We start from the raw sequence: 144,179 nt of genomic DNA on the forward strand, positions 1-144,179 counted from the left end.
CCTGGCTAACACTGTTTGACCTGTCTTGGAGATCCCCAGAGACTCTGCCCCATCCAATTTACAAACCTACTCAAACTGCTTTTCCATATGAATAATCTTGGCTCCTGCTTCTAAACTTCCTAAATCCCCTAAAACAGGCAACAACTGGCCTCAGTGAGCCCCAGGCCAGGAACTAGCTGCCTAGATTCACAGTCTGGCTTCCCCCAGAAATCTCCAAGGCTAGCACAAGTATCAGCCATCTCAGATTGCTGCATAACTCAGGCAGGATACCCCTGGTCAAAACACAGGTGGGGGCTGACCTTGGCCTGACCCACCTGGGAAATCCCAGGGACCAGTACATTCAGTGGATAGCTGCAGATCACATTGGAGCACCTCCACTCTGCTCCTGCGCAGCTGATCCTCCATGGAGGCTGGAGGTTGGTGGTAAGTGGTCACAGCCAATCCTTGCAGCTGACTGGCCTGGGTAAATCCCTCCCATTGATCTGCCAACAGCAACCAAGGCTCAATTACAAGAGGAGTCTGTACTCACCCTACACTAAGGGTGCACCTTGAATACTCAGGTTGTGCGATAGGGTATACTGTGCCACTGGACCCTACAGGACACCTACTACATTAGGCCGCACTACTGAGACCTACCTAATACATAGAAACAAACACAGGGAGGTGGCAAAAATGAGGAGACAAAGAAACGTGGCCCAAATGAAAGAACAGATCAAAACTCCAGAAAAAGAGCTAAATGAAATGGGGATAAGCAATCTATCAAGATGCAGAGTTCAAAATACTGTTTACAGGGATGCTGAAGGAACTCAGTGGGGACCTTAAAAGCATAGAAAAGATCCAGTCAGAAGCAAAGGATACGCTAATTGAAATAAAGAACAATCTACAGGGAAACAATAGTAGAGTGGGTGAAGCTGAGAATCAAATCAATGATTTGGAACATAAGGAAGCAAAAAACAACTAATCAGAACAACAAGAAGAAAAGAGGATCCAAAGAATTGGGGATAGTGTAAGCCGCCTGTGGGACAACTTTAAGCAATCCAACATTTGCTTCATTGGGGTTTCAGAAGAAGAAGAGAAAAAGCAAGAAATTGGAAATCTATCTGAAAGAATAATGAAAGAAAACTTCCCTGATTTGGTGAAGGAAATAGACATGCAAATCCAGGAAGCACAGAGAGTCCCACACAAGACAGATGCAAAGAGGCCCACCCCAAGACACATCATAATTTAATGCCAAAGATTAAAGATAAAGAGATGGGTGTGGGAAAATGGGTGAGAGGTGAAGGGCTTAAGAAGTGTAAACAGGTAGTTACAGAATAACCATGGGGATGTAGAGTACAGTGTAGGAAAGGGAGTAGCCAATGAACTTACATGCATGACCCATGGACACGAACAAGGGTGGGGGGATTGCCTGAGGGAGTAAGGGGTGCTGAGTAGAGGGAGGTAGAGGAGGAAAATCAGGCCAACTGTAATAGCATAATCAATAAAATATAATTTTAAAAAAGTGTTCTCAGAATCTAAACATAAGTACTCTATCTTGCTGTATTTTTATAGGTATATGGTACACTAGTGCCGTGGGATAAAGCTGTGAATACTCCAAGGTCTTGAAATTTTTTAATTTATTATATTAAGGAATATAGTTCTTGCCATTTCAAAAGAACCAAATGATTGAACATCATTGGTAGATCTGAATTGAGAATAGGTGATTTATTGAAGTGACATTCTCAATTTGTACATTTTGTGAGACAAAAATAATTGGAAAATATCCCCCACCTTAATCCAATGAAACTCTAATGGGATATAAAATAAATGTTTTTGTTTACAAAAACTAGGCTATGCTCTTATTTATTTATTTTTTATCATTTTTAAAATTGCTGCAGAGAGTTGAATTGCATGAGAAATTCCTTTAAAAGTCTAGAGATATGTTCACTTCAAGCAGTTGCCCCTCTCTTTAAAAACAATTTTCATCCATTGTCAAGTAGCTGTTGTGCAAAATCAGCTTTTTCTCTGGCGGTTGACTGGACCCTCAGGTCCTATCAGGGACACTTCTTGAGTAGGTGCACTGTGATATTCTTCACTGCGATCATGGTCTCCGTACAGGTGGGTTTGATGAGTGCCTCTGGGAGTAAAAATCCAAAATGCCCAGTGTCACGTAGTTCAAAAGCAAACGTGTAGGGTATTCCATTTTTGTAGGCCCAATCCATTGAGCTACCAGAACTCACATCTAGAAGTTTAAAAGGAAAAAAAAATCAGCTTCACTAAAGAGTTTGTATAATTTTCATACATGTATGTATTACTAAGTTACACTAAATTCTTTCAAAACACATCATTTCAACAAGAATGATTTAACAGTAGTTTGTTGGCATCGAGCTCATAGACCTTATGAGTCAGTCATATTCACCGTCCTCTGTGAGGACCTAGTCTAAGTGTTGATGCTTTTGCAGTGCAGTGGCCTCAGATTTCTCAGCCTCAGCTCCTACAATATTTTTTCCCCCTGCACTTTATTCATGCATCACCAAAACCATGCCGTGGGCTTTTCTTCCTCCTATCACTCAGTTCTTCACTTCCAAGGTCTATAATATTGGAATTCTGTTCCCCTAAACCCTCCTCATTTCTTGCACTTCCCTTATTTTTTTTTAATTCCTAATGAACTTGTCTTTTTGCCTTTGCTTAAGTTTGTAGTTCACAGACTCTTCCCAGCCTTATAATTTCATTTTATTCTCTATCTGGCCCTGGTCAATGACTTCACTAAATTTCTCACCAGATCCCCTAATGAGACTCATCTACTCCTTTCTCTGCCTTGATTTTGCTAATTCTCAATCTCTGGCCTAATTTCTCTGCTTTCACCCCTTGTGAAGTAGCTGGAAAAAGTCTTTGCTATAAATTCACACCAATCACTGAAGCCTTTCTCTGTTCCCAAAGCTGCTCTAGGCTCCTTTGTCTAGTCCTCTACTTATGGAACTTTTCTCATTCTCTTCTAGTTCTGCCCCTCACTTTCTCACTGTACCCATACTCCAAAAGTGCAATTAGCTCATCACCTCCTCTGCTGACATCACAGCCCTCTGACTTTTCCCCTGTAGCTCAGAGGAAGAAACGTTGCTCATCTTTTACACATGCCATCTTTGGGTACCATGTATTAATGTCTTCTCTGCTGGGGGGCGGGTCCCTTCTCCAGGCCTTTGTTTCATTAATTAACCACCCTTTCCCATCTTGCAGCTGCATTGCCCAAAATGTTCAAGCGCCATTTTTTCATAGCACTTCCGTTTTATCATCCCTCTATATGCCGTTCTCTTGTTCTCTTTCCTGTTGCTTTAAAACTAAAAGAGAATTGATATATATAGTTCCTTCTACATCCTCAGTCACTTTCAATCTGGTTCTTGCCTCTACCTGTCTATGTTCTTGAAGGTCATCAGTGACAGCAGGCCTATTCTCTCCCTCCTTCTCCCCCAGATCCAATTTGCAACATCTCAATAGCATTTAACCTAGTTGACAGTCCTTTCTGACAGCTCTTTCCCTCTGGCTCCGGTGACCTCACATGCTCCAGCTTTTCAGCAGAGTTGGAATTGCAGGCAATAGAGGCGGACTGTGGGTCGGCTGTATCTGATCCCACCACCTGTGGCTGCTCTGTGCCTCGCTCGGTTGACCTTTTTGAAAGGGGAATGATGATATTTACTGCCCAGGGTTGTTGTAAAAATTAAGTAGTGTGCTTAGCCTATATTAGCTGATATAATTTTGTATCTTTATACCCCTAATGTAGTTTTTAGCCTAACATGCTCTTAATAATTTTTGAATAAATGATTACATGTTGTATAGAAGAACTTTTTGCATACTTTTCTCCTGAGACAGGATTTATAAGATGTAGCCTGACATATAGTTTTATTTTAAAATTTTCAGAGCATGTTCACCTACTTGAATAATACCACTTTTTATGCTGTTTTTGCCAGGACAAGTTAGAGATAGAATTATTATGTGAAGATGACCGTTAGATCGCTCTGCTGTTTCTCAGGCTCCCTTTGCTTCCATTAATGACAGAAGGGAGGTTGTGGCTTCATTGTCCCTCTGGGTTAGAGTCCACCGGCACTACAAATAGTAGCCACAGGAGCCAGAGTCAGAGACAATATGTGCCAACAGTTACCTCGAGGTTATGTGACAACCTAATTTCTGTGGTAACTCGTTCTTTGCGGTAAATATCAGACTATGACTGTGCCTTGATATCAAGAGGCAAAGGTGAAGTGTAAGATTTTTTTGAATTAATGCCTTAGATTATTAATATGATGGGTATTCATTGGTAATGTGATTTTTCCCATTACTTAAATTTAAATTAAAAAAAGATTGTATTTATTTACTTTTAGACAGAGGGGAAGGGAGGGAGAATGAGAGGGAGAGAAACATCAATGTGTGGTTGCCTCTTGAGTGCCCCCTACTGGGGACCTGGCCCGAAAACCCAGGCATGTGCCCTGACTGGGAATTTAACCAGGGACCCTTTGGTTCCCAGGCCAGCATTCAATGCCCTGAACCACACCAGCCAGAGCAAAATTTTTTAAATTTTTCAACTACAGTTGATATTCAATAATATATTAGTTTCAGGTTTACAGCATAGTGGTTAGACATTTATATGCCTTATGAACAGATCCCCTCTGATAAGTCTAGTACCCACCTGGAACAATGACAACATTGTTACAATATTATTGATTACATTGTTTATGCTGTACTTAACATCCTTGTAATTATTTTGTAACTGACAATTTGTACTTCTTAAACCCTTCCTGTTTTATACCCAGCCCCCAAACTCTCTCCCATCGACAACCATCTGTTTGTTCTCTGTATCTATAAGTTTGTTTCTATTTTGTTTGTTTATTTTGTCTTTTAGATTTTACATATAAGTGAAATTATACATATTTGTCTTTCTCTGTCCAACTTATTTCACTTAGCATAATATCCTCTAAGTCCATTCATGTTGTTGCAAATGGCAAGATTGCATTCCTTTTTATGGCTGAGTAGTATTCCATTATACATGTATGTGTGGTGTGTGTGACCTCCTCTTTATCTGACCACCTACTCATGGACACTTAGGTTGCTTCCATATCGTTGCTAAATGCTGCTGCAATGAACATTGAAATGTGTATATCTTTTCAAATTAGTGTTTTAAGTTTCTTTGGATAACACGCTAAAGTGGAATAGCTGGGTCAAATGGTAGTTACAATTTACAATTTTCGCAGAATCTCCATACTGTTTTCCATAGTGGGTGCACCAATTTACAATCCCATCAACAGTGCAGGAGGGTCTCCTTTTCTGCACGTCCTTGTCAACACTCGTTGTTTCTTTATTTATTGAGGACAGCCTTTCTGACAGGTGTGAGGTGATATTTCATTTTGGTTTTAAGTTGAATTTCTCTGATGATTAGTGATGTTGAGAATTTTTTCATATATCTATGTATGTCTTCTTTGGTTCAATGTCTGTTCAGGTGATCTGCAACTGCCAGCTGCCGGTGCTGGGCTTGGAGGGGCCTGGGAGACATTATGCTGTGAATTGAGGCTGGATGCTGCTAGTGGTGGGCTTGGGGACACTTAACAACATATCCAGAGCATGGGGAGGCCAGCCACTGCTCGTTTGGGGTTCGTAGACCTTTGAGAGATTTTAGTAACATCTGCAGCTTGGGCCAAGTCTGGCTGCTTATCTGGAACAGCCACTTGAAGTGGTTTGGGCTGGTGTGTGAGTTGGGTGGGCAGGGTCTCAGGGAATTACCAGGGTGGGGCAAGTGGTACTAGCCAGGTTGGTAGAGGCTCAGATTTGTAGCCTGTGTGTACATGCAGGCTAAGCTAGGGTAGGGTTCAACAAAGGAACCATGGTAGCTGCCAGCACTTCTGTCCTTGTAGAGAGATGCCCTTCCAACCCTTGCCTAGAAGCCAGTCAATTCATTTTCTCTCTATTAAGTCCCTGGTGCTTTTTCAGCTGCTGTTCCTTCCCCGTGTGTGACTGTTTGTGAGTGAGTCTGTGTTTGGGCTCTTTTAAGAGGATGTCTGGGCCTGCGACAATTCTCTGTATCACCTGGACAGGTAGGTCCCTGCTGATTTTCACAGACATATGTTGTGGGCACTCCTCTTTTTGGCACAGCTGCTCTGGGCTGTGGAGTTCAATGTGGGCCTGGAACTCTCGCCTCCAGGGGTGGCCTCTGCAGCCAAGATATCCTTCCTGATCTGTAACCTCCATACCTGGGTGTGAGACTAGCCCATCTCGTATCTCTATTCCTCCTACCAGTCTCCAAGTAGCTTCTTCTTTATATCCTTAGTTATTGGACTTCTCTTCAGCTAATCTTCAGTTTTCTCTCAAGAGTGGTTGTTCTGTAATTTAGTTGTAATTTGATGTGGTCATGAGAGGAGGTGAACATATAGTTAACCTACTCTACCATCTTGACTAGAAGTCTGTAATATGATTTTTTAAATACTATATTCCCCCTTTCATGGTGGCTTTATTGAAAAGTAGTTCTAAAAAGATCAGCCAGAGACCATAGATTGTGGAGTTCGAAAAAAGTTCTGATACTTAAGACATTGTCATTACTAGGATACACTATCTGATAAGTAGTCTTAATGGACGAACCAAGCTCTTCTTCTGAAGGCTGAAGAAAGTAGACAGTTATGAATATAATGGTAGGTACATTAAAGACATCAGGAGGAATTTGCTACTTTAATATAAAGCATAATTGGGTATCACTATCTGTACAGCCTCCATGACCTGGGTGTGTGCGTAACTTAACATGCACACATAAACATTCATAATCTTCATAAATAGTTAGGATTTCTCACTAGAGTTTGAAGGGCTGTGGGACATGATCTAGTCTGATTTCTCACTTAACAGTTGTGGACACCACAGCCCAAGACTGACGTCTTGGCCAGGACTGCATCCTGACTAGTGGCAGGATTAGGACGAGAACCCAGGTCTCCCAATTCATCGTCCAAGTTCTTTCCTTACACCCAATGTTCTTAATTAAAATATTTACTTTACGTAAGAAATACTTCAATCACCATCTAAGGGGAAATTCAGCTGAAGATGTTATGTAAGAGATAGAATTTCATAACAAGAATGGTGGGAGGTAAGAATGAAAGGGAAGCTCTTTTCAGGCTGAAACATTACTTTGTGATTTCCTCAAGGCCTATTTCCAGCCTCATAGTAGTTAGCATTGCTTAAGGAGCCAATTTTGGTATTTTCTACTGACATAAGGTCTTGATTCAACTTTACAGTCATTACTATATGACTAGAATATTCTCTGCTTCAAATTTATCTAAATTGGTACAGTGATTTCTGTCAAGCAGTATAAAAAATCAGATATAAACTCCTTTCATCTTCCTTGGCTAATTTGGTAGTCAAAAAATTCACGTTAGTGGGGACACACATTCTCTCTCTCTTTCTTTTAAGGGAAGTCATTATACAGGATATTGGTTGAAGAAATGACTCTAACATAACATACACAGGAAACTTACACAATGTGCTGGAGGCGGGTCCATATCTGTACCGTACCCCATATACCGATCGCAGTGCATTCACGGCTTTATAAGCTGCAGATTCCTGGGAGGGGAAAATGGAGAAATCATACCACTTACACCATTGTATTGAAACCTTGGGAAACACTGGCCTGTTGTTTGATCCTTATCACTCGTTAATTTGAAGAATGAGAATGGACACATTAGTTACTAGCTCTATCTAATAAAGTTAGGTTACTCTTTGTCACATGCTGCATTTTGCAATATGTTTTAGAACACATTTCCTTCGATTGATCCTCACAACAAGCCAGTGATTAGTAATATTTCCATTTTACAGAGGAGAAAAGTCTCAGAGAAGTTAAATGGGCAGTCTGGGGTTACCTAGCAAGGGGGGTTGAGTAGGAATGAGGGGGTAAGTATTCATATCTTCTGGTGCTGATGTAGCATTCTGTCTTCTTCGCATTAGTTCAGGGACACCTATGTGTATAAATTACAAAGTGCTGGATAGGGCAGGGCCCATCTCAGTATTTAGCCATGTGCCTGTACATAATAGATGCTTAATCAATATGTTTTGCATCAATGTTGAATGAGCATAGGTCAGCAAGAGTATCAACATAACTTTATTGATCCCTAAGTACATACTTCAGTGGTGATGTGCAAGGTATTTAAAAGACATGTGGATCAATTAAGAAGCTCTTTCATTCAGTAAGAATGACTTGTCTTATGGTACGTGTTTGTCCCTACTGAGAATGGGAACAATTTCAGAATGCTCCACGACTTCTAAAGTTACATATGCTTCTGACAGACCTAGCTAGTAGTTCCAAGATATAGAAATTTTGGAACCAGAAAAAATACTCAACACAGTCAAAATACTAAAAAGTGAGTATTCTAACATGAACTGGAATGATACCGACTACTTCCGAAGACATTTCAAATGGTAGAAAAGTACCCATTTCAGTAAGGAGCTAGAGAAGGATTGTATGACCAGTGGGAAGTAGAGAAGTGTGTTGAAACCAGTATACAATGCTCCCATTTCAATTTGCCCATGAATAATTCAGTGTGTCGGCTGAAGCACTCTGGGCAACGGGGGCTGTGTGTTAGACCAGCTTCATCTTACTGTCCTCACTCACCTCAGGGAGGCCTCAAGCAGTGCCTGTAGCAAATGCCGCCCTTTGTGGATATTTAGGGACCAGGCTCCAGAACCTGGCAGACAATTTATTATCGATCTCAATGATGATGACATTTTCCTCTTGGGAGCCAACAGAAAAGGAATGTGAACACCACAATGAGGTATCTTTATGGAGAATTTTCTAATATTTCAACATCATCTCCAATGGTCACAGAAATATTCCGTGGTGAGGGCAGATATTTCTACCTTTAGGAGATTACCGCATTCTGCTGGCACAGAGATGTTTGTTCCTCATTATTTCAGGTGACTGAACCCAAGGGGAAATATTTATTAAGAAAATAAAAATATACCCACTCTGTTTATTTACGTAAAACATGTGCATGGTTTTAGGCTTTTCGACTCACCGCACTCCTGCCACTTGGTGCAGGTGCACATTGTAGATAAGAGGTTCAGATATAGCCTTCCACAAAAAACTGAAACTTCAGCAGATGCTTTTAAAGAATTATTTTTCCCTTTGGCACAGCTAGACACCTACTTGAGAGAGTTTAAGTGCTTCCTCTTTTCTCCATTTCTTTCTCTTTCCAATAAATGGAGGCCCAGGCCTCCCTTATCAGACCTCAGCCAAGAAAGGAATATATATATATATTTTATTTAAATATTTAAATATTTAAAGCAACCCAATGAGTGACTTGAACATGTGAGTGGAAACTTAGACTCCTACATGCTGGTGGAATGTTTTTGAACAATTTTAATAAAATTTAATGGTTTCCAGTTGACATTCAGAGACTACCTAGCTTCTGAGAATTGTAATCCTGGTTTCAGTGATTTTGCTGATACATAACCCACTATCAGGATTTCTCAACAATGGCATGACTGACAGTTTGGACTGAATAATTCTTTGCTGTGGGAGGCTGTCCTGTGTATTGCAGGATGGTGAGAAGAATCCTTGACTTCTATTCACTAGATGTCAATAGCATCCCCTAGCCCTGTTATGCCAATCAAAAATGTCTCCAACATTGTTCAGTGTCCCTTGAGAGCAAAATTCATCTTTGGCTGAAAAACTAACCTACTCTTTATACCACATCCTCAAACCCAAGGCAAAGAGAAAATAGGCTTCATTCCTAGTGGGAAGATGAATTAAACTATGGAGAACATTCTCATGTAATAGTTTTTTAAAAATATATTTTATTGATTATACCATTACAGTTGTTCTATTCCCCCCCTTCATTCCCCTCCACCCGCACACTCCCTCCCCCACCATTCTCCCCCCTTAGTTTATAACCACGTGTCTCAAGTTCTTTAGATTCTATTCATGTAATAGTTTTAATATAGTGCATACTCCATATAATGTTTTGTGAGCATATAAACAGGCACTGCCCAGTTTAAAAAAGACTGGATGTTTGCCTACAGAAACATTGTAAAACAAGGTGGTTAGGATGCCAGACCAATACCAATGATAACAAAATTACTGTCTGACCCTCAGAGTAGTAAAGAAGAGCACTGTCTAATCAACAGTCACATTCATGATATTTCTTTTCCAAATTTTAATTTTTTTTTATTTTAGAGAGAGAGAGGAAGGGAGAAAGAGAAATGCCCACTTGTTGTTCTACTTACTTATGCATTCATTGGTTGATTCTTATACATGCCCTGACTAAAAATTGAACCTGCAACATTGGGACAATGCTCTAACCAACTGAGCTACCTGGCCAGAGCTTCATTCACAATATTTCTCAAGAGAGAGAATTTTCTCAGAATTCTTGCTAGGAATGCCAAGAATAAAGTTCTTCTTTCAGATGAAAACCTTCCCCCCAGCCCTCTCCTAACTTCTTCACGTTCCTGGTTCCTTCCAGTCCTGGGCATCTAGATGAGGAATTCCTGCAATCCCACACGACTGATACAGAACTTAGAGTTTAAGGTATAGGGACAAAGGAGATCCTTCTCTTTCATAAAACCTTTTAAATTTAAGTATAACATGCATACAGAAGACTATACAAATTTTAAATGTATAGCTCAGCGAATAATCAAAATGGCACACACTTGTGTAATCCCATCCAGGTCAAGGAACAGAAGGACATCAACAGCAACCCAAGAGCCCTCCCGAGCCTCTTCTCAACCACTGCTCCCTTCCTCTTCCTCCCCTCTAACACTATATATTTGTTTGTTCTGGTGTTGAACTTAATAAGCCTTTAGATACTATAGGCTCTGAACCAGGCCCCCTTTAGAAAGACTTATGCCCATAATGGATAACTTGGAGGGCTATTGAGATGAAGAGAGAAAGGAACACTACTTTTTCACTTTTTAGTACTCTTATGCCAGAAAGGCTGTTGAGTCTCAGCCCTAACTTGTCAGATACATGCCCAGAGACTTAGTAGCATTAAGCAAATAGCACTTATAAACTTAAACTTGCTTTTAATTAATGAGAGTCAGACCATAATTTATGAGCAATTATTTATTCAATAAAGTTAATCATAGCTCTGCACATGTGACTGAAGCTGTAATACCAAATCCATCCTGACATTTTCTGTGTAACCTCTGGTAAGAATGTAACTAGGTTTGAAATGATTGCATCGGAGAAGCAACGGGGCACAGTGGTTAAAAGCAACAGCACTGAAGCTGGATTTGGGGCTGCATCTTGGTTGCGACACTTAGCAGTTGTGTGTTCTTTGTCTAATTAGTATTTCATTTGTCTAGGTTTCAGTTTCCACCTTGGTAAAATGGGGATAGGAATAGTTTTTCACCTTATATAATTATGAGAGTAAATGAGCTACTAAACATGAAATGCTGATTAGAATAAACATAATGTATGTTTGCTAGTATCACAACTACTTAGCATCATCTTAGCATTAGAAAAGCATGAAGCCTAGCACACAGGTACAGAGGTCAAACACTTACCACACAGCTAAAATTGGGGATTGTTGCATATTTGTAAGAATAGGGATACAGCAACATCTGAGCATATGCATGAAAGGAGAGGTAAGCTCTAATGTGCTTCTTGTGTTTTCGAAGGAAGTTAGCTACAGCTTTCACTTCTGGCTCAGATTCTGGGAAAGGTCCACAGTACGTATCATCGCATGGGTGCATAGAAGCTCCTTCAGCTGCAAGTTAGAAAAGAAAATGGGGTGGCAAGAAGCAAGAAACACAAATCTGCATTATTAAACTGTGATTTTTCTTTTATTCCTATAAGCATAGGGTATTACTAAGCAATTCATCTAATTACTCATTTACAGAAACCGATTATTGAAAAATCCAAGGTGGTTCAAGCCTCATACAAAGTAGGGGCTTGGCCTGAGTAGGAAATAGGTGCTGATTGTCTAGGTGAGCCTGCAAAAGCCACTAGTTCTCAGTTGGAGAACTAGTTCTATGTGATCCCCTGCAGAGGGTAAGGCCTCTCACTGATACACTTCACAACACCTGTACTTTCTCTCCATAATGCTTAACAAGCTTGTAATTAATGTCAATATTTACTTATTTATCATTCAACCGATATTTACAGTGTTCTAGGTACCTGGGATACACTGGAAAACAACACAGAAGCACTCGCTCTACAGAATCTGCATTCAATCTGGAGTCTGTTAGACTGTAATGCTCTGTGAAGGCAGGGACTGTGCCCTTCTTGCGGGGCACCTGGTGATTAGAACTATAGTATGGCAAGTGTTCAGTGAATATTTGTTGAATAAATGAATGTCAAATCAAAAGAAAAGGCTAGACATCTATACAGGTGTCTGGTGAGATACAAATACTGAAGTAGCGAGAACATGGAAACAAGGCAAACACCTCTGCAGAGCATACCAAACCAACTTCTATTACATTATTAGATCAGCACTATCCAAACAGGTTTGTAAAACCCACCTTGGGGGTGTAATAGGGTTTACTTAAGAAATCCTCAAAACTGAATTTTGATAATTTTGAAATACAAAGTTATGCTATATATGTCTATGAAGAGGAAAGAAAAATAAAATTCACTGCAACGATCAGAAACTATTATGGTTCTGGAAAATTTTGGAAAGAATTATATTTTTCATAGTTATTTGCCATTCTGAGCCATCATTGTACCTAGAAATGGGAAATTCCTATTTCCCATGGAAAAGGGGGTATGGGAAATGTCCCATACCCCTAGAAAACTATAACTCTGTCTGTAAACAAAGGGAAAATGCTTGGTGATCCTGTGACGTAGTCTAATTCTACTTAACATGAAGAGGCAACCATGTCAAATCAGACTAAATCTTGAGGGCAATAAAACTAGTTTATGCTACAGGAGAGTTGAGCTGGGGAACTTAAAGAAACTGTGGCTTTCCTTTGTTGAGTCTAATTCTGGAGAATCCTCTGAAGCGAAATGGGATATGGATGGAACTGAGAGCTTAATGTAAAACCTGTAGCCAATACTCCAAAAGGAATAGGAAAAATAGAGAGACATCTGATGAACACTGATGTAAAACACTGGAAAGCAGAGATCACAAACCAAACAACTAATTCCAGAGAGAGCAGAACTGATGAGCTAGAGCAAGAAGAATTTATAATAATCTGAAGAAATATTCTCAAGAGCACACAGGAAGGCATTAGAAACATTAAACAGGGATAACAAGTTATAAAAAAGAACTGATCAGACATAATAGAAATAAAAAGTATTACTGGGTTGAATAAATGCTGTTGATGAGTGAATTAATGAGATGGAGTGGGGTTTGAAACATTCCCAGAGGCATTATAAAGAAACAAACAACTAGGAAAATTAGAGAAAAATTAAAGGGTAAAAAAATAGAATACCTGTCAACACCTGATTAATAGGGGCCCGAAAAGAGAAAAAATAAATGGAAGCTAAATACTTGAAGTACTACTAATTAAAATTTTCCCACAATTAGAAAAAGATTGAATGAACTTATTGTGTATCAAACAAGGGAAATTAAAGGGAAAACACCAACTCATTGACACCCAAAGTGAAATTTAAAAAAAGGAAACAATTCTTGAGAGACAGAAATAGGTCATCTATGAAGGAATAAGAATTAAATTCACATTTACCGTTTTAATAGCAGCACTAGAGTAATGTTTCCAAAGTATTTTTTAAAAGAAATTTGAGTTCCATCCATGCTGTTGCAAAGGATAGGAGCTCCTTCTTTCTTTTAAAAGAAATTTGAATCTAGACTTTTATATCTAACTAAACTCTCCTTGAAATGTGAGAGCAAAACAAAGATTTTCTTTGGCATGAAATTTCTCAGAAGGTATACTATACCCAGACATAACTTGTAAACACCTTGAAAGAAAATGTTCCAACAAAATGATGAACAACTCCAGAGAAGATACTTGATATGAGAATTGCTGGAAAGTAAGCCATTTAGTAACCTCTATTGTCTAAATAAGCAAGGGGGAAAAAGTATAATGATCTAGTATCAAATTCAAGAATATAAAAAACTGATGGAATGATGGAGGGTGAGGGACCAGAAGAAGTAAAAGCATGCTAAGTGATTAGTGTCTTTCACAAAGGAGACATAGCTATTGATTAAATTTAGAAATTGATGGAGAAAAACAAAGCTAAGCACAGATTTTAGTAAGTTGGGAATAACTACAAGAAGAAGAAAAATAGAGCACAAACTTCACAGCTTGCAGAAGTAACGTTGACCCATTCAACAGAAAATAGTAGAGAAAAAAAGAAGAGATATTTGAAAATAGAGACCAGGAATTAAGGTGGCAGGAATATGTAAGTGTTAATGATGAATTAACACATAATAAATGATTATGAAAAGTACTAACAGATGAAACTTACTGATACAATAACTGATACTTTCACATAGAAAAATAAAGAAGATCCACCAATATCATGTCTACAGAAAAAAGTGGTACATATGGATATACCAGATGTCCACTTTTATTTTTTAATTATAATTAATATATTATATTAGTTTCAGGTGTACAACATAGTGGTTGAACTTTTATATAAATTATAAACTGAACACTAAGATAAGTCTAATAGCCATCTCTCACTGTACAAAGTTTTTAATAATGTTGTTGACTGTATACCCTATGCTGTGCATTACATTCCCATAATTTATTTATTTTGTAACTGGAGGTTTGTACCTCTCAGTCCCCTTCCCCTGTTTTGCCCACTCCCCGTCTCTGGCAACCATCGGCTTTTTCTCTTCTCTGTGTCTGTGAGTGAGTCTGTTTCTGTTTTTTTCTTTATTCATTTGTTTTGTTTCTTTAGATTCTACATAAAAATGTAATTATACAGTATTTGTTCATAATACATTGTAGAAGTATCTATCTATGTTACTATAAATGGTGAGATTTCATTTTTTATGGCTGAGTAATATTCTACTATATATATGTGTGTACCACATCTTCTTTATCCAGCATCTAGCAGTGGACACCTAGGTTTCTTCCATATGTTGGCTCTTGCATGTAAGTAATGTTCTAAAGAACACTGGGATACATATATCTTTTTAAATTAGCATCTCCATTTTCTTTGGAGAGATACCCATCAGTGGTATTGTTGGGTCGAATGGCAGCTCTGTTTTAGACTTTTTGAAGAATTTCCATACTATTTTTCAAAATGGCTGCACCCATTTACAATCCTACTAATGGTGCACAAGTGTTCCCTTTTATCCACATCCTTGCCAGCACTTGTTGTTTGTTAATTTATTGGTAGCCCTTCTGAAAGCTATGAAGCAATACCTCACTGTGGTTTTAATTTGCAGTTCCTTGATCATTTTTATTTTGTAATTTTTAAACATTTTTATTTTTTACTTTTTATTATTGTTTAATTACAGTTGTCCCAAATTCTCTCCTGCTTTGCCCATGCCCCCACTCCCTCAGTCAGCCCCCACCCTGTTGTCCATTACTCTGGGTCCTTTATGCATGTTCCTGGACTAGACCCTTCCCCTTCTTTCCCTGTTATCTCTCTCTCTCCACCCCTCTGGTCACTGTCACTTTGTTCCTTATTTCCATGTCTCTGGTTATATTTTGTTTGTTTGTTTGTTTTGTTCATTAGGTTCCACACATAGGTGAAATCATATGGTATTTATCTTTTGCCACCTGGCTTATTTCACTTAGCATAGTATTCTCCAGTTCCACCATGCTGTCGAAAAGTGTAGGAGTTCCTTCTTCCTTTCTGCTGTGTAGTATTCTGTTGTGTAAATGTACCACAGTTTTTTGATCCACTCATTTACTGATGGGCTCTTACACTGTTTCCAGAACTTGACTATTGTAAATAATGCCACTATGAACATTGGTGTGTATTGAGGTTCTTTTGAATTGGTGATTCAGGATTCTTAGGGCAGTGAGATTACTGGAGTGAAAGGTAGTTCTGGATCAAAAGTTCCATCTTCAGTTTTTTGAGGAAATTTCCTACTATTTTCCACAGTGGCTGCACCAGTCTGTATTCAATACTGCAATAATACTGCAATACTGCAATAATAGGGTTCCCTTTTCCCCACATCCTTGTCAGCACTGTTGTTTGTTGATTTGGTTATGATGGCTATTCTTACTGGTATGAAGTGGTATCTCGTTGTGGTTTTAATTTGCATCTCTCTGGTGGCTAGTGATATTGAGCATTCTTTCACATGTCTATGTGCCCTCTGTATGTCCTCCTTGGAGAAGTGTCTGTTCCAGTCCTTTGTCTACATGGTAGGACACAAAACAAGCCTTAACAAATACAAGAAAATTGGAATCATATCAAGCATTTTCTCAAACACAATGGCTTGAAACTAGAAACTAACTTCAAGGAAAACACTTAAAAACATTCAAATTCATAGAGACTAAATAGCATGCTATTAAACAATGAATGGGTTAATAATGAGATCAAGGAAGAAATAAAAAAGTTTCTGGAAACAAATGAAAATGAACACACAACAGCCCCAAACCTATGGGACACAGCAAAGGCAGCCCCGAGAGGGAAGTTCATAGCAATACAGGCCTACCTAAAAAAGATAGAAAAAATTCAAATAAGCAACCTAAGCTTTCATCTACAAAAACTAGAGGAACAACATTGAACAAAACCCAGAGTGAGTAGAAAGAAGGAAGTAATCCAGATTAGAATAGAATTAAATGACACAGAGACTAAAAGAACGGTATCCATACTTCAAAGTATCCATAAATCCAGGAGCTGATTCTTTGAAAAGATAAACAAAATCCCTGGTTATTTTTAAAAGGGAAGATTTTAAAAAGTTTTTAAAGGGATTGAGGATATGTTTAAATACATGTTATTTTAAGTAGGTGTTAAATTTACACAATTCAAAATTTTAAAGTCTTAAAATGATTGTATTATTGATATGCAGTTAAATGCTCTACCCTTGAACTATACCCCCTACCTTTAGAATTATATTTTTAATTTTCATGGATTTTTGCCAGATTGCTTACTAAGATTTTTACTATTTACGTGTCAACAAGCAGTGTATAAACTACCACCTCTCCTTACAAACAATTATTATAAACTATCACTTATTCCTATGAACAATACCCTTCATGTTTATCACCTTTAAAAATATTTTCAATTACAGGTGACAGATGATGTCATATTAGTTTCAGTTGTACAACAGTAATTAGACATTTATATACCTTACAAGATGATCACCCTGATAAGTCTAGTTCCCACATGACGCCATTTACACCATTGTAACGTTGTTACAATGTTATTGACTATAGTCCCATCAATTTTTATCATCTTGATCTTTGCCAATTTGATGGCAAGCTAATTTTTTTGAACATAAACTTCTATGTTTGTTTTGATTGGCCTCTTCTCTGAATTGCTCATTCATATCCTTAGCTCACATTATTCTCTTGGGCTGTTTATCTTTTCCTTACCCATCTATAAAAGAACTTTGTATAGATATTTGTCATCTGCATTATATTTTATCCTCAAATTTATAATTTTTATTCAATTGTTTATGGTAACTTTAATTATTTTAGATCTAAAATGTTATATAATCACTGTTTTTCTTTTTAGATAATGTTTGGGTTTCTTGTGTTGGTTAAGAAATCTTTCCCTATTTTTAGAGATTATACATAATGCATAGATTTTCTTTTAAGAACTTTATCCTTTAATTTTTTTCACCCAAGTTTTAATTTTTTTGGACTTCTTTTCATAGATATGTAATATATGGTTATACCTTCAATTTATCTATATGAATAGCCAGTTTTGTCAGCATCATATATTAAATATTTTATCATTTTTCACTGAATTTAAATACTACTCATATATTAAAGTCTATTGCATGGGTGGGTCTATTCCTAGATTCTCTGTTCTATTCTCCCGATCTATTTGTCTCTTTCCATATTGTTACCCTATCAATCTATAGTAGCATTTCAGAATGCCTGATATCAGGCAAGACAAGTTCCCCTTACTGTAGTTTAATTTTGCAATTGTATTGCCTTTTTAGGATCTATTTTCCATATAAACTTTATGACAATTTTATCAATTCTCAAGAGCCGAAAACATAATGGAAAACCCCATTGAGATTCTAATTAGGATTGCACTCAATTTCTACTGATTTGGGGAGGATGTTACTATGTAGAGCCATGCAATCAAAGGACTCGTTACGCCATTCCATGTGCTCAGATTGTGATTTATGTTCACTCATATTTGAACATTTTTAGTACATTTTCTTTATTGTTGTTACTGTGACTGTGACTGTGAATTGAGAACTGCTTTTCAAACGGCCACGTCAGAGTGCTGTAGAAGCCACTTCATGGAGCCTTGTGTTCTTCCTATCCTTCCCCTTCTTCCCGCCACTTCCAACTCCATCTAGTACAACTAGAACTAGTTCCTCAAACCTTCCCTTTAAAGACTTGTGTGCTACCACAATAACACGACCCACTGAGCAAATTTTATAGCCAGCCTTACATACTATATCAACATATTGTTCTGAAAACTTTCCTTACAAATTATGCCTGCAACATATTTAGGATAACGAGTAATGGCACTATTGACGTTTCCTCAGAAAATCAAATACTCTTCTAAATAACCAAACAGTGTAAGTTGCTAAAGATAAACTATTTGCTTTGTTCAAAGTGTCAAAGAAGACATTTAATTCTTCAGTATTTTCATTTTTCATTCTCTGCGTGGATTGTGACTATTTCTAAGCTACTCCTGAATTTTATGGAGGCTAGATATTTACTTTTTCTCAAGTTAAAAAGGGTAGAATTGCTGTCTTTTAGAGTTTATAAGGGAAGAATTACTGAACTGAATGCATTTCTCCAACAAGATTGAATTGCAAGAGGGATAATTATTTGGAAAATGAGACTACTGCTATATTTCCCTTTTGGAGTAGGGAGCAGTTAGGTCTGAAGGTGGAGATGTGGGTGGTAGATATATCACCCTGACAGTGTAGCCCCAGTGAGACCCTCCTGTGGACCCAAAACTACCAGCCTCATTCTCAGCATCCTCTATAGACCCAGCCAACACCAATCTTTGCTGGGCAGGTTTGAGTTTTTTTAATAACATTCCATTCCATACTAGCACAGGTAGTACAGCTCCAACATAGGGTGGGATAAGCAGTGGAGTATAGAATATAGAATCATTCTAGAGATGATTGTAAATCTGCCTGTAAATCTGGTAGCACTTCTGTGATGCCATAGATATTTATTTGTATGGACTCTTCTCTTCTTTAGAGGGTGAGCTCATTTGTTTTGAAGATCATGACCTATTATTTCCAAGTACTTAGTAGAATGGATACCTTTGCATTTCTTTAAATGTTGCTGAATGGATAAGTGACGCTTACCAGGCTCAGAGAAGGTGCTTGCACCTTGGCCTGTGTCATTGGACTGCTTCTTTGATTGAACAGCCAAACCCCAGCTCATCTCTATGGAAGCCTGAGGACACACTAGGGCAATAAAACCAATAAAGTAGCCTGCAAGTCCATGAGAACATTCTATTCCCTAAATATTTCTTGAATAATTTCAAATCTGAAACTCTGAGTTTACCCTAAGTTATAACAGGTATTTTAACAAATGTAAACAGTTTCAGAAAGGAAATGAGGTCCTTAAAATTTTTATATACGGGCGATGAGCCCCAAATTCTTCATGCACAGGGGTGCAAGTCCCCTTTGGCCCTCAACAAGATACAGAGTGATGGCTTCACGAGCAGCTTTAACTAGGTCACAGCAGAAACAGGGCCATTACATTTCCTCTTAAACAACACAAAACTGTATTTGTGTGCTGGTAAGCTTTCTTCCAAAGAATGAATGGAGACACATTTGCAACTGGAGAGACCTGTTTACAGGACGGAGGCTTTGAGGAAGAGGCAGAGAGCAGAGGTGTGTGGAAGATGGACACCGGCCATAAAGGGTATAGGATGGCCAGCAAAGCGGGGCAAGGGACAGAGGCTTCTAGGGGGCCAGGGGGTGACCTTACATGACCTTTCACAGAGCCCGACCTCCTGCTTAAAAGTATTCTCCTTTGGTTTTCGACACACATATATGTTTTCCAACCACTCTGTTCTTGCTTTCTCAGTCCCCTTTGCGAGTTTCTCTTCCTCTATCAGTCATTTAAAAGGAGGAATATCAATTGTTTTGACTTTAGCCCATTTTCCCCAATTATTTCTTTCTTCAGTGAACATGGCTTCTTCAACAACTACTCACATGTTGATACTTTCATTTATTCAATGAGTTTTTTAATTTAATTCTTATTCAAGTACAGTTTTCTGTTTTAGTTTTTACTATGCACGTACCACACGCCACACACAGGGATACACCGACGAACAAACCAATGGGTCCTGCTGTGTGGAGCTCACATTTTAGTGGTGGTGCTAGGGGTGGGGGTGGGGGGAAATAAACAATAAACACAGGAAATAAGTGAATTACACTACGTGGTAGAAAAGTGCTATGAAGAAGAAGAAAAAAGTAGAGGAGTGTAAAAGATCAGGAATTCTGGGGAGGTGGGTTGTAGTTATAAATCGGTGGTGACAGTTCTTTTCAGACACTGACTTCTGAGCAGACTTGAAGGTCCCAGGGGTCATCCAGAGCATCTGGGGAAGCGTGTCCTGTGCGAAAATTGTCTGCATACCCAACTCCATACTCACTGGGCCTACCACAGTGTTAACTCAATGTGGGGCATATAATAACGCAGCATTTTATTTCCTAATTATGCACAAGCTAAACTGTATAATATTAGGAAGGGCCATGCCTCGATTTAATGCTATTTGCCTAAGAAGCACATTAGATTCTGGAATATGCTATAGCATTTTATGGTTTATTTTACAGCTTGGCATTCTGCCAATGTTATTTACCACAGATTAAGTATTGATTCAGCAGAATGGGATAGCACATTCAAAATTCTCTCTGCCTGTGTTTTTCTCTGGGTTTTTGCCTTACTCATCTCTTATACCAGCCCTGTCTTTAAAAAATAGAAGCAGAAAATGTAAGTGGGGCCTCTAAAAAGGAAACAAATTAATTCAGGTGGAAAGAAAGCCACTAAAATGATCTAATTTTATTTATAGCCTTTGGGGGCACTATTCCAGCTTTGCGAAAACAGAGGGATAGCTCACAAGAATTATCGAACAGCGTGTCCCTTTGTGGTTTTAAGCAGCTGTGTTGGATACACAATTTGAAGAGTCCTGTACAGACCTGGCCTCAATTACACAGATTCCGATCAGAAATATCTGCTGTGCTCTAGAAGATGAAGATAGGAGAAAGGAAAAGCACTGGACAGCATCTCAAGAAAACAAGTCAAAAACACCCAGAAAATACCCTGGAAACTATGATAAAACAGGCTTTCCAGGGAGAGGGACAAGAAGCATAAAACCTGAAACCTGAGGTTTTAGGAGCTTGAGAATCTAAAGCTGACTTACTTCCCCTTAGTTCTGGGGAGCCAATACCTTGTTTCTGGAGCTGAGACAAAATTCTCTTCACCATCTTCACACACAGAACAAGAGCAGAATATATGACAGATCTCTGCAGTGCAGAGGGAGAGATTCTAGTCTTGTCAAATAAAACAGCATAATCTCTGTCCTGAACATTTCAGCAATTTAACTTCCATGCCACATACGTCACCTCTTTAGCTGTTGAGTACCAAGATGTGAAACTATGCAGGGACCCCATAAATCTAGAAAGGAGACAAGATGCACATCTGGGAGCAAATTTGAGGACAAGGCAATGTAGGTGGAATAGAGTCGTAAAGGGCGCAGTGCAGACTGAGTCCATGGAGCACAGAGGTAGGAGAGCAGGGGTTAGGAGCCCTGGGGAGACTGCAATGGCAGAGACTTGGTGGGACTCAGGATGGATGGGACCCCCCAAAATAGGATCTTAACAATAAAGGACAAAACAATCAAGCTTTTACTGCTTCTATGAACCTTTGTCCTTCCTTCTCTCTCTAGAATCTGGATTGATTGTGAAATGAAGAAGAATTGTAAAATCAGGAAGGACTGTAAAATGAGGAGGAAGAGGTCTTTCGAAGACAAACGGAGAGGAAAGGGGTGCTAGAAGCAGCAACGGACTGAAAATTATCACAAGACTGGGCTCCAATAAGAACTTGCACTGCTAAAGAGTTCAGTGGTGGGCATGTCACAGCTCTGGCTGCATTCGTCCTGGGCAGACCAGAGACCTGAGTCCGTGGTTTTCCAGTGGTGCTGTGTTGCTATCAGTTGTGTTTTCGAGCAGGGGGTGTCATACAGCAGCTAGTTATATGTTCTAAAATAATTTTACTTAAATAATTGATTTAGTTGTCCTGATAAATAACTCTTAATTTATTCCAATATGCTCTTATAATGGGGGAGAGAAACGGGCGATTACAGTGGGTGTGCTCGGAGGTGCCCGCAGGAGTGTGCTCTCCTCAACAGTTGGGTGTGGGGTCGTGGGGGAAAGAAGCTGAGAACCGTTGGCTAGAAAAGGACGGCTAGGACTCTTTCCAGCATTGATGGGTTGTGGTTCCAGTCAGGATGAAAAAAAATTCCAGTGTAATTACATACTCACTTTTCCTTAACATCCTGAGATTCTGTTCTACAGATGTGAGGGTAAAGTTCAGTGATAAGTGTTGTGTGACTTGATTGATGTTTTTGTTCTTAGAGGCCGTCTTGGAGGACGGATTGCAATCTAAAACTTAGCTGGCAAGTTGTTTAATTTTCGAAATGTATTGCCCTTAGATACAAATTTCCCTTTACTGCCTAAAGTCCTCCAACCCCTTCCCAAATCAGTTTCTGCTGTTGTATTACAAATCTTGGTGCAGGGCTCCTGATTGCCCAAACAGAAATCGTTTACTGCATCCAACGATCCTCAAAGAGCTGTGGAAGCCATGGTTTAAATTTCTTTCCAATACAGACCACTCATCTGCTATTGTCTTAGTCAAAATTTCCTGGGTTATAGAAGGGGGTTCTCTGACTCCAGGCTCTTCTTCAGTCTCAGAAGTCCTGAATTAATTTTACTGCAAACATTAATATGCAATTTCTTTGCCTAAAACTTTCCAATGGCCAACAACTGCCTTCAAGATAAAGGGACCAGATTAGGGGCCTTTTCTCTACAGCCCTTGTGGCTGGCCGAATAATGGCCCCCAAAGACTGTGAGGTACTAATCTGCGGAATCTGTGAATGTTACTTTATCTGGGAAAGGGCCTTTGCAGATGTGATAAATGAAGGTTCTTGAATTGGGGCAATCCTCCTGGGTTATCTGGGTAGGCCCTAAATGTAACCACAAGTGTTCTATAGGAGGGACATTTCATTACACAGAGAAGAGAAGGCTTGTGACAGGAGCAGAGGGAAGCTGAGAGCAGACGCTCTGTCACTGGCTTGAAGGTGGAGGAAGAGGTCACAAAATAAGGGAGCCAGGTGTGGCCTGTAGAAGCTGGAAAAGAGCAGGAAAAGATTCTCCTCTAGAACTACCCCCGCCCCCCACCAAGGAGTGTGGTTTGCCTGACCTTCAGCCTGCTGAAATCCATTTTGGACTTCTGACCTCTAGAATCTTAAGAAAATGAGTGTATTGTTTTAAGCCACCACATTTGTGGTGATTTTTTAGAGCAGTGAAAGGGCACTAATATACTCTTATAAGCACCTTTTATCTCTACACAGCATTTATCACGGTTTAATGTAATTGCATTTTTACTAAACTATCAATCTTGAAGGCAGGAATTATGTCTTTTACTTGTTTATATTTCTTATACCTAGCATACCGCCCTTGAAATATTTATTAAATAAGCTAGTAAATTTACCAGACTAGAGGATGCCTCCAGATTCTTCTTTTTTCTCTTTTCTCTCTATTAACATTCTTTGGTTTGGGGGTCAAAGCTCTCTACCTGGATATGTGGGGGATTTGTTTTTTTTTTTGGCTGAAGATCTTAGAGTCCTCTTTAACTCCCATAGTGTCCCCATCCCTCCCTGCCCCCCTCCAGTCACCGTGTTCCAATGCTCTGCCTTCCAGAATCTTCTCCTACCTCTCCTCTCTGTCTGTATCTAATTTTGGCATGCCTAATCTCTCACCTGGACAACACCACAGCCTTTCCATTGGTCTCCCTGCTACCACATGCTTTTATCCACCCTTCATACTGCTATCAGGGTACTTTTCTAAACCACAGATGGATCATGTGAGATCATGTTATCTCCTCCAAACCACTCCCAACCCTCATTGGCTTCTCAGGGGTAACAACATCAGGCGAAACCCTCAGCATAGTGTCCAGCCCCAACCAATGGACTGTTTTTAGGCTCATGTTCTTTTCTGTATAACCCTCTCAGCAGCCACAACCCCACCCCTCCCAGAGCCACTCCATCAATTCCACCCACACCTCTTTGCCTTTGTTTCTGTTCTTCCTTCAGCCTAGACTGGCCAGTTCCTCTTGAAGCCTATCAAAATCCTCTCATGCCTGGGAGGTTCAGCTCAAAAGCCGCCGGTCCGCAGCTTGCCCACTCTCACCCCAGTAGAATTCCTCCTTCCTAGTTCCTACCCTTTGCAACATCATGGATGGAACTGGAAAGCATTATGCTGAGCGAAATAAGCCAGGCGGTGAAAGACAAATACCATATGATATCACCTTTAACAGGAATCTAAACAACAAAACAAACAAGCAAGCAAAATGTAACCAAAGACACTGAAATACAGAAGGTGCTGACAGGGTCCAGAGGGGAGAGGGGAGAGAATCATAGGGGAAAAGGGGAAGGACTCACATGAACAAGTATAAAGGACACATGGACAATAACTAAGGTGGGGGGCGGAGATGGGAGGGAGGTGGGGAGCACTGGGGGGGCAGGGCTGGGAATACAAGACAGAAAACTGTACTTGAACAAGAATTAAATAAGAATTAAAAAAAAAAAGAATTCCTCCTTCCTCTCTCTGTGAGTGTGACACTGTCTCATGCCTCTAGTTGTCAGCTCTCCTCAGCTCACAGCTGCTTGTTTACATGCCAGGCTCCCTCACTGGGCTGTGAGTTCCCAAGAACAAGGACTGAATAGTGTTTCTATTTGCCTGGCATTGTGCTTTGCTCCTAGCAGGGGCTCGATAAATGTTTACTGAGTGAATCACTCTGTCCTGCAGCAAGGTCCCTTGTTGTCTGTCACATCAAAATTGCATTGGCGTTTTGGAGCTGAAGGTCAGTTTTATTACAATTTAAGGTTATAATAAAAGGTAAGAGCTTGCACAAGAGCCTGATCCACAATGTTTTTTCTAGGTTTCTGGCATACACTCAAACTATATGCAAATAAAATTATACCTGAGAATAAGAATATACCTGCGAATGATAATGTACAAAAAGAAAAGGGAATCAATTAATTTTGAATTATATTATGACTTTGTCTTTGTTGCCAGTGCACCTTCCCAATCTAAGGGGGATGAGTGAGATAAATTAGTGCTATGTTTTGTCATGGAACTTGCTGGAAAGCCATTCTAGAATCTCTCGAAATTGCAGACTAGAATGGCATGCCAGAACCTCATTTTAAATAGATGCCAGTTGTGAGAAAACAGTTATTGTATGCTGGTGAAATATATCACACAAATTAAACATTTTTTTGCCGATATATATACTTTCTATTTTTCTACAAAATAAAACAATAAATTTTAATAAAATGTTTTGAGTCAGTGTAAAATTTTACTTTTTCTCTGCATTTCATATTCAGCCCTTCTAGGGGAATATCAAGAGAAATGATGAAGGAGGACAGCGCATTTGGTGTTTTTCAGGGTGGATACCATATAATTGAGTGGGAACTGTAACTTTGCCTTTCTCACCCCCGCTCCTTTTGGTGAGGGTGGCAAGTGGAGTCAGTGAGGCATGATGCCGGGAGGAAGGAGTGCAATGAGACTTCTTCCCAGACCCGTGATCTGTCTCTTTTAGGCCCCACTCCCCCATGTTTCACTAATAATTAGGCTAAACAACAAAAACTAACATGAAAGGAGAAGTGCTTCAAATGGTAACAGTACATTCTGAACCTTGACTTGAGCTAAAATTGCATTTCTGTTTTTTTTAAAGACAAGAATAATAACTTCTTTTTACTGTTTTTAATTTGTTTGAGTGGCCAATACATGTACATGGTTATACATGTAAATTGCTCCCCCTTTACCTGTGTAGCCACCAATGTCTTTTCCCCAGAAGCAGTCAGTTTTACTCCTTTCTTGTTTTACGCCAGGTTTAGTCTACGCATTTATAGCTAAAAAGCCAGTTTTACTATGTGCATCTTTGAAAAAAAAAAACCTTTTCCACAAAGAGCAATACTCTTTATATTTTTAAATCTTAAACCTTGCATTGTTGAGCTCTATGTGTATAATCCTGGGCATTTTTTCATACAAGTACATAAAACAGCTGTGTAATTCTGGCTATTTATATTTTACTGTAGAACTGTAGAGTCATTTTCCTCACTAGTCCTCTGTTGATGGACACTTGGGATACCTCTAACCTTTTGTTCTAAAGAGTGCTGCAGTGAGTATCCTTGTATGAGTTATTTTCTACACAGGTAACTACAGCAATAGGATAAACTCCTAAAAGTAGAATTATTGAATTAGCCAAAAGGATGTGTATTTTTTTGTTTGGTTGACATTGCCAAATACCCTTCCACGGAAGTTGTACCTGTTCCCACTCTCAGAAGAAAGTATGGCATTGTCCGTTTTCTCATGCGTCTCTCCCCAGCGGTCACTCCAGCTGGATGAGGAGCCAACTAGGTCCTCCCGTTTCCCTCCGGACTTCATCATCTACTTCTCCCTGGGGCCTAAGCGAATGCTGCTGTTTCTGAACTCTCCATTCTTGCCACACCCTCCTGGATTCTGGTCCTGCTGTGTTTACTGACCTGTCCTCTCACTGACACTCCTGCTCCAGTGACACTCCGATCAGTCATTTTCTTCCTAGCTTTAAGAGCTCCTAGTTACCCCTCCCTTGAAAGGCTTCTAATTACCCAGTGTTTGTCAAACTCTTCCATCAAAACACCCCTAACAGGCAAAGTCAACATAGACTGTAAGTCCATAACCTCTTTGAAATCTTTGTTTTACCTTAAAAATCACGTGGATTGTCCACTCCACTCAATTATGTATTTGCTTGTTTCAACATCAAATAGTTCTCCTTCTGAAATCTTCAAGTGAAACTGACATGGCTTGAAGGTTTGCTATGACTCTTTGTCACATAACTCCATATACGTGCAGTCCCAGTTCAGTTGGACAGGCATGGCCCTCTTGACACTGAATCCTTTGCTCTGTTTACCTTCTGACCCACAGTTCAGCCTACTTAAATCTGCAATCATCTCTTCTATGAAGGTTTTTCTGACTTTATCAAGTAGATAAATAATTCCTTCTTTCTTTATATTTCCACTGTATCACATGCATACTTATATATATCTACATAGATACAGCATGTATATTTCTACATAGTATCTACAACATTTTATTTCATTTATTTTCTTTCCCTTTTTTTTCTCTTCACTCCTTTCTCCTTTCTCTTTCTTCTCTTCACTTACTCTAGTCTCAGTGGTTTAAATCCTGATGAGGAAAGGGAGTGTGCTGGATTTGCCTCTGCTTCCCAAGTGCCTAGCACAGTGTGGCAAACAGAATGTATGCAGCTTTTTTTTTTTTTTTGCATGAACGGAAGAATGAATGGTATTTCTGATGTGTCTGGTCAAATTGCTTTCTGATGCCTCCAAAGATACATGTTCTCCCAGTTTTACCATGGCTTCCAGCTTAGGTTATCACATTTGTTAGGTTATCACATTTGGTTAAACATTTTGAGGAATAATTTAATAGATGAAATGTTACCTTGTTTTATTTTAATATCATTTCTCATTAGAGGAGTTTGCCCACGTTATCATGTTGGTTTATTTTCATGAATTGTAATTTTAAAAAAATTTAACCTCTAGAGTCTAGGAGTTTTTTTCATATTTCATGTGGGCTCAATTATTTTATTATGTAATGTTTGATTCTGAAGTGTTTATTTACTGCAAATATTTTTTCTTGTATAGTTGCTTATCTTAATTTTGGTTCCTTAAAAAAATTCTTAGCTCTTTACTTAATAAAAATATATCCACATTTGGAATTTATTATGATATGAGGGGGAACCCCCAGAAAACTGGAATTTATTTATAAAAGATTGTGTATTTATTCTTATATGTTTAAACATCAGTCACCTTCAAAGCACTCTCCATTTGATGCAATACACCTATCTGAGACATTTTTCCACTGCTCTAAATAGTTTTTGAACTTACAGATTTTGATGCCTTTTAGGGATTCTGCCATTTTTTTTCACTTCTTCCACATTGGCAAAATGTTCCCCTTTGAGGCCTTTTTTCATCCAGAGAAACAAAAACAAGTCACTCAGGGTGAGATCTGGTGAAAAGGAAGGGTCAGGTATGGGGGTCCTGCTGTTCTGGGTCTAAAACTGCTGACACTCAGTGTGGTGTGGGCACGTACACTCTCATACGTCACCCATCATGAAACGGGCAAGTGTGTTGAAAGAGTCTTCAAAAAGAATTCACCGAAGCCAAACACAGCCTCTCACAACAGTGCCAGCTGGTACACTGATACAGATGGGTTCCTGTAACATTCACCTAGTGGGGGAAGCCTGTACTACAGGGGGTCCGCCCTCCAGAAGATAATTCCAGGTTTTTTTGGATTCCCCCTCATATATGTTATGGTTGTCTAAAGATGTGGTTAATTTATATTTTGAAAATAATTCTTTCGAGTGGGAAGGTGACAGAACTCTGACCCACAGTGTCCGTGGCATTATGGATGAGATACGAGACAAATTTACATGGATTACCGAGTGGAGGAAAAGGGATGGTGCAGCTTCTCTCTCAAGGGGAGAATAAGCCTCTGAGTGCCTCGACCACTCTCTCAAGAGGAGAGTGCCCTGACCCTTGCCTTGACAGGCTTTTATTGGGTTCAATTTGCCCAGGAATGCAGGGTGTATACATAAAGCTCAACAATCATTGTCAGGCAGAAATGCTTAAACAATAGATAATATTCAAATAACTCTGAGCACTTATTCTGAGTCAGAGTCAGATAGTTAAAGGGCCATAAAACTTTGAGGAACAAATTTGCTTCCTGCTTGGACTCTTATCATTTAAATTGAGGGTATTAGCAAAGTAGGTTTCATAGAGTTTTATGCATTCTTTCTTAGGTCTGATGCCCTAGGGAACCCGTCCTTTCCAGCACAGGGCAGCACCTACTACCAGCATTGTTTCAGGCTTAAGTCATTGTTTCAGGCTTAAGTCAGGCAAGGAAAGTAAGGCAGCCAAGAGATTAGGAGACTTCTTGTAGACAGAATGAGGACTCAGGCTATGTCAAAACAGAGGGGCGAGGGTCCATCACCCCTTTTTTCTGTAGCCCCTTGTCCTTCCCTGGGGCCCCCAGTGATTTTACCTGTCTTAGATCATCCCTCCCTTGAGGAATCTTACCTGTCATCGGCTAACCGGTCAAGCACTGGGGGCCAGGCAGGGTGAAGTAAAAGGAGCAGAGGAGGTGCCCCTGCCAGGGAGATAAGCTTAGCTCTTTAGTGGCTTATGGTCCCAAGGTCCCTCACTCAGCCTTAGCCATGGGGCGGGGGTGGGGGGGTGGTTACAGCTCCTGAAACCAGGCAGGGCAGTTCCCAACAGGAAAGTGTCATTTTTAAAAAGATTTTGAATAGACATTTGTATTATTTTGAAGGTGTCTCTCTCATTTAAATTAAAAATGTTTCAATTACAGTTGAAATACAATATTATATTAGTTTTAGGTGTACAACATAGTGATCAGACATTTAGATAACTCACAAAGTAATCACACCAATAAGTTATATGTAGTTATTACAATATTATTGACAATATAAGTATGATTTGAATCTAAATATCTGCACTCAACAATCCATTTGGTAGAGTAGCCAGAATGATTATCTTAAAAAGTTAGTTCGATGATATCACCTTTCAGTTCACAACTCCCCAGTGGTTTCCCATCCCATTCTGAGAAGAATCCAAAGTCCTTCCTGTGATGCTGGACACACATCGTCTTGCATCTGGCTCTGCTCTGACTTCACTTCCCACCCCGCCCCACCCGCTCAGTTGCAGTTACGCAGCCCTCTTGTTCTTCCTTGAAGACATCAGAGATGCTCCCAACCCGGAGCCTGGACATGGCTGTTCCTTCTGCCTGCTCTGTCTCCAGACTTCTTTCCCTCTCTCACTTATCAGAGTTGTCTTCCCTACACACGTACAACAGCTGGCTCTCCCCACCCCTGGTGTGCTCCGTTATTCTCCTGGCATTATATTTTTTCTTCACAACCTGACTTTGTTTTGTTTATTGCTTTTTCCCAATAACCAGCTCAGTAACTAGTAGCTGAATAAATGAGTGAATAAATTCAGGCATACATCTGATAACCTCAGATGACCAGCATACACAATGTGTTTGGTATTTTTTCTTATGATGCAAAAGGACTTATTTTCTTACAACTTAAAAATACTACCATTATAATGTCATTTATGACTAGAGTTTGAACACTTGTCCCCCCTGAATTCATGTGTTGGAATTCTAATGCCCAACGTGAAGGTATTAGTAAGTTGGACCTGTGACAGTGGTTAGGTCATAGGTGGAGCCCTTATCAATGTGACTAATAACCCCACAAAAGAGATTCCAGAGGGCTCCCTAGCACTTTCTACCATGGGAGACCACAGTGAGGACCTGTTATCTATGATATGAGAGGCCCTTACTAAACACTGAATTGGCTGGCTGGTTCCACAATCCTGAACTTCCCAGCATGCAGAACTGTGAAAAGTAAATATTTGCTTTTTAATAAGCCACCCAGTCTCTGGTATTTTTTTATAGCAGCCTGAAATGACAGAGACAGTCACTTTGGGGGCACCAAATAACTTTTCCTAGACGGCTAGGTTCTGCAGACCACTAGGGTTTTGTGAGTTTTGGGAAGCACTGCTTTAGAAGACAGTATTATTCAGCATAGGAGAGCATTTCAGATAATTATAAAAAGCAGGGGATACAAAGAATATCATGGTTTTCCTATTTCTGTATGTAAGAATAGCATGCAAAAGACATTGTTTTAATAATAGAAAGATACTTAAAAACAAGTGTGGATTAAAAATAAGCATAGAGATTAAAAGGGAATTGGGAATCCGAACACAAGGAAAATCGTTAACATTAGTGACCCAGAAGGAACATAAAGCTGCAATGCTTATGAGATGTTAAAAACAGTCACAGGAACCAAACATTCAAAGGAGTTAGATATGCATGAAATTTATGAAAATAAAAAAATAACACGACCTGTCAAATGCAAACGATACAGCTGGAGGAAAACTATCAGGGAGATGAAGTTTGTGTTTGGTAAACTCAGAAATGCAATAATGCTGAAAAGCAACGAGCACAGTGAAAAAAGAAGTAATAGATGAAAGGTTTAAGAACCTTCCTTGTATGCTCGCAGCAAGACCGGAGGCCTTCTCTAGATTGAGCAGCCTGGGAATGTCACCTGCTGGAACAATACAATTACAGGGCTTCAGAATCACTTACAATTATGGGACCAAATGAAATATCAGTAGCCCAATGTTCAAGGAGCTGAAGGAGTGATTCTGTAACCTCTATTATGCAACACTTAAAAAATATTTTTAAATGCTACTGACTTCAGTGACTTACAAAAATGAGCTATTTGTAAAAGGTTTTAAAACTCTGTACCATCATTCCTAAAAACTTTAACAAAGATATTTGTTTGTAATGTTGGAATAGATGTTATAATTAAACTAAGATATTATCTCTCACATGACAATTGTTACATACTTATCCACAGAAGGATCAGAGAAATAAAACAATATATCATTTTGTGTACATACACACAATCAGTATCAAACATAATTTAATCTATGGTTATAAAACGCTGATTTTTATAGCAGCACAATTTACAATATCCAAGGGCTAGAAGCAACCAAAGTGCCCGCTAGTAAATGTCTGGATAAAAAAAACTATGGTACACTTATACAATGGAATACCATGCAGCAGAAAGAAAGAAGGAACTCCTACCCTTCACAACAGCATGGATGGAACTGGGGAACCACTATGCTAAATGAAATGAGCCAGGTGGTAAAAGAGAAATACCATATGATCTCACCAATAAGTGGAACCTAATCAACAAAAACAAATGAGCAAGCAAAATATAACCATTGAAATAAAGAACAAACTGACAGTAACCAGAGGGATGAGGGAAGAGAGATAATGAGGGATAATAAGGGAAGGGCCATCAAGGAATATGTATAAAGGACACATGGACAAAGCCAAATAGGGTAGGTTTGAGGGTGGGATGGGTGGGGCTGCAGGGCGTGGTGGGGTGAAAATGGAGACAGCTGTACTTGAACATCCATTTGGGTATGTCTTGCAAAAGAAACACGAAACATAAAACAGAGATGAAGTTTTTCATACAACCAGTATCTGGATTAACAAAATGTGTTTCTATAGCAAGAGAAGAAAATGAAAGTTTTTTAAAAATTTTCTTTAGCTTTAGAAACAGAAGGATTTTCACTTCAGTCTTAAAACCTTCTATCCTAGAAAGAACAGAATTTGCAAAGACATGTTGAAAGTTGATAAATTAGAGGAGCACTATGAAGAATCAACAATATATTCTTTGGCTGAGTAATGCTATGAAGGTAGAGGTAATAGCTACTATTTCTAATTGGTACATGATTTTAAAAGGTGAAAATAGTATGCATGATAATTGAATATGAAAAGGTGGGAGAGGTAGTAACAATAATGAAAACAAAGAAAAAAAAGAAACATTGAACAGAATGTCAGAAAGAGCTTATGAAAGCATAAACTTCTTGGCCAAGGTAATAGATGTGCACTGGGAAATGGAATGCTTCTGAGAGGCTCTGCATTGGCTGGGGCTTCACGGAAGGGCACAGAATCCCCAGTGGCTAGTTTAAGCACAGAGGATTATTTTTTAAAGGCATTAGGGTCTTTCAGAGGAATCAGGTAAGAAACTTCAGTTTGAGCCTTCGAGAGGCAATGTGCAGGTTTCCAGGAGGGGCTTTGCTACGATGAGGAAGTAGGGGATACAGAGAAAAGTGGGGATGAGGAGGCTGCCCCAGGGAAACCACACCCCCACCGTGGTGCTGGGCAGCAGGGACAGTAGAAGCCATTAGAAAATGACCTCCATCTTCCTTCCCTATTGAAAGTCTCACACGGAGGGCAGCTAAATGGTAGAACACACCCAGATGCCTTCTAAGGGGTTCTAGGAAGTACAGTCTTCATCTTTTCTGGCCTCTGCAGTGTAGGAAGTCACACTAGAAAGAGGTGGGAATGGATGGAGACTGCAACCAGGACGTGCACTACAGACTTCATTACAAGAGACACTTAAAGAGAAAACACCCAAACCAATGAGAAAACCAGAAAAACCAGTACGAACCAGTTCTTCCTAAGTTTCAACATCCATTGTCAGCTTTTCCCAAATGTCACCAGGGCTCTATATTATACAGGATTTAAAATACAACATTTGGAACCAGAGTAAGAAATACCTTAAAGATGCATATTTTTATTTGGAAACCTATAATTTGAAACTGATAGTATTTCTCTGGTGCTACTTGTGGGAGGCAGCGAATAAGAAAAAGGTGCCTGGACCCTGGCTGGTGTAGCTCAGTGGATTGAGTGCGGGCCTGCGAACCACACGATCACGGTTCGATTCCCAGTCAGGGCACATGCCTGGGTTGCAGGCCAGTTCCCAGCAGGGAACACATGAAAAGCAACCATACATTGATGTTTCTCTCTCTCTCTCCTTCCCTTCCCCTCTAAGATAGATAAATAAAATCAAAAAAAAAAAAAGAAAAAAAAAGAAAAAGGTGCCTGGCATTGGGAGATTCTATATAATCAGGTACAAGTGGGATTGTTTCAGGCAATTATGGGGATGATAGATGTCTTAAAACCATCACCAAGAAGTCAGGCCAACACTAATTCTCATTGTGTTCATGTCTAAATTGATAGCTGGGTTTTCAGGCAGTGTGGCAGCATTGTGGCAGATATGGTGATAAAGCTCCTGCCAGAAACACCTCTAAGTGTTTGATAAATCAATGTAAATACACAGCAGAGTTCTCAAATGTTCCTGGAGGAACAGAGAGAGCTGTTCCTTCAGGGAGAGAGAGAGCTGGAATGAGAACAGCTGAAGCAAAGGCTGCAACCATTCTCAGGCTTGTTTCAATGGCTGAATGTGGTGGCAGCAGGCTTGGACCAGGATTTGGATTCTCAATATGCAGGACAGGGAACAAGACCCAAGCATACAGCTGGGGCCCTGAAAGAGCAACACTTTCAACTGAAGTGTGTACTACAAAGCAGTCTGTCTCGGTGGGAAGATACCAACCTCTGACTAGGAGAAAAGAAGTCTCCCCAGAGAACTGGCAATCATACACCTGACATCACATGCAGATTCGTGCTACCAGCTTCGTAATGAGGTGTCCCAAGATCATAAACAGCAACTGAGGAATCTTCCTCTCCTTTCTTCTTACCATGTATTTCCCATCTCTCTCTCTCATCCGTGTTTCATCATTTTGGTTAAACGGGCCCCGTCTTATTATTATTTTGATATCAACTATTCCTTTGTAGACACATGTTGTTCACCTCTGACCAAGTAGAGTGACTGATCGTGGTAAGTTGGTGCCTAAGGGTCACACTAATGACTAGAAACAGAGGCACTGGAAACAGACTTGGCTTCTCATACTGGCTCAATTTTTGTGTAATTTGAAGCATGTTTCCTAATTTCTATAATACTAGTTTCTTCCTTGTTTAGATAGGGATAATACTAGCATCCACCAATGGGCAATTCATCTTGAGCACTTAACACATGCTAAGCACATGGTGAACCTGTTTTTTAAAAAGATTTTATTTATTTATTTTTAGGGAGAGGGGGAGGGAGGGAGAAAGAGAGGGAGAGAAACATCAAGGTGTGGTTGTCTCTCGTGCACCCCCTACCTGGGACCTGGCCTGCAACCCAGGCATGTGCCTTCATCAGGAATTGAACTGGCGACCTTTTTGTTGTGGGCTGGCATACAATCCACGGAGCCACACCAACCAGGCCCCCATGGTGAATCTTTAATAAATGCTAGCCGTGTATCAACACCACCAGTGAGCNATTCTATATGATCAGGTACAAGTGGGATTGTTTCAGGCAATTATGAGGATGATAGATGTCTTAAAACCACCACCAAGAAGTCAGGCCAACACTAAGGAACAGAGAGAGCTGTTCCTTCAGGGAGAGAGAGAGCTGGAATGAGAACAGCTGAAGCAAAGGCTGCAACCATTCTCAGGCTTGTTTCAATGGCTGAATGCGGTGGCAGCAGGCTTGGACCAGGATTTGGATTCTCAATATGCAGGACAGGGAACAAGACCCGAGCATACAGCTGGGGCCCTGAAAGAGCAACACTTTCAACTGAAGTGTGTGCTACAAAGCAGTCTGTCTCGGTGGGAAGATACCAGCCTCTGGCTAGGAAAAAAGAAGTCTCCCCAGAGAACTGGCAATCATACACCTGACATCACATGCAGATTCATGCTACCAGCTTCGTAATGAAGTGTCCCAAGATCATAAATAGCAACTGAGGAGTCTTCCTCTCCTTTCTTCTTACCATGTATTTCCTATCTCTCTCTCATCTGTGTTTCATCATTTTGGTTAAACGGGCCCCGTCTTATTATTATTTTGATATCAACTATTCCTTTGTAGACACATGTCGTTCAGCTCTGACCAAGTAGAGTGACTGATCGTGGTAAGTTGGTGCCTAAGGGTCACACTAATGACTAGAAACAGAGGCACTGGAAACAGACTTGGCTTCTCATACTGGCTCAATTTTTGTGTAATTTGAAGCATGTTTCCTAATTTCTATACTAGTTTCTTCCTTGTTTAGATAGGGATAATACTAGCATCGACCAATGGGAAATTCATCTTGAGAACTTAACACATGCTAAGCACATGGTGAACCTGTTTTTTAAAAAGATTTTATTTATTTATTTTTAGGGAGAGGGGAAGGGAGAGAGAAAGAGAAGGAGAGAAACATCAAGGTGTGGTTGTCTCTCGTGCACCCCCTACCTGGGACCTGGCCTGCAACCCAGGCATGTGCCTTCATCAGGAATTGAACTGGCGACGTTTTTGTTGTGGGCTGGCATACAATCCAGGGAACCACACCAACCAGGCCCACATGGTGAATCTTTAATAAATGCTAGCCGTGTATCAACACCACCAGTGAGCAAACCCTGTACGATCTAAATTTCTAAATCTTTAGGATTCTATGCCCTTTACTCTTTGTTAAGTGAGCATAATAGTTTAACTCACTGATTCTTTTATTTTAAAATTTCCCTATCTACTTCTGCAGGAGATTTTAGGTGATTAATTATCTTTTTACATGGAATTTGTTATGAAGCAAATAGGACAAGCCAACAGATTTTTTCCCTTTATATTCCTGTAGAATCCCAAATAATTCCTTGGGCATCAGATAAGGACTCATTAAATCTTCCAGAGCTTTCTGGTACAACTTACAGCACCATGCATTCCAGAAGGTGCTTATACATTCATTTTGATTTAAAATTGAATGAATATATAATGTGTTAGAATCACCCTTAACAGAAGTGGCAGGGATTTGAGGGGTCAAGTTCAACCTTCTGGCTGATATCTTATTCCATCTATATGTCATTCTCAGACCCAAGTTATCCAGCTCCTGTCTGTAAATTTCAATGATACAAATTCATTGTCTTGTAAGGCAGTGCATTCCTGTTGTGAGTTCTATGCCTCTCAAAATTTGATGAGGGTGAGTTCTTTCCCTGAGCTCACCTGGAGGCCAGTCTCAGCACTTTCTCACATCCTCAAATAGCAGGTACAATTACACAAACCATAGTCAGTGAAGCAGATTGTACTGAATATTATCAATGGTGGTGGTTATGCAGTACTGATGAGGATTTAATTAACAATTTGATCAAAATCCTCATTAGACATCTTTGAGTTTCAAAGTTCCTTTCTAGATATTTTAGCAATGTTACCTCTCTTTTTTTACCCTCTCTTTTTGCCCCAAACTTAGTCTCTGAAACGCCTATATTTTTATTGCAATTCAGCTCAGGTTCTCAGCTAGAATAACTCTCCCTAAACCAAAGGCCTTCAGTGGGAAGAACTCATCCGCTTAGAAAGATGGCAGCAACCATCTATTCTCTCACAGGCACTGGCTGAATACAACTGGTATGGAGTAATGTCCCTCGTCATCTCAGGTGATCTATCAAAATATTTGTCCAACTAAACAGATCCCCCCTCTTTTTGAAAAAGTAAGAGGGTTTGGGCAGGAGAAGGGCATGTGTGGAGAGGGACATAGTAACTGGGCTGTAAAAAAGTACAATTTCCCCCATATTACACCTAATTTATAATATTAGGTGACTGAGTGTTCTAAAAAAGTAGTTACATTTCATTAGGTGCCTAACTAGCTCCTAAATGGCAATTAAAAATTTTTAGAACAGCTTTATGGAGTTATAATTCACATACCATAAAATTCACTTTTTTGAAGCATACAATTCAATGCATTTTAGTATATTCTCAATCATCACCACTATTCAATTCCAAAACATAGGGGCTGGTGAATGTAGGTTTACAGTTGAGAGTACATGAAGTGCAGGTTATTCTTGTGCTATTATCTATTAATTTTATCTATTAATTAGTGTATTATGCATTATTATTAACTTACTTTTTTCCACTCCTGTGTTTCTATTTTCTCCAAAAGAAACGCTTTACCCATTGGCAGTCACTCCCATTGTCCTCTCTTCCCAGCCCTTGGTAACCGCTAACCTACTCTCTCTCTCTTTATGGACTTACCTATTTTGGACATTTCATATAAGTGGAATTATATAATATTTGTTACTTTGTGACTAGCTCATTTCACTTAGCATAATGTTTTCAGATTTTTCCATGTAACAGTACTTATTTTTTATGGCCAAATCATATTCCGCTGTATGGATACACCATATTTGGTGTATCTACTCATTAGCTGATAGACATTTGCATTGTTTCCACCATTTGGCTGGTATGAATAATGTTGCTATAAACATTCATATGCAAGTCAATGTATGACAAATGTGTTTATTTCTCTTGGTTATATACCTAGAAGTGAAATTGCTAGGCCTTATGGTAATCTGGTGTTTAATTTTCTAAGGAACTATTAAACAGTTTTTTTAAAATTTATTTTTCTTTAATTGATATTTTAGAGGTAGGGGAGGGAGAAAGAGAGGGAGAGAAACATCATTGTGAGACAGAAACAATGGTGGCTTCTTGCAGACACCCCTACTGGGGACCGAAGCCACAACCCAGGCATGTACCCTGACTAGGAATTGAACCCATTGGTTTGCAGGAGAATGTTTAACCAAATTGAGCTACACTGGTCAGGGCTATTAAACAGATTTCCCAAGTAAGTGGCTGCATTATTTTACATTCCCACCAATAACTGGGAGTGTTCTAGTTTTTCCATACTCTCACCAACACTTGTAATTGTCTTTCTTATTTATTATAGCCATCTTAGTAACTGTGAAGTGGTACCTTGATGTGCATTTCCCCAATGGCTAATGATACCAAGCATCTTTTTATGCTTATTACTGTCTGTACATCTTTTTTGGACAAGTGTTTGTTCAAATAATTTGTGCATTTAAAATTGGGTCATATGTCTTTTTATTGTTGAGTTGTAAGAGTTCTTTTAATATTTTGAATACAACTCCTTTATCAGATATACAATTTTCAAGCATGTTCTTTAATTCTGTAGGTTGTTGCAATAGTAATTTATGTTTAGGCAACACTTGATTCACAAAGGGACTAAAGCTTATGTATGGATATCATCCAAATCTTTTGCTTCTCTTCTGGATTTATTCCAATTTGGAGAAAAGCATGCCCTGGCTGATGTAGCTCAGTAGACTGAGCGTGGGTCTGTGAACCAAAGTGTTACCAGTTCAATTCCCAGTCAGGGCACATGCCTAGGTTGTGGGCCAGGTCCCCAGTATGGGGTGTGGGATAGGCAACCACACATTGATGTTTCTCTCCCTCTCTTTCTTGTTCCCTTTCCCTATCTGTAAAAATAGATAAAATTTTTCAAAAAAAAAAAAAAAGAGAAAAGCAGTGTCCACAGCATTCTTTAAAAGGAGTGCAGGGAAAAATGGGAAGAATACCTACTGTCCCTAATAGAGAGTATGTGCTCAGTTAACTTTTCAAAATGAATGTGTACAATTGATATATTTGTTCCTGGTTCCCACCACTATTCTGACTTGAGTCTCTCTGAGGGACTTTCAGAGCCATGATATCCATTTCATGGCCTGAAGGCCTCCAGGGGGACCTATGAAGTATTGGGAAGATGTACTTGTTTCCATGTGTATGCCGTAAGCTCTCTACTCTACACTAAGTGCACTAATGGGTCAGAGATTTCATGGTATAAAGCAGTTTTGCGTTGTACACTTTAAGTTTGAGATTCACTGACTTAAGAGAAAGAAGCAGTTGTTTTCAATGGGCCTGGGCATTTCCATATCATTTATACTATGGGTGCTTATTTGGAGGTTCATTTTGGGATTTCACTTATTTTATTGCCCTTGACCTAAGACTGGTTCCCTCAGTGGAGTTCACTGTCCCCTTGACCAAACCAGTAGCTGTGAGGAGACGGGTCTGATGCTGTGAGGGAGGAAGGCCGCATCTGCCTGCCTGCCAAATCAGTTGAATCTACTCGGGAGATGTTTGGAAGGAGAGATGATCCCAGACAGGCAGTCTGCATTTCCACATGACTTACAACAGTCTATCAAGGTCATTTTCAACTGACATATATTATAGTCCCTTGTCAACATCTTGAGTGTTGACTTACAGAAAGAATCAGAATGATTCAAAAATGGGAAGAATCAAAGGAATTCTAGTTGGGACAGCAGTTGAAAGAAATCAAAGAAGGCATATGTATGAAGGAAACAAGCTGGGTAAGGGAAGAAGAACCCAGGGTAGCAGGGCAGTTATTTGTAACTGGATATAAACAAGAGTCTAACCTTACACAGGCAGAGCTGGCTGGACTGCTAGTGTTACTGAGCTCAGTTACCTACTCCGGGCACTCACGCAGATGGTTGTGGGCATCCTGTGTATGACACACGTATGGGTGTGGGTAGCGGTCAACCAGTGAAATGGAACACATACCTGTGAGCATGCACAATGGCCCCATCAGAGAAGGGGGAAAGGGAATTTAAAAAAACCCCAGCAGCCTTAGGGAGTTAATGTGAATAAGCTTGTTGTCTCAGCCCAGGTTGAAGAAAAATATCTTAACACTAAACAGTCATCAGTAATAGCATTTTATAGTATTTATGCAATGCCTTTTCTTGCTCCATGGCTCATCAGCGCAACGCTCTACTGAAGGAAAAGGTGGTTTTACAATCGACCTGAGGCTCAGAGGTGAATCGACTATTCTGGAGGGGGAGAAAAGGGAGGTCACTGTTTGGAGCTAGGACTAAATCAGGCATTAAACATGTGTATATTCCTTTAATTCCTACAAGAGCCCTTTGAGGTGGGTGTTATTATTATTATTATTATTATTATATAGATTATGGAAAATTAGCCAGGTATTTTGAGCAACAATGGTAGAATAAAACCATATCTCATGCTCTAGAACCATATTATTGTTCTACTCTACCCAGTTCTTAGTTGCCAATTCTGATTAAGGGAGGTTCCCCAGAGGGAGATGTGCGGGGAGTCTAAGCCCATGCCCACTCTGTCTGAGGCTGGTGGGGACAGGAGGGGAAGCATGAAACACAGAGCCCACGGTGTCAGAGTGAGTGACCCACGAACGGCCTGGCTTCTAAGAGACAAAGACTTTCTGTCATGCAAGGGTCGATATTTTGAAGGGGTTAAGGTAGGACTCTGCCTTTTGATACCAGTTCTCTTTTCCTTCCCTCTGTTGACAATACCAGTGAAGGACACCAAAATATGTCATCAGCAAATATACCCCTTTGACCTAAAAATTAGTTTGAGCTGAAGACAACGAAGCAGCAGGAAACGCAGGGAAAGACCTCTGTACCTTCCCCTTTTCCGCCTAAAGACACGATATAAATTCTCCTTATCTTGGAGATAGACCCTTATCAGCACCTGTGCACCTGTGAGGAATCTAAAGCAACTTTACTCCACGAGTTTCCTCCCACATATTTATCTTCCCACAGTTTGCTGCCCTTGAAAGCCTAACACTGCTTTCCTCTGTCCTGCTATTTTCCTTAAACGTTTTGCTCTTTGTTGGAGAGGCTGTGTAAGCCAGACTTCTAAGTTGCGATTTTGAGTTACTTTTTGTGAGGTTTCTGCCATGTGACGTGTACTGTCCATGTTGATAAACTGTTTTTCTCTTGTTCAGCTGTGATTTTGTTTAAGAGTCCCAGCTAAAAACTGGAGATGGGGAGAGGTAGAGTTTTGCCTCCTCTACATAAGCTATGGCTAATACTCTCTCTCCCTAGTGCCCAACCTGCTTTTTTATTTTGCAAGTTTGCTTTCTCAAAATGACATTATTTCAGTGCTTCGAAGGTATGTACCAACGAAACAGGTAATGTAGCGGAAATATATTTTCCATGTGTGTGGTGAGTTAGTGCAGAGCTGACATATTGGTGGGTTCTCAGCAGGAATCTGGCAGCTTTGGTCATCATGGACAGATGACAGCAGGATCATTGCCACTCTCAGTGAAAGCGTGAAAACACTTAACCAGATTTGCACTGCAGACCAAACTTCCAGTTTCTGAATGACAGAGACTCTATTCCTTAGTTTGCTGCTTTTACATTGGTGTTTAAATGTTCAGTTTTCATGATTGGGTTGATAGATTTATATCCTTGATGTTTACATATTTAAAAGCCCTTTCATTTTGTTTTGCAAATTATAGCTACAATGTATATATTCATGTTTTTCTTATTAGGTTTTCACATACAGAAAAACATCAGTTGTACATTAGAGTCCTAACGAGCTCATCATTTCCGAGTGTAAAAGCTGTGGAACCTTCGGATCTGAATCTCAATGAGTCCCCGACTTACCGCACCATTTCACTCTCCAGTTCCGATTGGCATCAACTCCGCGGCACTGAAACCTCGAGTTCCTTGATCTTGTTTTTCTCCAAAATCGATCCTAGAATGTGATGAAAAACATAGTTGCAGAAAGAATCGTTAAAAGATTATTCACAAGCAATTTAGTAGCACAATCAGTGAATGAATCCCAGCATTGCAGGGGAGAATTCCTTCTGGAACAGACCAATTCAGGGCGTGGGAGGAAGATACCAGGTTCACGCTCCATTATCTGCCACAAACTTGCTGTCTCTTACCTTAGCTCAGCCTCATTTCTTTTAAGGCAAATCAAATAAGATGGACTGAACTAGTGATTTTTCACAATTTATCTTAAAAGAGAAATATTTATTTACGTGAACTGTATGCAAAGCTATAATAAAAACAAACAAAATCAAAAGGTTGCTATGATGGGGGAGGAGTGGAGGTTTCTTTTGTAACTCTGGACCACTGGGCTGGCTGCCCACAAGCTTCCTTCCGGTTCTGGGACAGTTTTCTGTGGTTAATTTAGTCTCTCTCTCTGATTGGATAGGCAAAGTGACTTACATTGGTCCAGCTGAAATGGTATCCATCAACGTTAAACACAGGCATGATATAGAAATACAGATGATTCATCATTTTTCTCATGATTGGATCACTCCTATAGGTTAGAAGAGCCTAAAAGACAAAGGCAACAGTTTTCTTATAAATTGATTCCAAATACAGATTTAGAAAAAAATATGAAAATCCTTTCTCTTCATGGAAATACCAAATATGTTGAGTTAAAAACAACAACATAATATGAACTATACTCTTTGACATCACATACTTGTATTCTTTGACGAGACTTTTGTCTCAAATTCTGTATTATGAATAACATTTCAGCAAAGGTGGCAAAACATTAATTGGGCAGCCTCTTGCTCAATTAATATTTTTTTAGATATGGCTACATTTTAGGTTAAGAAAGCAATAATTTTTTACAATCAGTTCTTTATAGGATCCCATTCCATTGTGAACAAAATACCTAAATACAGTTTGATATCTTTACATGATATGCAAGCTAGTTATATATGTCACTTCATTGTCTGTCTAACTGGTGCCATATTTAAGCCTTAGGAATTATCACATGGACACTTGGTTACTCCTGGCTTTTCTATAAAAAGCTTGATGAACAATATGACACCTCTGACGTCTGGTTCTTGTGACTGGGTGTTACTTCTGCTGTGTCTGACCCCAGCTCTGAAGATTCTGCTCTATAGATTTTGCCTCAGTAGAAAAATATTGAATATACCAAGTCAAGACATTTTGAAATATCATCGCTTTTTTAAAAAGTTCTTTTTGATGTATGTTTGTCTATGTATAAAGTATCTTAGAAAAACATGTAGGAATTTTATAGCAATGGCTGCCTCTGGGGAGCAGGACTGGGGGACAACATAAGGAAGGAGAATTACTTTTAATTTTCTGCCCATTTGGATTGCAATGGAAAATAAAATAATTCTTAAATATTATGTACATACTTCCTTGGAAAATTTAACACTTAAAATTTCAATCTTTCTTTACACTTAATTAAGTAGAATTTCTGAGTCCATCGTAAGCAGCACTTTGTATTTACATGGTGAGAATTCTGTTCCTAGAGAGCAATCCAATAATACAAGTTATTATTAGAAACTATTATTATATTACATAGAATAATGAAAACATCAGGATATATTTAAGGACATAAGAAAAGAGTTATTAAATATAATTTTATTAAATATAAATATCTATGGAATCATCACAAATTAATAAACACTAATGTGATTTTCTTCTGTTCTCTGTTATTTAAGGCTCAGTAATAATTTGCTGGCCATATAGCTTTAGTAGAATTTTCGTATTTGTTTGAATTTCCATCAATTGTCTAATGTTTCAAACTACAGGAATATCTCTGATAATCAATTGTCCATATCTAGAAATGTTTTCATTTAATGAATGGACGCGCCCCGATGCTGGGAGGAAGCCTGCTGGGGACAGCAGCGACAGAGCTATATGGTTAGTGACATTCCCCCCTCAAAGTGGCTTTCCATGCCACGTTAGAGAGGAAGACCAAGAGAAGGGAGAAAAATGAGCTGGGGCAGCAGGGCGGAAAAGGATAGGAAAAAGGCGCGGTAATTTATCCTGCCGGCACTGGAACCTTGGCTCGTTTGCCCCAGTCCGAACTGGGGACGTCTCACCTTTCCCAAGCATGGATTATGGATCACGTCAGCACCTAACCACCAGGCTAGGCTAGAGATGTTCATGAGAATGGTCTCTTATCCTGCCTTCTCCTCCTTCAATGCAAGTGACCATTATCCTTTTGTATTTAAAAGAATATTCCTAACTTCCTTTTTAAAGTTACAATCTATTTGAAGTAAATAGAGAAAGTGCAGAGAAGAATATCATATCTATATGCCCACCAAACACGTCTTTCCATATTTATCAAATCTTTTGAGACATTGTAGATAAAACTAAAGCTTCCTTTTAACCCTCCCTGACTCCATTTTCCTCCCCTCCACCAAGCTAACCACTGTCCTAAATTTGATATTACCTTTCCCATGCATGTTTTGTTTTGCTACATATATACATATATAGATTCATGAACAATATATGTGTGTATGCTTTGAGATTTCACGCATCAAGTGTGTCAACACTCAGTCTGCTGCTCTCCCCAATATTATATTTTTGACACTTACTAAGTTGGTCATTTATTTATTTCAACTAGTATTCCATTATAAGTAAACAAGCAATATATTGATGTCTTAATTTGTTAATTAACACTTAGGTCGCTTCTGATATTTCATTGGTACAGTATTACAATGAACATTTTTGCACATTTTTCCTAGACGTGTGAGAATTTTTGATGTTATATACATAGGAATGGATTGGCTGAATCATGGACTTACATACCTTCCACTTTACTAACTGTTACCGTTTTCTCTCTAAATCAGAAACACTCTCATCTGCAGCGAATGAGAGTTTCCATTGCTCTACAAACTCACCAACCCTTGGTATTGTTAAACTCTTAAGTTAAAACATTTAAGGGTATGAAGTTGTTTAGTTTTTTCTTCATATTTCCCTGATTACAAATGATAGTAAATAGCTTTTTATATAATAATAGGCCATTCTAAATATAAATTGCTCACTTATATTTCTACCTATTTTTCTACTAAACTCTTCTTATTCTTCTTATATTCTGCTATTAATCATTTGGTTATATGCATCCTGAACATCGTCCTTTCTTTAAACTTGTTTCCTATTTTCATCATATCCTTGTTGTACACAGATTTTTAAGTTGTCACCACTACATGTATATGTTTTCTTTAAGGACTTATCTTTGCCTGAAGATCATAAAGATATCCTAAATTTCTTTCTTTTTAAAGTATATTTTACTGATGCTATTACAGTTATCCCATTTCTCCTCCTTTATTCTCCTCCATCCTGCACACTCTCTCCCACCTGCATTCAAAAGGTTGTTTTCAAGCTTGTTTTTCAAATGTGGGCCTTAAACCTCCTAGAAAGAATTCTTTACATGATGTGAGGTTGGGATTTATTAAATTAATTTATTTTTCCATTATGGAAGACCAGTTGTGCCACTGTGTTCATTTGGATGGTTTGTCTTTCCCTTAGTGAGTTAAGACGTTCTCTGTCAAGCGTCAAGATTTCCTCTGTGGGAGGACTTGCCCTAATGCACTTTGGTTTACATCCAGTCACCAAGCCACGCCGCAGTTTACACAGAATCTGCTGAGTCCGGTAGCATGTGCCTTCCCATGTTGTTGCCCTTCAGAGCTGTCTTGGCTATTTTTTACCCTCTTCTGTTCACATTAATTTTAAAGTCAAGGTTGAACATATTTAAAATGTTCTGCCCTGTCCTAGGTTGTTTTCTAATTTTTTGTCATTAACAGATGTTGAATTCTAGCAAATAATCTCTCCTCACGTATTAAGATCATATATTTATTTCTATGATCAATTTTATTAAGTAATTTTCTACTGTTTAATCCTCCCTATAATTGGCTGGGATCAGGATGCTAGTATTTACATCTGTATTCCTGAGTGAGACAGGCCTACAGTTTAATATTTTGTCCTTGTCTGGTGTTTGTTTCAGCGTTATGTCTCTCTATTGTTATTTGGGGAGTAAACCATGTAGTACTAGAGCAGAAATTAATTAAATATAAAACAAAGATACAATAGGGAAGATATATATCTTTGCCTTCTTTTTCATTGATTTTTCTTTGTTTCTTTCTTTTGTTGACACTTTTTTCTTTTCTAATTTCTTGAATTGAAAGGTTAGCTCATTAATTTGGAGACCTAATTCTTTTCTAGTAGATTTATTTAAAATGATACATTCCCCTTCAGTACTATATTAAGCTATATTCAAGGTGTTTTGATATATAATAGTTTTGTTTCCATTCAGTTGTAAATATTAATTTTTTCTTAATTTCTTTAAGCCATGAGTTATTCATAAATATTTTTACATTAAAAATATGTGTTTTCTTCTTAAAGTCATGTTTTATAAATAATTTCTAACAACTGCATTATAGTCAAAGAGTATGGTCTATGTGATACAGATTCATTGCTATTTCTTAAACCGTGCTTTGTGGACAAGCATGTAGTTAAGTTTTACAAATGTTCCAGTTATGCTTGAAAGGAATATGTATTCTCCAATTGTTAGGTATAGATTCTATATGTGTTTATTAGGTTAAGTTTATAATCACATTGTTTATATCATCTATATTCTAACTAAAATTGTTGCCTGTATGTTGTCTTAGTAATTGAGTTGTGTTAAAAAATTGACATTATATTAGGTTTGTCATTTTTTCTTATAATTCTGTCACACTTGATTCTATATGTAGTATATTGAGGCCATTGATATGGCCTCATTTTAAAGCTCTTCACTTCCAAATAATATTTGGAATATAACACTTCCTTAAGTAAGAAAGCTGTTCTCTAGTATTCCATTGTAACGTGGACTTAATTTTCAAGACTTGACAGAATGTGTTCTTCTTCTGAAAAATGAACGGGGTGTTATTGTATTGCATGGGCCATACTTCGTGATTTTTGTAGTTCTAGGAACTGTAGCCGTTCTCCTTCTGGTCAGACAAAGCAAGAGTGACCACATTATGGTGACTATTCAGTACTTCACAGGATGACTGAGAGACCTCCTTGGTTGAATGCTTTACGTAATGGGACATAGATCATTTCTCTTTTATGGTTTAGGTGGAATTTCTAGGAAAGAGATGACTATGTATGTGACTTTCTATTTTCTATCCTTCTGACATACGTTAACCATAAAGGGGTGTGCTTTCCTGCTAATGGGTAGGACTCTTTTTAGCAATCCATTCACACCACCCATATGCACAGAAAAGGAGACACTTACTAATTAAGTTCCATCTGGGCTTTACAAGTGTAATGTCTTGACTACTATTATTACCTATGAGGAAGACTTAGGTAAGTTGAGATCTGAAAGCCAGTCACAAAACAATGCACCACACGCCTCAGTGTGGCAGGCTTTAGGTACTGCAGTCACCTTACTCCATCAATTTATTTAAAACTTCACTGAAATGGATTTTCATTTTAAAATAAAAGATATCAAAGAAAGTTTGGAGTATTACCTTCTGTTAGAAAAATGATATATTCACTATCAGGTTAACATTTATTTCGTTGGATGTTGCTTTTTTAGAGCCCCATAACAGCCTGGAATTTGGGGCCATTTTTTTTTCTTTCTTTTTCAGGATCAGTGTTACTGGCCTTTTAAAGTTAGTTTTAAAATTTTCCATTATTTTTGTTTTTTTTTCTAGTGTCATTATGGAGGACCTGAAAATGATAATCACACATTCAGTGGAGGAGAATGAATAACAATCACACACTTGGAGAAGGAGGCATGCTCCCGTGGAAGCCCAGGGAAAGGCATGGTCACCAGTCAAGTTGAAGAATGTCTTCACCTGGACTGGAGCGGAATATACTTATTCAGGATGGAAAGAATTTGTAGCATCTGAGTGGGTGCCTCTTGACACAAAGGAGGTACTTAAAATTTAATACTAGGAGAATCAATTAGGGCAGGAGAGTTTCCAGGGAAATTTTTTAAAAGGGAACTTAACCTATAAAGGCATTCACCATCATGCCACAGGGAGCTTGTTAAATACAAGATGGTAACTAAATAATGGTTTGAAGGCAAAGTGAGCAAGAGGCTCTGTGAGTGAAGGATGGAGAATTAGAAAATCACATGCTAATCTTATAGATTCTAGTTTAAAAATTAAAAACAATTTAAATTTCAATTGACATCCAATATTATATTAGTTGGAGGCATACAGCATAATGGTTAGACATTTAGATAATTTACAAAGTGATCCTACTGGTAAGTCTAGTACAGAGCCCCCCCCCGCCCCGATACCATGCATAGTTATTACAATATTGTTGACTATTTTCCCTATGCTGTGTTTAGAATACATCCCCGTGACTATTTTGTAATGGCCAGTTTGTACTTCTTAAATTCCTTCACCTTTCTCACCCTGCCTGCCAAGCCCCTCCCAGCTGGTCACCATCAGTTCATTCCCTGTATCTATTAATTTGTTTCTGTTTTGTTTATTCATTTATTTTATTCTTTAGATTCCACAATTAAGTAAAATCATGTAGTATTTGTCTTTCTCTAACCAACTTATTTCACTTAGCATATTACCCTCTAGGTTGATCCATGTTGTCACAAATAATAAGGTTTCATTCTTTTTTAAGGCTGAGTAGTATTTCATTGCATGTAAGTACCATATCTTTATCCAATCATTTATTGATGGGCACTCAGATTGCTTCCACATCTTGTAAATAATGATATTTGACTCTTGTAAATAATGCTGCAGTGAACATAGGGGATGCATGTATCTATTCAAATTAGTGTTTTGGATTTGGGGGGGATAAATACCAGGAAGTGGAATTGCTGGGTCATAAGGTAGTTTTATTTTTAATTTTTTTCAGGAACCTCCATACTGCTTTCCACAAGTGGTTACACCATCAACAGTACAGGAGGGTCCACTTTTCTCCACATCCTTGCCAATACTTGTTTATTGATTTAGTGATGATAGCCATTCTGACAGGTGTGAGGTGATATCTGATTGTGGTTTTAATTGTATTTCTCTGATGATTAGTGACGTCGAATGTCTTTTTATCTGTCTATTGGCCATCTAAACTCTAGTTGTTTTTATACTTAATTTATACTTAGAACCACCCAGAGATGACTGATCTAATAGGACAGGTGATAATTGGAAATCTGTATCTATTAATCTGTATTTGCTAATAAAAGGTATAGATAAATATTTAAAATATTTGTGTCACCAGGAAGAATACAATATTAGAAGCCCATGTTCCCCACTCTTTCCTAAGCAACACTACTTGACATTTTTAGAACTTACATGCTGAGATAGCCTAATGACAATGGTTGGTTGTATTTACTTAGGACCAATAGAGTGGGGGCCAGGATGAACTCTGTGGCATTGTTAAAATCTACTCTGCAAGGATCTTTTGTCTACCCAAAAGAAAGTGCAAGCATCCTCATTTTGTGTGGCTTTGCTCTACACAAATTTCAGTTACCAAATTCCAGCTATTTAACCATGGTTTAGTTAAATAACTTCAGTCCTCCAACCAGTACAGTTCGAATTTCAGTTACCACTGACTGATTTTTAGTATACAGACCATTATGTAAATAACAGATGGGCACCAAAATCTGGGACCAATTATATCACTTCTTTCAAAGTCTGTCTTTGGGGCATTGCTCACTGGGCATCTGTTACTTAGGTCACACACAGGAGGAAAAGTGATAGTTGTGTTGCCCCTCTGTCTCCTAAACCTGTGTAGCATTTTACAAAAATGAATGATGGCGAGAAGAAATTGGTCCACAGAGATTAAAGTTCAGCAAAGAAATAAAAATGAAAAATGTAGAGATGAAATTTGAATCAGATGTAAATGAAGTTGTAGAAGAGGTAGATCACCACAGGAATGTCGGCCCTGCCAACAGGTAACACGCACAGCCGGCCAGAGGAACTTGGTGAGGACCGACTTGCCGTAAAACAAGAGAAAAGTGGTTGTGATGGAAAGTAGGGAGATGTCCTGGAAGAAATGATGCTGTCAACTTCTCACATTAAAGAAACACATAGATAGTTTACAATGATGAAAGGGCAAAGGAAAAAAGTATTGGGAGCTGGTCTACAATAAGAAAGGAGGATGGCAATTTGCTGAGGCGTGAAAGGGGGAGGGGAGGGGAATCTGTAGTGTCAGTAATAAAAGATGCTCGCTTCATGTTGTAAGTTATGTAATGAGGATGCAGCATCAGAATTACCAGTCATAAGTTTTTATTTTACAAAATAGATCATTTTAATTATTAATATGTCTAATTGTTTAAATTACAGCATAATAAATATTAGGTTTACATTTTTTTGGTTGTTCCCATACATATTTATAACAGAGTGAGAGAGTTTTTAATCTTTTTTTAAAATATTTTATTTATTTATCTTTAGAGGGGAAGGGAAGGAGAGAGGAAGGAAACATCAATGTATGGTTGCTTCTTGTGCATCCCCTGCAGGGAACTGGCCCCTGCCGGAAACTGGCCTGCAACCCAGGAATGTGCCCTGACTGGGAATCAAACTGCGATCATCTCGTTCACAGGCCCACACTCAGAGTTTTTAATCTTTTGGTATAAATGCGTAAAGGTAATAGAACAAACACAACTTTCTGCACTGATTATTAGAGCAGATTTTGATGGCATCAGCTTGCACAGTCACTTTTACAGCCCTGCACCACTGTGCAGAAAAACTGAGGATTGCCCGTACAAACAGTGCTCGGAACATTCTCAGATATTGGGTAGTGGAGTACAGGAATGAAATGTATTTCAATTTAATTAAGTGGAACGAACATTAATATAGGCCTTGCTATGTACAAGACATTACAAATTGAATAAAAAGGGAGAAGAAGCTAGGTTGGAGGACCCAGAGTATTGAAGGAAAGACTGGGGATGGGAAAGAAGGATGGGAGAATATGGGGAGTTAGAGGTACCAAAAGGCTGGTGGAAAATAGAAAAATATTATAATTACTTGCAATGGTAGGGGGGAAAGGCAAACAATTTAAAAGATGCAGGCCATTTTATATGAGGTTTTCGATTATGCAATTTAGAACAAAGACCTAATTGCTTACTTAACTGAACTCATTAAATATTTGATCTGGGCTTAATAACTCAATCATTTATTCCTTGTCTTTTGGCACGTTTTATGCACATCATTTAAGTTCTCTGCTTTAAAAGGTTTATTTTAGTTTTAGTGATACATTCCTTAACCAAAACTTCAATTGAGTTTCTCACCTTTTTGAAGGTTTATGTTATATTCTTACCTTTAATAACCAGCAAGACAGGTGAGACTGAAAAAGATGATTATCCAAAGGGAGTATTCCTTGGAAAGCTTGGGGACCGTGGGTCAAAGCGCCTCCCCTTTCTGGAAAGTCTTCCAGTTGGAGGGCCTTGTCTACAACTGCAGCTCTGCCTTCCCGAGAGCTCTGCCCTTTACACACACCCACCAGAGCCTCCAAATATTATGACTAACCCAGCTCCCAACCATCAGCTGGTTCCTAGGAAAGAACTCCCTTCCCTGAAAATCTCTTATTCCTGTTTTTGGCTATTTGAATTATCTGCATAGTACATCTGAATCACACGCCAGATTTTGGTACCAGGATTAGCCATCACTGGTACCCAGCGTAGATGGGAGGGGACATGTATCGGGGGTGGTTTTCCTGTGTAATTGGGCTGGGACAGGAAGGCTGAGGTTTCACACTATGTAAGAGCAGAAGAATATTGGGGCTCACGGGGGAAACGAAGCAAGATCTTTGTTTTTTCTGCTCTACTTCTTTTTTTTCTTTCCTTTTCTTTTCCTCCTTTCTTTCTCTTCTGATTTCTTTCTTTTTCTTCTACCCTGCCTTCCTCTTCCTCCTTCTGGTTTTCTTTGGAGGTACTACCTTTCTGTAACAAGATCAAATTAGAGCCACTTCTATGTTATACTTAAAAGTCAGGAAGAACTTTCCATATTGGACCATTACTGCCCCAAATTGCCTGTGGATCACCTTCTCCCAAACCCTTGCTTTATCTGTGGTTTACCACTGAATTAAATAGCACACAGTCACTGTTTCTAAAATACCTGTAGGAATATATGCCTCCAGCATAAATGAATATAGTTTGAAAAGAAAATGTATTCAGTTTTGGCTGGGTTAATTTTTTTTAATGATCACATTTAGTTCTGTTTAATATAGAAATATTCAAAAATTTAAAAAAACATGAACAAGAAAATAAAAATCACCCACAATTTTTTTAGCATTTAATGTATTTCTAATGTATATGCATATCAGACATAGATTTTACAACGCTGAAATGATAATATCCATGCTGGTTTTTGTTTTATTTTTTGAATAGAGCAGCATGCTATGGATAGTTTCTTATATCACTAATGACTCCTCTAAAATATTTTACGAAGTCAGGGCTATTAATCATTTCCTTTATGACTTCTCTTTTGCTTTTGTGCTTGGAAATGTCTTCCCCACTTTGAAGTCAAATAAATATTTTCCTGAGTCATTTTCAAAGTATTCTATGAATAACAACTCTGGTCATATTTGCCCCAGCAATCTACAATAATCTGAGCCAAAAATTAAGTGCTATACATAACTCTAGGCCATTTAGGACCGGCCATGGCTTGCGATACTCAATTTAGGAGACTGACAATTTCAAAGTCTCAAAAGTGGACAAAGCCTCAAATAGCATTGTTTGATTGGAGGTGATCCTGAGAAATGAAGCAAATGCTATTCCACATGTATTGGCAACAAAGAATTAAGAGACTTTTCCACAGTTAAAATTTTTTTAAAAATTGGGCTGCTTCTGAAAATTACTTGGCTACTCTATATGAGGTCTGTTTGGAAAATGTCCAATGATTGTTTATATAACGAGAATAGTTTGCATGACATCAATGTAACCTGGCAGCCAAGGACAGCGGACTGGAATGCGCATGCATGAACAATGATGACTTCACTGTACTAGTCAGTAGGGCCAGTAGACACCTTTGAGTGAGCATGTATGCTGTGTGACCATCACAGTCAAAATGACTGAGCAGGTAGAACAATGAGTCTGTATGAAATTTTGTGTTAAGCTTGAACATTCCTTCACAAAAATTACTTGGATGATTCAGAAGGCCACAGCTGTGAGCAACTGTTGATGACAGCTTCATCATGACAAAGTGCCCACTCGTGCATCACGTCTTGTGCAGAGTTTTTTGGTGAAACATCAAATCACCCAGGTGACTTAGCCATTCTACAGCCCGAACCTCAAGACTTCTGGCTTTTCTCAAGACTGAAATCACCTTTGAAAGGGAAGAGATTTCAGACTGTGAATGAGGTTCAGGAAAATACAACAGGGCAGCTGATGGCAATTGGGAGAACTGTGTGAAGTCCCAAGTTGCCTACTTTGAAGGGGACTGAGGCATCATTGTCCTATGTACAACGTTCCTCACATCTTTGTGTCTGTCACAGTACATGGCTGGATACTTTCTGGACAAGCCTTGTATGTCAATATTACTACCCCTGAACTTGTGCCAGAACTTCGATGGTGAACTGATACAATCTTCCATCTTTTCCTGTTTATTCTGATCAGATTAAGTAATAAAACAAGAAAAGTACTTAGAAACAGTTTGTTTGTTTTTTTAATGGTGGGCAAAAATCATTGAAATTTATTCCTGGATATCTCTCGCCCAAATTAAGCCTGTGAATCAGGTATTCAATTATTTGGCTGCTTAATGAATTTCTTTAACCTCTCCTCAGAGAGGAGTTCATTCTTTTGGCCCAAGAGAATAAAGTTGCTGGAGAGCAGAGTTTTTGATGGTCTTGCCTCTCCCTTCTCAAAATTCAGTGTGTTAACGATGCCTGGCCTGGTACATGGTAGGCACTTAGTGATTAGTAGTTGAGTAGATTAATCATTTAACCTGAGTAATATAGTGCTGTGTTGGGTTCTTCCCTTTAAACTAATGATACTGCCAACACTGTACCTGATGCTCTCCCAATTTCAATGACTTCATCACTCTCTCGGGCATCTTATCATCCTTGACCGATTTACACTTTTGTCCCCACATCAAGCCAATTGCCAGTTCCTAAAAACCTCCTTCATAGGTGCCACCTTTTGTGTTTGTGTCTCATTACCCCAGTAGAATTGTAAATAACTTTTGGAAAGGGTTAATGTCTCGTACATGACAGTACAGTAGTTGTATCACTACAGGACTTAGCAAGCTGCTTTCGCAAGAAAAGAAGTGCTCAGTAAACACTGGGAAGGATAAGTGAGGGAATGAATGGTTTTTCCTTCAGATTCTATGCTTTCTTTACTTTCCATTCCTACGTCCACTCTTCCTGTCCATGCCCAGATTCATTTTGAACTCTTCCTTATATGGACTTGTCCATATATCATTGCCTTTCATCTTTAAACTCTCTGACAATGACATATGCTTTTTACTATATATCAGTTTTTTAAAAAAAATTGCTTTATGGGACCAAACTCTGTCTTCTGGAGTCAGAATCTACTCATACTGATTATACTGCATTAGAATCGACTCACACTGATTATAGGCTTTGTCTCTCAAATCTGCAACTGCACACACACACACACCACATTCTCAACATTAGTCTCTTCTATCTTTTTGGACACTTTTTGATCTCCTTGATCAAGTGCTTACTCCACAGTCAAGGCCTAACAAGACTCATCTCCTCCACAAATCTTCCCCAAACTTGTCTTCTTCCAAAACCTCATGGTTTCTCTGGTTCTTGAATTCCTCCAGCTACTATAGTCAGTACAATTTAATCCCCAAAGATACACTGTTTTGTGCTGCTTATTATTGATTCCTGTGCATAAATGTTTCTCCTTAAATAGAATGTAGACTACCTGAGTGCGGGGACCATGAATTACACTTACGCTGACTTTCATAATGCTAGCAAAGCACTGAAAATGCAGTGCTCAATAAGAAATTGTTGGGCTGATCAATACAGCTATCTTCTAGGGAAGCTCTATGTAACTCTAAAAATACCAGCTTTGTTGGGACATAATTTACGCATCTCATACTTCACCCCTTTAAAGTGTACAATTCAGTGTTTTAGAAATACTCTCAGAGCTGTGCTACCATCACACCTATATAATTCTAGAATATTGTCATAATCCAAAAAGATATCTCATATATTTTAAGGATCAATTCCCCAGCCTTCTCAACTCCCCCATCCACAGGCAACAACTAACTTACTTCTGTCTTTATAAATTTGTCTACTTTGGAACATTGCATATATATGGAATCATGTAATATGTGGTCTTTTCTGACTGGCCTATTTTACTCGGCAGTGCTTTCAAGGTTAATCAATGCTGTAGCATGTGTCGGCACTTTATTTTTTTTCAGATGTAATTAATGTAATAGAAAATCCACCACTTTAATGGGGATAGGCCAGTGATTTTTGGTATAGTCATAATGCGCAATTATAATTACTATCTAATTCTAGAATTTTCCATTACCCCCAAAAGAAACATCATACCTGTTAGTAGTCATTCCTAATTCTCCTCCTCCTTCACATCCTGTCAACTACTAATCTACTTCTTGTTTCTATGGATTTGCCTATTCTGGACATTTCTTATAAGTGGAATCATGCAAGATGTGGTCTTTGTGTCTGATTTATTTTGCTTAAGCATGTCTTAAACATTAAACATTCTCTTAAATATTATAGTGGGGGCTGCAGGAAAAGTCCCATCAAGGTATGGTAGGCAGCCTCCCAGCTAGTCTCCAGTGATTCTCACCTCTTGGTACCCAAGCTCTTATGTGAAGCCCTCCCTTTGAATATGGTCTGGACCTCGTGGTTCACTTCTAATGGACAGAATATGGCAAAAGTGATGGGATGTCACTACTGATATTAGGTTACAAAGAGACTGGTGTCCGTCTTGGGCCTGCTCTCTCTCCCATAACCTCTGAAGGAAGACAGGTGCCGTACTGTGAGCTGCCCTGTGAAGAGGCCCATGTGACAATGAACTGATGTCTTTGGCTCACAGCCAGGGAGGACTCACAACTGTCAGCTGCCATGTGAGTGACTCTGAAACACATCCTCTCCTACACAAGCCACTAAATGACCCAAGCTCCTGTAGCCTTGTAAGGGATCCTGAGCAAGAGGCATCTGGCTAACCCGTGTCTGGATTACTGACCCACAGAAGCAATCTGGTGTTTTAAGCTGTTGAGTTTGGGTTAAAGTACCCACAAAAGAGAGAAAGCAAAGTTAGGAAGACAATCTCTTGGCTTCTGACACTACCGTCTCCTCCTGAGGCTGGAACTCAGGGAAATTAGGGAATGGCAGAGACCACTGACAGACTGGAGTAAAAAATGTGAGGAGGGAGGACCTCTGTCCTATTTACCGTGTATCTGAGAGGACCTCCCCTCAAGTGTTCCTCGTATGCCAGTAAGGAGCAAACGCAGGAGGGGAGAGTCGGAGGCATGGCTTGTGTCAGCCAAGAGAGGGGTAGACGTATCATCCTAGAGTCTTATGGGAGGCAGAGATGGAGCCCAGAGATTCTCCAGTGTCCCTAGAGGGGCCTGGAAATGAGATGAGTTGGGAGCCTGGGAACTGGTCATGGGACTTTGCGGGTAAAGAGGAGGTAACCTGTGGAAGGGGTGCTGCTTAGAGCCCCTTTTGGACCAGCCACCTCTGCCTTCTTTGGGAGACTGAAGTTTAACAATTAGTGTGTATGAGATGATGCTCCAGTGCTTGGCAGGCTTAAGGCTATTTAGATCTTTCAAGTCCCTATTCCCTCTGTCCCCAGCACCACCATTATTGGCAATGGGGACTTTAAAGCAAAGGAGACTATTTCTTACCAGCCTGTAAAGTTGACCCACTCTAGTCACTGCTACCACAAGGCTGTCACACCTTGGCAGCCCCATTGCTTCCACCAGGCCACTGGGGCAAGTGGCCCTAGGACCCCCTTTTTTTTTATTTCTGGTTGTTATCCTGACTTGAAAATGTAAGTGATAAAGTACGGGGGCAAGCAGCGGCCATAAACAGTTGAGAGTGAGAGGGGTGTGGAAAAGGTTGCAGAGGGACAGAAATGGCTGGAGATGGCTGCATGCCTGGTGATAGCCCCCGTGGAGGGGGGAAGGCCTTTCCTTACTTATCTTGGTGCAATGGCACCTAATCTTAATTGATGCTTCTTGCTATTGCGCCAACTTCAACTACTATCTATTGGCAGTCACCCTAGGTGCCTCATTCCTTTCCTGTGGTTACACGGTGTCTTCCTCTTCCTTGCAAATTCAGTTGAGCTACGGAGCAGCTGTATGCGGCTGCACAGATTGTGCATTGCGAAAATCCAGGTGGTGCCATTCATATCGCATCAGATGACTTGACAACTCATCTCTCAGAAATCTTTCCACATCATTACCACTGGATTCTCATTATTCCCATCCAGTAACAAATATCTGAAGATCTATTAGGTGCCAGGTGGTGTTCTGGGTGCTGGGAACTTGGCAATGAACAAGATAAATAGAATCTCTGCCCTTGGTACAAACAGAGATGATAACACCATAAATGTGGAAAGTAAGTTTAGGCATTATAACAAAGAGGCTGTACAGGTCCAGGAGAGGCAAAATATTTCAGAGATAATTTCTTATGTCCTTCAGTAATATGCAGGACCATAGTGTATAAACCATTAGTGCTCCATACTTAGCCAGTTTTCCCCTCTTTTCGAAACTTGAGACAGCAGACAATATGTTGTGTGCATATGGTGGATATTTACTACAAGGTAATAGGGTTAATTTCTTATTAGTTGTTGCATTTGTCCTACAAGGGTAAAATGACATTTTAAAGAATAGGAATTGCTTGCCCTGGCTGGTGTGGCTCAGTGGATTGAGTGTGGCCCTTCAAACCAAAGGATCACGGTTCGATTCCCCGTCAGGGCACATGCCTGGGTTGCAGGTCAGTTCCCAGTGGGGGACACACAAGAGGCAACCATACATTGATATTTCTCTCCTTCCCTTCCCCTCTAAAGATAAATAAATTTTAAAAAATTAAAAAAAGAATAGGAATTGCTCAATATGTTGAGTGGGAATAGTTTGAAATTTTTATTATTACATAATATTTATAAAATGAAGGATACTTTTATGAGTTTGGTAGTGGCAGAGGCAGATTTTACAAATTAAGTACATCCTTGACATTGTGAGGGATATTTTCCTAGATTAGGAAAGTCCTCAAATCCCAAACTTCACTATAGGGCACATAATTTCTCTCTAAAATACAGTGAAATAAAACTGAAAATGCAAAATATCATTTGTATGCTTAGTGGTTCTCTATAAATACAGGGCTAAAAATATGTGTAGGGTTATTCTCTGGCTTAGAAACTTCACACCCTTAGACTTCTTTATTTTCATTACCAGTACTAGTGCTTGGTTTTCTTTTAGGGTTTTTTTAAAAAAAATAAGAAGTTGAGGTTTAAAAAAACCAATGAAAGTCATTACAATGACTTTTCTATCCATTTTTTGACAATGGATAGAAAAATATCCAAACATATTAAGATGTTGGTTGATGAGGCTGGCCCACTCCTTGGATAGGGGCCCACTGGATTCACTAACCTACAGAAGCTTTTGGAAAATGAGAAATCACTATGAGTCATTAACAGTTAGTCACTGAAAAATGCTGAGATTGAGAATGTTAAACCCACAGAGGTTAAAGGTTTTTCATATCTAAATTACAGATCCATAGCAGGAGGGGGAAAATGCAATCACTTGCTCATGTCTTTATTGTTATAGCCTATGTGAGATCATTTTGACAGAGAAGACAGATGATGGAGAATTTTCCAAGCTGAACATTCTATGAGAAATTGCTCTAGAACATCATAAATTTGATTTTTAGCTTTTTCCATATATAAGCTGCTGTGGTTGGTTCCTCATTTGTCACAAAATCATAAATGCTCTGAATCTCAGGTTTCTTCTCTTTAATGACCTCCAAGGTCAGAGGTGAGGATAAATGGAGCCAGGGTTATGGAAGCCTTCTAAACATGAAAGCGATCCACAAAATCAAGGTGTTATCATCCAAGCAAGTATCGCCGGCTTTGCATTCCCAGTTTTGTTACCTGAGCAGAATAAAAACACATGGGAACCACTGACTAACTGAAACGGACCTTGTGTAAAGGGTTTAACTTACTTCTTTTACAAACCACTGACAAAAGGCTGGACCGATCCATTCTCTTGCATGAATACCACAGTCCATCCAGACAGCTCTTTTGTAGGCCCGTGATCTCCTGCCCAGCTGAAAACAAGAGTATTCTTAGTAACCAATGCAGGCTTTTAATTTTGGATTTACTGACTGGCATAATTTAATAAGGTTTCAGAATAATTCTTCACTATGCTTTGTTTTATTAGGTTACCTGTAAAAAAGGAGAGATGCCCTATCTATTCCAGAAGTCTGGGGTTGTTTATGCAGAAACAATACAGTTCAAAGAACTGAAAAATACCCAAGAAAAGAACAATTCCTTAAATAGGTTTGCTTCTCTATTTTAATGTAAACATGAGAGGCGAGCCCCTTCCCCCCCAAAACCCGGGAATTATCTTCTGGAGGGAGGGCTTGTTGTAGTACAGGCTTCCTCCACTAGGTGAGTGTTCTAGGAACCCATCTGAATCAGTGTAGCAGCTGGTGTTGTTGTTAGAGGCTGCGTTTGGCTTCAGCGGATTTTTTTTTTTAAGGCTCTTTTGATGCGTTTGCCCATTTCATGATGGGTGATTTGAGAGTGATCCTGAGCACACCATGCTGAGTGTTCAGCAAGTGGTTTTTGACCCCAAACAGCATGACCCCCATGCCCCACCTTCCTTATTCATCCCATCTTGCCCAGAGTGACTTTTTTTGTTTTCCCAGATGAAAAAAGTCCTCAAAGAGAAACGTTTTGCCATTATGGAAGAGGCAAAACAAAAAGCCGCAGAAAGATCAACAAATTCAGAAACTGTTTTGAGCAGTGGGAAAAAAAATCTTGATAAGTATGTTACATCAAATGGGGAGTATTCAATTTGAAGGGGACTGAAGTTTAAACACATAATAGTAAATACACAATTTTTTATAAATCAGTATTTTGGGGTGCCCTCCCTTGTATGTGGCTGTTAAGTAAAAAGCTAAATTTTCTGCCTCTCTTCATTCCAAGGAATCAGAAATATTCCCAAGGAATCTCCCACAAAGAATTAGCTCTGTTTTGTAGGTGGACAAAGTCAAATTTGATTTCAAAACAAAATGGAAAAACACGAAACAACTTGAACTGTGGAACTGGCAAATTTTTCTTTATAATTCTATTATAAATGTTATTTATAACCCACTTTCTAGCCCAGTAATCAGTAGGTGGCTCTTGACATGTTTATTGGGGTGTAGTTTTCATTTATTCATTAATTCACTTGACTAATACTTCAGGAAATTCTTTTCAATGTACTGAGCACCAGAGATTCAAAAAGGAAAATACAGGATTTATATGGTAGTGAGGACAGCAGACATATGAACAATTAATCATTATGATGTGAATATGTATTAGCTACTCTGGGAACCTGGGGGTGTTCTACAACATGGCGACACGTCTAATTTTCCTGAGAATAAAAGAAGGCTTCTCAAAAGAAAAGACTTCTTCTTGAGCACTTGAGTACTTGAGCAAGGCTGGAAGTTTGCCAGGCAGACAAGTTGGAAGAAGGCATCGCAAGTTTGGAAAAGAATCTGAGCACATCATATTTGAGGAACAGCTTCTTGGAGTTCAGATGCAGAGCACGTGAAGTTCCCAAGTACTATACGAAAGAGAGAAGGCTGCATCCTGAGTTCCATGGGAGGAGTGTGTGTGGAGTGGGAGGAGGGAGGAGAGCTCACACTGACAGGAGCATGGAGATAGCTGGGCTACAGGGTCTAGAAAGGAAGTTCAGTACTGAAGCCATTATTGCGATAGTCCAGAGATGAGTGAGGACAAGCAAAAAGGTTGGTGCACATCCAAAAAGATATTTAGAAGGAAGGAAATGAACATTCCTAGTGGTGGATTTAAAGCAGATGGTTAAGATAGAGGAGAGGAATCTAGTGTGGTGCTCATGTTTTTACACTGGGAGCAGAGTGGTACCGTTCTGAGGAAAGGTGCCTTTTTGACTGTTGACATGAGAATGCAAAGCAGCTAATGATGTATGAAGTTTAAATCTCTAGAGAGGGGACTTCACTGAATAGCAAAGTCTGGGACGATGGTTGAAACCATGGGGTGGATGTGTCCCTCTTGAGGTTGTTCATAGAATGAGAGCACATCTGAGGATAGAATCCTGGGACTGCCAGAACGTAAGGAAAAGATGAGGGCTGAGGAGCCAGAGAATGAGACCTGAGGGATGGTCCTAGAGATGGGAAGAAAAACTAGTGGTCATCATTGCCCTTGGAAAGAGAAGGTTTAGAGGAGCGGTGGGGGTGTGAAGGCCAGTGAGTCAGAGTCTGACTAGAAGGTGAGAAAGTGCAGGATGATGTTTTATTATAAATCTTTTGGGTGTTTGGTTGAGAAGAGATGGAGTGCTGTAGGCCAGACTAGAAGAGAATGCAGGGTCACGGGCTAGGAATGACGCATACCTTCTTACATATTTATGTAGTTTTACATTGGTTCATCTTATGCACCACCAACTCACAAATTATTTTGAAGGCCATTATTTTTAGGTGCATTAATAACTCAGAATATGTTAGTATTCTCTGGAATACTCAATGGTGAAACTTCAATATGATTTAAAAACCTAAGGGAAAACTTTTCCTTAAGTTATCAGATAATGTTAAATATTAGACACGATGACACCATTCTATTTCTTTCCCCATATGTCAAAGTTGGAATGATTGTTTAGTAAATATTGTAGTTAATAATTTCCCATTTTTACCTTTAAAATGAAAAGAGATCTTCCCTCATATGATTTTCCAATAGAGAACATGTGAATGAGGCCTGAATGAGTATTATTCAGATGATGCATCCAATTTTGAATCTAAAAGCAAATAAATAAAAGTCATGTCAGACTCATAATTACAGAGCGTTTAGAGAACAAAAGGTAAGAAGACAACAATAGGTCTCAGAACTCAAACAGCACACATGGAATATAAAGTTGAACAAAAACCAATTTTCTATTTTAATTTACTTCAGGATATTTAAAATTACCTTTTATTTTCTGCCTTTACAAATAGTAGCTTCAAGTCTTTATATTGTTCCCTTTTTAAAGAATACCTTCTACTACGATTTGTCGTTAGTAAATTGTATCTTGATGGCAGAGTTTTGCAGAAAATTAATCGATGTGTTCTCCAATCCTTGCGAAAATCAAAATTTACTTCCATTTTTCCCAAAGTAGTTTAGAGAAAAAGAAAGAAATTGGCTACAGAAAAATCATCCAAACTACATGAAAGCCCAGTATATTGTAATTTGCCACTGAATGGAAGATGCTAAGAAAAAGACATTTTTTGACGTTTAAAGATATTCAATCTATCAAGACACACATCAGAGGGCATAGTCTGAATAAATTCCCCAGTAATAGCAATGCATTTGCATTGGTCCTTTTACATACACTTCTCTGTCATCAGGAGAAGGTGTATTTGAGATGGATGAATGAGGCACTTAGAAAAATGGGTGACATTTCTGACTTAAAAGCTGCATGAGTAAGGAAGTCACACAAGAGCATCCCATTGTTCCATGATGTGAAAGAAAGAGTCTGTGCTGAAAAAGTAGATTTTAGGAAGTACCATATTATTTTTTTTTTGTTCTTAGTCTAATGAGTATATATACACACACATCTATATAGATGTATTTTAAAAATTTGACTTTTTCTAGTGAATGTTAATAAAAATTTCATGTGCTAAATTACCTAAAACATTTCCTTGTTGTAACATAAAATACATAGAAATAATTTTGAAAGGAAAGTAGAACCAAGAATTATCAAGAAAACCAAGAATTCTCTTAAGAATATAATGGGATCTTATGAATGCTTTGTCTTCCTTTGCTCAATTCAGAAGAAACATAGAGAATATATGTATGCATTCATTCTGTCCTCTACTATCTATTTGGAGGTCTCTATTTGCTTGCCACTAGGAATACAGTGGTGAATAAGAAGTAGCCTGTGTTCATGGAACTTGCAGCTTATTAGAGAGAAAGGTATTGATGAAAAAGAATCATACATCCATGTGCTATGGTGCATAAAATATGCTGGGAATTGGAGGTGGGGAGTGGAGTTCGGATCCAGCCTAGGAGAGTAGAAACAGCTGTCTTCCTAGGTAAAGCTGAGGTTTGAAGAATGACTAGTTGTTGTGCAGCTGAACAGTAAATGTGTTAGTGGGAATGAGATTGCTGTGCTTTCCAGGTAGAATAAATAGCAGCATGTGACTAGGCCCTGAGGTACCACAGATGAAGCTTGGCCTTTGGGAGGTCTCAGATTTGCAGAGGGTGTGTGGAAAGAATCAAAGTTCACTCTACCCTTCAACCAAATCATTGTCCTCAAACTCCGGTTGGCTCTACCTTCCATCAATATGTGCATCAAGCTTTTAAGTTAAGGTCTTTATAACTACAATTATAACAACACCACTTCACTCTTCCAGTGCACTTTCCATGACCTTCATAGGAGTGGGTGGGGTAAAGCAGATGAATTCAAATTATGTTGCTACTTCTTATATAGTAATTAAATGCTTAATGGAATAGAGGACTGACCTGAGGTACTTAGACAATATAAGGAGCTGTACTCTCCCTGGCCAGGTGGTTTAGTCAGTTAGAGCATCACCCTTACACCAAAAGGGTGTGGGTTCCATTCCCAGTCAGGGCACATACTTAGGTTGAGGGTTTGATCTTGTGTACAGGAGGCAGCCGATCAATGGTTCTCTTTCACATTGATGATTTTTTTCTTTTCCCTCTCCCCCTTACTCTCTTTCTAAAAATCAATAGATACATCCTTGGGTTAGGATTTAAAAACGAAAAAAAAGCTATACTTATTCTGCATAGAGTCCCTGCCTCAAAAAAAAATACAATAAAAGGTCCTTTGATTACATACTTCTTCTAAGGAATGATAAACTTCATAATTGTATTCAGAGAGGGATCTTCGATTTCTCTGGGCTTGCAAACTGCTTCCTTTTTCCAGTGCTTTCTGAAGATCTTCTATGAGGATCCTAGATATGAAATGATAGACATGATGAAAATGAAATGGAGATAATATAGAAATCAGGTAATATCAAAATAAAATCATGGATCTATGAAAGAAGGCAGCAAAGATAGACATTTCTAAGAATACCAAATGTCAGGAGAATGTTCATTTTCAGGAAATAAAAGCTGTTAAATAAATTGTGTAGTAAATATAAAATGTAAAATTTTAAACAGATGTTCCCTAATAATAATAATAATAATAATAGCAATGGGAATAATAACTACTGTTCACTGAGCAGCTATAAGAACTGAATGATGGGCATGAGCACTCACATTTATTGGGTGCCTGCCAGGCACTTGGCACCGTCCTGTATATATCACACACTGTCCTATGTATATTATTACATAAGATTATGCATAAATAAACTGTATTGTTATCCCCATTTCACAAGTGGGGAAACTGAGCCTCAAAATGGTGAGAAACTTGCCAATGTCACTCTGCTAGTGAGTACAGAGCCAGAATTTGAACTTGGAACATGAACCCAAATTTGAATTATTTGACTCCAAGTCCAGTGTGACACTATGAGAACTGAAACAAGATGAAGTCTTCACCTCCATGGCCACATCCTCCTTTCCTAATGCTTGTCCTCATCACTGACTTTTCTCATGTCATCACCCAGCAACATGACCCAAGAGTCAGAAAGGAAAGGGAAAGAAGGAAAGAAGCTGCGTTTCTCAAGAGCAACCTGAAGAAACATGCAGAGTGGGAAAAAGTGAATTTCACTTCCTGCCACAATGTCAAGAAAAGGAAAGCGCAGCTAATCAAAGTGGATGCATTTGGAAAGTGAAGGCTGAGGGGGTTGGGGGTGGGATTCCAGGGTCACTGTAGTGAGTGGCATGAGCTCAGCTATAGTCATTAGTGTTCTTGATGAGACATCTGAGCTAGATACAGGCTTGTCTCCCTAATATTCAGCCATGTCTTCTATCAGCAGTCTCCAACCTTTTTGGCACAAAGGACCAATTTCATGGAAGACAATTTTTCCACAGACGGGGTCAGGGAGAATGGTTTTGGGGTGATTCAAGTGCAGCCTGATGATTTGGGACATTCAAGCTTGCCTCCTGCTGTGCAGCCTGGTTCCTGATAGGCCTGGACTGGTACTGGTCCGTGGCCCAGAGGTTGGGAACCCCTGTTATAACTAGAGGTAGCTAGCCATGAAGTAGCACATTCATAGGGAATGTTTAAAAATGTTGAAGAGTCAAGTTCCAGTCAAGGTGGAGACGTAGGTAGAAACACTTCACTTGCTTCTTTGCACAACCAAAAGAAGGACACCAATCAATTTAAAAACAGGAAACAACCAGAACTGCAGGAATAGCAAACTTCATGGGACTCCGAGAACCAAGGAGTTAAAGAAACATTCATCCAGACCAGTAGGAGGGGTGGAGAGGGGCAGGTGGGCAGGTGGAGAGGACCCATGGCAAGGCGATGGACCATGGGCAAGGAGCGGCTGGCTGCCAGGGAAACTAAAGACCCCCAAACTCTTGCTGTAAAATACTGTGGGGGCTGTGAAGGCAGGAGAAAGTCCAAGTCTCACAGGAGAGTTTGTTGGAAAGTGGGGCTAAAACAGAGAGAACAAGTGGCATTGTTCCCTCTCTGACCCCTCCCCCACAAACAGTGCCACAAGGCAGCAAAGAAGATTGCTTCGCCCTGGTGAATACCTAACGCTCAGTCCTTCTACAACTTAACAGCTATACGGAGACAAAGAAATATGGCTCAAATGAAAGAACAGATCAAAATTCCACAAAAAGAGCTGATCAACAAGGAGATAGACAACCTATCTGATGCAGTGTTTTAAACACCGGTAATCAGGATGCTCACAGAATTGACTGAGCTTGGTCTCAAAATAAAGGTGACACAGGGTGGAATAAAGCAAAACATACAGGGAACCAACAGTGAAGTGAACGAAACTGGGAATGAAATTGATGATTTGGAACAAAAGGAAGAAATAAATATCCAGTGGGAACAAAATAAAGAAACAAGAATTCAGAAAAATGAGGAGAGGCTTAGGAACCTCCGGGACAACTTCAAGAACTCCAACATTTGAATCATAGGGTAGCCAGAAGAAGAAGAAGAAGAGCAAGAAATGGAAAATTTAAGTGAACAAATAATAAAGAAAAACTTCCCCAATCTGATGAAGAAAATAGACTTCCAGGAAGTCCAGGAAGCCCAGAGAGTCCCAAAGTAGTTGGACCCAAGCAGAAACACACCAAGACACATCATAATTAAGTTACCCAAGATTAAAGATAAGAAAACAATCTTAAAAGCAGCAAAAACAGTTACCTATGAAGGGGTTCCCATCAGACTGTCAGCTGATTTCTCAAAAGAGATCTTATAGGCAAGAAGGGGCTAGAAAGAAGTATTCCAAGTCATGAAATCCAAAGATCTACATCCAAGATTGCTCTATCCAGCAAAGCTATCATTTAGAATGGAAGGACAGATAAAGTGCTTCTCAGATAAGGTCAAGTTCAAGGAGTTCATCATCACCAAGCCCTTATTCTATGAAATGTTAAAGGGACTTATCTAAGAAATAGAAGATCAAAAACGATGNGCAAAGCTTTCATTTAGAATGGAAGGGCAGATAAAGTGCTTCTAAGATAAAGTCAAGTTAAAGGAGTTCATCATCACCAAGCCCTTATTCTATGAAATGTTAAAGGGACTTATCTAAGAAATAGAAGATCAAAAATGATGAACAATTAAATGACAACAAACTCAGAACTATCAACAACTGAACCTAAAAAACAGAAGCAAAAATTAAAAAGACAACTAGAACAGGAACAGAATTATAGAAATGATCACATGAGGGTTATCAGTGGGGAGGGGAAGGGGGAGAATAGAGGAGAAAGGTACAGGGAACAAGAAGCTTAATTGGTAGGTACAGAATAGAGAGGAGGATGTTAAGAATCGTATAAGAAATAGAGAAGCCAAAGAACTTGTATGTACAACCCATGGGCTTGAACTAAGGGCGGGTGCTGGAGGGTAGGGGTACAGGGTGGAGAGGGTATAAAGGGGAAAAACAAATTAGGATAAGTGTAATATCAAAATCAATAAAATATACTTAAAAAAATCAAAATGCTGAAGAACCCCTGAGCAATTTTTCTGAGTCTGGCAGACAGCTAACAAGCTTTGCTTTCATGTCCTGTCTTTCAAGAGAACTGTGCTTAGTGCTTTAAATGCTATTAAACGAATGTGTAATGGCATCTATAAATGACTTTCAGGGTTGAACCATGTAGGTCATTTCATTAAAAAATTTCTTGAGTTGCCTGAATAAACACTTTTTGGTCTATGAGGGAGTGGATTAACTTAGGGTCATGCTGGGTGTCGGGCAGTCCTTTTGATTCACTCATATATTTACCAAGTATTTTACCCATTATGGACAAATACTTAGGAATTTATCATTGGCTTACTGTTCTTTTTGTTTCAATTTTCAACTTCAGAAATAGAAACGTTAAATATTAAAATAAGGTGAGGTGACACAGAGTTGGTAAACCTGCTTGGTAGCTGCTTGTAGTGACTGACATGTGAGTGGAGGATGAGTCCTCTTTTCTGTGTTAGTCCTTCCTTTCTTCCATCAAGGAAAGAAGTTATAGTAGATCAAAGTAGGCTTGTATGGACTAAAAACACCTTCAAATACGGCCAGTGTAGGTCTTAAGAACCGTATGAACCTTTATATCAATGTCCAAACTTCCTATGTTGTGAGAGAATGTGGAGAGGTAAGAAAGATGCAAGTTTGTTGCATCCAGTCACTTCAGGTGTTGGTTATAAACGGTCAGCATGTTCCAGTTATTGCAGGCACTGTTCAGGCAGGTTTCTAGTACCATCTCTCCATTTCTCCTGGCTACCTTTCTCTGTCTCAGGAAACTAGGGAAGAAATGTAAATGGATTTGCCAAAGCCAGCAATCTACATAAGAATCCTAGGTGGTTCAGTTGGTTGGAGGATTGTTCCATACACCAAAGGGTTGCAGGTTCGATCCCCGATTGGGGAGCATACAGGAGGCAACCAATTGAGGTCTGTCTCTCTATCTTTGTCTCTGTCTCTCTAGAAAAATAAGAACAGAAAAGAAAATAAATCAATAAACATATCCTCAGGTGAGTATTAAAAAATCTCCCTCTGGGTTTTCATCTAAAAAAGATGAAATACAAAAATAAAAAGTTTCCAAGGGTATAAAAATGTTCAGAATGTTTCCAAAATGGAGCTGTATTGTATTGTTTTTGCAGTATTTCCAGTGAACTGACTTTCCAAACATAACCAAGTACAGATAACTTATTTCATCTCAGGGTAAGAGCAATTCCTCTCATACATCACTAGAAAGTTTTGAGGTTCTGCTGCTGATACTCTGTTTGTTTGGCAGCTCTTGCTAGAATGAACGTTGTAAAATGGGGGTGAGAACTAGGACACGAAGACACATACGCATAGCAGGAAGATGACATGAAGAGACAGAGGAAGAAGACCGTTGTGCACAAACCAAAGAAAGAGGCCTGGGACTGATCCTTCTCTCAGCTCTCACAGGGGACCAACCCTGCCACCACCTGGGTTTCAGACCTCTAGCCTCCAGAATCATGAGCTGATGAAATACTTCTGTTTTTAAGCCAGCCAGTCTGTGGTACTTTGTTATGGCAGCTCTAGCAAACTAATACAGTTCAATAATTTAGACTGCATCTTAATACAGGCCCTAAGAGACCAACCTGAAATTTAAAATAACTGTGATGTGGCCTTGACCAGGTAGCTCAATTGGTTTAGAGTGTCATCTTGATACACAAAGGTTGGGGGTTCAATCCCGGGTCAGAGCACATACAAAAATCAACCAATGAATGCATAAAAAAGTGAAACAACTAATTGATGTTCCTATCTCCCTTTCTCCCTTCCTCTCAAATCAATCAACAAAAATAATAATAATATAAACAGTGAAAGGACAGCAAATTCACAGTTATTAACAACCACACCTAAAACAAAAGCAAACCAAGAGGACAGCTAGATCAGGAGTGGAACCATAGAAATGAAGAACACATGGAGGGTTAACAACAGGGGAGTGGGAGGAGGAGAAGGGGAGGAGAAGGCACAGAGAATAAGTAGCATAGATGGTAGAAAATAGATAGGGGGGAGGGCAAGAATAGTAGGGGAAATATAGAATCTAAAGAACTTGAGACATGTGGTCATAAACTAAAGGGGGGAATGGTAGGGGAGGGGGTGTGAAGGGTGGAGGGGAATGAAGGGGGGAAAATAGAACAACTGTAATGGTATAATCAATAAAATAAATTTAAAAAATAATAATTGGGACATGGCAGGTGTAGCCCATTTTCTTCATCAAGTTGTTGATTGTAAACTTGTTGATTGATGAGAAGGCCATTAAGTGGAACCCCAGAAAGTTTTTTGTAACTGTTGCATTTTAGTTCTTTGCATCTTATTATTATTCCTACCCCGACTGTATGTGCTTCTATGAAGAACTTTCCAGGTGATGTCTTCACTTAGTACAAAGCCACCCCTTCCAAGCTTCCAGGGTGGAAGGGGGGCTTCAGAATTTCAAATTCCACAGCAAATTTTTACAGGTTTTTAATTTACAAAATGATTGAAAATTTTTATGGCAGAATGAGTCACTTCATCTGTCATGTAATGAAGAGGGCTTGATTTTCTAGGGGCCTAGACACATGGGGTTATATTATCTTCGCTTTAAAGATGACTCTAGCTATACATTATGTATAATTGTACAGGCTAAATAATGGTCTTTTGAAGATACCCCAGGCTATAATAATAAAAGTGAATTAAAATAACTTCCCTCTACCGTCCCTGTGGAATTTAATGGACTCTTACGTGTTATTATTGGGACCAACAAAATGAACAATTCTAAATAATTGTTCTCTATGAAGAGACAACTGATTTAGAACAATGTTTTAGACTCAATTCTCTGTGACATACAGTGTGATATTTTATTCTATGTTAGTTCCACATGACCTATATTTAATAGCAGGAAATAGAGATTTGTTAAAATAACTGGTATATTCTTTTTTTACCAAATAATAATTAATGAAGCATGTGAGTTGTAACTGAGCACCTATAGATATAATTACCAAGCTCTTTCCTGCCAGGCATTCAGAAAATCAAAGCTGCAGCAATGACTAAAAGGTATTTAATACGAAAAACAGTTTTATGCACAGCTGTGTCTCTACCCTGTTCTAGAACCACAGATAAAATATCTTACTGAAAAAGAAAATCAGTACTTTAATAAGGCTGCAGTCATATTCCTGGTAGGGAAGTATTTGTGTGGACCAGGGAGGGATGTCACTGTCACAGTACGCCCCCTGGCCCAGCCACCCACAGAGACTAGAGACTTCACCAGTAACTCCAGAGCCATGAGCCCGTCCCAGGCCTTGCCAGACGTCATTACAGGTCTTTGTGCTTGCGTGGGCAGCACCAGAACTTGCTAAAATGTTGGGGTAGTTGAGGGTAGTCATTGACAATCATGCCTCTCAGTCCCCAAATCCTAGGATTCCAAACAAAAGGTAAGTCACTGATCCAGTCTCACTAATTCACTGCACTGCACTTCCGATCCTCCACTGCTTTCTTTTCCCTTGTACCTGCTGGAGTCCCCTTTCATTGTAGATAAGCTCCCTACACTCTCCAGTCTCTTCAGGGAACTCTCTCTTCCTATATTCTTGCTCCAATAGAGATTGGACTCTCTTAAGAATGCAGATTTTTTTGTGGCTTTCTCTCCTTCCACCCCATTTACCCAGGGGCCAGAAGTAAGGGAGGTCAGCATGCTCCTGGACCCCCATTTTGCCTTCCCCCCTAATCATCTAACTTTCAGGAAAAGCTCTTCCTCCCTTTATCATCGTACTACTCCTAGTTGCTTTTTTCTAACTTTTGGATATGTCTGATATTCCCCATCCAGTAATATTCTCTCTCTCCCCACCATTAATCCTGCCATCTGCCAAGGAGACTGAAGACTGCTATGGTGATTCTCAGGTGATCTGGCTCATTCATTTTGGCCACGTCAGCCTCAGTGATCTCCATTCCACTTCAGCCATCTCTCCCACGGCTACCGCCTGAATCTTGCCACCAGCCATACGTATTCCACCCCAGAATTCTTAACACCCAGTAGCCAACATTCTGTTAAAACCTACTGCTTTCCAGTTTGTTGTCCTCAGGCACACTATACCAGTTTTCAATATAAAGATCTTCCTCTCTTCCTCAATTCTTCCATTTTGTCCCATCATTCCTCCCAGACTCTCCTTCTTTCCTACCCAGATTAGACTTGATGAATGAATACTTGAGCTAGTACCCTGCTAGGAACTTCAGCTTTTTTTGCAACCTTGACCTCTCTGTGTTCTTATCCCATGAAATCTCAAGTTCCTATCAGGGCTACAATCTCTCTTCTCTGCAACAACCACTTTTATTGGTTGCTATCCTAATTTTTCTCTTGGAACATTCTTCAGGAATGTTCAACCCTTGTTTTTTACTTTCATTAGATAACCTTCTTTCTTCATCCAGAAAATTTAGCAATCAGTTATTATCTCTTTTAACTGGTTCCACATTTACCTTTTCTACCTTAGAGGGTAAGGTTCCTTCCTACTATTCAAACTCACTCCTTCACTTGTGCATTTTTTCCTATCTCATCATCCTCTTCTTCTCTGCTGGTCTTTCCCCTCAGCCTACAGACAAGTCCAAATTGCCATTCCCCAAACAAATCCCATATCTCAAGCTGCATCTCCCTTCAGTCACTCCTCATTCTCTGCTTCTCTTCTTATTCTACCTTCTAAGAGCAGTCATCTTCTCTGTGCTCCATGTTCTCACCTCCTGTTCCCTTTTCTGTCTCCTGCTCCTGACAACCCAATCCCACCATGAGAGTTACCAACACAGTTTCTACTGTCAAACCCAAAAGAACCTGGTTAGTCCTTTTCTTGCTGGCGTCACTGCAGCACTTGGCACCACTGACGCTCCTTCTCTTGAAAGTCTTTCATTTCTTCTTTGACTCCCGTGACTATCTTCCACTAACTCTATTTGTTCTACTATAACTNTTGGCCACGTCAGCCTCAGTGATCTCCATTCCACTTCAGCCATCTCTCCCACGGCTACCGCCTGAATCTTGCCACCAGCCATACGTATTCCACCCCAGAATTCTTAACACCCAGTAGCCAACATTCTGTTAAAACCTACTGCTTTCCAGTTTGTTGTCCTCAGGCACACTATACCAGTTTTCAATATACAGATCTTCCTCTCTTCCTCAATTCTTCCATTTTGTCCCATCATTCCTCCCAGACTCTCCTTCTTTCCTACCCAGATTAGACTTGATGAATGAATACTTGAGCTAGTACCCTGCTAGGAACTTCAGCTTTTTTTGCAACCTTGACCTCTCTGTGTTCTTGTCCCATGAAATCTCAAGTTCCTATCAGGGCTACAATCTCTCTTCTCTGCAACAACCACTTTTATTGGTTGCTATCCTAATTTTTCTCTTGGAACATTCTTCAACCCTTGTTTTTTACTTTCATTAGATAACCTTCTTTCTTCATCCAGAAAATTTAGCAATCAGTTATTATCTCTTTTAACTGGTTACACATTTACCTTTTCTACCTTAGAGGGTAAGGTTCCTTCCTAATATTCAAACTCACTCCTTCACTTGTGCATTTTTTCCTATCTCATCATCCTCTTCTTCTCTGCTGGTCTTTCCCCTCAGCCTACAGACAAGCCCAAATTGCCATTCCCCAAACAAATCCCATATCTCAAGCTGCATCTCCCTGCAGTCACTCCTCATTCTCTGCTTCTCTTCTTATTCTACCTTCTAAGAGCAGTCATCTTCTCTGTGCTCCATGTTCTCACCTCCTGTTCCCTTTTCTGTCTCCTGCTCCTGACAACCCAATCCCACCATGAGAGTTACCAACACAGTTTCTACTGCCAAACCCAAAAGAACCTGGTTAGTCCTTTTCTTGCTGGCGTCACTGCAGCACTTGGCACCACTGACGCTCCTTCTCTTGAAAGTCTTTCATTTCTTCTTTGACTCCCGTGACTATCTTCCACTAACTCTATTTGTTCTTCTATAACTGGTATTTTAAAAACCCTCAAAATATCCAAATATCCAAATCTGTTTGAATCTGTCTCCTCAGTCACCCAAAGAAGACTTGGCATTACCTTTGACTTCTTCCTCTTGCACCTACGCCAAACTAAATGTGGAATCCAGGTGATTTTGCCTCTGAACTATTTTATTGAATGCTCTCCTGATCCCACTACTCTGGTCTCAACTCAGGGCCCCCCTATCTCTTACGTGAGTCATGATTGCAGTTTCCTCCCAGTTACATGCATGTGTGGCTCCCTTGCTTACATCCTCGACTTATGCTGCGCCACCCTCAGGAAACGGTCTGAGCTCCTAACCCTGTACATCAGTCTTCCCACAAACTGGCCTTCCCCACCTCTCCAGCATTTTTTCTTTCTATTCTTTGATTGGCACTTTGGACACTAATAACACTGAACTACATCAGTTTGCTGCATACTCACCACGCTGCTCTTCCCTTTGCTGGCATTTTTCCTTCTGTCTTCACGGTTCTGACTCTCATCCTTGGCCTAAGTAAACAACTCCTGCAGAAAACTTCCTCTGCCCCTGCCTTCCCACCCACCTTCTAGACCCCTGTAGGCTGCTCTCCTTTCTTCCCCTAGAAAAAAGCTTCTGTGTTTATACTGACCACTTGGTGACAATGGTGACATAATATGCCTCCTCCCCTGTTACATTAATAAGCTCAGAGGTAAATATAATTGTAATATTCATGTTAGCTTCCCCAATTTGATAAACAATACCTGAAACATTGTCACTGGCACTCAGTAGATAACGGGAGTAGAGTTACCATTCAGTTAAACTTAGTACAAATAAATTAAGCAATGAAAAAATGCTTACTTGTATGGGATGTTGGCTTCCTGTAAGAAGGCTAACAGAACTTGGGAACCATTATGGGGAGTATGGGCATCAGTAACTGTTCCCTCTGAGACATAGGAGATACTGCTGGGCTGCCACAGGTCCACCTGTAGTGCAGGAACCAACCTGTGATTCACATTCAGTGTAGGTGGGGAAAGATCCATGCCACAATGTCAAACGCATTATCTCGTTGGCATTCGGTAACATAAGCACATTACAGAATTAGACTCAATGCTTGCTTCATTAGGGTAAAACTATTTGGTTTTGAATTTGTTCTCCAAATTACATCATATCCATAGAAAATTGATCATAATTTGTGATAGTTTACAGACCAATTTATTAAGCTACAAGGTAAAAATGAGATACCATAGTTCTAAGTATTATTTTGATAGTTTACAGTTACTGACTGCACAAATATTTGAATAATAACGAGGAAAAGAAATATAGCAGTTACCCTTTATCCTACCACATAAGCAAATTGTGGCAGTTTGACAACACCTGGTAACTTTAATGGAACACTCTTCAGGTCCCCCTCTCCTTCCCCAACACATGCCTTTCACCAACTCCTACCAGGTCTTCACTTGTCCATAGGAACATCCCTTTCTCAGGGAGGTGTCCTTGTTATGGTTCTTAGAAAACTTTGTGCCTTCATTGTGTAACTTCCTCTTACCAGAATGTAAGCTCCATGAGGGCAAAGGATTTGTCCATGTGCTTGCCCCCCATTCCAAGCGCCTAGAATGGTGCTTTGTGCATATTGGCAACTCAGTTGTTATCTGTTGCATGTGCATGTCCCCTCCTAACAATTCACTGTGTGTTTACCACACGTTCAGTGTATGGCAGGAAAGCAGGAGCCATGTCTGTTTGGCTTACTGTAGTGTCCCCTGTGTTTTGTCTAGGGCTCTGCACCCGTTAGGAGTGCCACAGTCATTGAAAGAGTGATTGTATGTTTGTAAACAGTATCTCCAATAAGGGGATAATATCCAAAATATATAAAGAACTAACAGAACTCCACAACAACAAAGGTAAATGCAAATCAAAACTTCAATAAACTGTAAAACTGCAATAAAATACAACCTCACACCTGTCAGAATAACTATTATCAATTAAGACAAGAAAGAAGTGTTGGAGAGGATGGGGAGAAAAGGGAAACCTGGACAGTGCTGGTGGGAATATAAATCGTTGCAGCCACTATAGAGGTTCCTCAAAAAGTTAAGAATAGAGCTACCACGTGACCCAGCGATCCCTCTTCTGAGTATCAACTCGAAAAATTTGAAACCATTTATTCATAAAGATATATGTACTCCTATGTTCCTTGCATCATTATTTCCAACAGTCAAGACATGGAAACAACCTAAGTGTCCTTTGACAGATGATTAATGAAGATCTGGTATGTATATACAGTGGAATGCCACTCAGCCATAAAAAGGATGAAATACTGTGTTTTGTGATGACATGAATGCATCCTGAGACCATCATGCTAAGCAAAATAAATCAGATGGAAAAGGACAAGAACTGTATGATTTCACTCATGTGTGGGATATAAAACAAAAAACAACAAATGAACAAACAAAGCAAACTCATAGACACCGACAACAGTATGGTGGTTACCAGAGGGCAAGGTGGGTGGGGGGAGGATGAAGAGGGCAAAGAGGGTAAAACACATGGTGACAAAAGGAGACTAGACTTTGGGTGGTGAGCACATAATGCCATACCCAGCTGATGTGTTATAAAATTGTGTAATGTAAACTCATGTAATGTTATTAACCAATATTACATCAATATGTTTAATTAACAACAACAACAACAACAAAAGAATAAATGAATGGCTGCACTCAGCTGGGAGGGAGGAAAGCTTTATCTTCTGTGTAAGCCTGGAACTACACTCAATTCAGTGCAATTTGTACAGTCATGTCTGTCTTCTCTCTGCTTTGGGACTCCCTTTTTCTGCATTTCCAGCCTTGGCTTGTTGCTAAGCTTTCATCAGATAAGGTTGAGTTTATCTTCACTTAGGTGTCACTGTCTGCATTCAGTTAGGAACTCTGCAAGACTAAAAATACTTTGTGACTCAAGGAAAAATACACCTTTAGAGGTATAATTTAATCTGGAACAGAGTAGAGAATCCTTTATTTTGGGGACAAAGAGTCTACCTATTTTCTTTCAAGCAGCTGACTCCTCCAGTAACTTGCAAAGGCAAATCTGACTCAGCAAACATCCTAGCCCAACAATGATGGAAAACAGAACTGTGGGGCTGGTAGGGATGCTGAGAGATCATTTGATCCATCTGTCAGCCCTCGGGCAAGGATACATTTAGGATTCAAACAAACTGTCCCCAATAGATGCAACTAAGACACATCTTTTTAGTCTCCAAAATAGGAGAGTTGATAACATTAATTTAACTCATATCCACATTTAACAAAATAGCACACATTTGTCTTAATCTCTTACATTGCAGCCCAATTTCATCTTTTTCTTGTTTCATTTGTCAGCTGGTTTCTCACCTTTAAGACATAAAGAATGTTTTTATCTTTCACTTTTATTTATATGTCAGATTTTCTAATCCTTTAATCAGCTTTGGGACTTACCAGACTTTCTTTTTTTTGATTGTGTTGTTTTTTATTCTTATATCACTAATTTTAAAAAAAACTTTGATTACAGTAGAGATTCAGTATATTAGTTTTGGGTATACAACATAGTGACTAGACATTTACATAGTGTATGAAGGGGTCATCCCAATAAGTCTAGTACCCATGTAGCAGCATATAGAGTTATTATAAAATTATTGACTATATTCCCTATGCTGTACTTTACATCCCTGTGACTGTTTTTCTGACTATTTGAACTTCTTCATTCCTTCCCCCTCACACCCCTCAACCCCCCTCCCATCTGGCAACCATTAGTTTATTCTACAGACATCTTTTTGATATTAAGTTTTGCTACCATCCCTTAATGCCAGTGGAGATGAGAAAATAGTACCATACTCGTAGCATAAAGAGCTACAGGCACATGAAAGGACATGAATAATGACTCTGAAGATGAGTGTGTAAGTGTTACTTTCTGGAGTGCATGCTAAAATGAGAATCCCCATCGCACAGAAGAGAGTGGCTTCCCCGTAGGAAAGTTCTAGGAAGCAGCGCACCCTCCAGCACGACCCAGGGAGGTCCCCTAGCAAACTAACCTGCCATCAGATAGCGGCTGATCTAAAGGAAACCAACTGAAAGGAATTTTTGAAATCAGGCATCATATTTTGTGATATTAGGAAAGTGAATTCTGATAGTAGGAAAGTAAATGAAAATGAATCACCACCTTTTCTTCAGTAATATTTGGCAAAGGCTGCTTGGGCAACCACTGCTGTGGCTGTATCAGTCTGAGTGGCAGGCGTGTGCCTATGTCTTGGTATGGCGTGGAAATATAGTCATGTGAGATTTGCAATGTGCCATCTGCCGTAACAGATGTTTCTAATCTTTTCAATAACACCTTCAGATAGGAGCTAATTGTAGGTTTCTGAATGAGAAGACTCAGGGTCACCAAGGTCAAGTCTCTTCCCTATGGATGATCAGCTACAAAACGGTGATGCCGGGTATGCCTAACTCAGGTGTCCATAATTAACTGCCTGGATAAATGTCTCAGGATCTTCAGAGAATAGCTCAGAAGAATAAGCAACATTCAGCGTCCTGACTTGGTGTCTGAGGGGTCTAGTTGATGGGTCTCATACCCTGGTCTTTTCTGTCAGGGGTTATTTGTCCTATAAATTAACATGCAGATATTTTGAAGTTGCAGTCAGCCCACTGTGGGCAGATTACCATCAATCATTTCCTTATGGCCATATCACATTTGGATGGAGTGACAAACAGTCCCTGAACTGCAAAACTGGGTGACCCTGGATTATGATGACCACAAAGTATCGCCAACCTTGTCAGGATAGTCTGAGGCTGTTTGCCAACCGTCACAGGCTATGCAGCAAACAGCCATTTAAATCCGAGGAAAGGATGCTCCTTTGTAGCACCTTCCAGCCTTGGCATCAGGTGGTTGTTCCCATGTGTTCCTTTTCCTATGATTACCTGTCAAACACAGTCAGATCTATTTAAGAGGTGAAGGCAGTTCAGTGTAAAGGTCAAGAGTATGGATTTTGGAACTGAATAACCCTGAGCTGGAATGCCAGTTCTGGCAGCATTGGTTGTGTGACTTTGGGGGTAGTTTTAACATTTCTGAGCCTCAGTTTCCTCATCTGTCCTGTGAATATAATTTAAAAAGCTACCTGCAGCCTTTTCTGTAGGATTAACTGGAATAATAGAAGCAAAACACATAGCAGAGAGTCTGCCACACAGTGAAAGCCACATATTATTTGTTCTAATTATTTTTATTATTTCTAGAAAGCATAAAAAAGAAAAGCTGGAAGCAGTAAAGATAAAGTTATACTTTGCAAGTTTCTGGCTAAGATGAAGAATACAGTGAGACTGTCCTCTTGTTCAATGACATTAAAACCTATAACTGGCATTAAGGAGGATGGTAAAGCAATAAATAAACTACAAATATGAACAGAGCAGGACTGTGTTCTAGCGCAAAGGCAGGGGCCTGGATTTGAAGTCACTCTAATGTAGTGGTTAATCCCCTGAACGCTGACGCATGAATCCCTGAGACTAAATTCAGCGTCCCCCAGTTAGCATCTGTGTGATGTAGGGCAAGTTCCTTAACTGTTCTGGGCCTCACTTTCTTCATCTGTTAAATGAAGGTGATAATTCTTGGTTAATTAGTATTTGATAGTCTTAGTGGTTATTGGTATGTTTATTATTATTATTATTATTTGATTATGGAGATTATAGAAGCTGCAGTGATTAAGAACAGGAATTCTAGAACCAGACAGGCTGACTCTGAATTCCAGTTCTGTCACGTATTAGCTCTGTGACTTTGGGCAATTTACTTTAGCTCTCTGCACATTAGTTTCTTCACTAATAAAGTGGGGTTATGAACACTCTATTTTTCATAGATTTGTTAGACTTAAGTAAACTAATACATATAAAGAACCTAAATCAGTAAGTACCTGGGGACAAGGAGACATTCGTTAAAGAAATAATTCAAAATTCAAAAAGAATTTTTTTGCAATATAAAAACAGTCATGATACAGTGTGGCTCTAATTTCATAGCTCTTCTGGTTCTTGTTCTGTGCCCACTTATTGGCCTGGTGCAGCCTCCACGGAGCACCCACCTGTCTTCTAGGCCCAAGGCTGATTATCCACCTTGTTTAGGCGTCACTGGAATGTGATCAGTGTCCTCCAGCAGCTTCAGGGGGAGTCCCATATGTGGATATGGAAATGCACGTGAGTTGTTCTTTCAACTAGGTAACAGATGGCCTGCCTCCCAGCTGCCCATAGTAACACAGAAGCATGGGAGAGAATGGTCTTGCTCTATATTTACTCTTATTTTTTGTCAGTTTAGAAAAGCCTTAGCAAGTTTTCTGAGCAAGAAAATTTGATATTGTTTGTTGTCAACTAGTGCTCAATTGCATTTGCACAATCATATTGATTCATATATTAGCACACACAAAATTTTAATACACTGAGAAGTGTCCTTTCTTGTTTGCCCTTAAAATTGTCTTTTTTTGGCCTGGGCCCATAGAAACTTCTTGAATCTTCTTTCAGAATCTGTGTCTATCAACTGTGGGAGGCTTCTCTGACCACCAGGTTTAGGTCAAATACCTTTGTTATCTCCTTTTATAGAACCGTAGTTATACCTTACTTGTATTGTTAATTATTTTATTACTGTCATCGGGTTCTCATAACAAATGGCAACAAATGAGATGGTTTAACCTCAGAGATTTTTGTTTCTTTATTTGTTTGTTTGAAGTTCCGGAGGCCAGAAGCCCCAAATTCAGAAGTTAGCAGGGCCATACTTCCTCCAAAGGCTCTAAAGGAGGGTCCTTCCTGGTTCCTCCAGCTTATAGTGGCTTCAGGTACTCCTTGGCTTGTGGCTACTTTACTCCAATCTCTGCCTTCATCTTTATATGATCTTCTCCTGTTTGTTGTGTTTCTCTTCTGTCTCTGTTAAGGGTACTTGTCATTGGGTTTAGGGCACATATGGGTAATCCAAGATGATCTCAGGTTGAAAATTCCTAAGTACATCTGAAAAGACTTTTTCCAAACTAGGTGTCATTCATAGGTTCCAAGGGTTAGGGAATGGACATACCTTTTTCTAGGCCACCATTAAACAAACTCACAGTATTGTCATATTAATGTCTGTTTTCCCCATTATCTCCACCAGAGTAGAAACTGGATTTCCCCACCCTCTCTTCATCATTATATCCCCAGTTCTTGGAACCATGCCTGGAATACAATAGGCACTAAATATTTTGTAGATAGAATAAATGAAGCCATGCATTTATTTCTTTCCTCTGTCTTCAAATATATATTCTCTTCAAGATTGCTCCAAAGCATTTTTAGGTTCCTAATTCTAGTTCTTCTTACCAAGAAATTGATAAAGTGGCCACTTAAATTTTGTCTACTTACCCAATTCTCAACTCACAAGTTCTTAATTTTGAATTTTTATTACATTTAAGTGCAATCTTGGAATATGCTGCTTCTCGGGTCACGGCACTGCATCCTTGTGGTCTGATGACCACAGTCGTCATGTCAGCTGCACAGTTAAAGAAATGCTTATTTTTCACTGTATCATTTGTCTTTGCTCTACTTTTCATGACTTGCCAACATTTCAAATATCTGTGGACTTCTGGAAGGGAGACTTGGCCAGAGAATATGGTCTCGTATAAACCAAAGGCATTTGGTAGGCTGTTAAATTCCTGAGGCTAATTTTACCTAACCCTGTGTTGTCTTTCCAAGCCCTGAGCATTTTGTAAGTTATCACTCCCCTAAAGCATAGCCCCAGTAAAGCCAATAAAAGGCCCAAGAAATTTAGGCAATTAAATTGCTTGTGTTTCACCATTAAAGAAAGATGAAAATACATTAACCAACAACTAATTAGGGATTAAAATAAATTAACTAACAACTAATTAGGGATAAAAATAATCAAAAATTTGTGGAGGCTCCATATTGGAATAAAATCAAATCAGTCCAAAAGAAAGCACTGCTTATAAATTTTAATAAAACAGCAATTAATACTATAGTATTGAGGGCTAGTCATTGTGTAAGGAGAGGGTCTGACTAGATCACTGGAGGGTGGGGAGAAATCCCAAGGCAAAAAAAAAAGTCTGTCCTCGAGATGGGAGGGTTCTTAGGGGGAGGCTGCCTAAAGAAGTGAGCATAGCAATGGAGCAGAGCTGGAAGCAGCTTGCATAGTTAGTAAAGCTGAAAAGACCACAACACATGTGTAACAAGGTGATGCCCCACCGGAGCAGAGACATGGTGCCTCTGTGAGGCTAGAAATCCCTCCCATCCGTTTATGGATCATGGTGGTGGGAGGAGGGGCAGAGACACAGCGCAGGCTGACGTGTGTGGTGAACGTTGGCCCAAATTGGCTGGGAATTTGGACACTTCCACATTGTGCGGTACTAGAAAAAGAGAGTGTGTGGAAGTTTGCTCTTTCCTTTCCCTCACAAGCCCAGTCAGGGGTTGGAGGCCAGAGCGTTCCTGGGTTGGTGGGCCCTGGACAATAAGTGGTCTGACAAGCTCTGTGCCCCTCCACAAACGCGAGAAGCGGTGGGCCGTGGAGGGAAAGGGCAGCACGCAGCGAGAGGGTCGCTAGCTGCCTAGGCTCCAAAAGACGCCTGGAGCCAAACTGTGACTGGGAACCAGCTAAGTTACCTGTATTTCCCAAAGGACTGTTTTTATTTTTTTAAATCGGAGAAGGGATTTCAGGTGCATCCTTGAGCTGAGCTGACAAGAGGTGGAGGGGTTATTTGCCTTTGGGTATTTTAAAGGAAATAAGCTTTGAGGTAGAAGCCCATGGTTCTTCCAAAATTGTATAGCTTTTGTATAAACAACCCCTTTCCTTGTTTACCAAACCTCTATCTCTGGAGTTTATTGGTAGTGGGCAGTAGAGCCCCATGTGGCTACATGGTAAGGAAAACATTATTTCTACAACGCGTGGAAAAAGTGGGAAGCCCTGGAAAACCATTGTTTTTTTGTTTGTTTGTTTGTATGTTTTTGTTTTTGGTGCCCAAGTTGTTTCTCTAATTCTCTTCAAGGCTGATTGCTGATTGTAATAATTTTGTAGCCAGTCTCATTTATCAAAAAACAAAGCATGCATATTGGAAAAGGGAAAACTTCTTAACATTTCCCTGAACTATTAATTGGTTCATTCACCAACTTGGAAAGAATGTTGAAGGCTACCAGTTGAAGACTCTGAACATAGGGGTAGTTTGAAAAAGTTTGGCTTATTGCATCAGTGTAACGAGGAGTAATCTCTGCATGAGGGTGTTAGAAAGAACCTCTGGGGTTTGGGTTCATGTTAGGTGATTTTGTGAAGGGGTTAAGCTAGTGGGATTTTTTTTCTGGATTAAATGCTATCCAAAAGAGGTAATTCCCGACCATGATGGAGGTGTAGGTGGAAACACTGTGCCTCCTCGCACAACCAAGTTTAAAGACAACAAAGTTTTAGTAACAAAAACGCAACCAAAACACAGAAAATTGAACTCTACGGAAGTAGGACAAGGAACCTTTCAGCCAGACCGGTAAGAGGGGTGGAGTCAGTGGATGGTGGAGCGGAGTCTGGCAGGCAAAAGTGATCTGACCCACCCAGGAGCGCAGGCGGCAGTTGGTGGATCCCAGGTGTGGGGTGGTGGCAGGCAGACCCAGTGGGGGTGTAAGGCAGCTGACCATGGTCACACATTTGTGTGCAGATAAAACAGGCAAAGGAGAGAGCAGTGACACAGACCTCACAGGCTAGGGCCCCAGCGCTGGGAGTTAAAGTCTGAAAGCACCAATTAGAGAAACTTTCAGGGTCGAGGTGCTGAGAGAGGCTCCCAGGCTCACGGAGAGTTTGTTGAAGAGACCCACAGGGTCCTGGAGGGTGCACAGGCCCGCACACCCTGGAACGGGCACCAGGGGGGGCTGGTTTGCTAGTGGGAAGCAGCAGATGGGACCAAAATTGGAGAGAGAGAGTGGAACAAATGCCATTGCCCCTCTCTGACCCCGCCCCCACATATGGCGTCACAATCCAGCGACTGGATTACCCCACCCTGGTGAACACCTAAGGATCCACCCCTCATATGTAATAGGCGCGGCCTGACCAAAACATTATGGCTCAAGTAGAAAAAGAGCTCAAAGTCCCAGAGCCAATACTTTTAAGCGACCAAGAAATAGCCAACCTATCACATGCACAGTTCAAAATACTGGTGATCAGGATGCTCACAGAACTGGTTGATTTTAGTCAAATTAGAGGAACAAATAAGGCTAAACTAATTGAAATGAAGGGAAATGCACAGGAAACCAATAGTGATGGAAAGGAAACTGGGACTCAAATCAAGGGAGTAGACCAGAAGGAAGAAAAAAACGACCAAACAGAAAAGAATAAAGAAACAAGAATTCAGAAAAAATGAGGAGAGGCTTAGGAAACTCCAGGACATCTTTAAATGTTCCAACATCCAAATTATAGGGGTACCACAAGGGGAAGAGGAAGAGTGACAAGTGGACAACTTATTTGAACAAATAATAAAGGAGAACTTCCCCAGTCTGGCAAAGGAAATAGACTTCTAGGAAATCCAGGAAACTCAGAGAGTCCCAAAGAAGTTGAACCCAAGAAGGAACACACCAAGGCACATCATAATTACATTAGCCAAGATTAATATGAAGGAGAGAATTCTAGAAGCAGCAAGAGATAAGGGGACAGTCACCTACAAAGGAGTGCCCATCAGACTGTCAGCTGATTTCTCAAAAGAGACCTTACAGGCAAGAAGGGGTTGCAAAGAAGTATTCCAAGTAATGAAATCTGAAGACCTACATCCAAGATTGCTCTATCCAGCAAAGCTTTCATTTAGAATGGAAGGACAGATAAAGTGCTTCTCAGATAAGGTCAAATTCAAGGAGTTCATCATTACCAAGCCCTTATTATATGAAATGTTAAAGGGACTTATCTAAGAAAAAGAAGATAAAAAATATGAACAGTGAAAGGACAGCAAACTCACAGTTATTAACAACCACACCTAAAACAAAAGCAAACTAAGAGGACAGCTAGATCGGGAGCAGAACCGTAGAAATGGAGTTCACATGGAGGGTTAGCAACAGGGGAGTGGGAGAAGGAGAAGGGGGGAAAAGGTACAGAGAATAAGTAGCATAGATGGTGGTAGAAAATAGATAAGGGGGAGGGCAAAAATAGTATGGGAAATATAGAATCTAAAGAATTTGTGACACATGAACATAAACTAAAGGGGGGATGGTGGGGGAGGGGAGGGGGTGTGCAGGGTGGAGGGGAATGAAGAGGGAGAATGGGACAACTGTAATGGCATAATCAATAAAATACATTTTTAAAAAAGAGGTAATTCTATCATTGGATAGCTTAATAATTTTATCTAGAAAGGAAGGGAAATAATGTGGGGCTAAAGCTGTAATGGATAAAGAAGCCATAGTCACTTATATCAGCCAAAAAAGGGGGATGTTTGGTCATTCTTCTGTCTGGACAATGTTCTTTTTTGGTCTGTTTAGTCACGATCACCCTAGTCTTTTTTTTTTCTTAGTCTTATTTCATGGTGGACACAGAGTAGTCTTGTCTGGAGTTAGTGTTCTATAAAGTGATTTGTAAAGATTTCTAGTGATTCACTAGGAGAACACCAAGACTTGGTGTGAGTTAAGTGTGTGAGTCACACTACGCTGTTGGTGTGAGTCAAGTCTGGATGGCCAGAAGCTGACTTCCCACTTTTCAGGATAATCATCATGCTACCTAGGTTGTGTGATAACTAACAATATGCCGAGTGAGGGCTGGGAACTCTCAGCATTACCAGGCCAGGGTGACTTGGAGGGAATTTGGGGGCTAGGGAGTTTGGAGTTATGGGATGAGAGATGTAGAGCTGTGTTCGTCCAGCCAGGAGAAATTAGGGAGTCCATCATGCCTGCCTTTGACAGCCTGCATCTCTCTATAGCACCGACTACTTCATGTATCACCAGCTTTTTCATGTAAAAGAGTCAATACTACCTTATTTCCTGCCTTCAAGGTGACTCCTGCACTAGAGCAGCTGAAACTTAGTAGGCACACAGAAAATTTATTAGATTAGAGAAGTAATATTTCACTATATTTTTCATAAAATATAGTGAAAGTAATTCTAAGTAATTCTTCCAGCTTAAAGTAATTCTATACCCGAGAATCGAGTGAGTACTTTTGGCCTTTAGCTTTGCAGAATGGATAGAAATCACCTGGTGCATCACCTGCCTATTCATTAATAAGTGTATTTGAAGGTAAGAGCTCCCACGCTGCATCCCATAAAATAAAAAAGATTTCTCTCCATCCTCTTTTGATGATTTATGGTTTTAACATTGAGGACTTCTCCATGATATTTTCTTGCTACATTTATAAGTATTCCATTTGGTGTTTGAATGACAGTACGATAGTGCATTTACATTTTAAAAACCTGGTTCTTTTCTGAGATGTAATACTCAGTGAAAAGCATTTCAGATTTTGTTGTACATTTCCTTTTCAGATTCTGGCTCAAGAACTCTACTATGTATTATCCAAAGAAATCGAAGAAAACATCTTTGGTTTGAAAAAAATCCCAACTTAGAAAGTAAAAGAAATGGCTTCTTTCTGGTTTGACCTAAATTTCAACATGTCACATTTCAGAGCCTTAATTTTCTTAATTAAAAGTGAAATAGTTAAACTACAGGACTTCCAAGTACCCCTTAAACTATAATTCTGTCAAATTCAATATGCCTTTCTGAGTATGAAAGCTTACATTTCCCTAGAAAAATCTTTCTCAAATTTACCCATATTTTCTCCTTATTCTGAAAGTCAGGAAAAAAGTGATTTCTCAACAATTTAGCGCTAGAATCCCCTCTCATGGACTTATAGACCAGTAATGAAAACAATATAAAGCAAGATAACTACTCAATTTTTTAGAAGTTATTTTTTTTAATACTTTAAACTTTCTTTTTTTTAAAATTTTTATTTATTTATTTATCTTTAGAGGGGAAGGAGACAGAGAGAAACATCAATGTATGGTTGCCTTTCGTGGGTCCCCTGCTGGGAGTTGGCCTGCAGGGAACCAGCCTGCAACCCAGGCATGCGCCCTGACTGGGAATCGAACCTCGATCCTCTGGTTCACAGGCCCGTGCTCAATCCACTGAGCTACGCCAGCCAGGGCTAGAAGTTATTTTTAATCCATTTGCTGAAACCATTTTTCCAAAGCAGCTAAGGAGAGGAAATGGAAATCAGCACATTATCTTCTTCCCCATTAATTGCCTTCTGTATGATAAAGACCAGTGAGGGATCCTCAGAGTGGAAGGCTGGGTGATCGAGCAACTGAATCATCAACCTTTGAACAATCCAAGATCTGGAGGTTGTTCTGTCCCTCAGTTATTTGTAAGAACAGGCTATTTCCAAAAGACCAAGTTATGGTCACTACTCCACATCCATTCATTTTTTTTTCTGAGCAGCTACTGAAACTCAGCCACTGAGCTACAGGCTGATGGTACAATGAGTAAGGCACAGCTCTCCCCTGAAGGACTAAGCAGACATTGCATGCTTAGTCTGCAGAGAAGACACACGAGGACGACTCTGTTACATTTGGGGAGGACGTATGGGGCATCTTCCCAGGAGAGGTGTTACCTGTGCACAATACTGAATCATGAGTAGTAGTTAGCCTGGCAGAGGTGAAGGCAAGTGGAGTAAGAGGCATCATTCAGAGGCTTGCATACAAGGTGGGTTGAATCAGGGGTAGGCAAGTGAAGAGAGAGTGACAATGTTAAAGTTTACCTGAGCCCTGTGATCTTGGAACTTGGTGAAAGTTACACTGCTCCTCTGTGTTCTAGCAATGGCTTACTGCAAGGAACTACCCTCTGCACAATGACACAAGAAAGGCTCATGGATTCCACCCTTCTTTATCTAGGACATGCCCATACGTAATTCCTCAGATTCCCGTTCTTTGCCTCATAAATAATTAGCTGAACTGTTTTTCCCTACTGAACAATCTGTACAAAATGCCTGCTGCCTTGACTTGACTAGGTGTTAGTTAAGCTTCTTTCTCTCTGCCAGGCCCCTTAACTTTTACCCATGCTAAGACTGAGACAAAATACAGCTTCTTTTGAGCATCAACTGACCTCATGATGAACATCCACTGATCTACTGTCTGTTCATCCCAGTTCCCCATTCCTGCTTCTTTCTAGCCTTGTTCACTCTTCTCCATACAACAAAGCCCTTTTGAGACTTAGGTATCTTCAGGTTGCTCTGTTCTCCCTATGGCAATAGTCTCTTTCCCTTCACTTGCAATAATTCTTTTCAATAAAGCCTCTGCTTACCTAAATAAGATTTGCTTTTTTTTGATGGTACTATATAAAAGTATGCTCATGGCTTATTTGGAGAATGAAAGTACAGAAGTTCTTTTAACCAACTTCCATGTAATGGATCCTGATTTAACAAATAATGATCTTCTGTATTGACAAGACTTCGTGTTACAAGATGTGAAATGAACGTATTGCCATCCCACCACTCCCACGTAATCACCTCCAAAATAACAAGGAGAACCTAACAGATACTAACTTTATCTTTGATGAAACTAGCTGTATACCCAAGCAATAAAACACAAATATTTAAAGGAAATAGAGAACAGTAAACTACTTAACTGACCAGGAAAATTTCAGATTTAACCAGCCAGGGATGTGGTGTGGGATATCATTGAAAAGGAAGAGCATGAGCTCCACAGAAGCCTGGACAAGCTCAGGGATTGGTGTTACTGTGGAATATGGAAGGTGGGAATGAAGGAAGGTGATAAAAAACAGAGACCTTTGAAAATCTGAATAAGGGCTCTAAATTCTCAATGCAGAAATACCACTCTCAGGTAATGAGCCCTTGTATATCCACCAAAGTAACACTGGGTTGGCCAAAAAGTCCATTTAGTTTTTTCTGTAAAATTAAAGACACATAACTTTATTGATTTGGATAGTTTAAGTATGTCAGCTATTTTCTACATGACATAGCATTCAATGCTCTTAATGTCTTGATTTGATTGCTGTCAGCTTCAAGTGGTCTACCTGATTGTGGAGCATCGTTCAGTGAGAAATCTCCAGGAGGAAACTTTGCAAACCACTTTCACCATGTTCAATCGGTCACAGCACCTTCTCCATACACTGCACAAACCTTTTTTTTTTTTTTGCATTTCAGTTGTGTTTTTACCTTACTTGAATTCATAAAGCATAATATACAAAAGTGTTGTGTATTTTCTTCCATCTTAAATATTAAGATGGCTACACAAAAATTCACTGATGTTGATAAGTTTTTAAAAAATGGATGTTGATACGACAGCTATCACAACACAATCTAATGGAATTGTTTTGCATGAAGTTAAAACCAACTGAGTGCTACTAGAGCCACCTTACAGAATAAAAACCAAATGAACTTTTTGGTCAACCCAGTATGTTTTCTGGATAAATTGAAACATAGAGGCTTTGAAGTGGTGATACAGGGCATAGAAGAGACTGGGGTTGAATAAAAAATGAGTAAATTAAGTGACAATCTACACACCACCTGGCTGCTTTGGGTCATCAAGGAACATGTATAAAGGACACATGGAGAAAGCCAAAGGGGGTTAGGATTGAGGGTGGGAGGTGTGGGTGGATTGGGTGGGGAAATGGAGACAACTGTATTTGAGTGACAACAACAACAAAAATCTAAAAAAATAAAAAATATATATTGATAAAATATTTGATTTACCAGAAACACTACTAATATGAACACACCCCAAAACACAGGAAAAATTCACAATATCATAAGGATTATAAATGATAAATCCTCAGTTATTTCTCAGTAACAGAAAGATCATACTTCCCTCCCAAGCACACATAGAAGTTCTTGAAAATTGACTCAATATCAAGATACAAAACAAGTCTCAACAAATGTCAGAAAATGTATGTCAAACAAATGTTCTCTGATTACAGCATAATTAAATTTAGAAATCAGTGACAGAACCTATCTACATTTAGAAATTTAAAAATGCACTTTAAATAGCTTGTGGATTACAAAAGACACAGGTGAAATTAGAACCAAATCAAAACTAAGTACAACCTTTCTAAGAGAGAAATTTATGACCTTGAACACTCAAGCTACAAGAGAATACAGAAATTGATGAGTCATATATCTAAATCAAGAATGTAGAAAAAGAATAGTATAACCTACAAGAAAGAAGACTACAGGGCATAATACAGCTAAGAGATAAATTGAAATGAAATACAAATGTAATCGTGAAGATCAACAAAACACAAAAGTTGGTCTTTGAAACATTTAAAATAGAAAAAGTGTCAGCAAATATGCATTAGAACAAAGGAATGAATAGTCAATCAATATTAGCAATGAGAATGATGTAAACTCAGATTTATCAAATTAACAAAAAGTGGATACTGTAAATAGTCTTAAACTAATACATTTGAAAACAGAAATGGAAAAAATTTCAAAGGGATACATAATTTACCAAAATATAACTTAAAATCATCTTAAGAATAAATTAAAAATTGGAATAGGTCATTATCAATGAATGCACTGAATTAGTAGTGAAATATCTGCATCCTTCCCAGTGGCTGTGTGCCCCCAGCCTCATAATCCCAACCTTACTTTAACTCTTCCAGATTTTACAGAAAAAAAGGAATGCTTCTAAAATAATTTCATGAGGCTACTATAAATTTTGATAAGAAAAATCAGGCAAGGATAGTGTGAGGATAGTAATTATAAGCCAATCTCACTTATGAACACAGGTGCCAATCTTAAAAATGTATTTTAGTAAGCCAAATGTAAAAAATACTAAAACCATGACTGAATGCAGTTGTAGTTTAACATTAAAAGCCTATGAACAGATTTTGTCATATTAATAGTAATATATTGAAGAAAAGACACAATAAGATCACATCAGTATACTCAGAAAAATAACTTTGAAAAATTTAATTATAAAATATCTATAGAAATTAGTAATAAAAAGTATATTCCTTACTCTATTAAAAGGTATATACCAAACATCTGCAAACATTTATATGCAGTGCTGGTGTTAGAAGCATTCATTTTTAAAGTCAGATACAAAGTAAAAGCACTCTAATACCAGTTCCATAGACTCACACTTAGGGTTATTGCCAAAGCAAAAAAATAGTTAAAAGGTTAGTGGCATTTAGGGATATATCAATATCAATACAAAGGTCTGTCCATAAAGTGTCCAGCCACCTACTACAAAAACAGAGACATATTGAAGAAGATAGAAGATACAAGAAATATTGTACATAGGACAATGACATCTCAGTCCCCTTTGAAGTAGGCACCTTGGGACCTCACACAGTTCTCCCGATGGCCATCAGTCGCCTTATGGTATTTTCCTGACTCTCATGGATGGTCTGAAACCTCTTTCCTTTCATAGGTGATTTTTGTTTTGGGAAAAGCCAGAAGTCTCTGGGTACCAAATATGAGCTGTAGGGGGAACTGAGTCACCTGATGTTTCACCAAAAACTCTGCATGAGATGTGATGCATGAGGGGGCGCATTGTTGTGATGAAGCTGCCAATCACTAGTTGCTTATAGCTGCAGCCTTCTGGATCATCTGAATAGTTTATGCAGAGGAATGTTCAAGCCCAAAACAAGTGACACAGATTTATTACTCTGCTCGCTCAGTCATTTTGAATGTGATGTCCACACAGTACACCTGCTCACTCAATGGCATCTACTGCCCCCACTGGCTAGTACAGTGAAGTTGTCATTGTTCACACATGTGCATTCCAGTCCACTCTCATAATTAACCATTCTCATTATATTAACAATGGCTGGACCTTTTCTGGACAGACCTGGTATATATACAAGTACCAATGTAAATGTGTATTCATTGGCCTTGAAATTTCTTCACAAAAATAACAGTAAGTGGAAAAGCAGGTTATAGAATAGTAGGAATAGGTGATATCACCAAAATGGCGACTTTCAGCCTCCGTCCCCCAACAAAGATCAGTGATTAGACACCCATGAACAAAAACAAATGTGGGGGAACTCTGGAGTACACTTGAGAAAGTTTAGCAATGAGGTGGAACAAAAACCATGAGAATAACTGTACAAAAAGAGAAAGAAGATGGCTTTGTGTTCCCAGCATCATCTCATCCCCTTGATCAGCACCAGGAGGGTGCTTCCCAGATAAAGGAGTTCCCCTCACCAGGAAAGGAAGGGCTGGGTGAGCACCCAGCCTCTCCAGCCTTTTGGGGTCCCACACTATGACAAAGCTGAGGTGAATAGAGATGGTACGAATAAGGAAGAAAAACAGAGGCTACCAACTGTAGCCGTGCAGTGGGAACCATCAGGGCTCACAGTGACCTGTTCTACAGATAAGCCCAGTGGTTTTCACTGCTGGAGAAGGAACCAATTGCCAGCACAGCAGCCACATACCCCCTGCAGATTTCACCAGCTTCTGCCCCATGGGGTCTCATTTGTTGATAACAGCTGCCTGAGTCCCTCCCTGTCTCCCCCTCTCCCACTGGAGCTTGGGAACTGCACTTGCAGTCAGCTCAGACCTCTGTGGCTGTGTGAGTACAACATACCAGCTTATGACTGACCCGTACTGCTGTGTATGTGCTTATGGCTGCACCTCTAGCTCTTTGCCACTGAACTGACACCTGTCACCAGCCTCTTCTGCAGTGTAAACACCTTGGGGGAGATCGTGTAGCCATGGGAGAGCACCCTGACAACCTGAGCCTCTGCAGTTTATGGCCATGATAAAGCTCTGTCTTCTGTCACTAATCTGTACTATCATACTCACCTGTGGTTAACCTCTCTAGCTGCACACCTGCACACCCCAGCCCAATTCCTGTCACCAGCCTCAACTGCAGTGCACATGCCCAGAGGGAGATTGCACAGTCATGGGAAAGCATACTGACAGCCAGGGTCCCTGCAACTGCCAGAGAGCCCATAGTTGGCTCAGGCCCTTTCTGCCTGCCCTGGCCTTCACCACTATAAGTGTGTCTGCATCCAGACCGTGACACTATACAGGCACATGCACTTGACCACCAAAGCCAAGTATGTGCATCCTACCAGCTCTGGCCACCACTACTGACCGCCCTGAACTTTAGCCACTGAACCTGGAGGTACTGCTAACAACTCCAATAGCCCTTGTAGCCGCTGTGGACATCTCACAGCTCTCACCAAGGACCACACAGTTGTTGATGCTGTGGACCCCAGTGGCTGGAGATGAAGAGTCATAATGCTGTCATAATGCTGCACCTGGTGCCACAACCTGCCCCTGTACTTGGTGCCCGGCACCACTAGACTCAGGGTCACACATGCCCTAGCATGCCCCTACCTGCAAGTTAGAATGTTCCCTTACTGAAGTCAGTGCATAAAGTCTGGAAAAAGTGGCTGCCTTTTCAAAAGTGCAGACACCTGTGTCTACAGGGATCACAGAGAATTAGGGAAACATGACTCCACCAAAGGACTACAGTAAAACTCCAGTAACTGGCCCTAAGGAATTGCCCAATAAAAATTAAAAATAATTATACTAAAAATGCTCAGAGAACAATGAAAGAATACAAATAAATAATTTAGTGATATCAGGAAAACACTAGATGAACAAAATGAGAAGTTAAAAAATAGAAAACATAAAAAGAAGAACATATTCCAATGACTCATGGCCATGAACAATGGTGCGGGGATTGCTTGAGGGGGTATGGGGTGCTGGAGGTGGGAAAAGGGAAAATGATTGGGAGAACCATAATAGCATAATCAGTAAAATATAATTTAAAAAAGAGAAATTTTGGAGTTGAAGAATACAAGGACTAAACTAAAGAATTCAATGATTTCAATAGCAGACTTGACCAAACAGAAGAATTAGTGAGCTAGAAGATAGGTCAACTGCAACTATCCAATCAGAAGAGCAAAGAGAAAAGGAATAAAGAAGGTTTATATGATTTATGGGCTACCATAAAAAGGAATAATGAACACATCACTGGCATCCCAGAAGAAGAGAGGAAGAAAGGGGAAAACATTTATTTAAAGAACAATGGTTGAGAGATTAAACCTGGGGAGAGATTTGGACATCCAATTTCTGACTTCATGGAACTAGTAGATTATGCCATAATTTCAATTTAAAATGATCTTTTCCAAGACATGTTTAAAAACTGTTTAAAATCAAAGGCAGAGAATATTAAAAGTAGCAAGAGAGAAACATGTCTCTTAAAAAGGCCATACTAGTGGATTTGTGGCAGAGAATTTGCAGTCAGAAGAGAATGGGATGAATATTCAAAGCGCTAAAAAAATGAACTGTCAACAAAGAACACTGTACCCAGAAAACTTGTCCTTCAGATAATAAGGCCAGATAAAGACTTTCTTTAATAAAAGCTGAGGGAATTCATGACTAAACCTGCCTTACAAGAAATGCTGAAAGGAACGCTTCAAGCTGAAACAAAAGGAGGCTAATTAGTAGCAAGAAAACATATGAAAATATAAACCACACTGTTAACAATAACCATATAGTTATAACAATTATAACTATAATTAACAATAATTATGGTACTGTTATCACTGTAGTTAACATAACTACAAATGTAACCTTATAAAGTTATAAATAACTATAACTTTTAGTTATAAGAGAAATAAGTTCTGGGTATCTAATGCACAGACATGATTATAGTTAACAATACCATATTATACACTTCAAAGTTGCTAAGAGCCTAGATCTTAAATGTTCTCAACACAGAAAAGAGATGGTACTTATATGATGTGTTGGAGGTGTTAGCTAATGCTAATGCTACAGTGGTAATCATTTTGCAATATGTAATTATGTTAAAAGAACAAATTGTATACCTTAAACTTATACAAAATTCTATGTCAGTTATCTCTCAATAAAGCTGGAAAAAAGAATAGTAAGTACAGTATGATGCCATTTGTCCAAAAGTAAATATATATACACATATGTAATAAAATTATATTCTACACACACACACAAATTGGAATGAATACAAAAATAACTAGGAGGAGAAGGCCCATAATTCAAGCCATTTGAATTCTACAAGAAGATGTTTGATTTTGGGTAGAGAATGCTTCCCAACTCTGCCATTGACAAGAATTTTTATCCTTACCTGTTCCTTTCAGGTCTTTTATGTACACATTCTGGTTAGAAACCTGCCTGCTCACCAGGGCCAAGAAACTGGTAACTTCACAAGAAGACAGATTAGTCTCACTAGTAATCAGGCAAATGCGAATTAAGACAGAATAATTTAATGCCACAGAGACATTCAAAATTTTTAATGCAAATACCTTGAGTATACCACTATTAAGTTATTTGAACCTAACTACTTAATAAGCATAACTGTTAGGTATTTTTTTCACTTGGCAATGTATCAAGAACACTTTGTAGTCAATGCATACAGATCTATTCCAAAGTGTGTATGCCAATAATTTGTTGGTAAATTTGGGTCCTTAGAAAACAAATTCCAAAAATGCAACTATTGCCCTCTCTCTGAAATATCTGAAGACATATTCCTTTGTGGCATACATTTTATTATATTCCTGAAACTCTTCTAACTCTTCTTTGAAGGACATAGGCTGGAATAGATGGTAAATTCCTGGTACTCTGGTTTTTCCACAGTATGTACCTGGGCACCTATTAGATGCCCCTTCTACCTAGCTTTTCTTGTTAATTGACGAAGCTGGTGCTTCTACTCTGCTGGCAGAACTTTAAATCCAGGAATCTCTGCTGTTGAATAAACCATTTACACTCACGGGAGATCATGGGAAGCTTTCCAACATGGTGTGGCCCTGGTTCTGTTTTCACCTTGCTGTTGCTGACATGCCACTCCTCTTTCCTGTACTCTGGACTGTCTCTAAGGTCCAGGAAGACCTTAATGATGATGCTACGCATCAGCGTGGCCCACTGGCCCAATGCTGAAGTGAACGCAATACTCTGGAGGCATAGCCTACAATGAACAGGCTTTGCTGGGATCAACTGACAGTTCTTAGGCCCTTGTGTTAAATATTCCTTTGAGATCACCAGCTTAGGGATTGTGCATGATGATGCCCCCTTTTCATTCCTCTATATAAATGTGCTCCCATTAGCTGTTCTGACTCACTGGGTTGTCATTACATTCATAATTTATTGCCCTCTTTCCTATATCTAGGGGTCACCAAATACCTATCATAAAATTCACCTTTTATTGACATTATTCTAAATTTCATGCATGAGGAAAGGTGGGCATTTATGGGCACAAGACATAAGCACATATAGAAGTTTTTGAGTCTGAGCATGTTGAATTTAATAATTAGATATTTTGGATGTATATTTGTAAATGTAAGTATTAGCACTCCTGGGTGCTGTTCCTAGCTAAAAAATGACTTATTCTAGGCTTAATAGAAGTTGGGCTTCATTTAGGTAAGCTTTTCTCTAGACAGTAACAGAAATGATGCTTTTGTTAATCTGATTTCTAGTTAAACTGGAACAAAAAATTCAATCATGTAATTTTGCACACTCTGAATGGGACTGAAGGCAAGTGACTGGTTGCCCTCACAAGCTCACCTCCATCACTCTGCTTTGGAGTCAGATCATCTGTCAAAGACAAGAAGAAGCTGTCACTGTAAGGAGGGGAAGAATGAGAAGCACTGCATATATTGACAGCCAAGTGGTTCTTTCAGTCGAAGACAACTGCTAGTTTTTAAAATAATTAACCTTTTCAAATGTCCAGCAGTTTAAGATCTTTAAACCACCAAAACCATTCATTTATGAAGTGATAATTCCATTCACATGACTCTTACACCTGGGCAATATTAAAAAGTTATATTTTTATAAGAAAAAGAAATAAAATGCATTAGAATCAGGAAGAAAAATGTAAAACTATCTCTATTTGTAGATGACATATTATATCTAGAAAACACTGAAGATTCCAAGAAAAATCTGGTAGAACAAATGAACTGAGTGAAGTTACAGAATACAAAATCAAAATGCAAAAATCAGTTGTTTTTATACACTGATAACAATCCGAAGGAGAAATTAAGAAAACAATCCCATTTAGAATTGTATCTAAAAGAATAAAATACATAGAAATAAGTGTAACCAAGGAGGTGGAAGGCCTATACATCAAAAAGTGTAAGATATTGAAGAAAGAAATTGAAGAAGACTCAAATAAATGAAACAATATTTTATGCTCACACATTGAAAGAATTAGTTTTGTTAAAATGTTCATACTACCCCCAGCAACGTACAGATTCAATGCGATCCCTATCAAACTTTCAATGGCATTTTTTACAGAACTAGAGCAAACAATCTTAAAAGTTGTATGGAACCACAAAAGATCCCAAGTAGCCAAAGAAATGTTGAGAGAGAAGAACAAAGCTGAGGAATCACACTTTCTGATTTCAAATTATATTATAAAGAAATAGTAATTAAAACAGTATGGTATCAGCATACAAAGAGACACATAGATCAGTGGAACAGAATAGTGTGCTAAGAAATAAACCCATGCACATATGGTCAGTTAATTTATGGCAAAGGAACAAAAACTATACAATGGGGAATGAACAGTTTCAATAAATGGTGGTGGGAAAATTGGACAGTCATATACAAGAATGAAACTGAACCCTTATCTCGCAGTACACATAAAATCAACTCAAAGTGGATGAAGGACTTGAGCATAGACCTGAATGCCCAGTCAGGGGATAGATGCACATCACAGATCAGTGTCTAAGCTGTAATATCCTTTAACAGTATCAGGTAGCCCTTGCCTATGTTATTCCTGCAATGCTTTCCTCCTCCTAGTGCCTGACATAGTAGACTACTATTTTCTACTATGTCCATTTATATTATCTAACAACAAACCTTTATATTACAGCTTCTCAAACTTTAGAGAACATTAGACTCATTGGGATATCAATTTGGACAAAATGAAGATTCTTGGGACCCTACTGCCAGATACCCTGATTTCAAGAATCCTGAGTTGGTGCAAGGGAATCGGTGTTTGTAACCAGCGCACTAGGCAATTCTGAAATGCAGTCGTCCTTTATACATTCGTGAGGGATTTGTCCCAGGATGCCCAGATACCAAAATCCACAGATGCCCAAGTCCCTTACATAAAATGGTATAGAACAATGCCTACAGTCCGTTCTCTGTATCCTCATATTTCCAACTGTGGATTGAACACTGCTTTTGGCCTGTGTGTTAAATCCCACAGATGTGAAAACTGTGGGTACAGAGGGCCAACTGTGATTGGTCTGAGGACCATGCTTTATGAAAGCTTTCTGCATTTAGGGATTGTTCTTTCACATAATTATCAATGACAACACCAAATTTAACTATAGTTTTAAGACATTGAAAGTTTCCCTGCTAACTTTGTACATCAAGAGACCCACAGTAGCCTTAATCATCTGCTCATTTTCAGTGACTCTTAGAGAAAGGTCAAGTCTTGCTATAGTTGGAGAGGAAAGCTCATTTATTTGGCTGCAGGAAAGGATTTGCATATGGGTATTACTGTAGGGATAGGAACAAAATTGATTCCCAATTTGTCCTGAATCAAATCTACACATTATATGCATTTTCAGAAAATGTTCCAATGCAGATATGGTATGTTCTGGTAGAATGTATATTTCTGTAATCTAAAGCGGCTTCAACATGATTGGTATTTAGTCTATTCAGACTGCTGTAACAGAATATCAACAGTAATTTATTTCTTGCCATTCTGGAAGGTAGGAAGTCTAAGGTCAAGGTGCTGACCAATTCAGTGTCTGGTGAGAACATGCTTCCTAGTTCATAAGGCCATCTCTTCACTGTGTCCTCACCTGGTGATAGGACAAGGATGCTTGCTCTCTGGGGTCTCTTTTAGAAGGTCACTAATCCCGTGTAGGAGGGCCCTACCCTCAAGACCTAATCACCTTCCCAAGGCCCTGCCACAGTGGAGATTATGTTTCAGCATGAATTTGGGTGGGGTGGGGGGAGGGGACACAAACATTCAGTCCCTAGTGGTAGAACAGGGTAATGTCAAAATCCTAAATTTTTATTGGTTCATACAAGATTTTCCTGGTGCACTGCCAAGTGACAGGAGCTGGACACAAAGGGTAATAGAGCACAGGAAGGCCCAGAGGAATACATGACCACTCATAGTCCCATTCATCCCACATCCTCAGCTTGGAAGTGGGATGTCTCAGCTTGGCCGCTGCTCTGTCTTGGAAGTGGCCTTTGCTTGGTTTTCCCTGATTCCTCTTAATGTTTTCTTTGTTGCTATAAAGCTCTTTGGCCTCAACCCTTCTGTTACCCTTTCTATTGAGCTGCTGTTTTCTACTGCAATAAATGCTCACTTACCATACCTATATTAACTGTCTTATTTGTTCATTAGGAATTCAGCATTTTACTAGGGTTTTTGTTGTTAATATTCTGCTTATGAAGCTGCATGGGTTTAAGTGGTCTGTCACTAATCCAGTTTTTCTTGAAAGCCCTGTTATTTTTTGTGTGTAATTATGTAGAACGCAAGGTTTTCTGGAATACATATATTGCATTATGGCAAAAACACCTACATTCTTAAACAAATGGAAATGATTTTTCTACATGCGGTTTCAAATCATTACATTCTTGTTTATTGTCATGAAGAGGAATGCTGAAGTGTAGAGTAGGTTTGACTTTGAATTTGACATCGCTGGGCCTTGGTTTCTGCACCATATCAGGGGGTTTGGTTTCTGAATCATATAGCTTCTTACAGCAGCAGAGTGTCGCTCAGTTCTGACGATGTGCAGTTAAAGACCCAAGAATCGAACCAGGAATTCGACAGAAAAAAAAGGTATGGAAAGAAAGAGGTAGATTTTTGGGGGGCATCCTAAAGTCGTGAGGTACCCATTAAAGATCTCAGGGTGTAGAATTCTGGTGGCATCACGTGTAAGAATGAAGATTTTTACTCCACTATTATTTTTAAAACCCTTTTAGCCAGTTTAAGTATACAGTTCAGTAGCGTTAAATATACTCGCATTGCTGTGAAACAGATCTACAGAACTTCTTCATCTATATCTATTGCACAGCTCCCCTTTTCCACAACTCCTACTATTAGAAAAAAAATCCTGATTATTTGCCAACTGAGCAGGTGGTGACTGTATACATATCTGAAATGACCTTTACTTGAGGAGTCATAAAAGATTCAGAGACCCAGGGTAATTCACTTTAACTGGGTTGGGAATAAATCCAGGAAAAGAGGGAACTATTTTTAATCCTAAGAGCAGAAATGTGGTCAGGATGCACTGTCAGAATTCCAGGTGTATCAATTCATAGTTCACAGAAAGGAACTCTGATGCCTGTTAAGCTGGCCTGAGGCCTTTCCCGGCATCTCCTGAGCATCTGCTGCTTCCTTCTGTTGTGTTCAGCAATGTCCTGGTTTGGCACACGGAACATTAGTGTAGGACCAGGGTGCCCTGGCTGTGGCTTTCCTGGTAAACAGCAGCGAGTAGGAACGAAGTCCAACCCACACTGCAAAGCTCACGCACTTAAAATGGATTTCCCTCGTCCTCAAGAAGTTCACTTTTTCTGAATAATCTCAGTGAATAATCACGTAGAGATATTTAATGACCTCTTCCTTGACACATCATGCTGCTTTAGGCTTTGCTAAATGTCTAATCTGTATAATCACACCAGGGCACAAAATCCGTTTGGTGTTCTTTGATGTGGATTGCACACATCATCCACTCCTATGTCACATGTGTCTCTGACAGGTAACTTTAAACTTTCTTCCATTAGCCCCCAGCCTCTACCTGGGCCCAAGCAGAGCTTACTCTTACTCCCCTCCTTCCCTGCTCTGCTTCCCCCATTTAATGACACTATAAAAGGGCTGTCTTCTGACCTTTTTATCCTAGAAGCTATTTGCAGAGACTGCAGAATCATTTTTCTAGCCACCAGAGATGATGCTAAGTTATTTTAAAGCCCGCCTGATTCATATTTTATCAGTAAGGCCAACTTTTGCCTATATAGTTAAATCCCATTTCATGTTCTTTNACCCAGGCATGTGCCCTGACTGGGAATCGAACCGCGATCCTCTGGTTCGCAGGCCCGCGCTCAATCCACTGAGCTACGCCAGCCAGGGCTCTTCTGAGCTTTGTATCCTAGAAGCTATTTGCAGACACTGCAGAATCATTTTTCTAGCCACCAGAGATGATGCTAAGTTATTTTAAAGCCCGCCTGATTCATATTTTATCAGTAAGGCCAACTTTTGCCTATATAGTTAAATCCCATTTCATGTTCTTTAGAAATAATGATTTCATTAATGATTTTTAGAATATAACCATTTTTAGAATAATGAGATTGTATAATTGTAAAACACCGGTCTATGTGTAAGTGATTTTTCTTTCAAATGTGTAGCACCTTTCAAAAAGTAATTAATTAGAATTATATATATGGGATGATGGAAGCATAATGTAGAAAAATGCAACATGGCCAATGTTCATTATTTTCTCCATGAAAACCACAGCTTCTCCCATATTTTTCTTTGAGTTTTGAGGTGCAGTATTCATGTTATAATGCACACACAACACCCAAACTATAAATCTAAACGTCATTTTTAATGTCTTTACCTGGCCTATCTCCCAGTTGATTCTGAGGTAGATTCTTTCTCTGAAAGTCCCTGAAATTCACTCCCATTGCCTGAATCTACACCTTCAACACTTCCCTGCTGGTCCATTTCATTATGCTGCCGATCCACGTGCCTGGCTCCAGTCTCTCTCTTCCACAATCTGTTGCTTTGTACAGTTGCTACAGTTACCTTTGTTCAATGCAGGCAGGCACCCACTGAAAAATCTCTAATGTTTTCTACTGACTAGAGGATGAAGTCCAAACCTCTTGGCAGCACGTCCAAGGTCTCTGGTAATGCACCTTGTCAGTCCCATACAGTTTAGTCACACCAACAGACTCCTCACTCTCTGCCTCTGTCCCCTGGCATATATGGTTTTCTTTTTTTAAAAAAAATTTATTGTATTTTTTCCATTACCATTTAGTCTCCTTATACCCACCTTCCCCCATAATCACCGCACTGTTGTCCATGTCCATGAATCCTTTTTCCTTTTTTCTTGGTTCCTCCCTGCTAACCTCCCCACCCTTAGTTGTCATCCTGCTCTCTATTTCACTCAGTCACTCTGACGTGCACCCTAAGAAGTAGGCTATTACAACTCCCCATTTTCATAGAGGCCTTGCTCCTAACTGTTACACTGTACTATTCCAACCATTGTATGCGGGACCTAGGAGCCTGCTGTCTGCAATCACATGACCTGGGTTTAAAACCTACTTCTGATACTTATTTGCAGTGGGGCCATGTAAGGTTTTCTTTACTGGAATGTCCTGTTTGCTTCCTTACTATCTTCCTCATACTTCTAAATGTAGCAAGTGTGAGGTTGATCCAGGTTTTGGGGGGACCTGAGGCTTTCCCAACCTTGGGGTCTAATGTAAGAAAAAGAGCACACACAGGTATTCACATGATTTTGTATAATGACAACAACAGAGACAGGAAGTTGCAAGGATTCTGGGCGAGTAAGGAAGTCTGAAGCTTCCACTTGGTAAATCTGCCTCTGATTTATTGCTCAGTGCCATCTACTGAACTATTGTTCATTCAACTTTCTCAGTTTGGCAGAGTGGCTGTGATGGTATGGGCTCAATAAAGGTTTGTTGAATTAAAGAATAAAATCTCATTTGCCCTTAAGTTTGGCTAAGATGTCATCTCTTCTGTACACTCTGTCTTCATTTTCCCACTTATTTGCTGTCTCTCCCTTTTTCCAGAGCGCTTTGTAGACACATTTAACACGGCACTTTTGACACTGCCTGCCAACTGTTGTTCATTTGTGGACCTGTGGTCCTCGAACTTCAGTGTACAGCAGAATTACTTTGCAAGGCTTGTTAACCCTCACTCCCTGAGCTCTGGACCCAGTGCGCTTGGGGTGGGGTCGGAGGGTTTACCTTTTTAACAAGTGCCCAGGTGATGCCGATGGGCAACTTCTATAAGAACTAGGCCCCATTCATTCTAAGCAGGTTCCTGGTTCACAGTAGGTGCTTAAATATGTAGATTAAACTGAAAAAGAATGAAGCCTTTACCTACTGAAGGTCATTTTTTTTTCCCCAGCATGAGGCCATTGTGAATAAAGCTTTTATGAACATTTGTGTAGGAGATGTTGTGTAAACACAAGTTTTCAGTTCTCCAGGGTGAATGCCCAAAAGTGCAATGTCAATCCGTCATAAAAGGCCATTTGGCCTTTATTTGAAAATAACCTATATTCCCATATTTGGCATGCAACTAAACACATAACAAACTTATCTTCTATTTAAAGAACTGGAAAAGAGGGTATTCATTTGAATAATCTTTTCATGTATAATATAAGGAGTTGCCTTTATGCACATCTGCAGGCCCCCGGGGCTTGTGAGAAAGCCTGTCATGCCTGCAGCTGATGAAATGGTCCAGCGCAGGATTTCATTCGGCGTTTCTGATCATATGCTACAATAAACAGACTGCTCCTTTAAAAATAAAGACGTTTTTTCTTTCTTTCATCTGCATACTTTATTCACAACATACAAACACACTGTTTTTTTTAAAAAGGCCTCTTAGTTTCCTTTCTTCCAAATCCTTTCAAATTAAACAAATATGGTTGTGCAGTTGATAATGAAATGTTTTTCCCCTAGCTATTAAAACCACCAAGCTTACAAGTGGAGCATTAGAGAAACAAGGCCACATACACGCAAAAGTAAATGGAAATTCATAAATAGAACAGGAGCAGCAGCAGGCTACTTATAAAGGCCGGGAGAGTGTGGGTCGAACACAATACAGTGACCGTTGCTTTGCTAGACAAATGCTAATAATGGCTTAGTGGAGGCTTTGCCTGTGGCTGCCGGACTCGGATGGCATGGGGTTAGCATCTAACTCCCCATCTCACGGCTTTCAGCAGACACGGTACTCACTCTGCGGACTCAGTCGGTAACAGCTGGGTGAATACAAAACACTAATGAAGGTGTCACCTGTCGTAATACTTTTGAGTAAATTGTAAAAGAATGAATAAAAGGCCAACAGGATCCCTGAGGAGAAGGGCCCCTGTCTCAATGACAGGGCAGGATAAAGGTTATCATTTTGGTTAAAATGATAAACTTCATTAGAAGAGTTATATTTATACATATATTTTTAAATCTTCACCTGAGGATATGTTTATTGATTTTAGGTGGGGTGGGTGGAGAGAGAGAGAATGGGAGAGGGGATGAGAGAGAGCAAGAGAAAAATCAGTGGGAGAGAGAAACATTGACCGGTTGCTTCCTCTATGCTCCCAGACTAGGGTGGGAACCCAGTGGGAAAAGCAGAGAAATCAAACAACTTCAGGTCTAAAGAGTAATGATCTTATGAGTTCTCAAGGTAATTTTCTATTTGTCCAAAACACAGGGAGAAATCTTCTGGTAACATAATTATATGAAGAATATTGATTATACAATAGCTAAAAAGTAGAAGTAGTTTTATGAGCACACAGAAATAACCTGTAATTTATTTCCCAAGCACTTGCAATGTCAGCCCCCCGAAGCCCCTTTACAGTTTGTCTATTTTTCATACATTCGAGTGGAAAAAAAATCATTTTCCTCTTGGGTCTCAAGATTCAGAAGTGACCCAATATTCAAGTCACTCATTTTTCAAGTAAATATTTTAACATCTTGCAACTGAAATATAACGCAGCCTTTTAGTCCCAAAGGAAAACTACTAAAAGTAAACAGAGTAACGACTTAGTCTTAAATAACACCAACTACACTGCTTGTATCTGATTTAGGTCCCCCAAGGGCTGTTGAGTGAATAAAATAATCATTTGTGATGGAAAGAGAGAGAGAGACAATGATCTTGATCTTCAAACCTGAATCCTTGACTTTCTGCAACCTCCGTTAGATTCTCATAGAATGCGTGTGGGTACTTATCTATTATGGTGACATATTGTGGTACAATAAAAAAGTAAATACATGATCTCTGTCCCCAGGTCCTGGCTTACAGCGCCTAAAACCCTTGGAATACACTATTTTTTGTATGTTGATGAAATGAGTTACGAGTGTGGGAGAAGAGTAAATAGCTTCAGGATTGAGACTGGTATCCACAAAACCCAGCGCCCTGATCCTTGGGGAGGGGAGAAAGGCTGGGGACTGAGTTCAATCACCAAAGGCCAATGATTTATTCAGTTGTACCTACTAAAGAAACCTGCATAAAACCCCTGTATGATGGGGTTTGGGAGCTTCCAAAGTGGTGAACATACTGAAGCACCCAGAGAGGGCACGGAAGCACCACCTCCCCATACCTTGTCTATACAGGCAGCTGTTCCAGAGTTGCACCCTTTTATTTCTTTTTAATTTTAACATTTATTTACTTATTTATTTGTTTGTTTATTTATTTTTCAGTTACAGTTGTTCCATCTTTCCCCTCATTTTTCTCCCCTCCCCCCAACTCCCATGGTCAATACTCCTCTCCCCATTGTCCATGCCCGTGAGTCCTCTATTCATGTTGCTGGCTTGCCCCTTGCCCTTCTTCTCCCTGTTATCCCCCTCTCCCCTCCACTCTCCTCACTGTCAGTTTATTCTTTATTTACAAGTCTCTGGTTCTATTTTTCTGATTTGTTTGTTTTGTTGATTAGGTTCCACTTATAGGTGAGGTCATATGGTATTTGTCTTTCACCAGCTGTCTTATTTCACTTAGCATAATGCTCTCCAGTTCCATCCATGCTGGTGGGAAAGGTAGGAATTCCTTCTTCCTTTCTGCTGCGTAGAATTCCATTGTGTAAATGCACCACAGTTTTTTTATCCACTCATTTACCGATGGGTACTTAGGCTGTTTCCAGCAATTGGCTATTCTAAATAATGCTGCTACGAACATTGAAGTCCACAGGTTCTTTTGAATTGGTGATTTAGGATTCTTAGGGTACAGAAAGTCCCAGTAGTGGGATCACTGGATCAAAAGGCAGTTCCACCTTTAGATTTTTGAGGAAATTCCATACTGTTTTCTACAGTGGCTGCACCAGCCTGCATTCCCACCAATAGTGTATTAGGGTTCCCTTTCCTCCATCTCTTCGTCAGCACTCATTTGTTCATTTGTTTATGATGGCCATTCTGACCAGTATGGAATGGTATCTCATCGTGGCTTTAATTTCCATCTCTCTGATGGCTAGTGATGTGGAGCATCCTCTCATATGTCTCTGGGCCATTTGTATGTCCTCCATTTTTTAATTGGATTGTTTGTCTTCTTGGTGTGGAGTCATATGAGTTCTTTATATATTTTGGAGTTCAAATCCTTGTCGATATGTCATTGGCAAATCTGTTTTCCTGTACAGTCAGTTCCTTTTTCATTTTGTTGATGTTTTCTTTAGCTGTGGAGAAGCTTTTTAATTTGGTGTAGTCTCATTTGCTTATTTTTTTCCTTTATCTCCCTTGCCCTAGAGGATGCATTGGTGAAAATACTGCTGCCTGGGATAGCTGAAATTTTCCTGTCTATGTTTTCCTCTAGGACTTTTATGGCATCACAACTTATAGTTAAGTCTTTTATCCATCTTGAGGGTTTTTTTGTGTGTATGCTGTAAGTTGGTGGTGTAGTTATATGCTTCTTAATGAACTGGTAAGCAAAATACATGACCTAGTGCTGAGTCATTCTAGCAAATTGTTAAACCTGAGTAGGGGGTCATGAGAACCCCTGAACTTGCAGTTCACCAGGCAGAAGTGTGGGTAGTCTGGGTACCTTGTTTGCAGCTGATGTCTGAAGTAGGGACAGTCTTGTGGGATCAAGCCCTTAACCTGTGGAGTCTACTGACTGTGGGAGTTAGTGTCAGAATTGAATTGAATTGTTGGACTCCCAGTTGGTATTAGTGAATTGCAGAATTGGCATGGAAAAGTGACACATATTTACTGTTGGGAAAAGAAAATATATACAAAGTAATGGGAACTGCTTTGGCCAAGGAAGTGTGAGGTGACATGGTGAGAGTCCCTGCCAGGCAGAGACTTAGTGAGTTTCCCTGTCTCTCTCTGTGTGTCAGGATGACCAGCAATGTTCTGAACTGAGGCTGCTCCTTCAGCCGGGGTGCCAGAGTGGAGACAATGCTGAGCAGAGCTGCAGATGGACCATGAGCAAGAAATAAAACCTTGTTGTTAAGGTTTATGCATAACTTGTCTCTGCAGCATAACCTGGGTTATTATAGTTCGAGGGTTATAGAGTAAAGGGTTTATTATGGAAATTAGACTATGCAATTGTGGGAACTAGGGAACAAGTCACTCTGAGAGTTGCCTCTGGTCTCCTGGTGGGCCTGGAGCCACCACTGGGCAGCACAGCTGGAAGGGAGGGAGGACAAAGTGGAACCTGCCTGCCTCTGGCTGCCTCTGCCCCTCACTACATGGGTACCTGCGGAAGGAGCTGGCATTCTGTGCTACAGATGTGCATGTGCACCTGCACAGAACTTGAAGAAGGTGAAGAAGGAGAGTCCACAGGATATGAGAAACTGTGGGCCAGATTTCTGCTCTCTGGACAGGGTGAGGGTGAATGGGAAGGTCGGGGACCGTGTGGGTGAGCTGTGGCCGCCTAGGCCTCAGGGCAGGTTGGCTTCTGCTTCACTTTTGCCTTGCTTATCTCTAGCAGTTTTTCCTGTGGCGAATCATGACTCAGAACTGGATGGGAATTCTGGGGAGCTTAGCTAAACTGACAAACACGAATGCACCATTGCTTATGAACATTCACCGGGAAAAAATGCAGGCTCTTCCTGAATCCTTATCAGGACTCAGACTTTGGTGAATAGAGAGGGACCATTTTTGTACACTAGCCTTTTAGTCCAAGACCCAACAAGAGCAAGGCTAAGGGTAAGTTACCTAGGCTCTTTGTCGGAGGACTGTATCTGATCTTGGCCCTTGAGATTAGCATTTGGACCAAAGAAGAAGAATAAATCTCTCTTCCCCTATGACCTGAAGCTGAGCTTTACTAGGCCATCTCTGTCCATGTCTCTTTACCCTGGTTCTGCCAGACCTTTCAGGGGTGGTGGGTGGTGGGGAAGAGAAGACAATGAGAAAGAAATCTAACTTCTGTTAGGTCCCATTTATGGTTCTTTACCTGTCCATTAAGTTGGTACCTTTTTGAGGGTTACATGTTATCTTTGGCCTATAACAGGATGCTTTGCTTTAGGAAATAGGGACAAGTATCGAGGCTTGAGCACCACCGGAAGTTAGAGAGTGTCTCACTGAACTGACTCATGCCCAAGGTTTGTCGGAGGGTTACTCTCATAGGACATCTGTGCACTCCTGCTCCCACCAGTTGAACTGCATGCTCACCAAGAATTAGATGTACTTATTCCAAACCTTGTTGATGCCCGTTAGATGGATAAGTTATGAACGGAAGTGATGCCTGCAGTTTCCATTTCACTCCTGAATAATGAAGCTGCTGGTGTTCTCTCTCTGTATCTCTTACTGTATCAGCTGTTTCTAGCAGTAGTGGTTGGATTCAATTTGCAGTTTTTCTCTCCCCTATCAGAATCGGCATCCTTGTGCGACATCGGAGAGGTCAGCACCATCTGCCAGCGAACCCCTCCACCCTCAGGTTTGCTCTCAGCTCTGCAGGGTGCCTGCTCAAAGCGCCCTGGGCACCAGCATCAGCAGGCAGTGCTTTTCCTCCCAGGCTGAATTCCAGCTCTGTGAGAGCCTTCCTGCAAGCCCCAAAGCCTAGTGATCCTAATTTATTCTCTTTGTTCACAAATCCAGGAGTAAGTATAGAATAGACACCTGGCTTCTAATCACAGCCCTTGAGCTTTGGGGAAGGCCATTTTCAAAATTGGTTTTGTGTTATGGCTAAGTCTGTCCATTCCTGGAAGAAAGTATTTTTCTCTAGAATATACCACATCTCTACCTGGAAAAATTCTTAATGGCTTCCCCCTGTCCTCTGAAGAAAACCTCAATGTTTTATCCTTTCCTCCAAAGCCTTGTATGAACTTGCCCTGGGTGGTATCTCTCAGACTTCATATCTTTTTTTAAATTTAATTCTTATTCAAGTACAGTTTTCTGTTTTATATTCAGACTTCATATCTTAACTGTGCTCTCTCTTCTGTTCATTATACTCCAGCCATCCTGGCTTTATTTCCATAGAACAACCAAGCTTAGCTAGGCAAATCTGCCTTGCAATTTACAAGGATCTTTGCCTGGAATTTTTCTCTCGAGACCTTCTCACAACAGGTTATAGTCTTCTCACTTTTTTAAAAAGGACCTTTCTAACTTCTCAAAGAATCCCATATTTTCTATTTAATCCTGTTTATTTCTTTCATAGCATTTGCCACAATCCATAATTACTTTCTTCATTTGCCTGTTTTCCACCCCATGACTATAAGCTCAGAATGGCATCTCTTTTGTCTATCTTGTGGATTACCCTCTCTAAATATCTAGTGAATAAAAAAATGAATTTAGCTTTTGGGACTATCTAAAATATGCAAATAAATGCAAATTGATTACTTTTATGCTTCAAAGGAACCCAGAAACTCGAAGTACCTAAATATAACATTTTTCTTTTTCTAAACCAACTCTAAACATGTGGACAACTATTTCCACAGGATGGGCCATTCATGTACTACAGTCAGTCACCTGGGAAAGACATCAGCAGCACCAGGGGCAGCACCACTTCGAAGCAAGACCTTGTCAATGCAAGACACCGTCAGGGGGAAGAAGAGCCATTGTCAACTGTTCACCAATGTGTTTCATCCTAGCAAATGCATGGCACAGATCTTGCAGGCTGATGTCTTCCTCCAGCCTGGTCACACTTCACTGTGGGCCGAAGGTGTCCATGAACGTGCCCTGAACACTGGCTCAAAGGGAAAGAAGTACAGTCTTATCAAGTAAGCACAACTTTGAAGCAAAAGTATAAGAGTCAGTAAAGGACCCATGGACCACAGAGTGGGGATTGACTGTGGGAACAGGTGGGGTGAGGGGGTGGGCGGGAAGGGGAGAGCCATGGGGAAAACTGTGGCACAACTGTAACTGAACAACCATAAGAAAAAAAGAGTCAGTGAAACTGGTGAGATTTTCTTTTAACAAAGCTTTGTCAAATTATACCAGCTCAAGAAAGTTTTTCCAGGTGACATCGACTCACCCCACTTTCCAAAGCGCGCGAGACCCACCCAAATCAGAGGGCTGGCTACTACATTGTCCTGGCACCAGTGCTTGTGGTCCAGTTTTATACATCACAGTTTGGGAGAGTTGTATTTCATCATGAGCCAGCTGAAATTTCTCTTCGCCAAAAATATTGGCACATTTTTGATATACCATAACTATACAATCAATGAAATTTGTTTCTAAACCATTTAATGTTTGTGTGTGCATGTGACCTAAGAAGACTGATAGGCAACTTTATTTAATTATTCAGAGAATGACTTGCCAACTGATATATTCTCCAAGTCTTAGACTTCTCCCCCTGAAAGTATTTAGTGCCCTCTCCACAAGCACACCTCTGAAGGAGACTGGGCAGAGGAAGCGAACAAGACAAGTCTGCCCTGCAAACTCAGTTTCGGGACCAGACTACTAGCCTGCCCACACGCCTGCACTGCTCCATAGCCGTGATGTCCTATAACTGCTTCCTCGTCAGGCAGCAGATTGAGACGGACAGTCATGCAGCACTTAAGGAGGGGAATACACGTTGAGAAATGAGTTGTTAGCCAATTTGTTTGCTGCGTGAACATCACAGAGTGCAGTTCACAAACCTGGATGGTCTAGCCTATCACACACCTAGGCCAGATGGTTTAGCCTATCGCTCCTGGCCTACAAACCTGCAATGAATATTGTAGGCAACTGTAACACAATGGTATGAATGTGTAGGTTTAAACATATCTAAACATAGAAAAGACTCAGTAAAAATACAGTCTAAAATTACAATCAGATTACAGTCTTATGAAACTGCCATTGTATATGCAGTCACCTTTGACCAAAATGCCATTATGTGGCACATGACTGCGCAAGTACACGATCTTCAGATTTCTGCTCACGTTCTGCCATAATGTTATAGGAACAGTAGAACTAACTTTCTCTACTATCCATTTAACAAAGCCTATTCAAACATTTCAAGTGCGGAGATACAAGCCAGCTTTCCTATTTATTCTACTGTTTATCTTTTGAAAGCCTTGATGAACTTTAGCATAAACCCCATCTGTATTAGAGCTCACAACCACAGACATCATACTCCGAACCATCCAGAGAAGGCGGCAAAATGGGAAACTCCCCTGCCCCCTTATAAACACACACTAGGGCTCTCTATTGCTGGTGATTTGGACAAAAAAATAGCCTATTTCCCTGATGTACTTTTTGGCAGGGCTCTGTTTCTAAACCATCACACAATAAAGTGGAGAGAACACTGTAATTACAAAAGAAATACTCTCTACAGGCGCTTGCTAGACTCCATCATTTATGACACATAGTATTGTTAACCTGATTTACAGTCTCCCTCAGTGGGACAAAGCTATACACTTTCAAATTGTTTTTCTCAGACTTCCTATCCTTTAATACAGGGATGTGCTAGGAAGAAACACAAGGCTTTAAAAAAAGAGAGAGACTAGTTATCAGTGTTCTGTGAGGACTTGGATCTTCCTAGGGGTCCGGAGCAATGGCTCCTCTGGATGAGAAATCTTTGTATAATATTATAATCTATATTGTTATTGGTGGGGAGAAAAGGCTGAAGGTGAGGGGTCCCTAGAATCAACGATCATCCTTTCTCTCCCCACCACTCTCCTCTGCTACTAGAAGAGGCCCACACTGGGGAAAAGGGGTTGCAATGGAGGAAGCTGAGGTTTGCTGACTTTTCAACTGTCCCTGACTTTCTATTTGGGTGAAGTTGACATCTGAACAGGCCAGCTGAGACGTGGTCCATAGGCCAAATGGAAATGGACTGCCAGGCCAGGTTCTACTTTCCATTTAGGTCCCCTTCCTCCTTGTACGTGACTCAGAGCCTTCATGCTGCTACCCTCTGCTCAGCCCCTTCACCCAGACATTGCAAACAAGAGCATTTCCCTAGCTATGCTTAAAACAAATAATTACCATTCAGAGAGTATGCGCCGCACACAACACAAACCCTGATTGTTTGAAACCCTGTTATACACAAGCAGACGTGGAAGATTCTACATAGATGACCAAATACTTTAGAAATTTCCACTTTCAATTCTTATTCTGATGCACCTTATATCCTCCTCGTGGAACTATCCAATTAATCATTCTCTTAAAACACTTTCTATGTTTCTCCCACACCCCCAAATGTATAATTACTATAAATTGACAATAGAACAAAACTTCCAAATTTTAATCACAGTGATTTACAGCTCTTCATTAATTTAGTGAAAAATATGTGTCAGGAATTCCACTAGGCATTGCCGATACAAAATGAGCATAATAAGATGCCTGCTTTCAAGAAATTTACAGCCTAATTGGGAGAGCATATGTACAAAAACAACCCACGAGGCAGACTATATGAGCCACAAAGGAGACATAAATAATAATGACGATTATATACTAAGCATTTACCACATGCCAGGTGGTCCACATCTCTTGCCACAAACCCTCAGAACAACACTATTACATGGAGGTAGGTGTCTCCAATTAGAGACCACCATACCATTGTACATTCAGGATCACATTTAGTCCCCATAAAAACTCATTTTATAAGTGAGTGTGGGTGATTTGCCTGAGATCACAGAACTGCTCAGTGGCCTCTATGCTCTGAATGTATGTATGGTCCAAATATACGTGTTGGAATCCTAATACCCAATGGTTTTTGGAGATGGGATCTTTGGGAAATATTAGGTCATGAGGGAGGAGCTCTCACGAACAGGATTGGTGCCCTTGTAGTCCTGTGAGAGGGCCAAGAAAGACCCATAGCCCCTTTCTACCATGTGAGGACAGAGTGAGAAGTCAGCAGTCCGCAACCCAGAAGAGGGCCCTCACTAGAACCAACCAGCTTTGAGCCCTGATCTCGGACTCCGTTTCCAGAACTGTGAGAAGCAAACTTCTGTTGTTTACCAATCATCAGGTCTGTGATATTTTTTGATAGCAGCCTGAATAGACTAAGACAATGGTGGAACCCAGTTTCAAACTCAGGTCTCTCTAACTCAACCCCCAAATCTTTCTTCCCTGAACCAGGCCATGTGCTTCCTTAGGGGAACGAGCTAGAGAAGGTCAGCAGCTGGCCGGAATCCACCCAGCTCTTCAGTGGCAGTGAAGACTACAGATAAATTCATTTTACTTCAAAGCATATACTCATTTCCTTTTCCTCTTTTTGACCTTCTTCCTGTTTCTTCCTGAACAATTTGGCCCTAAAGCCATGAGGTAGGGCAGGGCGAAGGAGGTTTTCTTGTTTGGGTTGGGATATGGAAACCCAAAACCTGGGCAGGGTGACTAGGATGTCTCTGTAGGCAGGAGCTGGAGGAGGTGAGGAGGGTGTCATTGGAGGAGGGAGGGGAGTGCATGGTGTCACAGCCTGGACAGGCTCACGAAGTCACATGGAGGGCTTGGCCAGGTGATGGGTGTTAGACCCCAGTGAGGTGAGGCGAGTTCCTTGTGGATGGGTACTCAGTCTGAGTGTCAGAGCTTGATCCAGGTGAGCAGGCTTTCTGCACCGGGCAGCAGGGCCTGGCTCAGGGCCTTGTGTGGTGCATGTGTGTGTTGTGTGTGTGTATCAAGGCAGGGGAGTGGTATGAATGGGTTACATACCACTGGTATGTAAGCGGTATGTAAAGAGATTGGTTAAATAACTAAATGTATATCAAATAATGGGAGGCTGGTTTCTCAATGTCAATGAAGAGAATTATAAACATGGAAAAGAAAAAATAAAAATAAGTAAACATAAAGTAAAATCAAAATACATATTAATATAAATTCATGGCTTTCAATATAAAAGTAGATATGGAAGTAAATGCGAGTGTACATGTGAATGCCTGGATATACATACATGTCTGTGTGTATAAGTGTATGTTCCCATGCTCTGTCTATCCCAGCTTCAGTGAGAGTCCCTGGTGCCCAGACCTTAGCTTCTCAATGCCATTTCCCCACTAAAGAAAGCAGGACTCTTTGGAGAAATGGCTAATTCCAGGACTGGGCAGGGTAAGTACTAGTTGAATTGGGAACTTTCTCTTTTACCAGAAAGACAATAGCTAAAAAATAATAAGAATATGTCAATAAGACGAATCAGCCAATTTAATGGGGCTCCCACTGGCCTCATATAGAAAAATATGGCACTCATATAGATTATGATAACTGATTAAATCTATTGAATAAAAATAGAAAATACTGAGTTCATATTAATATAAATAATTATATACATAGATAAATTAAAAGCTTTATGAGGAATGGGACATTATGTAGTTTCAAAGTGATTCCCTACAAAGCACTTGAAAAATAGTGAAGAAGCCTGGCAGACACCTCAGTCAACAGATCCTGGTCAGCACTGTCACACGGGCACCCCGACACTTGTCCTATGATAGGGCTCAATGAGCACATGCTGACATTCTGGTGTTCCTACCAAAGAAGCATAACCAGATTCTCTTCACATGGAAGTATCAGACAACCCCAAATCGAGACACAAAACAGCTGGCCTGAAATCTTAAAAGCCTCAAGATGACAAAAGTCAACGGAAGACCTATTTTCAGGCTGAGGGGAACTGAAGAATGAGGTCAATTTAATCTGATAGTGTAATTCCGTAACAGACGCTTTTTAAAAAAATTTTATTTATTTATTTATCTTTAGAGGGGAAGGAGAGAGAGAGAGAGACATCAATGTATGGTTGCCTTTCGTGCGTCCCCTGCTGGGAGTTGGCCTGCAGGGAACTGGCCTGCAACCCAAGCATGTGCCCTGACTGGGAATCGAACTGCGATCCTCTGGTTCGAAGGCCTGTGCTCAATCCACTGAGCTACGCCAGCCAGGGCATACCAGACACTTTTATTATAAAGGACATTTTTGGAGAAGTGGCCAAAGTTTGAGTGTGGTCTGAAGACTGACTGGCCGTAAGGTGTCAATGTTACTCTCTGGTTTTGAGGGCCCTACTGTGGCTATTGGGAGAAAGCCCTTGTTTGGAGGAAATACACTCGGAAGGGTCCAGAGTAATGGGACAAACTACCCTCAAATGGTTAGGGAAAAAAGCCCTTTGTACTATGCTGCCAAGCTTTCTGTAAGGTTGTAGTTGTTTCAAAAATCTAAAAAAGTTATTAGAAAGATATATACTCCCTGGTATTATATTGTGCCAACATCTTCATGGAGGAGATGGAACTTGGGGAGAGTTTAGACAGAAGAGAGGTGCTAGGAGGAAACCTTTTTATGTAAAAATAGTGGTGTGTTCAAACACATTTCCTTCCCCTCACCCCACCCCATTTTTGAGTAGGGAGATGGAATGCAAAACAGAAAACTGGCTAAGCTGGGCACTGGATTCAGACCAGGATTCGAAGGCTGAATTTGTTTTTGAAAAACTATGTGATCTTTGATTGTTTGAGTCCCGGTTTCATTATCTGTAACAGAGAGTAAAGCTGATGTTTGTGTGTGTAAAATAATAAATTTACGCATGCAAAGGGCTGAGCTAGTTCCTGCCACATCGCAGTGCTAGGAGTGATGACAAGGATATAATCACAGCGATGACAGGAGCCACGCTTTTAGGGAAGGTCGTCTGCCTGTGCTGTGTCGAGGGGTTGGGGTTGGTTCAGAGTGACCCTGAAGAAAGGCAGAGCAGATGGGAAGCGGTTATCAATTGTCCAGATAAGAGTAGAATAACAGCTGTCTGAATGGAAGGACTGGCAGATGAGGGTTTGTTAGGGTAAGTTCTCCAGACTTAAAATAATGAATTAGATCCCTGGAAGGTTAAGAATGGCTCTCAGATGCAGTTTCTGGCAGAGAGAGGGGAGCCATTACTGATTAGGGGAACTGAAACTTACTGGGGTTCCTTGCAAGAGAACACTAAGTGCAAGACTCCCATATAGACCCTTCTAACCTCAGCAGTGGAAACAAAGATACAGACACACCTGAAGGCTTATTGTGTCTTCTTTTCTCTGGCTGCATCTTTATTCTTTCTTCCCCACACTCTGTTCTTTCCTTCCTGTACGTTCCACTTAGGCACTCAAACCTCTATACTTGTTCAGGTCTTACTTGGGATTCGGGCTTTGATATTGAAAGAACAATGACTGCCCCAGAAGAGTTTACCACCTTGCTGGTGAGACAGAATACATGTATAGGAAACAGAAAGAACCATGTAATTGTCTCTAATCCTAGAAGTAATGCAAACTGAAGTCTATGGTGGTCAGACCATGATTTTTCTCTCTCTTTGCCTATTACTCTCCTGTTATGTCCCCAAAGCTTATTATTATTTCCTGGAAGCCTGTGCTTCTATTAGAATGCAAGCTACAGTGGCTGTTCAGACTATTCTCGGGTTTGTGTGTGCGTGTGTTTTGAAGATAAAGGACTGCATCTAGGGTGTTAGTTTATTTAATTCAGTTCTTGTGCAACAATACACCCTTTAACAAAACTGCATTCTCTTAGATGGGTGTGTTTTCAGAGTCACAGGAAGTGCAGCAGAGAGTGGAATCAAGTGCACAGAATGTTCTCTCAACCATCATAGAAGTAAAATGTTTACACTCACATTACGCATTAGAAGGGACGCAGCTACAATTTGTTTCCAGCTACAGTTTGTGCATAAAGCAAATTTTCTGATTTAAAAAGTTTTAATTCAACTCATCTTACACATTAAGTATGATGTCAATGTATTTTACTGAGTGATTAAAATTGCCTATATAATACTGTGGGTTTTTTTTATTGTAAAGTGGCCCATCGTGCAACAAAATGCACATCCTGACTCAGCAAAGATCAGAACAATCACTGCAAACAACAAACACTGGCCGTGAAAGGAATTTTGTAAGGTTTTTTTGACTCAAGGTCAAAAAACATTTACTGAGAGGTGAACTGAGAATCACAGTGTGGCCTTCTAACTCTTTTATTTTAGCATATAGCATTTGGTCTGATCAGTCATGTCACTGGAGTTAAAGCTAGAGGTGGATATGTAAAGCAGCATGACCCCCAAACAAATGCATTGGATAATGGAGAGCAGGTGGCAGACAATTAGAAGGCCTGGGACCGTGCCATGGCTTTTTTCCCTTCCTTTCTTGTTGGTCTTGCTCTGTGGTTAGGTAAGCTGTAAACCACTGCAGAATCCTCCTCCAAACCCAGATGTCGAAATTGTGTGTAAATACTTCAAAGGGGAAAGACTGGAAGGATAATGGCACATGGAAAAACAAAAATGACAAGGAACATTCTGTCGGCAGCATGCGATTAAAAAAACCCCACGCAGATCTGGTGGAGTGTGCTTATTTCTGAAAATGACACTCACTTTGAAGTCGCCCTGTAGTCAGAGCTCTGGTAGGCAAAGGGCCTCCCTTACTGCTGACATGCGCATCAAAGGAAGCACCTTGCACTCCACGGGAGGTGCGTGGCCACACAGACCCTGCAACTGAGCGACAGAGCAGCTAATGGATGTGGAGCCAACGTCCTATAAAAAACATCGCTGTTTGGGGTTTTCAAACGATGGGCTGCTTTCAAAAAGGCCGTTAGGAATAAAAATTCAATGGTGCTTACGTGCCAAATTGCTACTTGTTTTTTTTTTTTTCCTGGGGAAAACAGAATGAACAAATCATTAGCTGGTATTGATCAACTCCCTGGAGTCTATTCTGCAAATGTGCATGATTTGTCTCTGGTACCTTGACTCTCAGAGAGATTGTATCTGTCTCTGCAATGTCATCTTGGCTTTGCCAGAGTTTTTGGAGACTGCTGGGCTCCTCATGCACCACCACAGAGAATGCCTTCTGCAAATACTGGGCTCATACAGGTCACCGTAACAAGTGAACCCCTCCTTTACTGTTGCCAAGACCACATTAAATTTTCAGAGAGAATTTCAGTCATAAATGGTTGCAGCTAATTCATGATTTCTATTTCTCTTGTCAGATACCCAAATAGATTTTGAACAGCCTTCCAAGAAAAATGCAAATCCCCACCTCTCCAGATTAATAATAACTCAAACTTCAAGGGGGACAGCAGCACTGTTCTCCTGCTTGGCATCTTCCTCGCTCTCCACTATCGCTTCAAACTACTCTTGGTTTAGTTTTCCTGTAGAAGACCATCTTCTTCCAAAGATAATGCTGTTTGGATAAACCATCATCTGTCTGGACTCTGAGCTCCCAGGGCTGACCCTGTAGTCATTTCCCTCATGTGCTGGGATGGGCACCTCCTCATAGCCTACAGTAAGCACCCCACCTGCAGAAAACACCCCAGAAGCTATCATATCATATCGTATCATATCATATCATATCATATCATATCCAAGCCTCCACCTTCTCAACTCCAATGGCCTGAATTTCCACCCCTCTTCAGACACCCACTTTAAGGACAACACGTTGTAATGCCTTCAAAATCTTTTTTTAAAGATTTTATTTATTTATAGAAAGAGGGGAAGGGAGAGAGAAAGAGGGAGAGAAACATCAATGTGTGGTTGCCTCTCTCGCACGCACCCCTACTGGGGATGTGGCCTGTAACCCAGGCATGTGCCCTGACTGGGAATTGAACTGACGACCCTTTGGTTGGCAGGTTGGCACATAATCCACTAAGACACAGGGCTGCCTTCAGCCAGGGCTGCCTTTAAAATCTCACATCTCAATTTCCAACTCTTGGGCTACAAATTCCTAGCTATGCTTTCACCTTTCTGAGTTTTAATATCATTTAGATATCTAGTTCCTATATCCCTCTGCTTTCTCCAGACTTCTGGTTCCCCTTTAGCTCTGATTCTTTCTTTACCCAAATGGAACACTGTGGTTGATAGCACTGCAAATAACCTCACCATATAACTGCATGTTGTTATCCCCTCATCACCAAATCCCAGCCCTAGACCAATCCTCCAGGAGACCCCTTCCATCCCAACACCCAGATAAATAGAGCTTCGGGAGAGGTGGAGAGCTTATGTGGGGTGGTTTCTCTAATCTCAGCAGGACGTTTAATGCTTCCCATGAATCCTCTTTCATATTCACTGGAGGTGCTATGAGAGATGCTCAGGAATGCTGGGGAGGCCCAAAGTTGTTCCTTACAGAAAAATGGCCATTCAGAGTAGAGGGCGACCACTCCATAGGCTACTCAATAACCTATCCTATGGCCAGGCATGAAAAGGTGAGTCAGACATCCTGCACTGGAACCTGAACTGTAAGGACAGAAAGAATCTATCAGTTGGCATTTGAAGAGAATGAGGGAGGGGCAAGACACGTAGAGAGCAGGAATCACAGCAAGAGTAGGACCTCTCCTCTCCCCACCTCTTTCTTTATAAACGTGCATACTATTTATTACTTAGACAATGGGGTAAAGAGAGGGGGCAACCCAGTGCGACTCCTCTCTCATACTGGGTGTCAGGTGGGCTTTCTGGGGGAGATCCAGGTCTTGTGGAACCAGAAGCACATACAGTTTTGAGGTGTCATCTCAAAAACCACAAAATTAATATGGTCACAAAAGCAATTCAAATGGATATAAAAATTGTTGCTACTTCACACTGAGCTACAAGGTTGGGCAATCAAATTATTTTTATATGGCAATCACTGACTTATATATATGTATATGTATATATATATGTGTGTGTGTGTATATATATGTATACACACACACACACACACATATGCACAGACACACATGACCCTTACAGAGAGAGGGATGGCATTGAGACACTAGGTTCTTCAGGACATTTAACTGAGTCAGTGGCAGTTTTGCAAAGTGTTTTGTCTGAACCATCAGACTTAATCGGGCGAAAATACTCTAAGACCAGTCAGGGGTGTTCAACCCACAGCCCACAGGCCACATGTGGTCCACGATGGCTATGAATTCAACCCAACACAAACTCATAAATTTACTCAAAACCTTTTTTTGCTCATTAGTTTTTGTTAGTGTTTGTGTATTTAATATATGGCCCAAGACAACTCATCTTCCAGTGTGGTTCAGAGACACCGAAAGGTTAGACACCCCCAGGTGCTCACTCAGATCTGATATGACACATTTGTAAGCTTAAAACGCATGACCTTTCCACACAGACATGCTCACTGCCAGAAGTGCTACAGGTGTATGCTCTGAAAACCCAAATTCTAAAAACAAGAAATCTTACTCCGCATGATTTTCATTAAAAACATATGGTACATTTGTTCTTGTATGGGCTTCACTACTAAGCATATTTCTGACAGCAGAGAATATCTGTTTTGACTAGACATTTGGGAAGTAAATCTTTTGCTTATGATTATACATATCTGAGGAAATGAAGAATATTTTACGCAGTAGCTTCTGGTTTCACACATTTCAAACCTTGTTTCTTAAACACTAGGTCTGGTACCGGGCACTATGGGATGAGTTTGTATCACTTTACGTTTCCCCTTGCCACAAAGTTGCTGTGTTGGCATATGGGGTGGAGGGAGACAGCTAGTAGTAACTATAGAACAAGTGATGTCAAGTCCTATAAATATAGTCCCACTTAAAGCAAAATGAGTGTATCCCAAATTCACCTCCCTTCAGGGGCTCTCTCAAATGGCGTGGCCTTTCCTAGGACAAGAGGAGATGAATGACGGGGAGAAATCTAAGTTAAAGTAAGTAAAAAATCTTACTTTTCCCAATACATATGGGCCTATGAACACATTGGGAAGGGCTTTCCAGGTGAGGGATTCTGAAGATTCCATTTTATTAGCTTTGTAGTAAATTTAGCTCTACACCTGGACTCTTAAGTCTTGCCTAGCACATAATCTGGAGGTTCCTAGTGGGGAAGATCAGCTGCTTCCATATACTGATGGAAGAACAAGCATCTTCCTTACCCTTGTTGATGACCACAAAGGTAGAAAGGGTATTCAAGATCCAAAGAATTAGGATCAGTGTTTTTTGAGTCACATGACATAAAAATTCCTTCAGACCAAAAGGAAAGGAGGAGATTGGCTGTAACCTGCTGCTAGTTTTCACAAGAGGGTAACTTAACCCTAGGGTAAACAATCTCATTTAAACAATACGGACAAGGTCAAGTATGTATCAGGTAGAACCCCCTTGCAGTGCTTGTATTCCCACCTGGGGGCTGTATCCCCACCCCAAACCCTTGGCCAGTCAGTCCTCTCAGCCTTGAATTGTCCACCCAGTATATGAACTCACTGGAGGGGATAAAGTTGCTCTACTTAGAGCAGGGTTTGGCCAACTTCCTCTGTAAAGGATCAAACCAGAAACACTAGGTTTCGGAGGCTGTATGGTCTCTGCTGAGCTAAACGACTCCACCAGAGTGGATGTGGCAATAGACAGCATGCCAGTAAGTAGGCATCACTGTGTTCTAATAAAAGTCTATTATGGATGCTGAAATTTGAATTGCAGATACTTTTCATGTGTCATAAAATATGATTTTTTGTGTTTCTAACTATTAAAAATATAAAAACATTTTTAGTTTAAAGACTATACAAAATCAGAGACCAGGTCAGATTTTGCTCCGGGCTGTAGCTTTTGCTGATCTCTGCCCTAAAATGTGCTCAGGAAAGATTTGGGAGGAAGGTGATGGTAGGTTCAGATGGACACCACTTTTCTGGCCTGCATTACTATGCAGAGGTAATACTGTGTATCAGCTGTTCTTTGGCATTATGCTGAATGTCTAAAACACCATTGGGGGTCTGGTCCCTCAAAGGGCTCAAGTGCAGCATGATCACCTTCCCTACCCACTGCATTTGATCAGCTATTGGTGGTTTGAGTTGGTTTGGATATTGCTTTGGATCAAGAGCATGTGTTACAGAGATACAGTATCAATGCAGGCTTGTGGATACAACCCAACTAGTGGTGTCAGTGCCACTGGCAGCCATGCGGGTTGTACCTGTATTGTCAAGGTGGATCGGCCACTCTAGTCATCTGCACCTGGTGTCCTCTTCCTGTCATTATACTCCTTATGGGTCTCTCTAATTATGAGTATTGAAATCTGAGAGGCTTTTGCATAGAAAGAATTATTCCTGCTTACTTGCATTTTAAAGATGTATCAACTTAGTAATGGTGTATAATTTAAAACATCCTTTTCAAGGGAACCCTAGTGCATTGTTGGTGGGAATGCAGACTGGTGCAGCCACTGTGGAAAACAGTATGGAATTTCCTCAGAAAACTAAAAATGAAACTGCCTTTTGGCCCAGCAATTCCATTGCTGGGATTATACCCTAAGAACCCTGAAACACCAATCCAAAAGAACCTATGCACCTCAATGTTCACAGCAGCATAGTTTACAATAGCCAATTGCTGGAAGCAACCTAAGTGCCCATGAGCAAATGAGTGGATCAAAAAACTATGGTACACTTACACAATGGAATTCTACACAAGATAATTTGCATAGAATTCTCTAGAAAGAAAGAAGGAGTTCCTACACTTTGTGACAGCATGGATGGAACTATGCTAAGTGAAATAAGCCAGGTGGTGAGGGAAAAATACCATATAATTTCACCTTTAACTAGAACATAATCAACAAAAGAAAAAAGCAAATTAAATATAACCAGTCATTGAAATGAAGAACAAGCTAACAATAGCCAGAGAGGAGCAGGGAGGGGACAGTGGAGAGAAGGGTTTTTCAGGAACTACTATAAAGGACACATGGACAAAACCAAGGAGGAGGGTGGGAGCAAGGGAGGGAGGTGGGTTTGAAGGGGGTGGGGAGGAGGGGTGGGGAGAAAACGAAGACAACTGTAATTGAACAACACTAAAAAATAAATAAAACATCCTTTTAATTAACTTTTAAGTGTACCATACAACTCTTATTATTCCATTTATAAATCTATGTCTAAAATAAGAATTTTATCTTCCCACGTTCTTTGATCATTTGCTTAATTTGAGTTGCATGGGATAAACATCCTTAAATAATAATCAGCCTTTAAGTTACCAAATTAGTTTAAACATTTTACATTATATTTATCAACGTATTCCATACATTTCACTTCAAATACCTGACCAGCAATTTACTACCTAAAGAAGTAAATCCTTTCTCTACACTTAAGTTAAACTTATAAATTTTAATGTTATTAAACTTATAATTATAGAGACTCAAGTTCTTCTAAGTTTCCATTATTATTTATAAGTGCAGTAAAATCTCTTCCCAACTTTCTACTTAAAATCCTAAATCTATAATCAATTGCACATTTAAATTGGAATCTCCCCGACTAATCTACCAGGTTCTCTATCATGTCAAATTTTTGTAAACATCACAAGCACAATAAATACCAAACACATACAGATTATCCCAGTGATTGTAAAACTTATGTCTAATTTAATTCCCAAAGAACAGATAATATGATTTGATTTACTTTCATTCAGCCTTAATTTTAAAGCATCTGGGGTCAAAAAGACCTTACCTGTTAAGTCGAGGGTCACCAAACTACACACAGCCCGGTGTCTCCTGCCTGTTTGGGTATGACCCCAAACTAAGAATGGTCTTTACATTTTAAATGTCAGTGGGAAAGAACGGTAAAGAAGAAGGTTTCAGCATCCATGAGTAAAGTTTCATGGGAACACAGCAACGCTCATTTGTTTACACATTGTCTATGACTGCTTCCAGGCTAGGATGTCAGCGTGGAGTGGTTTAGAGAGACCATATGGCCCTGAAACCTAACATATTTACTTTTACAGAAAGGTGTTTTTATTTTTTATTTATTTATTTTTTCTAGTAGACACAAATACTGTTGTGCTTGAATTTCAAAAACCCAAATAAAGGGTCATTGGAGCAGACAGTTTTGCCTGAAGGGTGTGTGAAGACTATGGGTGAAGAACGTCTTTTAGACTATTTAACCTCTCTCCTCCTCCATTTACCCAAAGAACAGCAAATAATAAAGACCAAGGAAAGAAAAGAAAGGATGGGAAGGGCAGAGAGCAATATGGCGTGGGCAAAAGTAAATTTACCTGTGTGAGTCCTCAACACAGATTTATTCCTATATTATTTATTAATTATTGTATTTAGTATTATTATTAACCTACTTTTACACACATACAAAAGTGTGTGCAGCTTGAGGAATGCTGGGGGCCAGTTCTCACAGCACCACAGGGAGGAAGCGCCCTGGGACCTGCGTCCTGTGCTCCAGGTCTCACAGGAAAGCACAGGCTCACGGTTCAGTCAAGCCCAGAGCTCCCATGTAGGGGATTTCACTTTCTTTCCTAACTGTTTATGAGACTGTTCGCCCATCTTCTCCTGCGTGTGACTCCTCTTGCCTTGGCAGATAGTTTAACTGAATACTTTAGCTAAGCCTTTCTGGGGCAAGCATCTCAAACTTCAGTTTAAGCTTAATTGACATCTTTCCTGTCATCACACCAGGAAGTCTTACATGTAATACTCGCAGATATGCTTTGATATGCAATAGTTTGAATTCATAACTTTTCTTGTAAGCAATATTTCTGCAGCACTTCTGAGTCAGAAGGAAAGTCATAATGAAGCAAAGTGTCATCCAGATGAGAACAGAGAAAGTTCTGGCCCTTTGGCTGTCTTTAGCTGTGCCTTTCAATGCACTCCCGAAAAGAATTGTTGAAATGCCTCCAGGCATAATTTAGAGTCCAGTTTTCATTTCCGGAAAATCTAATGTCTTAAGAGTAAAGTAAGGAAATAGGAGGGAAAAATCTGTATGGAGAGGAAAAATAAGCCAGAGGGTTAAAGTAAATTTAATTCTTTATTATTACACTGAAATCATGGCAGGAAATCCATAGCCCTTCCATTGCTAAAACAATACTATAAAATATAGCTATATTTTTTCAAAAAATGCTCGATGAATGGGCAACTCAAAATACTCTCTGAAATAGAAAATTATTCTCAAACAAAATCGTATCAGTTTCCTCACTCTAAATGTCAAAGGCATCTTGCTTTTGAGTTTCCACTTTAGTTCAGCTGTAAAGTGTGATTTGTTTGTCGAGACCATGAGTGATGGAGATGAGAAGCCAGAGTCACATTGAAGACTGATGTTGGGGAGTCATAATTATGGGACTGTATAGAGAAACTTCAGTGGTAGTTGTGTAGCATAAATATTTTTTAGCCTATTTCCAAAAGTTTAGTAAGTCTACTTTGCTTTTTGTAATTTTCATTAATTTATCTTTTTTTTGTAGTGAAACATTTGAGATCTATTCTGTTAGCAAATCATCGAGGTGGTGTTGATCAAATCCTTTTTAAAAATTAAATTAAAAAATCAGTTTATTTTTTTTTAAGATTTGATTTATTTATCCTTAGAGAGGAAGGGAAGGAGAGAAGGAGAGAAATATCAACATATGGTTGCCTCTGGTGCATCCCCTGCTGGGAACTGGCCTGCAACCCAGGCATGTGCCCTGACTGGGAATCGAACCGCGATCGTGTGGTTTGCAGGCCCGCACTCAATCCACTGAGCTACACCAGCCAGGGCAATTCACTTTTTGAAAAGGGTTTGATCCAAACTACCTCAGTCAGTGGTTCTGGGTAGCACAGCACCCTCAGAAGGACTCTGTGCTAATGAGATGACACCCTGGCTGTTGGCAAACACGCCTCCTTGAAAGGACCATTACACAGCTTTGTAGGCTGTGGCACGGAGGGGAAGGAGTATAGAAAGACATTTGATATCAAAGCAAGAGCTCTGGGGCTACAGTTTGTGAAAATCCAGTATTATGGACCTTTGAAAGCAACTGTCTGGAGGGACAGGGTAGGACCTTTAATGGGGGATGGGTAACAGCTTTTCTAAACCTTTTCTGAACTTCAAACCTGCCCTGTGAATCAGGAGCTGCCAGAACCACTTCCTCATTTTTATGTAGTATTGATAAGGAGAGACTGATACAATGTTTTCAAGTTTTAAAAACATATTTTCTACAAAATAATACACCAAAACAAGTGTAGAGCTTCTTTAATTATTACAAAGCGAAAATCCATGTAACCATAACTATATTTGGAAGCAAAACCTCTGCAGCTCCCCTAAAGGGGACCATTCTCCTAAAATTTTCAGCAATCATTTTAAATCTTTTTGTTTGTAATTTTTAAATCATCTAACAAGTTCTTTCTAATTGTCTCACCTATTCTTCGATACTTTTAGTTAATATTCCTGTCATTTCTGGGGTTGATTATTTTGTTCAATTTTTTTACTCTCCATTAGTTTGGAAGTCATACTTCACTTGGAGAACAGCACCCTTTGATATTTCCTCCAGTGAATGTGGCTGATGAACTCCCCTAGTTTTGTCGTACATATTCCACCCTCATTCTTGAAAGATACTTTTGATGGGTATATTCTTAAAGGTTGGCATTGATAAAGTGAATTTGCATATTGGGACCCTACTGGCCCGGCACACTACACGAATGGAATGCTAGGTCAGCCTGCACATACAGGAAACACCTGTCGGGTTTTTCAAGGAAGGGCTCCTTATTTCTGGGTCATGCTTACTCCTAGGACAAAGACTTTTAGCATCCCGACCGGGAGCACAACAGGCTGCCTGTGAGGCTGTTAAAGGGCCACTGAATTCTGAGCTGGCAAATACCTCCAGAGCAAAAGTAGCTATAAATTCTGGGCTTACATTTCTGGATTTCATCTTCTCCATGATTTTCACACAGTGATTCCTAACTATCTTGTTTGAGGTTTGGAGAAAATGTTTATTTTTAAAGCAGATTTAGTTGTCTTGTGTGGGAGTTTTGGTTCAAATTACTGGGGCTGCATTACTTAGGTTATACTTTCTAGGTTAAATACTTTATTCTAGGTCAGAATATTAAAGTTTATGTATTACAAAATTAGTTGAAAATTCAGCCCTTGGTAATATGTAAAAATAAAACTTTGGTATTTCTATATAGTAAGTAACAAATTTGCTTAATAAAAGCACAAAATAATTTGTTGACATATACAGGGTCTGGCACAAAGAACTCCCCCTTTTTGTTACAAAATCATTTATTACAAAATCCTAAGCATGTAATTCTGTAAGATAACAATGTCACACTCAAGCACACCACATGACATTTTATTTTATTTTTTTAAAATTTTATTTATTTATCTTTAGAGAGAGGAGAGAAGGAGAGAAACACCAATGTATGGAACTGGCCTGCAACCCAGGCATGTGCCCTGACTGGGAATCGAACCGCGATCGTGTGGTTCACAGACCCGCGCCCAATCCACTGAGCCACACCAGCCAGGGCATGACATTTTAGGTGAAATGTTCAATTGCTGTTCATCTTGTGCAAGACATTCACGTACCCTACCAACCACACTCAAGCAGGCCTTTCTTCTGACAGACCTGTATATTAAAATATTATATCACTCTGGGCTTGATTTGGGGATGAAATACATATTAAGACATAGATGAAAATTTATTTCCCTGTCATGGCATAAAAAATAGACAAAACTTCTTTCATCTATTGATACTTGAGATTCTTGAATTTTGCACTTAAAAAGCAACTAAATAAAAAAAAACAGATGTAACTGACATATAACACATTAGTGCACAACCTAATGATTCAGATGTACAACCTAATGCTCAATACATGTTTATATTACAAAATGATCATCGTAATAAGTCTAGTCAACATCCATCAACACACAGTTTTAGGTTTTTTTTTCTTGTGATGAAAACTATCAAGACCTACTCTCAGCCAAGAGGGGCGGGCACAGCAATGAACACCTACATTAAGATTTCGAATAACCTAATTTACACCTCAAAGAACTAAAACACTAAGCCCAAAGTTAGTAAAAGGAAGGAAATAGTAAGGATCAGAGCAGAAATAAAAGACACTGAAAGACAATAGAAAAGATCAACAAAACTGAGTTACTTTTTAAAAAAGATAAGTAAAATCGGCAAACCTTTAGCTAGACTTATCATTAAAAAAAGAGGGCTCAAATAAATAAAATCAGAAATGAAAAGGGATATGTTACAACTAATACCACCAAAATAGAAAGGATCATAAGAGACTAACAAACAATCATATAACAAAAAATTGGACAACCTAGAAGAAATGAATGAATTCCTAGAAACATGCAATCCACCAAGACTGAGTCATGGAGAAATAGAAAATCTGAATAGACCAATTATTAGTCAGGAGATTGAATCAGTAATCAAAAAGCTCCCAGCAAATAAAACTCCAGAACCAGATGGCTTCACTGGTGAACCCCACCAAACATTTGAAGAACTAATACCAATCCTTCTCAAATTCTTCCAAATAATGGATGAGGAGGAAACACTTCCAACTCATTTTGAGAGTCCAACATTACCCTGATGCCAAACCAGACAAAGACACTACAAGAAAAGAAAATTACAGGTCAATAGCCCCAATGCAAAAATCTTCAACAAAATATTAGCAAATTGAATTCATTAATACATTAAAAGGGTTATGTACTCAATTTACTTTTTAAAAAATAATTTTGATTTCTAGATAAACACTCACTAAATAAATACTCACTTAGGTCACTAAATTTCTAGATAGTGAGCTAAGAGAGGTTTCAGGCTATTTTTTTCTAAAGTCCTTTCCTATGTTTAACACATTGCATATATGAATAATCTATATTGCCAATAAAGGAAAAGCAAAAGTAGAAAGTACTATCACAATAATTTCTCTTTTTTAATGTTATTTTTAAAGTACTCAAGCCATTGTAAAGTGTTCTATAACATTATTAAAATCAGATATGTGCAATTTATAGATCTGGTGGAAATTATCTTGAAGATAGTTTTTATCTGAATTATAATAAGTGTAATAGTCCACATTACCTTGTATTTTAACATCAATGTACTTTATGTTACTTGGCTTTCACTAAGGATTCTTTATATTTAAAAGTATAATTTCTTGCATTACATATACATATATAATTATAGACACATCTACATATATAATTATTTGTAAAAATACCAATACATAATCTATAAGTTTCATAATGGTCAGACAGCCATGGAGAAGAGCTAGAAGTCACTGCATCGTTGCATTAACTATGCTCTGTAACTTGGTGCTTTGACCAAGTTTCTCTCAACCTGATGCTTTAATATTTATCCTGCATGCACTTGTCCTGGATACACCTTATTCTGGGCAACCTGATAATGTTTGAGTCACTTTGCATTGGCTTCCTATCTCCTTGGGAGGAGTCCTCTTCCTAGGGAAATGCTTTTCAAACACAAACCAACCAATCCAGAGTCTGTACACCAACCACCTCCCTTATTGGGCTCTCAAACTCTTGGCCACTTTACAGCTGTCCTAATTACTCCAGTGCCTGGCACCAGACAACCACAGACAACCTCCTGTGCTGCAGAGCCTACTGAAATTATTCAAATGAGCCAATTTTAAATTGTTTATCCTATCTCATCTGTTCTTTCCTGCAGAAACACAATAAATGGTATCAGATAGTGTTCAGCATTATAAGGGTATAAAGGAAGAGGCAGTTTTAAGCCAATTAGTATTCCTAAATTAGTAATACTAATTTAGACACATTGTGATCTTTCCAATTCAAAATAACCAAAAAGAATGTTTCTTCAAAGAACCTCATTTTGTATGAACAAAGATTTTCAAGAGAAGGGAGTGAAGAAATACCTTTTGCTGCTATTACAGTATTAATCAAGAATTTTTATGTAATTGAACATGGTCTGGTACTTTAGAATTCTGTCAAACGTTGCTCTCTATGGAGAACAGCAAGGCTTTGGAGCATAAAAGTACATACACATACATAATAAAATCTCTAGAATATCCTGTAATTGCTGTAAGTGGAGAGAACTATTACAAGACATCTGTGACATAATTTAGAGCTGAGTACAAGCCCTTATTTGGAATATCAGGTGTCCTGGTCACACCTTGGCAAATGCTATAGAATGTGTAGTACACTAGTTATGTTGGCACATGCAACATACATGTAAACAGCTCATAACAATGAATTTCTCACTTGGTAGAAACTCTCTGTAGTTCCACCTGTACTATTACAAACCTGCTACAGATATATACTTTAAATACCACACACAAAATAATATTTTCTATTTTTTGCTATATTCACATTCCCAAATTTGTGTAAGTGACCAAATCACAGTATAAGAAGCTTCAGTATATTGTCCAGGTCCTTTGATAGAACCGGAAATGTTTTGTATCATGTATTTCTTGAAAGAGCTTATTAGCTGGCTGAGGTTTACAAATCTGCCACACATTTACTATGGCTATAGTAAATAGGGTCTGATTTGTATTTTTAAGCAATATTATGTTAAGGTTCAATTTTTTAAATTGTTCTTTTAAAGATATGTACAAATTGTTTTAAATCTGTGGGCCCGTGAAAACACAGAATATACTCCTATACATCTGATACCTCCTTCAAAGGTTGGAAAGTATTGGATGTACAGAAATTGAGATTCTCAGACATTTTTGGTGGAAGTAGCAATGGATAAAGTCTCTATGAAGAATGATTGGAAAAATATCTATAAATCAAAGTACATATCTTCTTTGACCCAGGAATTCCATTTCTGAGAACTTATCCTACTTTTACATACACAAAATGAATTTCTTAACAGGTTCTTTACAGTAACAATGTTCATAATTGTACAAAATTGGAGGCCATCTTAATATTATCAGAAGAATGGTTAATGAAAATTTGGTGTATCCATACAATGGAAGACTATGCAACTATAAAAAAGAATAACAGATCATTTTCTGTTTTGCTATGGAATGATTGCCAAGATATCTTCAGTGAAAAAAGCAACAGTAGAACAGTATATGTAGCTTTGTTATAGTTTAAGGAAAAAGTCAGAAGAGAAACATATATCCATATATAGGAAGACCTCAAATATATAGCAGGTTCAGTTCTAGCCCACTGCAATAAAATGAGTAATGCAATAAAGCAAATTACAGGGATTTTTGATTTCCCAGTGCATATAAAAATTGTTTGCCCTATACTGCAGTCTCTTAAGTGTGCAATAGCATTATGTCTAAAAAAAACAGTATACATACCTTTATTTAAAAAATACTTCATTGCTGAAAAATGCTAACCATCATCTTAGACTTAAGTCATAACCTTTTTGCTAGTGGAGGGTCTTACTTTCAATTGGTTAAACAAAAACACATTATCTGTGAAGTGCAATAAAATGAAGCATACCTGCACAGACTTATCTTTATCTAGCCCCTCCCCTCTAAACCTTCCCAGGGTCTCTGTAAGAAATGGGTGACACTGGTTGCCTTTGTAGGAAGAACTGGGTGACTAGAGAAAAGAAATAAGAGTGAGATTTTTTACAGTCTATTTTCTAAACATTTTGAATTTTAAATATTATCAATATATTGTTATGCATTCAAAAATAACTAAATCCAAATTTTTATAAGTCCATTTTAACTCTACACATCAAGACAAAAAGGAATTACTTGTTAGCAGAATAACTCTTGTATATCGAGACCCAACACCTAGAAGGTTTATTTCCCTTAAAATAGAGACAAAAGCTGACATCTACTAAAAGGCTTCTCTTCTTCCTCATCTCATCAAGTTCTACACAAAAACATGTTTGCTGCCAGACCTTAGAGAATTGGAAAGAAGAGCAAAGTTGGAACATAACTGCCCACATGGAGAGAGGTGGATGAGTTCAGGTCTTCACCTCAACCAAATGTTAAGAAATCATGGCTCATCTCCACTTGAAGACTAATTATGACATCTTCCTAGCAGAAAATGAGACAAAGCCACCACAATACCACTTACCATTTCTTTACCTGCTTGGGAATTGTGAGGATTAAGTTAACTAACATTTTTAGAGAATTTGGAACCCCTTGGTAGCAAAGTGTTATATAGAGTTTTATAATCTTGTACTTTCTATAGCTTAAATAAAATGCTAAGGTTCTCATTATAAACAAGAAATTACTTGGGACACAAAACATTGGGCAGCCAAACTGGAAAGAGGTAAGTTTTTATTTTTATGGTTTGATCTGGGTTTTATCCATTCTATCCTTCAACAAAATGCTGTTAATTTCAGGGACCATTTTGTTTCTATGAATTATCCTTCTATACTGTAGAAGAATTGCATTCTTGATATGTTTCCAAACTAAGTACAGAGGGTCACTTTGAACTTGCAATTATATGTCTGTACTCTTTACCTCCCAAGTGGAAATGGGCAGGGGACTGTCCCAAACTGTTTTAATTTTTGCAATTCTTTTTACAAAATTCTTTAGGAAAAAAACTTAGACATTCATTTAACTCCTCATTAAATTACAAACACATTTATTCTTGAAAGCGTTCCTTCTGCATTTTATTATACTTCTCTGATTTTCCAACAGGGATGAAGAGTATTACTAGAAGGAAGAAAGGGCCTATAAACTTAAAATGAATACTAAATGAAACCAACAGTCCCTAAAGCATCTCTGTAAATTTTTGTTAAACAACATTAAAGATAAACATTTGTAGAGTCTTTGAAGAGTACTGGAAACATTCAGATCTGTAATCAGTATTTACTAAGATTTCCTTTAAGATAACCCGGGGTTGTGGTCATGCATATTTAGTAAGATGGTCTGAAAATAATTTCCAGGCCAATCTGATTTGTTCTTCCACCCTCCTTTTGAGCATAACCACAGTTCTTGAATCACTGAGATTTAAGTCACCTCTAGAGCCTCCCTGCTAACCCTGGATCAATCTGAACCTGAATCTGGTCATTGTTTGGCTTGGCTTGGCTTTTGCCTTACCAGCCTGTTGTACCCTTGACTAAACTTAAGCCTATGGGTTTCACTGACATTTTTCATCCATGGGATTAAAAAACGTACTGCCCATATTTTTAAAAACCATATTCTTTGTTCACAAGACATGCAAGGTACTATTTTTATGTGGAAGGAGTGTGTGAGCAGTGATTTCGTTGGAAAGTGTGAAAGGGTGTTGAGAAAATGTCCGTTGTCGACATCAAACATATCTGGTGATGATGGAGGTTGCGTGGGGTTAGTGCAAAGAGAGCTATAATTTATTAACCTTAGGTCATCCCAGTCAAGTTGGCTTGTTGTTCCCAAATGAGAACATGTATTTGAGTAAGAAAACCAGAATCTGAGAACAGACTGAGAGAACAAAAAAGTTTTTCAAGGGCTCCAGGTAGAGAATGAACACACCTACTTGTGGATGTTGGAGAAAGATTTGGATGAGTTAGCATCTGAGATTGGCCCTTTTGACAGGTTAGAAAAGGAAGGGGTAGGCATTCCCAAAGGTGTGTGAATAACAGCTTAACCCTCACCTTCTTCAAACCTTTGCTCAAATGCCATCTTCTCAGTGATGTCTTCCCTGACCACTCTATTTCAAATTATACCCTATGCCTACCAGCCTTTTCCCCTACAACTCTGATCCTGTGATATGATGTAATTTAACTTTTTTCCATTTATCTCCCCTTATAGAATATCTGTTTCATAAGGAGAGGGATTATTGTTGGTTATAGCACTATGCTATAACCCTCAGTTTTTAGAGCGCCATCTGGCAAATGGTAGTCACTTGTAAGTGTATTCCAACATTGGAATACATTTACACATTTGTATAAACAGGGCTTAAGTCAAACGTGTAGGACCTATTTGGGCAACAGTAGATAAGCAAGTTTGGCTAGATTGCTGAGTGAAGAAACTTGGACTAAACCTGCAGAGGTTCTACAAAGCTGTCTTCTTTTTGCTCTGGATGACCTCATGAACGTCTCTAAACTCCTTGCTCCAAAGTCCATTTTCTATTTACAGCACAGTGTGTAAGTCATGCAATGCCCAACTGTGGTCATCAATGAAGATCTGTTGAGGGGATGAGTATGTTTTGTAACTTCCCAAGCTATACGACTTTTGAAGAATTTAAACTCCTGTGATATTCAGTGGACTCACAGGGCTTTAGTGTGCCCAGGAGTCCCAGGGATGGGGTGAGTTTTAGAGCTACTAGTTCTGTCAGGGAACCACTAGGTACAGCAAGACATAGACCCAGAATGTCCACTGGCTCAAATTCAAAAATTTTCCCTTATTCCTGAGACAGTTGTTCCCTGCTGGTGGGCAGCCTTCCATCATGTGGTGACTTAGGGACCAGGCTCCCTTCATCCTGTGGCTCCACTCTCCACTAAGACCTGGTCACATCATTGCACAGCCCGTGGGTAGGGCCAGAGTGTGAGCAGGGTGACAGGGCCTTGATCTGCTGCATTCTCCATTTTCATTTGCACTCCACTGGCTGGAACTCACCCACATGTTTGCTCCTACTGGTAGGGAAGCTAAGAAATGTAGGCCCCAAAGAATTTTTGGTGACTAGTCAGTATGTTCTTTTAGTCACTAGATACCTGCTTTGAGGGGATCGCCCAAAGCCTTCTTCAGTTAGTACAGTCTTCTTCAATAGGTTCAGATGTGGCTCGTGGCACTTTGAAATGTACAAGTTAAGAGGTGGGTCACCTTCCCTCTGCACCTCCTCTTGCGCCAGGTGCAATGGTGAGCAGAGACAGGACATTCATGGTAACATTCCCTTTGAACAGGGGAGAGTGGAGAGTGTGTGGAATCAGTGGCCCATGTAATGATGGCATCTACCTGGGGGGCATAGTGAATTGGTGCAGCCACCATGGAAAATAGTATGGAAGTTCCTCAAATAATCAAAAATACAACTGCCATATGACCCAGCAATTCTACTTTTGGGTATTTATCCCAAGAAATTCAAATCACTAATTCAAAAAGACATATGCACACCTATGTTTACTGCAGCATTATTCGCAATAACCAAATTATGAAAGCAATGTAAGTGTCCATTGATAGACCAGGAAAAGGTGGTACCTATAGTCAATGACATATTACTCAGCCATAAAAAGAATGAAATCTTACCATTTGTGACAATAAATGGATAGACCTGGAGGGTACTATGTTAAGTAAAATAAGTCAGACAGAGAGAGACAAATCCCACATCATTTCTATATATGTGGAATCTAAAAACAAAAATAAACTTCTAGATACAGAGGACAAATTGATGGCTTCCAGATGGGAGATAGCTTGGGAGGATGGGTGAAAAGGGGATTAAGATGTATAAACTGTCATTTACAAAGTCACAGGGATGTAATATATACAGTCAATAACATTGTAATACCTATGCATGGTGTCAGATGAGTACTAGACTTATTGGGGTGATCACTTCATAAGTTATATCAATGTTTAAGCACTACGCTGTACACCTGAAATGAAAATAACATGGCATGTCAGCTGTAATTAAAATACTAAAAAATAATACATTAAGAAAAGACTGTGCTCTGGAGCAGTGAAGGAAGGTCTTTGATTGGACTCAGGCTCTGCTCTCTGGGAGGAACTACTTGTCCTCTCCCAGTTCTCCCTAGTCCTCTCTGGGGGGTTTTCCTTTGCTCCTTCTTCTTCATGGCCACATTCAAAGTGGGTATTGATGGGTGTGTGCTCCTTGGAGGTAGGTAGTTTTTGCAGCCTGCTTCTGGGCTGTTCAAATTTGTGGTCTTTTTCAAATTTGAGGTTGGCTCTGTGATATTTTGGGCCACCTGTCAGAAAGTAGATAGGCTTTTGGTCTATTTTCTTCCATTAAGTTTCATTTGACAGCAACCACATCCAAAGTTGTCTTAGGTGTAATTCTCAAATCTGTTTTGTGATCATTTTTTTGGTCTCCTGGACCTCAGGCACTGCCACCGCTCTTCAAATTAGTGGAATCCACTATGAGGGCACTCGAAACAGCCGGTCTGAGTGGAAAGGTGGAAAAGTAATTTCCTTAATCGCAGTCGCTTTGCAAACCTAGGAAATCTTAATGTACCTTTTTGTTTGTTTGTTTGTTTAAAAACTTTTTGAGTCTTGTTTAGAAGCACTCTGGTTTCCTCGCCAATTTTTATATACCCAATCCTTTTTCATTTCTGCTTGTAGATTCATCGATCCCCACCTACATTCAGCTCTTTCTTATAGTAACTTTCTGTAAGCAGTGAGAAGAAGCAATGCACGCAACTACTTTCCTTAGAACTATTGATCAGGAGACACATTCTTTGGCTTCTATGTTCAGCTGATTCCTCCTTTTACCAAATGTTACCAAATGTTTCATTCCTACATAACACTGGTCTTTCTTTCTAGACTGTGATATCTATGCTCCTTCCATCTACTGCCCAACTGCTAAGCTAATCCACATATTTTTGATTTGTTAAGGAAGCACTCTTATGTACCATGTGATTATGCTGAAAGGTAGAAGAATATGCGGCCCCAAAATATGACTGTAGGAGCTCAGGACATGTCACCACAAAGTGTGCTGCTTTGGTATATCGGTGATTTTGAGCTGTACTGCTTGAAAAGCAGCAAATGTAGGGAGAGGCTTTCTCTGAACCGCCCTTATCTGCCTAAAGACAGACCCTCTAGAAGGAACGTGACTGTTATAAAGCCCCTTTCTGGAAGTTTCACCAGCCAGGGAAGACTGACTCTCATCACAGAAGGGGAGACTAGACATTGACTCCAGGTCCAGAGGCACTTTGTCACTAACTGTCATGCTTCCATTCTAAGAACCTTTCTTCTTTCCTAAAAATTATTTAGTTTCCCATAAGAGGTATACATCCTGCCTTTTTTCTCTAATAAGATGCTATTTAAGTCTGAATACTAAACCATCTTGGGGAATTATTTATTTTTCACTGGCTATCTCCCATGAGGTACACATGTTAATAGATTTCAGTTTTTTTCTTATTAATATATCTTTTATTACAGGGGTCTCAGCTAAGAACTAAGAAGGGTAGAAGGAAAATTATTTTTCCTCCTCACTAATGATCAAATACAATACGATGACCCAAATACAAGAGAAGTTTATTCCTTGGTCCCATAACAAAGGTGGGAATTTCTTGAGGATGGGCAGCTTTCCTCTCCATGGTAACTCAGGGATCCAGACATTTTCCATGTCATGGCTTCTCCATCCTTTTGGGCCCACTGTCATCCAGGCAACAGAAGAGGAAAGAAAACACAAGGGCAGACTTTTTTTTTTAAGTCTTGGCCAAGAAATGGCCCCTGTCACCTCTGTGTACATGGCACTGATTGTGCTCAGTTGCATGGCCACAACAAACTAGCTGAAAGAGAGGTCGGAAACAGAGCGCACAGGGTAGAGAGAAGACAGAATTTCGTTGAGTAACTGTCGACCATACAGAGGAATCTCTGAGAGCCCAGAGTCCTTATGTCCTAACAGATACACACTTGTACATGTGTGACTTTACATTATTTATTCATTACAAGCTCACATTTTACTGTGATCTTTAATTTTCCCTTCAGTGTGACTTATAGTAAGAAAATCTGTAGGCATTACTTTGTACTTATTAAGATAACGTTAATTTCTGTGTTTTTGAAACTTCTATGGTTATTTATTTTTAAATTGTTATTTATTTATTTATTTCTTAGGGAGAGGGGAAGGAGTCTTTTATGCACCCCAAGAGGGGACCAAACCCACAACCTAAGTGTGTTCCCTGACTGGAAATCGAACCAGTGATCTTTTGCTTTGCGAGATGATGCCCAACCAACTGAGCTACACTGATCAGGGCTGAAGTTACTAGGAATTTTGATGACAACCTTTTAAAATAGCTGCTTCCTCCTTATCCATTGAAGCCATCTTCTGGCTTCATGGGCATTCTCTAGAGACCATTATTCATAGGCTTGATGAAGAAAAAGCTAGATATCATTGGTCAGATAATTAAATTTTATGGCTTATGTTTCTTGTATTTTTCATCAGAGATTAAATTCACTTACGGTCAGGGGGGGAGGGAGAAAAAAATTCACTTACGGTTGTATGATATAGACCTTATTTGTACAAATTGTCAAGGGATAAATTACTCTAGGCAATAACCTAAATCCTGCGAGTCAGCATTTCATATGCTGTATATCATCAATCTTGATCAACCTTGATCAATAATTGATCCTTAACCAATAAGGGTTCTCACGCTCCTGAAAGAAATTGGGTGACCCTAGGAGATTTTGTTATTCTAAAATCAATGTTGTGTTTTCTGTATAATCTGTTACCCATTTACCCTAATATTTTTTCAGATACAGTCATACCTTGGTACTCATTGGCTTCAGAACTCATCAAACTCTGTACTCATTGAATTTTGATGAGAAAAAGATGTCTCAGCACTCGGTGCACTTGCTTGGGACTTGTCGCACTTCTTAGAACTTGTATGAACCACCTGCCACCCCACAAGAGAAAACGCTTCATTATTTGCTACTCATGAGTTTTGGCGCTTGTCATGAGTTCTGGAACAAATTAATGAGTACCAAGGTACCACCTGTACATGATAAACGAGAAAACCCGTGATACAGAGAGTAATCTTAGAATTGTGAAAATAGAAAAGTCACTATTTTTCTCCCAGTCTTTCAGCATCTCCTCCATTATTCACATATTCATATTAGAAAGATATTTTTCTAAAACAGGCTTAGATTATTTTAAACTCATTATTAAAAAATAAAAAAGCAAAGCAGGTTGCTGGAGGTGGCAGGAGAGATGACTGCCTGCCCAGGGCCATGCCACTTTTGGACAAAATTATGAAGTGAGCCCTGTTTGCCTGTGGCATACACTCGGCTTCCTCCATCCAGACTTCCCACCCTAGCTCATCTACTTTTCCTGTGTCCTTTCTTACTCTCAGCTGAATAATACAGGCACACCTCATTTTATTGGGCTTTGCCTTATTGTGATTCACAGATGTTGCATTTTTTACCAACTGAAGGCAAGACTCTCCGCTAAAAAAATATTGTGACTTGCTTTATTGTGGTGGTCTGGGACTGAACCCACAGTATCTCTGAGGTATGTCTCAGCAAAAGTCTTTTTAAACATGATAAAAATTTCAGGTAAAACTTCTTCCTTAGGTTTTTCAAAAATCAAGAGTAGATTTGTCATCTGATCAAATAACCCCTTTATAGCTATCTACCCCCCAAATTTGAAAACATTTATTTGTAAAGATATATGCACCCCTATGCTCATTGCAGCATTATTTATGATGGCTAAGACAGGCAAACAACTGAACTGCCTTTCTATAGGTGATTGAACCAGCTCTAGCCTGCTGGCACGCCAGTGAGTTTCTCCACCACTCAGTGGATCACTGAATCTAAAGGAGGCCTGAATCTCATCCAGGGGGATTGGGTGAGGGAGGAAAAGAAGATCTACCAAGTTCTTAGTCCCCTCCTTCTCTTCTCTTCCTCATCTTCAGAGGTAGTAACTCTTCTCTGAATTCGTGTTTTGTCGCTCATGCCTTTTAATAGTTAGACACCATTTACTATTTCCTACTACTTTATATTAAAAATTTCCTGTTCAAATTATTGGTGTGGTTTTTGTCTTCTGACTGGGCCTTGAACTAACTTTAGTGCTCACTGAAATTTGTTGACTAACTGAATGGGCTTCTTACCCTAAGCTGGGCTCTGGATATGGTGGCTGAAGATTTTGGTGAGGGAGGGATGGGTCTACTAAATGAGAGGAGAGGAACGTATCCTGCCCTTCCAATGTTTATCCTCCATCCACTAACTTCTTGTCCAAGAGTCCCAGACTGCTTTCTCAGTGTATCATCCATTACGCAAGCATCAAAAGGCTCGTCCTGGTCCCTTAACACAGAGGCATCTCCTTCCTGTGCTGCCAACATCATCTCTCTGCAGGAGTGGGCAGTCAAGACTTGTGATGCCACCTCTCAAAGATCACCAATCTTTACATTGGGTAAATGTCTTTGCGTGGCCAAATAATGTTCCAGAATCTGTACTTTCTCCTTTCTTGTCTCTTAAGAATATCATGCTGATTCCTAGCCCAAATCAGCACATTTTAAAAACGTGACTGAAATTGTGAGAGAAGAGAACAATGTTCATGGTCAGATAGCCTCAGAGCAAATGCAAATATCAGGAAGAGATCTAAGAAATATATTTGTGGGACCATGGGAATTTTAATCACTCCACATTTATACAGCTAGAAAAACAAAATGGTAGAAAACAGAAAACTTCTTTAATCAGGCAAAGTCTTTGTGGTTTTGGCTGATGAATATGCAAAAGCTGCTCTGAATAATTTTTAGGGCACAGAGAATTGCCACATTGGCATCCATAATAGCTGTTTTTAGGTTATAAGAAAGAAAGAGATTTGTTAATCAGGTAATATGTCAGAGGCTTAAAGAAATACAGACATTTTTGATTATACAGAACAACAAATTGACTCCTAGGCAAAACACCTGAGCTCTGATTTTCAAATTAAAATATTCTGGTAATTAGCATTATTGTATTCATTGAGTTAGTCAGCACCGGGAGGCACAATCTGAAAGTTAGGTGAAGTTCTCACTGAAAATTGCAGATCTTAGAGAGAGTTTCCTCAAGAAAAGTATCTATCATCAAGCTCTTACAGAAATTCTACTTCTTCCACAAACTTCCTTAGTCATTATGGAGAGAGAGAATTTTCTCCACCTCACACCCTTAGTATTCCCTCCACTCTTATTTTTCCAGTAATTTGTATTCCTAACGTTGATTTTGCTTTTTTGATCTTGTTGAAAATTTATTCAGTCAGATACATGTTTTTGATCAGAATCCAAATGAGAGTTGCTCGTATTATAATCATAGGCAAGTAGATAGATAAATGAATTACATTTGCTCACTTATTCAAGGTTTGTTGAGTGCCGACTACAGCCAGGCATCAAGGAAAGATAAGTCAGACGTAGATTCTACCCAGTGAAGAGTGGTAAGCAACCTTCATTCTCATGGGGTTCTCAGTCTAGTAAGAGAGACACAACATGTGAACACATAGCTATAGTTTTGATAGATGTGTTCAAAGCTTCAGGTTAGCACAAACATGGGAAGATCAGTTCTGGATTTCCTTACTTCACAGATTAGGAAATTAAGGCATCAAGAAATTAGGTTATTGGCACACACTCCTACATTTCAGATGTGGAAGACTCTAGATATGAACATAGGAAGTACATCTCCAGGGGCCTTGCTTTTCCTAATCACTTTGCTAATTGCTTTCTACATTTGACCTTACAAGACCTCACATAGTTAAATATTTAATAAGTACATTTGGATGGTGATAATCCCTTTTGGTCATTAATACTCATTTATATTCTTGTGCCCTGATATCAGCCATTAAGACAGATCCACTTTCATTTCAGAAAGAGCACCTCAGCTATGGTATGGAGAACAAATAGGAGTGAGTGGTGAGGTGACAGAAAGCAATTTGGGAGACTGGTTTAATTCAGGCTCAAGACAGTAAGGGTCAGAACTAAGTGGTGGTGAGAACACAGAGGAGAAGTTAGGGAGCTGCTGTCTTCCACGCGGGATTTGGTAACAGGTTGGAATGAATGTGTGTGGTGGGGGTTGGAGTGGGGTGGAGAATAGGAGGCATGGAGAATTACAAAAATGACCACAAATTCTTCTTGAGTCTGTGTTCATGCCTTGTCATCATCCCCTCACGAACTGGAGTCTGGAGGACTTCTGGCCAAGATGGAAGCATAGGTGGAAACACCATACCTCCTCGCACAACCAAACTTAAGGACAACAAAAATTTAGAAACAAAAACACAACCAGAACAGACAGAAAATTAAACTGTACTGAAGTCCGACAACAACAAACCATTCATCCAGACTGGTAAGAGGGGTGGAGTCAGCAGCTGGGGGAGAAGGGTCCCTGCAGGAAAAGGTGGTGGTTGGTGACCTGGGCACAAGGAGGAAACCAGCAAACTCGGTGAGGCACACAAGGTGGTTGACTGACTGTGGATACACATTCATGGGCAGATAAACCAGGCAAAAAACAGGCAATGAGACAAACCATGCAACCCAGCGACTGGGAAATAAAGCCTAAAAGCACCAAATAAAAAAACTTGTAGGGGTTAAGGTGCCGGAGAGACTTCAAGCCTCACAGGAGAGTTCATTGGAGAGACCCACAGGGTCCTAGAATGTACACAAGCCCACCCACCCGGAACCAGCACCAGAAGGGCCCAATTTGCTTTTGGGAAGCAGCAGAGGGGACCAAAATCCGAGAGTACGAAACAAATGCCATTGCTCCCTCTCTGACCCTGCCCCCGCCCCCACATACAGCATCACAGCCCAGCAACTGGGTTGCCGGGCCCTGGTGAACACCTAAGCAAAAATGGGCAGCAAGACAGGCTGGGCAACCCAGGGCCCCAGCCACGGGAAATAAAGCCTAAAAGCACCGATTGAAAAGGTGCCAGCTTGTGGGAAGCGGCAGAGGGGACTGAAATCCAAGAGAATGCGGAACAAGCGCCATTGCTCCCTCTCTGCCCCTGCCAAGAAGCATCACAGCCCAACAACTGGGTCACCCAATCCTGAACACCTAAGGCTCTGTCCCTCATACATAACAGGTGTGAACAGACCAAAACATTATGACTCAAGAAGAGGAACAACTCAATGCCCCAGAGCCAATACTTCTAAGAGACCAAGAGATAAGCAACCTATCAGATGCACAGTTCAAAATACTGGTGATCAGGATGCTCACAGTTGATTTTAGGATGCTCACTGGTTGATTTTAGTCACAAATTAGATGAAAAAAATGAAGGCTAAACTAAGTGAAACAAATGAAAATGCACAGGAAACCAATAGTGATGGAAAGGAAACTGGGACTCAAATCAAGGGAGTGGACCAGAAGGAAGAAAAAAACGACCAAACAGAAAAGAATAAAGAAACAAGAATTCAAAAGAAATGAGGAGAGGCTTAGGAACCTCCAAGACATCTTTAAACACTCCAATATCTGAATTATAGGGATACCAGAAGGGGAAAAGAAATAGCCATGAGTGGAAAACTTATTTGAACAAATAATAAAGGAGAACTCCCCCAGTCTGGCAAAGGAAATAGACTTCCAGGAAGTCCAGGAAGCTCAGAGAGTCCCAAAGAAGTTGGACCCAAGAAGGAACGCACCAAGGCACATCACAATTACATTAGCTAAGATTAAAATGAAGGAGAGAATCCTAGAAGCAGCAAGACATAAGGGGACAGTCACCTACAAAGGAGTTCCCATCAGACTGTCAGTGGATTTCTCAAAAGAGACCTTCCAGGCAAGAAGGGGCTGGACAGAAATATTCCAAGTCATGAAATCCAAAGACCTACAGCCAAGATTGCTTTATCCAGCAAAGCCTTCATTTAGAATGGAAGGACAGATCAAGTGCTTCTCAGATAAGGTCGAGTTCAAGGAGTTCATCATCACCAAGCCCTTATTGTATGAAATGTTAAAGGGACTTATCTAAGAAAAAGAAGATGAAAAATATGAACAGTGAAAGGACAGCATACTCACAGTTATTAACAACCACACCTGAAACAAAAGCAAATTAAGAGGACAGCTAGATTGGGAGAGAAACCATAGAAATGGAGATCACATGGAGGGTTAGCAACAGGGGAGTGGGAGGAGGAGAAGGGAGGAGAAGGTACAGAGAATAAGTAGCATAGACGGTAGGTAGAAAATAGATAAGGGGAGGGCAAGAATAGTATGGGAAATATAGAATCTAAAGAACCTGTGACACGTGGACATAAACTAAAGAGGGGGAATAGTAGGAGAGGGGGTGTACAGGGTGGAGGGGAATGAAGGGGTGAAATAGGACAACTGTAATAGCATAATCAATAAAATATATTTTAAAAATAAAAAATAAAAAACCTTAAAAAAAGAAGCAGCAAGAGATAAGGGGACAGTGACCTATGAAGGAGTTCTTGTCAGACTGTCAGCTGATTTTTCAAAAGGGACCTTACAGGCAAGAAGGGGCTAGAAAGAAGTATTCCAAGTCATGAAAGGCAAGGACCTACATCCAAGATTGCTCTATCCAGCAAAGCTTTCATTTAGAATGGAAGGGCAGATAAAGTGCTTCTCAGATAAGGTCAAGTTCAAAGAGTTCATCATCACCAAGCCCTTACTATATAAAATGTTAAAGGGATTTAGTAAGAAAAAGAAGATAAAAAACATGCGTAGTAAAATGACAGCAAACTCACAATTCTTAACCACAATATAAAACAAAAACAAAAGCAAACTAAGCAAACAACTGGAACAGGAGCAGAACGACAGAAATGGAGATCACATGGAGGGTTAGCAACAAGGGATTAGGAGGAGGAGGGTGGAGAAGGTATAGAGAATAAATAGCATAGACGGTGGGGAGAAAATAGGGGAAGGGCAAGAGTAGTGTGGGAAATATAGAATCTAAAGAACTTATGACACATGGACATGAACTAAAGGGAGGGAATAAGGGGAGAGGGGGTGTGCAGGGGGGAGGGGAATGAAGGGGGGAAATGGGACCACTGTAATGGCATAATCAATAAAATATATTTTTTAAAAAAGAATGGAGTCTGTTTTTTCACTCCTTGAATCTGGCTGGCCTTGTGTCAGGACCGTGTGCTGCGTGATATAGCCTTTCCCATAAACCAACCTTTGGTCCCCATTCAGAGTGTCTGATCCGGCTTTAAGAACCGAAAGTGCCACACTGCTTGTATGACCACCAGTACCACAGGTGACACCGGCACCAGGAAATAACAGGAAGACAACATAGGTGACTATACTATTCACTCGGCTTTTACCAATGCAGGCTCACTCTAAATCCATACTAACCTAATTACAATACTAATCACTCAGAAACAATCAGTAGCAACATCACACAAGAGAACTGAGGGATAACAAACGCGAGTCCCAGAGTCTCCGTATCTGGGTCTGGGACACAGCACGGTAGGCAGGGGAGCCGGCAGCGCCTTACAAAACAGAATCTCCGGAACTCAGTTGGCAGTGGGGCAAGTGAAGTTCTTGGTCCAGCAGGGCAGAGCCCCCAGCAGCACGTCAGTCAGGAGATCAGCACAGCGTGGAGCAGCACTTTGGCGTGTGGATATTTGCTGTCTCTGCAGTGGTCTGAAACCTGCCTCGGCTGTACCCTTGAGGGTTGTGTACTCTATCCCTGTGGGTCTCTTGGGAAGTATCTTGGCACACTTGATGCCAAATGGGGACTTTCCCCGGGAGCCTATCTGTGGGTGGTCCTGCTCTGAGACACAACTGATCTGATTACATGTGCAAACATCTCAGCTGTGTCTCCTTGCCAGGCATGTGTAGTGTGATTTAGATGGTTTCCCTCTTGAACCAAAGTGTCATGGCTGACTGGCAGCCATCTTGGTTCACATGAGTGACCCCACTTTGTTTTACATACTTTATTCTATCTTGACTGGACCAGTGCCATGTT

At 39.8% G+C, this 144,179-nt stretch overlaps 1 protein-coding gene across 1 annotated transcript; it reads right to left on the minus strand.

The window, feature by feature from the left end:
- Window positions 1–1,831: 1,831 nt before the first annotated feature.
- CPA6 (carboxypeptidase A6) lies at window positions 1,832–74,243 on the minus strand. Its single transcript, XM_037058761.1, has 9 exons — window positions 74,062–74,243; window positions 64,040–64,154; window positions 61,898–61,999; window positions 59,187–59,291; window positions 42,531–42,641; window positions 41,961–42,051; window positions 11,497–11,699; window positions 7,476–7,560; window positions 1,832–2,221 (listed from the first exon to the last, which is right to left on the minus strand). The coding sequence occupies exons 1-9, from the start codon at window positions 74,241–74,243 to the stop codon at window positions 2,034–2,036; spliced, it is 1,182 nt and encodes a 393-aa protein (XP_036914656.1). The 3' UTR covers window positions 1,832–2,033.
- Window positions 74,244–144,179: the final 69,936 nt, after the last annotated feature.

Source organism: Sturnira hondurensis, unplaced genomic scaffold, assembly GCF_014824575.4.
Source record: "Sturnira hondurensis isolate 20B ecotype Veracruz unplaced genomic scaffold, ASM1482457v3 Scaffold0010128, whole genome shotgun sequence".
Taxonomy (NCBI): domain Eukaryota; kingdom Metazoa; phylum Chordata; class Mammalia; order Chiroptera; family Phyllostomidae; genus Sturnira; species Sturnira hondurensis.

Coding starts and splice junctions, on each gene's coding strand:
- CPA6 (XM_037058761.1), bottom strand. CDS start 74,243: ATGGATCTTTCCCCACCTACACTGAATGTGAATCACAGGTTGGTTCCT. Junction 62,000..64,039: donor TTTATCATTCCTTAGAAGAA/GTATGTAATCAA, acceptor ATTTGCTTTTAG/ATTCAAAATTGGATGCATCA. Junction 42,642..59,186: donor GTCAGTGGTTTGTAAAAGAA/GTAAGTTAAACC, acceptor TTTGTCTTTTAG/GCTCTTCTAACCTATAGGAG.